The sequence below is a fragment of the Lynx rufus genome, unplaced genomic scaffold (assembly GCF_022079265.1).
Source record: "Lynx rufus isolate CCGP_SWC_20201006 ecotype Redwood Valley unplaced genomic scaffold, mLynRuf1.p SCAF_16, whole genome shotgun sequence".
NCBI classification, from domain to species: domain Eukaryota; kingdom Metazoa; phylum Chordata; class Mammalia; order Carnivora; family Felidae; genus Lynx; species Lynx rufus.
Window position 1 is genome coordinate 3447713 of NW_025814830.1, and position 137244 is coordinate 3584956.

Below are 137244 nucleotides of genomic sequence, written 5' to 3' on the forward strand. Positions count from 1 at the left end.
GTGATCCAGACCCAGCCAATCGCAGCATGACATCTTCCTGTTCAGTGCGGGTGGGTGCGGGAGGAGTGAGAATCCCAGGGAAGTAAATCTGATCCCATCAGAGCTCATCCTGAGATCTTTGCTTGAGGGCTACAGAAGACAACTTGCTCTCTTTTCCCCACGGTCGTTCACAGAAAGGACAGAATCCGGGTGCTGCTAATGCCCCATTACCACAGCTTGCCTGAGGGCCCTACACAGAGGAAGCCTTCATAGACAGATTCCCTAATGACAGGCTTTGAGCACCCGGATCCAGCAGTACCTGAACTCCATAGATCTATGCCTCTGGACTTTACCATAACTTGGAACCATATTTGTCTTGCTTACACCGGCTTGAGTTTGGGAGGTATACAAGAAAGAGATATTGAAAATAAATAAATAAGATTAATACCACACAGTGTTCTGGAAGTTTCATAAACTTATTTGAGATCTGAAGCGAAGATAGGTGCATTGGCTGAAAAACGAATTCCCTAGGAGAATAATAGCCCACCCTGGTGTAGCACTTAATATGTGCCAGGCGCTGTTCTAATTCCCCTACATGTTTTAACTTGCTAATTCTTCCAACAGCCCGTGAATAGGGATTACTACCACTACCATTTTATTTTATTTTTTTAATTTTTTTAACGTTTATTTATTTTTGAGACAGAGAGAGACAGAGCATGAACGGGGGAGGGAAAAGCACTGGAAACACACACAGAGACATAAGATAAAGCAAAATGTTTCCGAAGGAGCTGGAAATTTCTTTTTAAAAAAATCATCTTTTTAAAGGAACCATTTTCGGGGCATCTGGGTGGCTCAGTGGTTGAGTGTCTGACTTCAGCTCAGGTCATGTTCTCGTGGTTTGTGAGTTCGCGCCCCATATCAGGTTCACTGCTGTTAGCACGGAGCCCACTTCGGATCCTCTGTCCCCCACGCTCTCTCTCTGCCCCTCCCCCACTTGCGCTCCCTCTCTCAAAAGTAAACGATACGTTTAAAAAAAAACCTATTTTAAAAAGCGAGGGAGAAAACGATGGTGACTTTAACATCTAATCGTGAGGCAGATTGGTTTCCGGTGAATTGTAATGCTCTTCCCATGAGCTGTGACAGTCCCGTTTCCCTGTCTCCTCAAAAGCCACGTATAACTCCAGGAGACTTCTCCACAAGTCCCTTCAGAGAACCTCCAGAGACCCTCCTGAGAATTCTAAACATTTATCCCCAAGAACATGCAAAGAACTTCCCCCAGAGATTCCCACCCCCGATAATTTCCCAAGACGCCCCACTTCGAGTGCCCCATAGTCTGTCCAGCCTCCTACTGACCGGTGACTTGGCCCAGGCTGACACACTTGTACTTCCTGCAGTCTGTCCAGAAGCCCAGGTAGCCAGTGTAAGAGCCCTGCAAGTACGCCAGACGTCCATCCACCACGCTGAGCGTCAGCAGGGTTGCGAGGATGCTGAAGACCAGACACCAGCCCCGCAGGATGAACTTGCGGTCCTCCTCCCAGGAAGGGACCGTGTCCGCTGGGAAAGAGTAGAGTTCCTCGGGTCCACATCCACCCGCACCACACTGCAGCCAGCCACAGTCACATCTCCACCTCCACCCAGACCCCAATCCCAACCTCATCCCCATCTCTGATCCCAAACGCACCCCCACTCCCATCTCTAACCCCGACGTCCAGCCCAGCCTTCGCCCACAACCCCATTCGGAGCCCAGACCTACGTGTTTTGTCTCCACCCCCATCCTCCAGTCCCCGTTCCCCAAACCCCAGCTCCATCTCTGCCCTTGACCTCAACTGCTTCTCTAGACCCCTGTCACAAATCCCCATCCGGCACACGGACAACTGCGACGTGGGTTCCACAGTGTGCTCATGAGGCCAAGACCCATGGTGCCAGCAGAGCGAAATGCCAGTGGCGTGCCCTGCGTTCACCAAGCCCCCTGTGATCCTACCAGACTTCCCAACTGGCAGGGAAATCGTGTCCCTCCCACTACTCACTTACCTCCAGCCACACGAGACTTCACAGGGTTCCTCTCACACCGCGAGCGTTCCTACCTCAGCGATTCAAGCAGTCCTGGGGCACCCTTCTCCCACCTGTGCCCAGACCGCCTTGGCCACCCTTTAGATCTCACCTCCCACGTCACTCCACCCACATCTCCCATCCTGAGCCGCCCAGCCCAGCCCAACTTCAGTTCTTGGCCAGGTCGCCCACCGAGTGCTCCCTTATCAGTGCAACACGCAAGTCTGCTTCACTGGCATCCCTTATCTCACTACTTTTTCCCTACCCATCTTACCGAACAGACCCCCTTGAAGGTAGAGAACAGATCTCTTCTTTTTTCCCACTGCACCTCCATCACCTGGCACAGAGCCTTTGCTGGTTGTTAAAGTAAAAAGGTAACAATTGAGGGGCACCCGGGTGACTCGGTTGGTTAAGCGTCCCACTCTTTTCTTTTAATTTTTTATTTGAATGTTTATTATGTTTGAAGGAGACAGAGAGACAGAGCATGAGCAGGGGAGGAGCACAAAGGGAGACACAGAATCCAAAGTGGGTTCCAGGCTCTGAGCTGTAAGCACAGAGCCCGACGCGGGGCTCAGACTCACAAAGCAGGAGATCGTGACCTGAACCGAAGTCGGACGCTTAACCGACCGAACCACCCAGGCGCCCCAAGCATCCCACTCTTGATTTCAGCTCAGGTCATGATCACTGTTCGTGGGTTCAAGCCCCGCATCAGGCTCAGCGCTGCTGGTGCGGAGCCTGCTTGGGATTCTCTCTCTCTCCCTCTCTCTCTGCCCCTCCCCCTCCTCAAAAATGAAAATAAATCAACATTTTTTAAAATGGTAACGACTGAATGCATGGGCGTATGAACTGGTAGACACATCCATGGTTATCTATGTATAGTAATTCCTTCCTGTCCTGTGGCATCTCTCAATTTGGGTTTCAGAGAAGGTTGGGTCTAGGACTCAGGCACGAGCTTTGGAGGATGGAGAAAGTGTCTTTGAGAGTCAAAATCAGTATCTGTGAAGTGCAAAAAATTCAACAGGTTTCTATTACAATGGGTTCTCGATGCTTTTACACTTTGTCTTTTTTTTTTTAATGTTTTATTTATTTTTGAAACAGAGAGAGACAGAGCATGAACGGGGGAGGGTCAGAGAGAGAGGGAGACACAGAATCTGAAACAGGCTCCAGGCTCTGAGCTGTGAGCACAGAGCCCGACGCGGGGCTCGAACCCACGGACCGTGAGATCATGACCTGAGCCGAAGTCGGATGCTTAACCGACTGAGCCACCCAGGCGCCCCTACACTTTGTCTTTATGACAATCCTGTGAATTATCATTATCTCCTTTGACAGTTGAGGGAGTTAGATGGATATTTGTGGAATTAAAGACATAAAAGTTTGCGGGTTTCCTTTTTTCTTTTTTCTTTTCTTTTCCTTTCTTTCTTTTTTATTTGTTTGCTTGTTTGTTTGTTTCTCAAAAGTCTACCACACAAGCCAAAAGAAAGGATGGAGAGAACGCAAGCCTGGATTGGAGGTCTTTGAGGTCAGAGAAGAGGTCCTTGAGGTCTCAGGAAAAGGTGAAGAAAGACAGAGACAGTGGAGAGAGATACTGAACTTGAAAAGGGAATAAAAGGAGGAAATCAATTCAGGAAAGGCCCTGGGAGTGGGGTGGGGTAGGGGCAGGTAGAAGGAGGGAATTATAAATTCAGATCTCAGGCCTTCCAGAAACTGTAAGAACTGATCTCAGAAATGCTGGTGCCCCAGTGCTGGTTCAGCCCTGCCCAACCCTGGCCCCATTCTGGCCCCTCTCTGACCCCTCTCTACCCTGATCATTCTCTCCCCCCTCCCCCACCTTTGCCCAGTCCTGACATCTCTCAGACCCAGCCATGACCTCTTCTTGACCCAATCCTGACCCTGCCCATACCTCACATGGAACCCACTCTGACCCAGCCCCAGCCCCCATGTCACTCACACAGGGTAGAGCATGAGTCCATGGCCAATGTCCCAACCGCCTGGAATCTCTCCAACTGTCATGGAACCTCCCCCCCAACCCCAGATGCAGGCCAGACTGAAGCCCTGAGGCCTGCCTGTGGACAGCAGGAGAGACCAGAGAACACAGAAGAAGGGTCAGAGAGATCCAAACCGCCAAGGGCCAAGCCTGAACCTGGGAGGGAGACCAACAGACTTCCAGGTGGCCATGGAGGTGCCTGGAAAGAGGGGCTAAAAGCAGTTGGTGACTGTTTAGTGCATCTGGGGACTGGTCTTACGCTGCATTCCCACATGTCCCAGAGGCCCCAGTCTGGACCCCAGAGCACCCAGCCAGGTTTCCTTCCAGGAGCTCCCAGTAATACTCAAAATGAGACCGAAGTCTCTCCACCAATTACTTACAGGCCCCAGGTCAGAATCCAAGACTCTCAGCCCATTATCAACAGTGGCCGGGTCAGCATCCAAGAGCCCCCGCCCATTATCCATAATCGCCGGGTCAGCATCCAAGAGCCCCCGCTCGTTATCCATAATCGCCGGACCAGCATCCAAGGGCCCCCACCCATTATCAACAGTCACTGGGTCAGCATCCAAGAACCCTTGTCCATTATCCACAATCGCCGGGTCAGCATCCAAGACCCTCCAGTAGTCCACAGTCGCTGGGCCACTATCCAAGATGCGCCACCCATTATCAACAGTTGCTGGGTCAGTACTGAGGACATGCCATCCACTGTGAGTGGTCATCGGCTCAGTATCCAAGATACACCATCAGTTACCTACAGTCACCGTTTGAAGACCCAAGATGTTCCACCAATTTTCCAAACTCGCCACTTCAGCATCCAAAACTCTCTATTACTTCCTCACGTCTCCCTGAACAATGTAGAGTCCCTTAACTACAATAGTAGTCAAGTCAGTAGCCAAGACCACCTTCCAACGAGTCAGAGTCCTTGTTTGAGTACTCAATGCCTCACATTGCCAATCCGGGCCAAAGTTGATGTCCCCCCTTCAATTACTCACAGCCCCACGGCCAGTGTCAAAAGCACTGATTCAATCATCTGGACCACCCAGGAGAGTTTCAAAGACTCTATGGACAGCTCCCTATACAACCCAAGTACTCTAGACAACAATATCCAGGGCATACGATCAAGCAGATCTGCTGAGATGGATTCTGGAGGGTGAGAGGCAGGGGTCCAGGCAGTGGGCCAGGTTCTGGGCTAGGATTCTGGGGGAGGGGCAGTAGTCAAAGGTCAGCGACCAGAAGCAAAGCCAGTCTACTGGAAACTAGAGGTTGGACCCAAGTGAGGCTGACCCTGGGTAGGGCATAACATAAAGGCTGGACCTGTAGTTCAACCTAGGAACTGAACTTGGGGGTGGCAGGGTCTGGAAGTTAGATCTGGAGGCAAGGGAGCCTAGAGGCTAAACATCTAGAGGCAGGACCTGAAGGATACAGGCCAGGGAGAATGGACGTAGAGAAGATAGTCTGAAGGCTACACTGGGTGGGTCATGGTCTGGTCTGGCAGTTGGACTGGGGTGGCTGGGCTGGGTGGCTGGACTCAGTGCTGACACTGGTGGTGGGCGATCTGCTACAGGTGTCAGAGAAGGAGTAAATGCAGCTATTCACAGCTGCCCATGGGCTGGCGGCTGCTGCATGGAGCCAAGAAGATCAGCCGTCAGGTGAGCCTGGCACTGAGCCTGGCTGGCATGGTGATCATCGGTCTCATCACCCTGGGCCAGCCCTGGATCCACTTCCAGGTTCCATTGACACCCCCTGGGGATCCTGATGGCCCCTCGACCATCCCCATCAACACCATCTTCTTTGTGCAGTGCCCTGACATCTCCTGCCTTCATGAGTACGACCAGAATGCTTGTAAGGCCTGCCCTATACTCACCCTTCCTGGGACTCATCTCTCTTCTTTGTCCCAGGGACCCTTCTCTGCCCTCTCTAGGATGGTCTTCACTGCCCAGGGTTAGTCTTCCCTTCTCTGGGATAGTTCTCACTACCCCCAGATAGTCATCCCTTCCTCCAGATGGTCCTCGTTGCCCCAGGATCATCCCCATTGCCCTATGCTCACCTTCAATTACATGATACCCATCCCCACAGTCCTCTTAACCCTAGGATCTTACACATTATCCTGAGACTTTTTCACCCCAAGGAATCTTTCCTCATCACACAGAACTGGTTCCTCAATTCCCACCCCTCTTCTCACTGCCCAAGACACTGTTCTCACTGACCCAGAGGTGTGCCCTCAATGCTAAAGGCATCTGCCTTAATATCCCTTCTCTACAGCCCAATTTCAATTTTCTTAAAATGAGAAAGAAAAATTTGCAAGGGAGAGGGTTCAGGAATACTCCCAGCCTCATGGGGGACCCTGTCCCCCATGCTCAGTCGGAGGGCCTCTTGGTGTTCTGATTTTCTTCCTTCCCCAGACTTGTTGGACTTTGCCTGGGCCTTTCTCATCCTTGCCAGCATTGCCGGCTTCTGCCTCTGCATCATGCTCATAAACATCGTCTTCTTCACCAGCTCCAACTTATCTGTGCTGGACTTCTCCAACGTCATCATCAGCATCCTGACAGGCATGGCAGAGAGATTTATCCCTCAGGAACCAAGGCGAGGAGTACCTTGCCCAGTGCCCATGATGATATCCGACCCCCTCCCCACCACATTCCAACACCATCCTCATCCTCACATACATTGCCCATCCCAGTTCTATCTCCCTCCAAATCTCTGATCAATCCCAATAAAAAATATGAACTTCCAACAACACAACCTCATCTCCAGCCCCAATACCAGCCTCCAGGTCACCTGCCACCTCTCCACATCCCCACCCCCCATTCCCATTGTATCTCTTTCCCATCTCCAAACCATCCCCACTACCATCCCCAACCCCTTTCCAAATCTCAGCACTCATTCCAAATCCAACCCAACTCTATCACCTGTGAACCTCACTTTCAAACTCAACCAAAACCCGTCCCCCACCGCACCCTCTGTCCTCACCACTCAAACTTCAACCTCTACCCAATACCCATTTCCAGTTCTGACCCAGCCCAAATCCTTTCTCCCCCCCACCCCCTGCCCCTGCCCCGGCTCTGTGATTTTGTCCAAGTTACTTAATCTTTCTGGGCCTACAGTTTTCTGTAGGGTGGGGGTGAAATTTCCTATCACGTGGAGATGTAGTGAGGATTGGATTAGAAAATGTTGGCACCTGATGGAGCTATTTAACCTTGCACAATTCCTTACCATGATAATCCTTCCACTTGACCCAAATGTCTCAAAATTGATATGCTAATTCTAACTGATTAGAATTAGTCTAGTTTTCAATTTGCATTGCCAAATCACACTTTTTAGAAAAGGAGCTGGGTTGGCACATTAATTTGGAAATGAAGGATATTACGTTCCTATCATTTGTAATGGTTGAGCACAGCTTTTAGTTTTATCAGGAAAACATTTTTGGACAATGATAGCAAAGTCAAGAGTAGGAAACATTCAACTTCCTATTTCCTTGTTTGCAAATAGTATTTATCCAATTTGTCTGGTAGCTCTTCCCAATTGTTTACATATAAGGTACAAAGGGTAGAAAACACCTCAGTTTTATGTCATCTAATATAAGACATTTTTCTACAAAAAAAAAATCTGCTCAGTCTTTTTAATTAAATGAGAAACACCTCTTATATTATTTTTCAACAACATAAAGAAAAAATGACCCAGGTCTCCACTACCTGAATTTTTTTTAGGTTGAAATATGCAGAATGAGTGGGTCCCTAGTCTACTTCTTCAGAAGCCCAAAATTAAAGACCCAATACAATAATCATCATCATCATCATCTCAATTCTTGTGGGCTCACTGTGTGCCAGGAATTGTGCCAATCTCAACAACTCCTCACGACAGCCCAAGGAGATGAGTCCTATGATTATGCCCATTTTACATATGAAGGAAGTGAGGCTCAGAGAGACGGAGTAGTTAACCCTAAGGTGGGAGGGAGAGGCAGGACAAGAGCTCTGTTCTGGTTGGCCGCAAAGCCTATGGTTTTAGACACAACCCAATGGTCCCAACGTGCTCTACCATGACATTATCAAGAGCCTGTTTTCCTGCCTGCGCACAGAGGTACAGGGAGGCAAAAGGAACTGGGAGAATATTGAGCAAGAGCCAGGCAGCCATACAACTATGGGCAGGGGTCTGCGCACACCTGATGCCCAGCTTCCTAACACCTGTACTCATGCAGGGGCCAGCATGATACTGGGCATCCTGTTCTACCTGATGCAGGCCCATGAGTACCTGCAGGAAGGCATGACCTACACTCTGGGGCTCAGCTTCTACCTGGCGTGGACCGGCATCTTTCTCTTCCTGATGAGTGGTCTGGGCTGGGCTGGGGTTGGGCTTGGGCATGGGTCTTCAGGGATATGGATAGGGACTGAGTGGGACAGAGTTTGGGATGAGGATGGGTTGTGGACAGGGCTGGACAAGCTGGGATTGAGGTGGGAGAGGAGGGTGGGGTTGGGCATAGGGCTGGATGAGGGGATGGGGTTGGGTTTGGGTTGGGAAATGGATTGGGGACAGGGTAGGGGTGTGATTGGGCTCGGGAAAAGAATCAGGATCTGGAGTAGGCTATGAATGCTGCACCTCACCGCCTCTGCTCTCTTCCTTCTTCAGGTTTCCTTTCCTATCTGAACTACATGAACTTCTGGTCCATCCTGGCGCTCCAGGCCATCTGGACTTGATGGCGCTCCAGGACACAGGAATGACCCCACCGCTGGCCTGCTCCCACAGCTCCCTGCCAAGCACTTGACAACCCTACTCTCTAGTCCCCCACCCCCACTGAGAGTCTTGCCCTTTTCGGTCCCCTCTTAATCCCCCCACTCAGATTAATAATTTAAATAATCTGTACGTTTTGCCCAGAATATTCTCTTAGCTCAGTACCTTCTAAGTGTTCTGTGGAAATGCCAACTCTCATGGGGGCCATCCCTTGGGCCCTCTGGGGTAGAGGGACAGGTGAGGGAAGCGATTCAGAGGAAAGAGACGCAAGGCACAAGGTCAACAAAGAGGCTGTGCCAATCGTTCCTGGCATACATACAAATGGTGTCAATCAATATTTGTTGAATAGCTGATTCTCTCCAAGCCCTTAGGGCTTCATCTTTTACCTCCCAGACCCCCAATAATGTGCCCCTCCTGAGGTAAATTCTCCCTGCACCCACACCTCACCTCCTGCCCTTACCAGCAGCCCCTGTCATCACTTCCTCTTTCTTCTCGCCAAACTCCTCCAACACACGGCTGTTCTTTTTAAAAATGGTCTATCTGTGTATCTGTCTATCTATGCATCCATTTTTAAGGCTGTTCCATGTAGCATATTTTTGCTATCAGAGTCATTTGTTGAACAGGGCACGGTTGAAACTCAAGTACAAATTTATCTCACTACCTGGGTCCCCCTACAGGCCCTTGACCTGGGGGGTCCCCTCTACCTCCCTTTCACACAGTGGTTAAGCTGGAAGGGTTGAGTCTAGGCTCTGCCACCTACTAGCTCCGTGACCTGTGTCCAGGCATTGACCCATCCGGGTCTCAGTTTCCTCATCTGTAAAATGGGGGTAATGATAGTACTTCAATCTAGATAGAGTTTAACATAACACCTAGTTTGTGCTCTTTAAGGGTTGCTAAAGAGCACAAAAGGCTTCTCTCCCACAAAAGGCTCTCAAATTTGTTCATCTTTAATGAAAATAAGCTGCAACTATATGCCAGAGACTGGATCCATAGCAGTGATCAAACTAGACACATATCCTTGTTTTTATGGCTTCACATTTCCGCAGGGAGGCAAAACAGATATGTTAGGGATAAGTGCCATGAGGAAAAACAAAGGAGGGGAATAGAGATGGGTCTGGGAAAGGGGCAGGGGCTCTATGTCAAGGTAATATCTGAGCAGAGACATGATTGAAGAGAGGAGAGCCATGGGGATAGGTTGGGGGAAAGGATTCCCGGCAGAGGGAACAGCAAAAGTTCTGAGGTACAAACGTCTTTGGCAGGTTCCAGGAAGATTAGGGAAGCCAATTACTAGTGCACCCTGAGCAAGGGAGAGGGAGACAGGGACAGAGGGGGAACAGGGGCTAGCTAGGTCCCTCCGGGCCTTGTGGGCCACAGTGAAGACTTTGCTTTTTACTCTGGGTGAGGCAAAAGCCAGTGAAGAAAGGTCTCCTTTTGTTAATATAAGGATATGTTCCTTTTACATCAGACTATAAGCTTCGTGGGAGGTGTCTCCTCACCGGAAGAAGACAACCCAAATGACCAGCTAAACAATCTGTGTTCCACTCACAGAAGGGAATATTTGGCCCCCGTTTAAGGAATGAGGTCACTCTGTACTGATCCGGGGGAGACTATTTAGGGGACAAACTGGAATGAAAAAAAAAAAAATCGCTACCCGTAACATGTGTGCGTATACAGCCATAAAATAAAAAGTCCACACCACACTGTTGACAGTGGCGACTCTGGTGAGTGGGTTTGAAGTAGAGGAGTTTCCTTTTTTATCTCTGAAAAGAATGTTTCCGATCAAGTCAGCTGAAAGACACTCCTTAGAGCTTGAACCCTCCCTACCAAGAACCCAAGCCCCCAGGTCTTAAACCATCTAAACTGGGGGGTGGAGGGAGCACTTCCGGCCCTCACACAGCCCAGGAGTCCTGGCCCCCATCCTCCTCCTCCCTTAGATCCAGAAGCCCAGCCTTTCGCCCGGGCGTCCAGGCACCGACCCCTCCTCTTGCTGCGCGGAACGAGCCTCTCATTCTGCGCCACGCTAGCGCTACCCCAGAACGTCCCCCGTCGATCTCCGCACTGGCCCCGCCTCCCATTCCTGCCTGCGGACTCAGTCTGGGTCGGCCCCGCCCCTTCCAGCCAAAGCTCGCGCCACTGCCGCGCTGGCAATTCCAGGGGCCTCCCTTTCTGGCTCTGTCCCGGCTCGGGGTCCTTCCCCTTTGCCGCCCGCCTTTGGTGCTGTCCTCAGAGTTGCCTGACGCTCATGAGAGGGCAACGGGCCCTGATATTCTCCTGTTTTTTTTTCTCCGCCTCTAGGGACAACACTGTATCGTCGGTTTAGGAAGATTTTTGGAGGGAACAGGCATTATTCGCTTCCCCAAGCACCAAAGCTGGATTTCCGGCCCCGGCGCGTGTGTTGGACGCCTCGGGGCGGAGCCCGGGCAGGGGCTTGTGGCGGGGCTTGCGAGCGGCGCGCACTATAAAGCGGGACGCGAGGTCGCCCGCGCACGCTTTGAAGAGAGTGAGGGTCGGGTGAGCTGTCTTTGTCTTATGGCACTTTTCGGTCTGCGCGGCCGGGCGTTGGGGTCTGGGTCGCTCCTGTCGTGAGGTGCCCGGGGCTGCGGCGGGGCGGCCACGTCGTCGCGTGGAAGGGGTCAGGCCCTTGTGAGACCCCAGCGCGCGCTCCGAGGCGAGCCTGGGGATCTTGGCGGGGTGGGCAGTGGCGTCCGAAGAGGCTGGCGGCCCTTTAGGGTCCCTCAGGGTGGGGAGGACTCCTGCCCCCGGAGCGAATGAGGGTTTTCAAGGCCAGCGCTCCTTGGCCCCGCAGCCGGGCTGCGCCATTTCTGTTTCCCACGTCGCAGAATTCCGCCATTTTGTCCGTTTTTCTTGGGGGCGGGAGGGGGGGGAGCGCGTGTGACCCTGAGTTTTTCTTGCTGAGGTTTTCCACTTCTGTGCTGGCTACATGAGCTTCCCTTAGGAAGTCGCTGTTTTTTTCCATTCCACGTGGCTGGCATTTTATGCAACCTGCAATAAAGATATGGGGGAGGTAGAGGCAGGATCTCAGGGTTTACCAAGAGGTAAGTGGGAGTGTGGAGTCTCTAGGTGAATTACGGGGTTTCTGAGAGCCACATGGGTGCGGTCTTAGGAGACAGCAAGTGGGGCCTTTAGCCTCAGGAATCATTCGGACACGGTCCCTCCAAATACCAGAGTTTTGTATTCACCCCATGCACGAGTTTCGGGAAACGTTACTTCTGAGCTAATGGGTCCTTAATTCAGGTCTTGGACATCCGTTTCCCCATCGCCGAGGAAGCCCGGCCCCGGGGCAGCTAGCTGATTTTCTATGTCCCCACCAAGACCCAGCAAAAATCCTCCCTGAGTTTCTCACTTCAGGCAGCCACCTGAAAATCTGTCGAACTTCATCCCAAGTGTTGCCCTGTCACAAGTGGAAGGATTTGTTTTTTTTCCTCCATCACTGGCGCGCCCTCTTTTCGCCATTTTCCAATGTATTCCTTTCTCATCCCCTTTTTTTTTTACTTGTTAAAATCCTCACACGTGCGGGGAAATACATATAAGTTTAACATTTTGCCATGCTTGCTTTATTTCTGCCTGGTGTTCTGAGAGCACGTTTTTAATTTCATCAGAAATAATGGGGTCTCCTGTGTGCTTTGTGTCTGTGGTTCCTGAGCCCTCTCCAAAATGTCTTCTCTGGTCTGTTCCAAAATGGTTGCAGAAAAGGGTCTCTGCTCATCGTGAGTGCTGCTTCTATGTTAGGGTTGGGGTTTTTTCCCCCTAGGAGAGCTCCCTCCTCCTGCCACCCCGGTAGGTTCTTCAGGGGATTTGCACCTTAGCAGCTTTCACTGTCAAGGGTTAGTAGCAGGTGTAGCCAGTGCCAAAAGTCTGTAAAATTAGGCAAGGGTAGGTAGACAACTGGGTTTTCTCCATGTAGGGGGTTTGACGACGGTCCCCTTGTGGACCGGTGACACTGGGGAGGTGGGGTCACCTGGGGTCTGCACAGGAAGAATTGTGGACTTTGATACCCTCCTGGTGGATTTTGTGCTTCCCAGTCTCTAAGTGCAGTTAGTTGGGCCTCTCTGTTCCTGAAAGTGAGTGGCCTTGGGGACCTGGGCTCCCGTGATGTCCGGCACTGGGCTCTGATCACCCCTGAGGATTCAGTGCGCCACAGGACCTTTGACACCTGGGGATCTGAGGAGCCCTGGTTTTGAGGTCTCTGGACCCTCCCAGACTGTTCCTCCACCCTTACCAAGTCCTTCCTGTGTTGCACATGTGTCTTCAAGCAGAGGGACCGGCCACTAACATCCCCTCTCGGTGACAACTCTTGCTTCCGCCCGCCCCCCCTCATCTAAAATAACCTTACCTTCATTTGGGATGACTTCACATCAGATAGCTCTGGGACCTAATTTATGTGCCAGCATTTGTGCTGGAGATTTACATGCAAATCCCTGTTCATTTATAGCAGCGGAAATCCAGCCAGAATTGGGCCGGGTCCAAATCCCAGCTCTGCTGTTCATGGGCTCAGAGAGCTGGTCTCCTGAGCCTCAGTTTCTATATCCGTAGAGCAGGCACAGCACAGCCAGCAGCATATGGGCCCGAATCCTCTGCACGGTTGGGGGTGGGTGGTGGTGATACTTCCTACCTAAGGGTAAGGGTTGGACAAGATGGAGAATACACGGATTGTGGCAGGAAAAACTGAACATGTATTTGGGTTTCAAGGAAACGGACCAATTAAAGCTGATTTTCGAAGTCAGCAGAAGAAAAGAAACAAGCTGTCAGCACTTCTCACTGTTCACACTGAGGGGTTTGTAGATTGAACTTGGACAGCCGGCCTTGGATGGATACACTGATACAGTTAGTAAAGTTACTCTCCACTTTACACACTAACCATTGTTTAGAGAATGTTGCACAAATGTTTCAAAGAGCCCAGTCATAAAATGGGCACGGGACCTGTTGTCTGGAAAGAAGCCAGTGTTCTCTGGTCTGGGGCGATTTGTCCCTGGTCCTTGGATGTCGGGAGTGGACAGGACGATGGCCGTGGTGCAGTAGGATGCAGGCATGTTCTCTGGGAGAGCTCAGGGGTGTCCGCTCTCGTTGGCTGGCACTTTGGGGGGAGGAGCTCCTTTCCATGATTGGGGGGGTGCTCGGTCTGAGGGCCTGTGTTCTTCGCCTGAGGCGTCCTCTGCGGAGCTCTGAATGTTTGCTGCAGCGGAGAGGGCGTTTCCGGGAAGATGGGGTAGGAAGTTGCCGTTTTTGGAGGGACGTGTGAGGGGAGAGCAGAGCTGGAGGCTCTGGGAGGCAGCTAGGGAAGACAGACCTGGGGTGCAGGCTGAGCAGGTGTGGGGGTGTCTTCAGTGGGGCACTGCTTTGAGCTGGGCGGGGTGGGGGTTGGTGGTGCCAAAGTCAGTTGTGGCGGATCGTACAAGGTGACGGCCAAGGATAAGCCACAGTGAGGCTTGGTCAAGGGGCATCAAAAGGCACGTGATCAGGGCTTCTTGGCACCCCAGTGGCCGGGTATTGTGGTCATTTGTCCTGCCTGGGTGAGCTCTCGTCTGTCCTCCCCCTTAGGACTGGAGCCAAGTGGCTCTGTGACCTGAGTGAGGAGGGCAAGGGCACCAGGGCCCCCATGATGTCCAGCACTGGGCTCTGACCTCCCTTGAGGACATGGTGCCCCCCCCCCGCGACCTTTGACACCCAGGGGGTCTGAGGGGCCCCACTCTGGGGACAGAGGGCTGGGGGCCGTGGTTGCCTGTGTCCCGCTGACCAGCTCTTCCCCTCCGGCTCCTTCCTGTCTGCAGGTGGTTCCTCCAGAGTCAAACAGCGCCGCTGTCCCTGCCCTTGGTAAGAACAGAAGAGGCTCCTTACTGGCCGTACCATAGCAATAAAATCTATCGTGAAATATGTAGATTATGGTAATAATACAAAAGCAAATGCCGAGTGGTTGCCCAGAGCTGGGCCCCGTGCTAAGCACTGGATGAAGTGTGGGGCGGTGAGGGGGAGGACACGGGAGACATTGCAGCGACCCTGTCAGCGCTCCTGAAGGGGCTGGCTTGGGACCCCCATGATGTCTAGCACTGGGCTCTGACCTCCCCTGAGGACATGGTGCCCCCCGGGACCTTTGACACCCGGGGATCTGAGGGGTCCCGGTGGGGGGGAGGTGCTGGGGGGTGTGGCTCTTTTCCCACCTGACGGCCTCTCCCCTTCCCTGAAGCTCCTGCCCAGCAGCACCCCTCCTGGCTTCCTGCTGCTCCTTGGCAGCGGACAGCCATCGTCATGGCCGAGCGAGCACTGGCCCCCACCCAGATGGGGCGGGGGGACCGTTACTACACGTACACCGAGCTCCTGGCCATCTCGCGGCGCTTCAAGCAGAACCCCAACGAGCTCATGATCACCTGGATCCTGCGAGTGTATGACCAGGGGGGCCCGGCCCTGTCCCTGAACTCTGGAGAGCTGGCGCTCCTGGGCGACCTGACCGGCGATGCCATCTTCAACTACCACTGCAAGACGCTGCGGGGTGGCTGCCAGACGCTGCTCACCTGGCTGCTGCTGGCCTGGCGCCAGCGCTGGGAGTCCTTCCTGCACTTTGAGGCCACCGAGCTCCCCTTCCGCCCCTGGACCACCATGGAGGAGGGCATCCAGCTGGTGCGCGAGCTGGGCATGCTCGACTGGATCTACCGCGAGCCGCCCTCACCCCCCGCGCCCGAGCAGGGGCCCTGGCCGGCGCCCGAGGACGTGCCCTTCACGCAGGGCCTCCAGCGGCGCCTGCTGACGGCCGCGCCCTCCGAGCTGCGGCTCTCGCTGGTCAGCCTGCTGGTCAAGGGCATGACGGTGCTGGAGGCGGTGATGGAGATCCAGACCATCGCCGACGTGGGCCTGCTGTGGCGCCAGAGCCAGCCGGGCCGCGCCAAGCTCATGTTGGGGCCCAACCCGACGCGCAAGGACCTCACGGGCTGGCTGCTGAGCCATGGCGTCCCCAAGGAGAGGGTGGACAAGCAGCCCACCAAGGTCCTCCTGGAGCTCTACATCAAGGAGGCCAAGCGCAGCCGCGGCCACCCTGCCTACGTGCTGGGGGACGAGCAGCCCCCGCCTCCCCCCTACTCAGACCAGGCCTGTGGGGAGGAGCCGCCCGCACCCGTGCGCCACGACTAGGCCCCCCCCGGGCACGGTCTCCCCGCTGCTACTCTGCGGGGTGGGGTGGTGCTGGGTTCCAGGAGAGACCGAGTCCATGCCTCCTGAGCACCCCCAGGGGGGACTGAGGGGTGGTCCGTTTGCCCTTCTCCGGACTCCCGGGCCTCTCTGAGTGCTTGAGGTGCCCTCGCCCCCCGGCACCCTATCGGTGTCACCAGCCAGAGCGGTGGAGGGAAGCGAGCCGGCCAGTAGCCCTTGGGTGCCTGTGCCCCCATCCCCAGGGGCACATCCCATTACATTTCAGTCTGTTACACTTCAGGCCCGTTGGCATGGTGGGTGGGCACCCCCACCCTGCCCCACCGGCCCCCAAAGCACTACAGGCCAAGTGGGATCTCCGCACAGCCCACGACTTGAAAGCACCTTGAAGTTTGTACCCTTTTTCTTAAGCTATTTTTAAATGCAATGTTTTTACCTAATAATTTAAGCATGTACAACACTTTGGTTTTCCGGGTGCTTCTTTCCTGCTTGGAATGATTTTCTCTTGAGTGTGTGTGCGTGTGCGCATGCAATGCCTGCCTTCTAAAGCGGACGTTTGCTGTTGGCTCACCTGGAGAGGGGGCAGTCAGTCCTCTCTGCTTTCCAGCTGGATGTGTGGCATCTGGGCCGTGTCTGTCACACCTGGGTTGAAAGCGTTGGGGCCAAGAATCACAGCTCCGTGGGGACAGACCACCCAGATGGTCAGCACTAGGCACAAGGGCGCTCATTGAACGTGCGTGTCGCTGTGTCTGGGCTGTCCTAACAGACAGGGTTTGTGGTGTGGTGCTGGTGTGAGATTGCATCCGGAACCCTCTCGGGGCAAGGGCAGGGGTCACGCAGAGGAGCCCCCATCTTTCCACAGGCCATCTCAGTATGCTGAAGGCTGGGCTCCTGTCATCCTGCTGGAGCCACTTAACAAAGAACCTGCAAGTTCTTTGAGTCAATGTAAGCAAGAAAGTGCCCTCCTCTCCAGGGATACATGAAGACCTTCTGAGGTGCCGTTATGGATGGGTCTGTTGGTGGTCTCAACATAAAGGACGGGGTTCTCCAGCTTTTCCAAGCTGTGCAGACAGGGCTGCTGACCCCAGTCCAACCCTGCCCAGCCCTTTCTGCACCCTCCGCCCAAGGTCGAGGGGCTTGCACCTTATTCCCCCTGGGGGGGGGAGGTTTGGGGTCCCGGTGGCTAGGAGTAGCTTCTTGCTATGAGCACCCGCCTCCCACCTGTAATCACCTCCTGCATCCCGGGCTCCCCATTGGTGGTGCTGGTGGGTTCACACAGACCACCTGATGTAGGCATGCTCATCAGTGTGACACGTGGGTTATGGCCTTTGAGGGGATTGGTGTCTCGGCCCAGGCCGCCCAGGGGGAGGCAGCCCCCAGATTTGGCCACCCAGTGCTTGCCACGTGGTGGAGAGAGTGACGTCTCCCCTCCGGGTCTGAGAGGTTAAGTGCAGGGGCACTGGAACGGGCCTGGAACCAGGTGCCCCCACAGGGCCTGCTGTTTTATTAGTAGGTCTGCAGGAGCATTTTTTAGTCTTCAGTGCCATCGGTGCTACATTTGCGAGGATGGAAACGGCCGTCTGCCCAGTACGGCAGCGGCAGCGGCCAGCCACGTGCGGCCAGTGCAGCTGGGACCTGAATTTTCCACTTTATTTAAATAGCCCCATGGGAGCCAGTGGGCACACAGGCAGGTCCCACCCCCTGCAAACTTGCAGTCCCCAGAATGAGAACGTCACCGGCCCCGCCCGCTCTGCTGGCCTCCAGCAGGAGTTTAATGGCAAGGGATGTGGGGTCTGAGGAGTCTCAGCTCTGCCAAAGGAGATGGGAGCACGGAGGCCAGTCACGTGCCGGGAGTCACAGAGCCTCAGGTTTGCCGGTGGCTTTGGCCCTTGCACCTCTTTGTGAGCTGTCCCTCTGCGCGCACGCTTGAACCCCCGCCCCCCCCCCCTCCCCCGGCGGCGGTGGAGAAGACTAAAGGTGACAGCCCAAAGCCAGGTTGGGTGACTGCCGGGAACCAGTTCTCAAGGGAGTGTGTGACCCACGGAGGGGCTCACTGAGCAGGCGCGGCTCTGATGCCCGCCAGGTGCGCGCATCACGTGCTGCACCTACAAATGCATGTTCCCGCAGGCACTCACCTACCGTCCGCTCCCATGCACCCGCATAAATACACCCGCACGTGCAGGCACGCCCACACGCGTACAACATGCACAAATGGAGGCTGCGCACGCACCGCACGCTCGCACAGAGGCCTGTCACACGGACACGCGCATTCTTGTGCCAACACGTGCATGCAGACACCGCACAGGCACCCAAACAAGCGCAGAAACACTCGCACAAGTGTCTGTACGCACGTGCACGCACGGGCCATACACGTGTGCGCAAGCCGCCCTTCACGCAGGCCCCCCCCCCACAGGTAACAGCACGCGCGTGCGTGCACACGCAGACCCGCCCGGGGCTCCGGGGCCCGGGAGCCCTCCCCTCGGTTCCCACGGGGCCAGGCGCACACAGTAAGTCACGGGAGCCAGAGCAGCGGGTGAGCAGACGTGTTGGGATGCAATGGCAGCGCGGGAAAGGGGGCGCCCGGTTTCCCAGCTCACACGGGGCCCCCCCAGGCCCGCAGGCAGCCGGGTCTCCAGGCCAGCAGGCCCAGCCCCATGCTGAGCCCCGCCAGCACCGCCACGGCCCCGGCCAGCAGGGGCACCACCGTGGCTGCGGGGAGAACACGGGAGTGTGAGTCGTGGGACTCGGGCCCCCCCACGCTCCCAACCCAACGCCCGTGGCCGTCACCTGCAGGGGTGGCAGGCTCGCGGGAGCCGTGGCAGGGGACCCCGTGAGCCGGAGGCCGGGCGGGGGCGGTGAGCTGGCGGAAGCGGCCTAGTGGGCAGGAGCCCGGGCACCCGGGGAGGTTGAGGGGCAGGGGCAGGCCGGAGGAGTCGTTGCGGTAGAAAAGGGAGATGGTGACGTTCCTGGAGGGAGACAGGAGGTGGTGGCACCCGAGCCCCTCCCCACCGCCCCCCTGCCACTGACTTAAATCCGGAGAAGAGCTGCCGAATGGGGAGACTGGGCTCCTGACTCCCACCTGTCAACCTCCAAGTGCCATCCGGGGCAAATACCCCTCCGGGCCCGGGCCACGCCCACTGCCCGGGACGCCACGTCTCTTCCCGCGACAGTTCTGTCCTGCCCCTTCCTGGGCGCCACCCCCTCCTTACCCAGCATCCTCGTCCGGGTCCCCGAGGTGCCTCCGGAATTCAAAGCCGAGGCAGGCGGCATATGGCGGGGTGTGACCGTCATAGAGACCCAGGGCTCCCTGGAGGGCCAGCAGAGTGCTGTCGTGCTGCGGGTGGATCCCAGGGCTGAGTCAGGGCTCCTCTCTCCACGTCTTGGCTCTCCTGAACTCTAGGCTGGTGCATCCAGCTGCCTCCCAGATGTCCCCCGGTTCCCTTTAGCGCCACCCCCCAAGTCTGCTCACCTTGGAGGCAATCCCACTAATTGCAGGTAATCATTTAATGAAGATCGGTCAAGTAGCCGCAAAAATATGATGGGGCAGTTCAGTTAAACGGCCTGTCCTTCCAGAAGGGCTAAACTCTTACAACACCATCACCTCCCTCCTTCCAGACTGTGTACCTCTAGTGAAACGGTCTGAGAGTATGGTTTGGAGATGAGCTACCCAAGGCAGCGGGCGGAGGTTCCACTGGGACCACCCCACCGGCTTTTCCTCCCCTCATCCCTGTGCCCACATGGCACTGCCCCCCTTCCCAAAGACTCACAGCTGAGTACATAACCATCTTGAGGGGCAGCCCTAGGCGCTGGACCCGAGAGAAGTTGGCAAGGATGGCATCCAGCAGGATCCCTGAGGGGGCAAGAACAGAGCGCTGGAGAAGCCCCCAGAGGAAGGCGCTTTGGCCTCCCGGCCTCCCAGCCCCATGGCCTCACCCCCTGTCAGCTGGGCCTTCTCGGCTGCCCGGGGTGGACCCACATGGGCCCCAATATCCAAAGCTGAGATCTGCGCTAGCGTCCGTAGGACATTCGGGGAGGCCCAGGATGGGAGGGGAAGACCGTGGGCTTGCTGGAGAGAGACAGGGAGAGGAGACAAAGTGACCAGGACATCCTGAGCTCTCCATGCTCCCCTCAGACCCCCCCCCCCCCGCCCGCAGCGCCTGTGCTGTCCCGTTAGCTGCAGCCCTCTCCCCCACCTCCCTCATCGGAACCCCTCGTGGGCCGGATCTGGTCAAAAAGCTATGGTGCGGCCGATAACAATCATGAATTAACAACGACCATCACCGTCCAGGAGCCCTCACGCACGGACCCAGAGGTGTCTCAAACTTCAGACGTCTGGGACTTTAGAAGGGTCCGATGGTGGCGTCACCATCTACACCAGAGCACGCCCAGTGCAACTCTCCCCACCGTGCAACTAGGATGATTTTCACGGCATGTTGGTTTCGGGCGCTTCTCCCTTGGCAAGGAAACTGACAGGAGGAATGACAAACACACAGCCTCCGGCCTCCCTGCGGGCCTCACTGTACGCCCGGCACTGTTCTAAGCACATGGCATGGATCTCGATCGTTACAGAAACCCCAGGAGGTGTTGATATGTGCGTTGCTGTCCCCACTGTGCAGATGCGCAAACTGAGGCAGTCAGGTTAGGGGACTTGCCCGAGGGAACACAGGGAGTGAGCAGCAAAGCTGGGATTTGAATCCGGGTGTCCCTGCTGCCTTGGCTGGGTGGGTGGGGCGAGGGCTCACCTGGCACATCAGCGTGTCCAGAACCTTCCACGCCCTGCGGAGCGGCTCTCCGACCAACGAGAGCCCCGTGTAGTTCTCCAGGTGAGTTAGGAAGTCCTGGGTGCACCGGGCTGGGTGAGTCTAACGGACCTCCTCACCCCTCCCTGCCCCGCCCTCCCAGCCACACCCCTCCGGGCCCCGCCCCGCCGGCCCCGCTCACTGTCCAGCCCTCCAGGGCGGTCTGGTACTCCGCTGCCTCCGTGGCCTCCCTGAGCAGCTCATGGTATCGGGGACAGCTGCGCGTGGGGAACCTCAGCAGCTGGGGGAAACTGAGGCTCAGAGAGGACAGCTTGACTGGGACCCCAGTCCCAGCAGAGGGCGCGGGGAATTGGGGCTGTGGAATTGTGTGTCTCTGGTGCAAATCTCTCTTCAAACTACGCGGTCCCTCCCAGATCTGGCCTCGCCGCATGGGGATGGCGGGTCACCTTGCCTAGACAGCTCTCCCCGGGGGAAGGGCTCACTGCCCCGAGACAGCACACGCCCCCGGGAGCTGCTCAGCTGGGCCAAACTGCCTCTCCCAGCCACTGGCTCCCTCCATCCCAGAGGATGTCTCTCTCCATCCCTCCCACGCCCCTGCACCTGCCCAGCCCCCTGACCTTGTCCTCGGTGACTGGCACTGTATGTACAGGGATGGGCCTCCAGGCAGCCTCTGGGCGCCCCGGAGCAGCCTCAGGGAACAGCCCTGCGAGGTTGGCCTGAGCGCTCTCCAACGTGCGGTCAAAGTCAGTGCTGCGAACATACACCTGGGGTGGCGGGGAGAAAACAGGCAAGGGGACCAAGGTCGGGTCACAGGTCAGCTGCAGCAGCAAACCAAAAGCTTCAGATTCGGTTCGGGGTCGAAGATTAGGGGTTGGGAGTCAAAACCCAGGGCAAATTGGAGCGTCTGGTTGTCAGTGTTGGAAGTTGGGATCAAGGGTCAGAGGTCAATGTCAGGAGCAGCCAGGTTGGAGGTCAGAGGTTGGGTGAACATGTGGGACCAGAGAGGTCAGTGGCCTCATTGAAAGAAAGGAAGATCAGAATCGCTGGTGGCTGGAAGTTGGAGTTCAAGGTTAGGAGGGGAGGTTGAAGGACATGGGACCAGAATTCAGTACATGTCTATCAGGGATCAGAGGTCAGAGGTCAGGAGGAATGCTCCTATTGGGGGGTGTCAAAAGACAGGGAGGAAATTCAGATTTGCTGAAGGGCAGAGATCAAAGATGGGAAGTTGGGAGGGCAAATTGAACCTGTAAGGGTCAAAGTCACAACCAGCAGGTTTTGGCATCAGAAACCAGAGGTCAGAAAATCTGGACGGAGTTGGTGGGAGTCAGAAGAGAGAGGTGAGGGCAGGAAAATAAGGTCAGGGTTGGGGCGCCTGGGTGGCTCATTCGGTTAAATGCCAGACTCCTGGTTTCAGCTCAGGTCATGATCTCACGGTTCATGGGTTCGAGCCCCGTGTCAGGCTCCGTGCTGATGATGCGGAGTCTGCTCGGGATTCTCTTTCTCTCCCCCTCTCTCTGCCCCTGCCGCTCCCCTGATTGCGCGCTCTCTCTCCCAAAGTAAATAAATAAACTTAAAAAAGAAAAAGTCAGGGTTGACAGAGGTCAGAGGTCAGAGGTGAAGCATATTCATGCTGAGATGGGGTCAGAGGTCAGCACGAGTAAGTCAATGGTTTGGAGGTGAGCGATCAGAACTGGGGTGCAGGTTGGGTTATGGGGGGGTCAAAGGCCAGAGGCAGAGGCCCACGGTGAGTGTTGGGGTCCGTGGAGGTCAGAGGTCAGGAGGCAGGTGAGGGTCATCGTGGGCAGTACCTCCTCCCGCCGGTACTCGGGGCTCAAAAAGGCCTCATAGCGGTTCCTCAGGAAGCGGCCCAGCTCCAGCTGCTGGCGGACCCCCTCCTGAGGACAGAGCGGGAGTCAGCAGACCCCTCCCTGCCCCGCCCCCTCCCCCCCGCCCCCCCACCCCCCCCACCCCCCCCCCTGGCACCCCGGCCTCTCACCCCAGTCAGCTGGCCCAGGCCCCTGGGCCACAGGACGGTGATCGCCTCCTTGTGCGGGTCGGTGGGATAGGAGGCCAGCGGGGCCCGGTCGCCGTGCCGGAACACCTGGGGACGGGACCAGGTCAGGGCCGGCCTGGGAGAGGCGAGGGGCCAGGCCGGGGCGGGGGACACCTCACCACAGCCACAAACACCAGGGGTCCTTCCGGCAGGGCCTGGGGCAGGAGCAGAAGCAGGATAGGTCCAGCGGGGAGGCCCCAAAACCCTGGCCCGGCCATCTCCACACAGCCCAGACGCTGAGCTCAGCCCACTGTCTGTGCCGCAGCCCCACCCACTCATTACCCCTGCCTCAGCACCCCCAGAAACGCGGGTCCCGGCATGCCTGTCCCGGGAGCCAAGGCGGGCTCCTGGGATCGACTCCCCCCCCACCGCACCCCCAAGCCTTTGGATTAGCCAGTGGATTAACCCATTTAATCTCCTCTGCGACTCTAGCAGGGGGTGATATGGTTATCACCGTCCCCGTTGTGCAGCTGGGGAAACTGAGGCATGGCAGGGTTAAATCATTTGCCTGAGCAGGGCGCCTGGGTGGCTCAGTCGGTTGAGCTTCCGGCTTCGGCTCAGGTCATGATCTCACGCTTCGTGTTCGTGAGTTCCAGCCCCACATCGGGCTCCGTGCTGACAGCTCAGAGCCTGGAGCCTGCTTCTGATTCTGTGTCTCCCTCTCTCTCTGCTCTTCCTCCACTCGTGCTCTCTCTTTCTCTCTCAAAAATAAATAAACATTTAAAAAAATAAAAAAAAAATCATTTGCCTGAGGGAACACAGGCAGTGAGTGGCAAAACTGGGATTTGAACCGGGGGCCCTTAACCTGGGTGCAGAGGAAGGCAGAGAGACCCCCACCCAGCCCCATATTCTAGACACATGCTCTGCCTTCTTCTCCCTCCCCACCACCACAAATCGGTTTTTTCCTATTCTCACCCCTTAAATGTTGGAGCGCTTTGTAGCTCTCTCGGGCTTCTTGGAGATGTCACCTTCTTCCGGTGCTGCCCACAGCTGGCCCAAGCCAGCAGGGCTCAGTGGTTGAACACCCAGACCCCGGATTTGGACAGGCTGGGTTCCAACCCTAACCTCACCCACCATTTACAAGCTGTGCAACCATCAGCACGTTACTGCGCCTCTCTGTGCCTCAGTTTCCTCATTCATAAAATGGGAACGAGTACAATCTGTACCCCCAGAGAGTTGCTTTGAGGGTTAACGAGTTCAAATATATTAGCACTTAGAACAGGGGTTTGCGGACCAACTACTAAATAGTTATTTCTTGCTGTGTGACAAATTACCTGAAAACTTAGTGACTTACGACAGTAGCCACTTATTTCTTGAAGTTTTGGTGGGTCATGAATTTGGGAGTGGCATAGCTGGGTGGTCTCGGCTTAGGGTCTTCACAAGATTGAAGTCAGGTTGTGGCTGGGGCTGCAGTCATTTGGAAACTTGAGCCACTTTTTTTTTTTTATGTTTATTTGGTTTTGAGAGAGAGAGAGAGAGAGAGAGAGCCCAGCCTATAAGCGCAGGGGCAGGGGAGGGGCCAAGAGAGGGAAACAGAGCATCCAAAGGCTGTCAGCGCAGAGCCCAATGCGGGGCTTGAACTCACGAACCTCAAGACCATGACCTGAGCCGAAGTCGGACGCTTAACTGACCGAGTCACCGGGGCGCCCCTAACTCGAGTCGCTTCTGAGCTCGCCAGGGTGGCTGCTGGCCAGAGGCCTCAACTCACCACCACATGGCCGTCGGTTCCTCCCACAGTGACTGTCCAAGAGACAGCAGTGTCTCTTGTAGCCTAACCTCAGAAGTCTCCTCCACTATTCCCACCCTATTTTGTTGTCTTCGCAGAGCAGTCCTGTCCCCGAAGGGAGGAGCCCCCATGAGTGGGATCAGTGCCCTTGTAATAAAAGACACTCCAGGAGCTCCCTTGTCCTTCCAGCACCAAAGGGCACATCCAGAAGCTGGCTGACTGTGAACCACCAAGCAGGCCCTCATTAGACACCAGATCTGTCAATGCCTGGACCTTGGCCCTCCGGCCTCCAGGAAAGTGTGAAATAAATGTGTGTTCTTGATAAGTCATCCCCTCTATGATACTCTGCTGTAGCAGAATGAATGGAATGACACCCTCTCCGTGTCAAGACCCCAACTTAAGCACCTCTGCAAAGTCACTTTAGCCACGTGAGAGAAGGTGTTCACAGGTTCTGGGGATTAAGGCATTTCAAGGCCATCATTCAGCCAACCACGCAAGTAAACATGGGGAAACACCCTGGTTCTTCACCCACTGGCAGACCCCAGCCCTTTGATCTACTTCAGGACCTTCTCTGTCCTATTCCGTGCCCTTGAGACAAGCCCCTGTCTTCAGCTTGGTCCTGGTTCCCTGTCCTCTGGATAACGATTGGCCTCAGCAGGAACTCCAAAGATGAGATGATAGATAGATAGATAGATAGATAGATAGGAAGATAGATAGATAGATAGATAGATAGATAGATAGATAGATATTGATGATAGAGATATAGATGATGATGATGATAGATAGATAGATAGATAGATAGATAGATAGATAGATATAGATGTTAGATAGATGATAGATAGATGATAGATAGATGATAGATAGATGTTGATGATAGAGATACAGATGATGATAGATAGATAGATAGATAGATAGATATAGATGTTGATAGATAGACAGATGTTGATGATAGAGATATAGATGATGATAGATACATAGATAGATAGATAGATAATGTTAGATAGATAGATAGATGATAGATGATGATAGAGATATAGATGATGATGATAGATAGATAGATAGATAGGTAGATAGATAGATATAGATGTTAGATAGATGATTGATAGATAGATAGATGATAGATAGATGTTGATGATAGAGATACAGATGATGATAGATAGATATAGATGTTAGATAGATGATAGATGTTGATGATAGAGACATAGATGATGCCAGATAGATGATAGATGTTGATGATAGAGATATAGATGATCAGAGATACATAGATAGATAGATAGATAGATAGATAGAGATGTTAGATAGATAGATAGATATTGATGATAGAGATATAGATGATGAGAGATAGATAGATATAGATATTAGATAGATATATAGATAGATGATAGATGTTGATGATAGAGATATAGATGATGATAGATACATAGATAGATATAGATGTTAGATAGATAGATAGATATAGATGATAGATGATAGATGTTGATGATAGGGATATAGATGATGACAGATAGATATAGATGTTAGATAGATGATAGATGATAGATAGATGTTGATGATAGAGATACAGATGATGATAGATAGATAGATATAGATGTTGATAGATAGATAGATGTTGATGATAGAGATATAGATGATGATAGATACATAGATAGATAGATAGATAATGTTAGATAGATAGATAGATAGATGATAGATGATGATAGAGATATAGATGATGATGATGATGATGATAGATAGATATAGATGATAGATAGATGATTGATAGATGATAGATGATGATAGAGATATAGATGATGACAGATAGATAGATAGATAGATGATAGATGTTGATGATAGAGATACAGATTATGAGAGATAAATAGATAGATAGATTAGATGTTAGATAGATGATAGATAGATGATAGATAGATGTTGATGATAGAGATACAGATGATGATAGATATAGATGTTAGATGATAGATAAATGTTGATGATAGAGATATAGATGATGAGAGATACATAGATAGATAGATAGATAGATAGATAGATATAGATGTTAGATGATAGATAGTTAGATAGATAGATAGATATTGATGATAGAGATATAGATGATGATAGATGGGTGATAAATAAATAGATAGATAAAGATGTTAGATAGATGTTAGATAGATGATAGATAGATGTTGATGATAGAGATACAGATGATAGATAGATAGATAGATAGATAGATATAGATGTTAGATAGATGATTGATAGATAGATAGATGATAGATAGATGTTGATGATAGAGATACAGATGATGATAGATATAGATGTTAGATAGATGATAGATAGATGTTGATGATAGAGACATAGATGATGACAGATAGATGATAGATGTTGATGATAGAGATATAGATGATGAGAGATACATAGATAGATAGATAGATAGAGATGTTAGATAGATAGATATTGATGATAGAGATATAGATGATGAGAGATAGATAGATATAGATATTAGATAGATATATAGATAGATGATAGATAGATGTTGATGATAGAGATATAGATGATGATAGATACATAGATAGATATAGATGATAGATAGATAGATAGATATAGATGATAGATAGATGATAGATGTTGATGATAGGGATATAGATGATGACAGATAGATAGATATAGATGTTAGATAGATGATAGATAGATGTTGATGATAGAGATATAGATGATGAGAGATACATAGATAGATAGATAGATAGATCCTGGGAGGTCCTATTTTCTTTATTTTACAAACTAGAAAATTTGTCTAAGGTCCCCCCACTCGCAAGTGCCAGAGTTGGGATTCAAACTCGTCCAGCGGGAGGTCCGTGCGCTGCACTGCCCGCGCCCGGCTCCCTCCTCTGGGCATCTCTCTGTCTGAGAGCTGAAACGGAAGGGTACAGTGTCACCTCTGCCACCTCGTCTGACCTTAGCTGGGAACACGGGCGCATCCAGCAACTGAACATGTTACCGTTCTGCGCACGTCCATGGGTGACCGCGAGAGGGCAGCGGGTCTGCGTTTGGGGGATTACAGATAACGTAGCGAGTAGGCGAATTCGCAAAGATGGAATCCGCGGGTAACGACGGGCGACTGTACTTGCCTCTTTACTCTCCCTACTTCTGGTGACCTGGGAGTGAGTTCTAAAGGCGTCACGGACGAAGGGTTAGATGTCTACGATACTAGCGGGAAGGCTGGCGGAGTAAAACTCAGGGACCGCCAGGGGGCGGTGGGAGGCGCGGGCCCGTGGCCGAGAGGTGGGCCAATTGCGGCGGCCGGCGCTCCCACCCCTAGGACTGGTGGTGACGAGGCTCTGGAATGCCCGCCCGCCGGCTGCCTCTCCCACCCTTGTGTCCGGCAGCCACTGCTGGAGGAAATTTTGTCTGGGCCGCCTCACGTCCTCTCCAGGCTCGCAGCCTCCTCCCTGCTCCAAGACACGACACTCAGAGCTGACTGGGTGCCTCCCCTGTTCACGGCCTGCCGTGGCTCCCCAGCACCCCGGGGTGGGGGGTGGGGGAACAAACTCCTCAGTGCTGGGGGTCTGGATATTCTCCAGTGTCAAGTGTCCCGACCGATCCCAAATGCAGACACTACACGTCCTTTTCTGCGTCCGAGCCCCCCACCCTCAACCATCCGCCCAATGCCCCCCCCCACCCAGAATGCCCTTCTCTCGTCACCACGGCCACCATTCTGGTCTCCCAGGCAACCCCTCTGAGGTTCTGGTGGCTGATCTGCTGCCCCTGGGTCAGAGTCCAGGAAAGGAAGAGGGAGGTCAAACAAGTGTGCAGCTCGAGGCCATGGCCATGAACTTTCAGGAAGTGAGGAGGGCGCTGGCAGGGGGTGGGGGGAGGCCTGGGGAGAGGGAAGGGAGGAGGGAGGCCCTGACTTCTGACCCCTCCCCCCCAGAACGTAACCCTGGCCATGGCCGTAATCACCATCCTTGCTTCCATCTACTTCTTCAACAAGGTGAGTGGGCGGAGGGCAGAGGCGGCCGACTGAAGCTCTGACTCTGCGGCCCCTACTTTATTGTCTTAGCCTCTCCTCCTCTCCCGTGCCTCTGTGTATCTCTGAGTCCTCCTCCCTCAGGCTCAGCGATGAGAAGACATGGGACGCCCAATCCAAGAGCATTCCACCCTGGATCATGACCCTGGCCTCTGAGACCAAATAAATGTGACTGCAGCAGCGTATCCCGTTCCGTGCTCCATTTGAGTCTCCGAGTCAGAGGGAGGAGGGGCCGAGGGTCCAGTCTCCTGGGTCTGAGGAAGGAGAGGGCTAGAGGGCTGGACTCTCCCATTTGAGGCCAGGAACCCAGAATCTGAGCCGGGTTTTGAGGGACGAGTAGGAGTCTTTCGGGGGAAAAGGAGAGAAGAGGAAGGACGTTTGAACTTTGGGTGCAAACGCACAGAGAGGAGAGAGAGCAGGGCTCATTCACCTGGCATCAGCACAGACTGGCGTACTTCAGATATACTCCTCTCTGAACCCGGGTTTTCTTCTCAATCGGACAAAGGTAAAAATCTTTGTCCAGTGGGCCCAGGCCACAGCCGGAACAGCTTGAGATCAAAGACATGAATTTGTCAGCTGCAAAAAGGCGGCAGTTATCATCTTCATTGCTGTATTGTATCAACACATCTTGCTCTTTTCTGAGAAAACTCCTATTCAACCTTCAGTACCCAATGCCAATGCCCCTTCCTATGGAAGTGTGCAGACCTCCAGGCCGAGAGTCTGTCCCCGGCTCCCTTACAACCCTCCTCCTCCCCACTCCCTGCCTCATCCCCAGTAGACGGAATGCCCTGGGTGACGCCCCAGCCTTTGATGGAGCTTCCTCCTCCTCCTCATCTGGTAAACTATTTCATTTCAACGCAACATCTGAAAAGGCAGCTTCTGAATAGGGTGGCCGAACATCCTGGGCTTCTTAGCAAAGGCCTAACAAATTTTAATTGGGAACGGATTTACAGCCTCGCTACCCTTTTGGGCTCGCCGACGGCAAACACTTTGGGCCCGTTGCAACGTTAAGTGGTAATAACGCCCTCTTCAATCCTCGGAAGCGGCCTGATAGTTTTACTTACGGGAGGCCCTGGTTGCAAAACCATGAGTGACCACACGGGGGCGGTGTTGAACCACGTTCCCAGCCAGAAGCCAGTCCGCAGGGCTCCGTGAGGGAAAACCCGAATTTTGGAGACCTTCCTCCCCCTCCCGGCCCAGGGTTTCTCTCTCCCGGGATCTTCGCCTTGCTCCCTGTCTCCCTCTTCCAGCTCTTACAGGGATCCTGCGACACCCAGAGTTGACCCTGTCGCTCCCTGTTCACAGCCTTCCCGTGTCCCCCAGGTTCCTCGAGGACAAGAGTCCCAGCCCCTCAGCCTGACATTGGAGGCTGTATTCCGACCTGACTCCTTCTACTTTTTTTTTTCTTTTCCTTTCTTTGGCTTTGCTTTGCTTTCCCTTTCTTTTCTCAATCTCACCTACCTCCTACACACCCCCGCCCCCCAGCATATCCTTAACCACATATAACTCAGAGATAGTAAAAAAAAAATGCCACTCCCCAGTGCCTTTGCACATGCTGTGCTCGCTGCCCAAATTTGCATCAGCTTCCTCTGGAAGGCTTCCTAAAACCCCACGTGATCCAAGTGAGGCTGCCTGCTCTCCCCTCCCATCCTTCCTGGCTGTGACCGGGAGCTTGAGGGTGGGGTGCACAGAATAGGATCTACCGCCTACAGGACCCCCAGCTTGGGTCCGGGCTGTTAATGCTTGGGAAACAACCAAATATAGACAAAGAAGTCGGTCTTTGCATGTGCGCCCCCCCCCCCAATCCCGGGTTTTCAACCACTTAGTGCTGGGGTTCTCAGTCCCCTGGGAGCTATTAAGCTTCCATTTCCACAACCACAGGCACTTGGGATAGATGGGGCTCAGCCCGTGGCCACGCGGGGCTCCCTGGGGAGCTTTTGAAACTCCCAGAGCCCAGCTCCACCCCGGACCACTTAAACCACAACGCCCCGGGGTTGGGGCCTGGACATCGATTGGATTTTAAAAGCTCCCCCGGAGAGTCTAATGTGCAGCCAGGGTCAGAGACATCTCTGTAATGTGTTTTCTGAAGACGTAAAAGATAGATTTCCTCACACCCGCCCCCCCCCCTGCCCCGCCTCTTGGAGCTTGGTGCATTTCTGAGGCAGCTCCCGAAAGACTCAGATCCCGGAGCAAAAATTAACCTTTAGTTTAGAAACATTTGGGAGTTTTGAAAACCAAAGAAAGCAAGCTATGTTGTTTCTGCCCGGAGCAAGGGGCACTGGAAGTGTGGCTGTGATGAGGGAGCGTGGGGGAAACCGAGGACAAAGTACAGGCTAACAGCACCCCGCCCCCAGGTCAGGTGTGTGTGATAGCCCTCGGACTCTCCTGGCTGTCCAAGGACATGCAAAGAAAGCAAGTGTCTGACTGATGGAGATCACAGTCATGCAGGACAGGCGTCTCCTTCAGCTTCCGGATGACCTAGTCACTGCAAGAAACAGTCAATCTTATCCAGACCCTAATCTCCAGAAACCTATAGACTCTGTCTCCTGGAGCCCTAATATCACGCTTATCAAGATGGAGGGGGGTTTAAGTGCTTGCCGGGGTGATGTGGGAAACAAAGACCAGTGAAAGGTTCCCTTGCCGCCTACAGCCGATTGACAAAGTCCTTGAAACAGGCAGAGTGACCTTCCTCTAGGAGCTCGGCCGCCTCAGTGATGACACTTTGCTAGGGGCAAAGGGCGATCTTGGCTTAATATTATTCTGACCACCACCCCCGCCCCCCCCCAGCCGGGATCCTGTAAGTCTCCTTAAATACATAAAGATTCCTTTGCAAACCTCCTTGATCTTTAGCCCCCAAGTATATGTTGGCAATTATACTCTAAGCATATGGTCCCTGATATACATCTGAGGGGTCTCATGGCTGAGGTTTTACTAAACAGTAATAAATGACATTTTCCTAGTAACAGCTCGCCCCTCAAGGTCCTGGAAACCCGGCTTCCAAAATTCCTTAGAGACTTACGCTGTCCCTAAGGCCCTCCCAACCTGAGGGTATATAATCGGTCACTCTCCGCAACCCCAGTGCCCCTCTTTCTGCCCACGGGTCCTGTCCCCGTGCTTTAATAAAATCACCTTTTTGCACCAACGACGTCTTCAAGAATTCTTCCTTGGCCTTCAGCTCCGAACCCCACCATCACCCCAAAATCCCATCCGCTGGGAGGCACATTTCCCAGGGCAGCAAGAGAAGAAGAACCAGCACCCAGTGAGCCAGGAAATCTGGTGGCTCAGTGCTGCCCTGCGGTGCTCCGATCCACCTAGGGGACCAAGGCGTCCTGCTTCGCGTGGGACTTCCCAGTTTTAGCCCCCAGAGCCCCATATCCCAGGAATCGCTCAGTCCCGGGATAATCGGGACGTCTGGTCACCCTCATTCCGCATTCCTACGCCATGTCCACGGTCCTGCCTTTACATGCAGCCCACGGCCCTCTCTCCATGTCTGTCCCCCTGTCTCTCTGTCTCCCCACCCTCTCCCCAGGCTGAGGCCAGTGCTATTTTCATCTTTCTCTAGAGCTCTCCGTGCTCCTGTGTCTCTCAGGGTCTCTGTCTCCACACTCCCCCTGCCACCATCTCTGTTCCTCTCCCCCCACTTCTCTCTCAGGGTCTCTGTGTCTCCGCCCTGATCTCTGTCCGCTCCCATCTCTGCCCCTCTCGCTGTGTCTCTGTCCCTCTCTCTCCACCTCTCTCTCTTTCCCTCCGCCTCCTCATTGTACTGAATCGCCACGTCTCATATTCTCCAGAGCCTGAGGAGACAGGACCCCCCCCATCCTCCACCCTCCCCCATACTGTCTCCAACCCCCAGGAATTTCCCTCCAGGTGCTCCCAGGATGGCTGGACCCCTCACCCGTGTCCTTCTCAGACTCTCCCCCTTGGCGGAACAAGAAGGCCTGGCTGGGACGCTGCCTGAAGGCCTGGTCCCCGCGCAAGGCAGAGGGTTGAGGCAGCCGCCGCCCCCCTCCCCAGGGTGAGCTCCAGCACTCTGAGCAGCACCCCACCCCCACCACGTCCAGCCTGGGCTCCCCCAGCCCCCCCAGACTCAGCAGTAGCAGCAGGTGGAAGGGGACCCAGCAGAGAAACAACGTGCCCCCCTCCGGGGACCCACAGCACCCCCAGTCTTGCCAGCTGCAGCCTGGTCCTCGTGAGACTGTGAAAGGGGCTCGGCACCCCCGGCGGCATCCCAAAGCCAAACGGAGGCTGCTTCGGTGCGGGGCTGGAGGGCGGTGGGGCCGGGCCCCAGCTGGGGTCCTGTTACAAAGGTCTGCCCGGTCCGTGGCACCCGAGGTCGCGGGGCCGTCCAGGACCAGCAGAAGGAGCCAGAACCCGCCGGCCCAGAAGACTGCCCCACCCAGGGGGGCGAGCACTGAGGGTAGCCGGGGGGGCAGCCTCGTGGGACAGCTGGCAGCCACTGGCGTAGAAAGTCAGAGAGGGGAGGCAGCCGTCAGACCGGGAGGCAGGCATCCGCCGGCCGCCTCCAGGAGGCAGGAGGTGAGGGTTGCCGGGGAGTAGAGGAGGAAGAGGGCAGCCCCAGCAGGCGCAGGGCTCCGACGGTGCCAGCCACCGACTCCCCGAGGGGTCCTCCGTGAACTGGATGGTGCTGTTGGGACCCACAAACCTCCATGTTAGCAAGTCCCATCCCTGTTCTCCCCCCCCCCCCCCCGCAGACTTCCCCACGACCTTCATCTCAGACCCCAAGAGGACTCTCTTCCCCACGCCTTCCACCCAGACCCCAAGTGGACTTGGGGCCCACCTTCCACCGAGACCCCAAGAGGACTCTCTCCCTCTCTCCCTCCCGGACTGGGGGACCGCTGCTGTGCAAACCCTATGGGGCAGCTCCTATGTTATTTTTAAGTTTATTTATTTATTTTGAGAGAGAGAGAGGAGTGCTCAAGCAATGGAGAGGCAGAGAGAGAGAGACAGAGAGAGAGATGGAGAGGATCCCAAGCGGGCTCCAAGCTGTCAGCACAGAGCCCGATGTGAGGCTCCAACTCACAAACTGTGAGATCATGACCTGGCTAACACCGAGGGTCAGACGCTTAACCGACTGAGCCCCCCAGGTGCCCCCTATGGGGAGGGGGAGCTGCTATTAACAGGTCAACCTTTCAGGTGGGGACACTGAGGCTCAGAGGGGGTGATTCCCTCGCTCGAAATCAAAGACCAAGCAGAGACCTAGTGAACTGAGGAGATCCACATTGAGGTCCTGGTCCATTCACAGGCTTGCTGACCCACTCTGTTCCTTCATCGTCCTGAGCTCACCAGCACCTCGGGGGCAGGTGTCTTTCAGGAACTCGTAGCCTGGTCTGCTCCCGAGGACTCAAAATGGGGTATGTGGGTCCTCACAAGTGGCTAGGAAAGGAAGTGGAATCCTGGGCCTGGCAGGAAATCAGAGGGGCTTCCAAGCGGCGTCTGAGTATGGGCCTCAGTTTCCCCGTCTGTGAACTGAAGGATTAGCTTGTTAGCCTGGGCACTGCCTTCTACGCACCCCCCCCCCCCAGGACAAGGTCTGAGCCCTCAGCCTAGCATTTGCATCCCTGCCTGTCGTGGCCCCTCCCACACGGCCAGCCGGGTAGCTCACCGCTTCCTTCTCCTCTGGAGTCCCTAGAACAACCTATGTGCTTTCATGCCCACATGGACACGCCCAGCCTTCGTCCTTATCTCCTCATCCTGGAGCACTTTGCTTCACCTTGTCACTTCAGCTGGCAAACTCCTACTCATCCTTCAAAACCCAAACGAGAGCCACCGTCTCCAGAAACCCTTCTCTGACTTCTGCTCACCCTGCCGGACTGGATCAGGCATCACTTTCCTTGTATGCAGGGTCTCTGAGATGGAGTTCAAGCTAAGTCAAGGGCAGGAACTAAGCATCAACGATGTACGGAGCAGTGTGCTATGCCCTTCACCTGCACCCTTTTAATTTATTCTAAGAACCCTGTGAGGACAATGCCGTTACTGTCCTCGTTTTATCCAGGGGAAAACTGAGGCATAGAGCACGGTTAAGTTACTTGGCCATCCAGTAAATAAAACACCTCAGAAAGAAGTCCAGGTTGACTGACTGACTCCAGGATCTGAAGTCTCACCCATTGGATTATCTTTTTGTTGTTGTCCGTTTTAAGTAGGCTCCAGGCCCTGCACGGAGCCCAACGTGGGGCTCGAACTCACAAACCTGAGATCCAGATCTGAGCTGAGGTCAGATGCTTAACCACCTGAGCCACCCAGGCGCCCACCTGTTGTATCTTGCCCAAATACATAATGAATGAATGAATGAATGAATGAATGTCATCTTTGAACAACCAACCCAGCGGAGAACTCGGGACATGTATGAAATGAATGTGCCAAGCCCATCTCCCCCCTGGCAAACTCCTACTCATATCTCAATTCCTAATGTGAATGCCCCCTCCTCTGGGAAGCCCTCCCTGACTTTTTCCAGAGTCCCCCTACAGCCCCTCTCCCTCCCTTGGATTCCCTTAAAACCCTCAGGCTAGAACTATCTCCAGCACCAGGCTGGAAAACCTGTCCCCCCCCTTCCCAAAGGGCTGATTCTTATCTTTGTCCCCCAAATCACCCAGTTTAGGACCAGGCCCACAGGAGGCCTCAGGACATATTCCCCCCCACCCCCCGAAGCTAATGGCCTGGAGACAAACGAGGAAGAAGGAGCTAGAAGCCAACGACAAAGACACCAACCCCTCCAGCTGGTTCTCCAGGAAAGAGGTGGCCAGGCCTGCAGGGCACGGGCAGGCTGAAAGAGCACTATACGAGGAGTCCAGAGATGACCCACCTTCTCGCCCTCACCCCGCTTCCCCTCCTTGAGTGGCGATCCCTCGCGCATCTCAGAGCCCCATTTTTCTGGCTGGAGGACGCGGTGTCCCATCAACAATTCAGTGGGGAACGATAGGGCGCACCATCAACGTGGCCATATTGGGGCCTCCTCAAGACCGTCCCCACGGTTGCTTAACCTCCCAGCTACCCCCACCTCTAGGCTGGGTCTCTACTCAGGGTCGCCTCTTCCGAGTATGAAAGAGCGATGCCCGCGTGTTGTTTTAATTTCTGATTGTTTGTCTGCCCACACCCTTCCCCTCCCCTCTGACTCACGGCAACATTAGAAACTTGCAGCAGCCATTAGAAGCTAACACACCTATTTTATAGACCGACAAATGGAGGGGCTCTGAAGGCCGCGCACTCAGTGAGTTTGCATCTGGAAGGGCAGGGGGGTAGGGAGTCGAGAGGAGTCTGGACCCAGGATGGGCAGGAGAGGCCTGCAGGGCGTGGCCAGGCTGTGGGAGACAGGGTGGGGGGGTTAGCGTTGGGGACACGCTAACGTCAGCCTGTGAGGAGGTGGGGAGAAGGAGCGGTCTTGGATGAGAGTCCACACGAGCCCTTCACTCTTGTCTTCTCCATCCGTGGCCTGGCTCCTACCAGGCTCTCTCCTCTCCCCCAGGACCCCCACCTCCAGCTTGTCCTGGCCTCTCTGCATCCCCCCCCCATGGAACCCCAGAAGGACCTCTGTACACTCAGTGTTGATTCCACAACTTCCCCTGCTCACACACCTCCCATGGCTCCCCAGTGCCCCTCAGCCTGGCCTTCCCCCCCCCACCCGCCCCCTCTGGGCCCCATCAAAGCCCTCCACCCCATCTCTACAGCCTCCCACTTACACCAGTCCCTGCTCGGTCGCTCACTGACGTGACGTAACCGCCTCGATTGCTCACTGAACTGTGTCTGTCCTGTCTCTGTGGCCAGCCTGCCACCTCTTTGAGATCAGTGTCCTGGTCTGACTCCTCTGGGGTCCCCAGAATCACCCGCCACAGGGGGAGCACGCGGGAGGCCCCCATTTTCAAAGAAGTGCATCATGAACACGGCATAAACCCTGGCCTCGGGCAGCAGGCGACCCAAGGGGCGGGGCAGCATCTCACTCATGACAGGCACCGTCTCAGGAGCCTGAGACACAAGCAAATGAAACCTACAAGGGTGGAAGGAAGACTGTCACAGGGACCCCTCTTCGTCTGATTCCACATGGACAAGAATGGGAACCAGGAGACCCGGGGCACAGACCTGGGGCACAGCTGGGCGTGTGTCTCCGGAGGGACTTGGGCTCTGGACCCTGGGCATCCTGCCCCGCACTGGGAGCCCCGGGCAAAGTGGGTCTGTACCCCAGCAGGGATGCACGAGGGCTAGGAAGCATTTGGGCACTCAGTCAACAAGAACAGAACCTACGAGGGGCGCCTGGGTGGCTCAGTCGGTGGGGGCGTCCGGCTCCGGCTCAGATCATGATCTCACGGTTTGTGAGTTCGAGCCCCACAGCGCAGCGTCTCTGCTGACAGCTCGGAGCCTGGAGTCTGCTTCGGATTCTGTGCCTCTCTCTGTCCCTCCCCCGCTCGCGCTCTGTTTCTCTCTCTCTCTCAAAAATAAATAAACTTAAAAAAAAAAAAAAAGAATAGAACCTATGACTTTGCAGCCACAGAAGGAGGGCTTCTGGCGCCGGGAAGGGAGAGGTGTCTTGTGGTGTCAGGGGGTGAGGAGTCTCATGACAGCTATTTCCCGACACTTGATGACAGTCTGTCTGTCTCCCACGGCTGAGAACATCTCAAACCAGGCCAGATTGAGGGTGCCGCCTCCCCTCTCTCCGTGCCGAGAGAAACAGAGGTAGTGATTAAGAGCGAGTAATTGCCTCCCTCCTGCCTGGGAGGTAAATATCCTTCTGCAGGATCTTTTCCTTCAGGACCGTCTTCCCCTAGGCTGCGGGCTCCGTGGGGGCAGAGGCCCTGTTCTGGTTCAGGCACAAGGATCCAGAGGGTGGCAGAGATTTGTACCGTGGGCTCAGTCAGCACTTGAAGGGACAGAGTAGGCTCTGAATATTATGGGACGTTGGCCCCTCCCCCCTGGGATGTCGGCCCCTCCCCTCTGGGATGTTAGCTCCTCCCCCTGGGATGGCAGCCCCTCCTCCTGTGGGTGTCAGCCCCTCCCCCAGAATGTCAACCCCTCCCCTGGATGTTAGCCCCTCCCTCAGCATGCCGCCCCCTCCCCCGGAAAGTCAACACCTCCCCCTAGGATGTCAGCCCCTCCCCTGGGGTGTCAGCCCCTCCCCCAGAATGGCGCCCCCTCCCCCAGAAAGTCAACCCCGCCCCCTGCGATGTCAGCCCCTCCCCTGGGGTGTCAGTTCCCCCTCCTGAGACTTCAGTTCCTGCCTTCGGAAGGTTCAGCCCTCCCTCTCAAATGTCAGCCCCTCTCCCTTGAATGTCGGTCTCTCCAAAATAGGGATCTTTGTCTCGGTCACCGCTCTATCTCCAGTGCCTAGAACGGTGCTGTTTAGCTCACAAGCATTCGATAATCACGACTGAATGGATTGGTGGGGTCAGTCTTTCCAAGTGCTGACTACCACTTACTCGCTGTGTGACCTTTGGTGACAGATTTTACCTCTCTGAACCCCCAGCTTCCTCCTCTGTGCAATGGGCATAATCTTAAAACCACCCTGGTCGGGTCGAGATGCCGATTTCTGGAGTCCACGTGTTTATAAAGCTCCGGACAGGACCTGGTGCACAGGACACGATCAAAGCCTGTGAACTGCCCTTTTGATGAATGAAGGTGTGAATCACCTTCTTGGGTTCTCATAGAAATCTTATCAAAGAGGGATTTTCAGTCCCCAACATCTGAGGCTCAGGCCACCCTCCACAACCTTCTCCTGAGAAAGTTGCCCAAGGAAATGCTGATTCCCTCCTTTGGCCTGGCCGAGAAACTGCACCCCCTCTGGGTCTCAAACCCACCTTACCAACCTTGCGGGCTTTCCCAAACCAACCAAAGACCACCATCCCCCAGGGGCCAGCCCTCAAGCGCTCTTAAAACCACAGAGACCCCTGAAAGGCTATTTAACCACATTCATTAGAAAATCAATACAAATTTAAAACTTCATTGGAATCCCACTGTTCTCCAGGAGGGGGTGCGTGGAAGGTAGTGGTTATGCTGGTGAGGCACCGTGTGGCACCCCCAGCCCTGCCAGTCCCCTAAGAGGAATAAAGACAAGGAGAAAAACCTTTCTTTCTTTTTTTCCTTTTTTTTTTTTTTAAGAAATCTCTACACCCAGTGTGTGGCTCAAACTCACAACCCTGTGATCAAGAGTTGAACGCTCTACCAACTGAGCCAGCCAGGCGTCCCTTGAAGTGCGCAAAGGATGAAAATATCAACCAAGAATCTTTCATTTTTTTTAAATGTTTTTTTTATTTTTTTTTATTTTTGAGAGAGACGAGACAGAATGCAAGTAGGTTAGGGGCAGAGAGAGGGAGACACAGAATGGAAGCAGGCTCCAGGCTCCAAGCTGTCAGCACAGAGCCGGACGCCGGGCTCGAACCCACCGACCGCGAGATCATGACCAGAGCTGAAGTCAGACGCTCAACCGACTGAGCCCCCAGGCGCCCCACCACCAAGAATCTTCTACCTAGCAAAGTAATCTTTCAAAAGTGAAGGCAGGGCCGCCTGGTGACTCAGTTGGTTGAACGTCTGACTTCAACTCAGGTCCTGCTCTCACAATTTGTGAGTTCAAGCCCTGTGTCCATCTTGATGATGTCAGCCTGGAGCCCACTTCGGATCCTCTGTTCCCCCTCTCTCTCTGCCCCTCCCCCGCTCACACTTTCTCTCTCTCAAAAATAAACATTTTGGGCCCCTGGGTGGCTCAGTCGGTTAAGCATCCGACTTCGGCTCAGGTCATAATCTCACAGTCCCTGGGTTCAAGCCCTACGTCGGGCTCTGTGCTGACAGCTCAGAGCCTGGAGCCTGCTTCGGATTCTGCGTCTCCCTCTCTCTCTACCCTTTCCCGCTTGCTCTCTGTGTCTCTGTCTCTGTCTCTGTCTCTCTCTCTCAAGAATAAATAAAAAATATTAATTAAAAAATAAAATAAACGTTTTTTAAAAAGCGAAGACAACGTAAAGACATTCCTAGATAAACAAAAACTGAGAGAATTTGTTGCCGGCAGATCTGCCTTGGAAGAAATACTAAAGGAAATTCTTTGAGCTCAAAGCAAAGTAATTGCAGATGAGAATGCAAATCCACAGGAAAAACTAGTTATGGTAATTATGTCATTTTCTTTTCTTTTATTTTCTGAGATTTTATTTTTAAGTAATCTCTACACCCAAAGTGGGCCTTGAACTCACAACCCGGAGATTGTTAGTCACACGCTCCACCAACCGAGCCAGCCAGGAGCCCCGGTAATTATGTACTTTTAATTTTTTTTTTTAATTTTTAAAATTTTTAAATGTGTATTTTTGAGAGAGAGACACACACACAGACAGACATAATGCAAGCGGGAGAGGGGCAGAGGGAGAGGGAGACACAGAATCCGAAACAGGCTCCAGGCTCTGAGCTGTCAGCACAGCGCCCCACGTGGGGCTCAAACTCACGGACCGCGAGATCATGACCTGAGCCGAAGTCGGATGCTTAACTGACTGAGCCACCAGGCTCCCCTTAGAAGACAGTATTCAGGCATCATTTTTCTCCATTATTCTCTTAACTGATTTTAAAATCGATTGTAGAAAATGGTATGTATATATTATTGGCCTATAACACATAGAGATGTAATGTATTTTTTTTTATTTTTTTTAACTTTTATTTATTTTTGAGACAGAGAGAGACAGAGCACGAACTGGGGAGGAGCAGAGAGAGAGGGAGACACAGAATCTGAAACAGGCTCCAGGCTCTGAGCCGTCAGCACAGCGCCCCACGTGGGGCTCAAACTCACGGACCGCGAGATCATGACCTGAGCGGAAGTCGGACGCCTAACCGACCGAGCCACCCAGGCGCCCCCGAGATGTAATGTATTTGTAATATACTTGTCATTAACAGCACAAAGGAGGTGGGTGGGAGGAAAGTTCTGTTGAGCGAAGGAAATGACTATGGATGGTAATGTAATAATAATTATTGTCGGGTTTGTAATATTAATATGTATGACTATAATACGACAGAAAGAGAGAAAAGGGAATAGAGCTCTAGAGGAGTAGTGATTCTCTATCTTATTGGAATTAAGTTCGTATAAATTGGAACCTGATTCTGATCAATTAAAATGTATATGGTAAGCCCCAAAGCAACAACCAAAGAAAAAATGGAATATGTAAAGAACTCTTACAACTCAATGTCAAAAACACAAAGAACCCAATTTTTGAATGGGCAAGAGATCCGAATAGACATTGCCCAAAGGAGATATACAAAAGGCCAAAAAGCACATGAAAATATTGACATCATTGGTCATCAGAGACACGCAAATCAAAATCACATCCACTAGGATGGTTAAAATTAAAAAGTCAGAGAATACCAAGTGCTGGTGAGGATGTGGAGAAATTGGAACCCTCACACACCGCTGGTGGGAGTGTGAAATGGTGCAGCCACTGTGGGAAACAGTCTGGTAGCTGCTCAGAAAGTTAGATAGACATAGGGTTGCCGTGTGATCCAGCAAATCCCCTTCCTGGGTATATATATCCAAGAGGCACGAATGTCCACAGAAAGATGTGTCAACTTATTCACGGCAGCATTATGATAAACAAAATGTGACATATCCATGTAAATGAAATGTTATTCAGCCATAGAGGGAATGAGGTGCTAATCCACGGTATGACCTCCATGAAATTTGAGAACGTCACAGTAAGTCAAAGGAGCCAGTCACAAAAGATCACACATTTACATGCTTCCATTTGTCCAACATATCCCTAACAGGAAAATCTACAAAGTCCAAAAATAGATTCTTGGTTTCTTGCTTTTTCTTTTTTTTTTTTAATTTTTTTTTCCACGTTTATTTATTTTTGGGACAGAGAGAGACAGAGCACGAACGGGGGAGGGGCAGAGAGAGAGGGAGACACAGAATCGGAAACAGGCTCCAGGCTCTGAGCCATCAGCCCAGAGCCCGACGCGGGGCTCGAACTCACGGACCGTGAGATCGTGACCTGGCTGAAGTCGGACGCTTAACCGACTGCGCCACCCAGGCGCCCCTCTTTTTTTTTTTTAATGTTTACTTATTTTTGAGAGAGAGAGAGAGCAGGGGAGGGGCAGAGAGAGAGCGAGACAGAGAATTCAAAGTGGGCTCTGTGCTGGGACACCTGGTTAGCTGAGGGGCGCCTGGGTGGCTCAGTTGGTTGGGCGTCCGGCTTCAGCTTGGGTCATGATCTCGCGGTTCCTGGGTTCAAGCCCCGTATCGGGCTCTGTGCTGACAGCTCAGAGCCTGGAGCCTGCTTCGGATTCTGTGTCTTCTTTTCTCTCTGCCCCTCTCCCTTCTGCTCACACTCTGTCTCTGTCCCTCTCACAAAAATAAATAAACATAAAAAAAAAAAAAAAAAAGAAGTGGGCTCTGTGCTGACCGCAGAGAGCCTGATGCAGGGCTCAAATTCATGAACCATGAGATCATGACCCGAGCCAAAGTCGGACCCTCAACCGACTGAGCCACCCAAGGGCCCCATAGGTTTGTGGTTTCTTTTTTTTTTTTTTTTTTAATTTTTTTTTTTTTTCAACGTTTATTTATTTTTGGGACAGAGAGAGACAGAGCATGAACGGGGGAGGGGCAGAGAGAGAGGGAGACACAGAATCGGAAACAGGCTCCAGGCTCTGAGCCATCAGCCCAGAGCCCGACGCGGGGCTCGAACTCACGGACCGCGAGATCGTGACCTGGCTGAAGTCGGACGCTTAACCGACTGCGCCACCCAGGCGCCCCAAGGTTTGTGGTTTCTTAAGGCTGGGAGTGGATGGAGAAATAGGGAGGTAATGGCTAAAATATACAGGGCTTTTTGTCTTTGTTTTGATTGTTTTTGATTGTTTTAAGATGGCCAAAATGCTTTAACATTGACCGTGGTGATGGTTGCACATGTCCGAATGTACCAAGAACCACTGAATTATACACTTAAGCTGTATGAATTGTATGGTATGTGAATCTCAATAAAACTGTTAAAATAACCCAAGTAGAAATTTGCTTACACCTGTCTTACATCCATCAATTCTTCGTGAGGCATTAACACCTGTATAATATTCAATCACTTAACCAAGAGCATAGAGTGTCTTTACTTTTATTCAGATCATCTTTTGGGTCCCTTATTAGGGACCCTTATTATTCTCCACGGAACCTCAATTTTTTTTTTTTTATTCGTTAGTTCCTAAATGATTTCTAAATAGTTTGGAGAGATGGTGAATAGTCTTTTTAATTACATTTTACATTTGTTCACTTTTGGTGTAAGGAAATGGAATTGATTTTTGTAGGCTAAACTTGGTGTGTGTGTGTGTGTGTGTGTGTGTGTGTGTGTGTGTGTGGTGTGTTTTAAGTAATTTCCCCCCCTTTGTGGGGCTCAAGCTCACAACTCTGAGGTCAGGAGTCACGTGCCCCACTGACTGAGCCAGCCAGGCGCCCTCTGTAGGTTAATCTTGTAACTCGGGACTTTGCTGATATTTCTTACTTGTTCTAATAGTTTTTTAAGTAAACCATTAATCAGGACTTATATACAGTACTATGTTAAGCAATAGCCATGATGAAGATATTCTGATGTTATTCTTGTTCTTAAAAGGAAGGCATCCAAAATTTTTATGGTGTGTGCTGGAAGCTTTATAAAGTTAAGAACATATCCTTCTCCCCACCTCCTAGTTTACTAAGTTTAATTTTTAACCCTAAATAGATGTAAACCCTTATAAAATTATTTTTCCACGTTGACTGAAGTCATTACATTTTCCTCCCTGGTCTGTTAGTGAATCACAGTGAAATGATTTTTTAATTTTTTTTTTAAGTTTATTTTTGAGAGAGAGAGAGAATCTGAAGCAGGCTCCAGGCTCTGAGCTGTCAGCGCAGAGCCCGATGCAGGGCTTGAACCCACAAACCGTGAGATCATGACCTGAGCCAAAGCCAGACACTTAACTGACTGAGCTGCCCAGGCGCCCCTGAAATAATTGTTTTCTTTTTAATTTTGAACCACCCTTGCTAGTTAATGAGACAAATCCCACCTGATCATGATGAATTATGATACAGTGTTGGATTTAGTAGACTATTAAGCGATGCGGAATTTTTGCACCCACATTCACAAGTGAAATGGACTTATAATTTTCTTTTCTTGTACAGTTTCCTTAACCGGTTTTGGAATCAGCATTGCATTAGCTTCCAAAAATGAACTAGTCAGATTCTACATGATTTCTATTTTCCAGAATAATGTGTATAGGATAAGGATTAAGCATTTCTTGAATGTTTGATATCAGCCGCCTAGAAGACCATCTGTGTCTGTGGGGATTTTTTTGAGAGAGAGAGAGAGAGAGAGAATGGAAATCTTTGACTATAAGTTCATATGTTTCATTACTTATTGGCTTACTGAGTTCTTGACATTTGGGTAACTTTTGGCACTTTACATTTTTTTTTACTAATTTAATGATTTAATCTAAGTTGTTTATTATTATTATTATTATTTAATGTTTATTTTTGAGAGAGACAGCAAGAACGTGCAAGTCGGGGAGGGGCAGAAAGAGAGGGATCTGAAGTGGCCCTGAAGTGACAGCAGGGAGCCTGATGTGGGGCTCAAACTGGCAAAGTGGGAGATCATGACTTGACCTGAAGTCAGACAATTAACTGACTGAACCTCCCAGGTGCCCCTTTATTATTATTATTTTTTTTTTTTTTGAGAGAGAGAAAGAGTCTGGAAGGGGCGGGGGAGGGGGCAAGAGAGGCAGAGAGAGAGACAGAGAGACAGAGAGACAGAGAGATAGAGAATCTTAAGCAGGCTCCACACTCAGCTCAGAGACCGATGCAGGGCTCGGTACCATGACCCTGGGATCATGACCTGAAGTGAAATCGGGAGTCAGATGCTTAACCAACTGAGCCACCCAGGCGCCCCATTTTCACTTCTTTATTTATTTATTTTATTATTATTTTTTTAAAATGTTAGCCCATAGTTAGTCATAGTACTATTAATTACTCTTTTTAAGCTTATTTATTTCTATGTAAACTCTACCCCCAGAGTGGGTTTCAAACTCATGACCCTGAGATCAAGAGTCACACACTCTTCTGACAGCCAAACAGGCACCCCTAATTACCTCTTGTATTTCAGTCCTGGATATAATTACTTGCGCTCACAATTTGTATTTTATTTGTAGCTTACGTCTTTTTTTTTTCTTTTTCAGTTTTGCCAAACGTCAATCGATCTTAGTAACTTTTTCAAAAATTAAAATAACTTCTTGTCACTCATCATCAGGGAAATACAAATCAGAACCACAATGAGATACCACCTCACACCTGTCAGAATGGCTCACGTGAACAACTCAGGCAACAAGAGATGTTGGCGAGGATGCGGAGAAAGAGGATCTCTTTGGCACTGCTGGTAAGAATGCAAGCTGGTGCAGCCACTCTGGAAAACGGTATGGTGGTTCCTCGTAAAATTAAAAATAGAACTCCCCTACGACCCAGCAATTGCACTACTAGGCATTTATCCACAGGATACAGGTGTGCCGTTTCGAAGGGACACGTGCACCCCCATGTTTATAGCAGCACTATCAACAATAGCCAAAGTATGGAAAGAGCCCCAATGTCCATCGATGGATGAATGGATAAAGAAGATGTGGTATATAAATACCATGAAATATTACTCGGCAATCAAAAAGAATGAAATCTTGCCATTTGCAACTACATGGATGGAACTGGAGAGTATTATGCTAAGCGAAATTAGTCAGAGAAAGACAACTATCCTATGACTTCACTCATAGGAGGACTTTAAGAGACAAAACAGATGAACATAAGGGAAGGAAAGCAAAAATACTATAAAAACAGGGAGGGGGACAAAACATAAAAGACTCATAAATATGAAGAACAAACAGAGGGTTACTGGAGGGGTTGTGGGAGGGGGATGGGCTAAATGGGTAAGGGGCATTAAGGAACCTACTCCCGAAATCATTGTTGTACTATATGCTAACTAACTTGGGTGTTAATTAAAAAAAATAAATTAAATTAAATAACTTCTTGTTTTGTTAGACTTTCCTCCCCCCTTTCATTCCATTGATTTCTGCCCCTCCCCCTTCAATCATTTCTTTTGCTCTCGCTTCTGTGGATTTGCTTTATGGCATATTTTCCCACAGTTTGCATTAAATTGCTTGCTCATGGTAGAAAAAATTATTTCGTGGGTCAAGTTTTTTATCAAATGCTTTTTTCTCCATCTGTAGAAATCATCACCTGGTTTGCCTCCATTAATCGGTTAATGTGGAGAATTAATAAATTTTTCTAATGCTAAGTAACCCTGCATATCTGGCATAAATACATCAAGTGTCATTGTTTTTATATATTGATTATATCCTATGGTGGTATTCTACATAGGATTTTTTGATTAATGAGAGAAATAAATGGCGATTTCCCTTCTTTATGCTCTTCTTGACTATTTTTTGTGTTCACATTCTACAGTGTTACCTCATAAAATGAGTTAGGGAGCATGACTTCTTTTTCTAATTTCTGGGTGGGTTTATACAAAATTGTAATGATCCGTTCCTTGAACTGGCATAAATGTTATACAAAGCTATGGTTACTGAGACAGGATGGTCTTTTTTTTAAGTTTATTTGTTTTTTGTTGTAATCTCTACACCTGAGATGGGCCTCGAACTCTCAACCCCAAGATCAAGAGTCCCATGCTCCTCTGAGGGAACCAATCAAGTGCCCCAAGACAGGATGAGCTTGATGCAAGCTTAAGCAAATTAATCAATGGGCAGAACAGAGAACCCCATAAAAGACCCCGAAATTCTAAAATATAATGGGGCAGGGACCACAGAGAATCGGGAAAGGGTAACTATTCAACAAATGCTGTTGAAATCGTTGGTTACCCTTAGGGGGAAACACTGAAATTGGATCTCTAGATCACACCTCACAAAACTCAACTTCAGATGAATTGGAGACTTTAATGTGGGAGAGAAAATGTTAAGAACGCAAGAGAATGTCCTTCACCTCTGGGGGCAGGGAAGGATTTCTTAAGTGACTCCCCAAAAGTACTGTATGATACTATGATGGTGAAGATATGTCCTTATACATTTGTCCAAACCCATAGAATGTACAATACCAAGAGTGAACCTTAAGGAAAACTTTGAGGGGTAATGATGTGTCAATGTAGGTTCATCAATTATAGCAAATATACTACTTAGTGGGGGTGGTGATGATGGAGGAGACTACGGTGGGGGCGGGGAGGGGCATATGGGAAATCTCTGTATACCTTCCTCTCAACTTCCTGTCAACCTAAAATTGCTCCTAGAAAAAGAAAGACTTTTTTAAAAAATGTTTATTTATTTTGAGAGAAAGAAGCATAAGTTGGGGAGGGGCAGAGAAAGACAGAGAGACAGAGACAGACAGAATCCCAAGTAGGTTCCAGGCTGTCAGGCCAGGGCTCAAGGTGGGGCTTGAGCTCAAGAGCCATGAGATTGTGACCTGAACTGAAGTCGGCCACCTAACTGACTGAGTCACCCAGGAATCCCTAATTTATTTTATTTTATTTTATTTTAGAGAGAGAGGGAGAGAAAGTGGGGGAGAGGGGCAAAGGGAGAGGGAGAGAGAGAATCCTAAGCAGGCTCCATGCTCAGCTCGGAGCCTGACTCCGGGCTCGATCCTACCAACATGAGATCATGACCGGAGCAGAAATCAAGAGTCAGATGCTCAACTGACTGAGCCATCCAGGCCACCCACCCCCCCACCCCCACCAAAAGATTTTTTTTTTAACGTTTATTTATTTTTGAGACAGAGAGAGACAGAGCATGAATGGGGGAGTGTCAGAAAGAGAGGGAGACCCAGAATCTCAAACAGGCTCCAGGCTCTGAGCAGTCAGCACAGAGCCCAACGTGGGGCTCGAACTCATGGACCGCAAGATCGTGACCTGAGCCGAAGTCGGACGCCCAACCGACTGAGCCACCCAGGCGCCCCCAAAAGATTATTTTTAAGGCAGAGCTGGTGTTCCACTTCCTGCCTCCTCTATCTTCCAAAACCACCCCAGTTAAGGCTTCCTGCCCGGAAGGCTGCCAGGAGCTATCACTGCTCAGGGTCAGACCCCCAGGTCCAGTTGTGTTTGGAATCGGTGTTAACAGACAAGGAGAAGGCAAGGTTACTTGCCTCCTGCAGGAATTTCCAAAACCCGAGCTCACACAGCCAACTGGCCTGGCTCAGACAACCCCCTATGCTTTGAAAAGAAGCACTTTGCTGCATTTTAGGAAGAGGTGGTAGCTTGGGGCTGGAAGAGAGAAGAGGTTGTTCAAAGGAATGAAAGAAGACATGGGGCTACCACAGACAAGCCTGTAGAAGCCAGGAGGCAGTCGTGTTCCAAGTGAACCACTGAGGCCAGAAACATGACTTAGAAGAAGTCATTCTAGGGCGTCTGGATGACTCAGTCCGGTAAGCATCCGAATTCAGCTCAGGTCATGATCTCACGTTTTGTGAATTCGAGCCCTGCATGGGGCTCTGTGCTGATGGCTCAGAGCCTGGAGCTTGCTTGGATTCTGTGTCTCCCTCTCTCTCTGCCCCTCCCCCGCTTGCGCTCTGTGTCTCTATCTCTCAAAAATAAATAAACATTTAAAAAATTAAAAAAAAAATCTAGGGACACCTGGTTGGTTCAGTCGGATAAGCGTCTGATTCTTGGTTTCAGCCCAGGTCATGGTCTCATGGTTTTCATGAGCTTGAGCCCTGCAATGGGCTTTCTGCTGACAGCTCAGAGCCTGGAGCATATTTTGGATTCTGGGTCTCCCTCTCTCTCTGCCCCTCCTTCTTCGAGCTCTCTCTCTCTCTGTCTCTCTCTCTCTCTCTTATTCTCTCAAAAATAAATAAACATTACATAATAATAATAATAATATAAGTTATTCTATGCTCTGCATGCTTTCTGCAATGGACCCTAAAATGGACACACCTCACCTCATATATTCTGGTGGAGAATGTATAACCTGAATATTTTTTAAGATTTTTTTCCTTTAATTTTAAGTAATCTCTACACCGAATGTGGGGCTCACACAACCCCAAGATCAAGAGTTGCACAGTCCACTGACTGAGTCAGCCAGGCAACCCAGACCTGAATCTAATCATCATAAGGGAACATCAGGCAAACTCAAGCGAGGAACTTCTGTTTAAAAAAAAAAAAAAAAAAATGGTGGGGGTTGTTTTTCCAAAATGTCAATATCATAAATATGGAAATGTTCCAGATTCAAGGATACGTGACAACAAAATGCAGTACCTGACCCCAGACTGGATCCTGAACCATAAGGGGAAAGTGCTATGAAAGTCAGCATTTGGACCAACTGATGAGATGGAAATATCACAAGGAGATTAGATTAAAAGTATTAAGTAAATGTTACATCTCTTGAGGTTGATTACTGTGGATAAGTAAGAGAGCATCACTAAGGACATACACATCAAAGTAATCAGGGGTAAAGGGCAACGATGTGCGTAACTAACACTTAAATGCTTCAGAACAAAAACTAGTGAGGACTGTAGAACTCTGTCCGCCATCTATCTGTACATACAGATAAGGCCAGCTGCAAAGTTAACAGGAAGCATTTCTCCCAGAGATAGGCTGCAGCTTTGTGAGCGACTCTGCTGTCTTACTCCCTGAGAAAGTTCTTTAAAATCATAGGCTTTTAGTAACTTTGCTGTTTGAAAGTATATCCAGAAGGACTGGGGCAACTGGGTGACTCAGTCGGTTAAGCATCTGACCTCAGGTCAGGTCATGATCTCATAGTTCGTGAGTTCGAGGCCCATGTCAGGCTTTGCTGACAGCTCAGAGCCTGGAGCCTGCTTCAGATGCTGTGTCTCCCTCTCTCTCTGCTCCTCCCCCTCCCCGCCCCCGTCTCTCAAAATTAAATAAACATTAAAAAAAATTAGAAAGTATATCCAGAAAGAGGAAACTTATCTTATTCTTCCTGGAAGATCTAAGTCACTTTGACAGAGACAAGAAGCCCCAATTTCCAGCCCTGATGTAGAGCTTTATATAGAGTTTCTGGACATAGCATGCCACGTATATAACTTTGTAGTTTCCAAGGAAACAAGATCCTTAGTCCACTTTGCAGTCCATAACTGTTGACTCATTTATACACATCCCTGCTTTGCTCTGAAGCAAACACAGTTCCACTTAAATTTCACCCGAAGTCTTCTCTTCCCCCGGATCCAATAAGTTGATCAGAGCTTCTCCTGTGGGATGTGGCCTTCCCTGCAATAGGTCAGTAAACCTGACTTTGATTTGTTCCTGGTAATTGGGTTAGGATGGGTGGGTGATGAATGCATGGATGGATACGTAGATAAATACTGATAAAGCCAAAGCAATGGAGGAAACTGTTAACAGTAGAGAAATCTGGGTAAATACTATTTGTATTTGTGCAGGTTATCTGTAAGCTAGAGAGTATTTCTTAATAAAAAGGGTGGGTTTTGGTGTTTTGTTTTGTTTTGTTTTTTCCTGTTTTTGGAGACACTAAATTAGTATGGACCAGTATTTAGCAATTTTTTTCCAGGCCAAGGAAGCATTTTTATATTGTATTTTATATTGTAATTCAGTAGTACATAGTCAAGACACTCAAATTTTGAGAACTATTTCTTACCATTTTCTATGCATTCTGATACTTTCTATGCACTTGTGTTTTAAAAAAATGCTTCTTATCAATTTCCAATTATCCGTGGAGATTCAGCAGTGTTTTTAAAAACTCTTGGACCGATCTGAGCACTGGTTACAGTCTAAGCCTCAGTGAATGTCAGACTGTGGCTTCGGGTTTTTCTTCCTTTTGATGTGGGGGACTACATTTCCCAAAACACCTTGGGGCGAGGCCCGGAGGGTGGGGAGAAGGGGGTGTCGGCTCTGATCCAAGACTGCCAAGCTCTGACCTTCTTGCGAAGGGCGTGGTCGTCCTGCTTTCTGGGAAATATAAGCGAGCCTCACGTGGGAGGAAGGGGCGGGGCTTTCGAGAGGACTGGCAGGGGGTTCCCGGTGGCTGCTGGGAAACGTGGTTCTGAGGAGAAGGTAGAGGGCCTGCCGCTCGGCCTCCTGGGATTTGTAGTCTTAGCAAACCGGTGATCGACCCGCTTCTTCTTCCACCGGTTGGGTCATCCCAGGCCGTGAGCCCTTCCTCCGCCACTTCCCCGGAATCTCTTCACGCATCGATCCCAGGCAGCTGCTGAGGCCTTCTCTGGTCCGCGGCTCTGAGCTCTCAAACCGCAGGTGCTCCGCAGAGAGCCAGGGACGGGGCACTGGCAAACGCTGGCCCCTTGGCAGGCCTGGGAGGGCTTCTCTGCAGAGGTGGGCGGGGGAGGGCAAGGTTCCCATAAACAGACCTGAGTCAGGAATCAGCCCAGAATGCAGCGTACAGGCGAGCTGATCTGGTGCTTAAACAGTCCTTGCAAAATGCCCTCCACCTTTGACCTCTGTGTGGGCGCACAAGACTACGTCCCTGGGCTTAGTACTACAGCGACGAGACAGTGGCACAGAGAGTAATGCACGGTGTGATGAGGAAAGCCCCAGACTCTGTGGGAGCCCAGGGGAGGCTCCTGACCTGGCCTGGGGAAGGCTGGGAAGAGAAGCGGAGATTGGATTCGTCTCAGGGTCCCCAACATGGCTCCACAGGGACATTGCCCTTCCTGCAAAGGGCTTCCCTGTGCCAGGGGACGCTGGGGGCACAGAGTTGGTCACACCCAGCTCTGACCAGCGAGACTCCCCGGTCTGGCTAATCAGGGCTTGGGTCAGAAGAGAACTCAGCGGTTATGGAATATCACAAGGGGCACCTAACCCTGGGGGAAGGGGGAAGCAGGTTGTTCAGGGTGATACATTAGCCAGTTCTTCAAAGAACCTGTACATATGCAAAAACAGTGTCCAGAGAGAGGATGCAGAGGTGAAGGTGAGGTTCAAATTGCCATGTGAGTCAGATCTGATGTTGCAAGGACACCTTTGTGTTCAGCACTATTTTAGGAGGTAGATATTATTACCCCCCAAGTACAGATGGGGACACCGAGGCACAGCGAGGTTGTGTCTCCCTTTAGTTGCCCGGTAGGTAAGTACCCAAATAGGGTTAGAACCTGAGATATAGGGTTCCAGAATCCAGACAGGTAACCATTGATCTGTCCCACCCACTTACTTTCCAGAATGTTATGAGGTCTGTAATAGTGGCCCCCTTCCAGGCAACAGCAGATACCCATCAATGTCTGCCTAATGTGCCCTCTGGTTGCCTAGAAGACATCCTGCCACCCCTCCCCGACCCCAGTAAACAAGTTCACCAGGGTAAGAATCCTGAGCAACGTTTTTGGTCCTCTGATGGAAGCCTTCCTGACCAGGGCCTCCTTCCCCCAAGCTTGCTACCACCCTCCATTCTGTTACTCCTACAGGGGCTGTGGGGCTGAGAAATGACCGGGGTGGCTCATTCCTCCCACTGGTGGATCCAATGGTGACATTTTAGGCTGGTGGTACCACGGCCGAAGGAGAGGGAAGGGCAGAAGGACAAACAGCGTCACAGTTCAGTTCCTGGGCTCCATGATGATGTCGGGGTCAGGACCATGTTGCCAGCGTTGGGGGAAAGACACTGGGGGGCTCCAAAACAAGGGCTCTGCCTTCAAAGAGTGCTGTCCTCAATGCCAATGCCCAAGCTGGCCCACTCCTGAGTGTTCTGACTCCGGGAACAAAGGTATGAAAAGGAGGGGGGGGGGAAGGCAAAGGGAGCACGTGACGCACATTCAACCATTTTTCAAATGCTCACTTTCCTGGGCTCACCTGAACTTCCCAAGGGCTAATACAAGGTAGAGATGATTGTACCCATGTTCAATGGGTGAGGAAACTGAGGCTCAGAGATTAGAGACTGGCTTATGGCCACATAGGCAGGGAGTAGGCAAGGAAACACTGGGAGGGAGCCTCAGTTTCCAGGCTGCATAGGTTCCTAAGTTTGCCTCTAAACACTTGCCCCTGGGGCTGGGGGAAGGGGCAGGGAGTGGGGCAGGGCCTGACAGTACAGGATGCTAAGGAACCTTCCATCTGGTGGAACAAGTTTGAGATACACTATTGAAACAAAATTAAATGGGCTCTTTCCTGCAGGACTCATCAGAACCTTTAGCTCCTTTGTATTTCCCAGCTCTCTTTGACCAAGGCCAAGGCCAAGGCCTGGACAATGATTGACAGGCCCTGTTGTCCCAAAGGCTGTGAGTGGGACCCGATGGGGGTGGAGGCATCAGCTGCGTGTGCAGGAGCGGATGATGTGCGCACATATGTACATGTGTTCTCCATCATTCTGGTTCTGGGGATCAAATAATACCTGTAAAGGCAGAACGGGACAGGCATCCAAAGGCCAGGGTCGTGCCCTGCCAAGCTTGCCCCTTGACGAGCTAAAGACCAAAAGTGCCTCCACTGCCCGCTCAAGTCAGATTCCACACGTTTTTATTGGCGCCGGACTTAGCCTGGTGCCCGCCGCTCCCCAAAAAAGACACAGGAAAGTCAGGGCTCTCGGCCCCGCGGAAGGCCCCCCGGGATCGCCCAGCCAGGGGGAACACGCTTCCATCCACGGGCAGGGAGAGAGGGAGGGAAGGGCGTTTTAGAAGGATGAACGGCCCAGCCAAAGGGCGAGTGGTGGGATGGGCCGGAGAGGCGAGGACCGGCCCCGCTAGAAGGGGTACTCGCAGACGTAGTAGAGGCGGCGTTCGCAGTCGTGGTCCCACCAGGAGCCGTCATCCGAGGCCTGCGCCACGCAGTTCTCGAGCGTGCCGCCGTTGGGCTGGTTGGGGCTGAGCGGGTGCGGCGCGGTGCTGGGCCCGGCGCCGGGCTCCGGACTGGGCGCGCGGTGCCAGGCGAAGAAGGACACGCGCTGGCCGTTCTCGAAGAGGTAGAGTCCCTCGGCGCGCCGGTCGTGCACGCCCAGCCACACCGGCCAGTTGTAGGGAGCAAGCGTCGCGCGCAAGTAGCGGGTGAGCGCTTCCATCTGCTGGCGATCTGCCGGCTGTGCCAGGCTCCCGCCCCGCGCCGCGCAGCGCGCCTGCGCCGCCGCCTGCGCCTCGAAGTCGCGCGAGAGCAGGAAGCACTTGTGGCCGAGGCGCAGCCCCTTTAGGCAGCCTGAGGGGGGAACGGGGCGGGGTCAGGGGCTCCGGAGGCGGGGAGAAGGCGGGGTTAGAGCCTCGGGGGCCGGGCCGGGAGGAGGCGGGGTCAGAACCGCGGGGAGTAAGGAGGCGGAGAGTTAGGACGGCTGGGGGTGGGGCCAGACTTTTGGAATCTGTCTGTAGGGGGCGTGGCGCGGCCCGAGACGGGTACGCTTCACCGCGCGGTAAGGAGCGTACCTCCCCCTCTGCGCGCCAGCTCTCCGCATTCGCTCTCCCCGCTGCTCCGCAGAAGCCAACAAGTGACCTCCCAGTCTCTAGGAACCCGCTCGCCCCGGATACCTTAGGTCCTCACGTCTCCTCAGACGTTTCCGGGCCCCCTCCTCCCACCAGTCCTCCACTTGACCCGCATCGTCCCACTTTCCCCGCCCCGCACGGTGCGGACTCACCCTCTAAGCGGCCATGCTCGCGCTCCGCGCGGCTCTGCGCCTCCTGCAGGGCTTGCACGGCGTCGCGGGTGTCGCCCGCCGCCTCCCGCAGCTGCCGCAGCCCCCTAGTCAACTCGACCATGCGGGTGTCCAACGCGTGCAGACGGACGTGCAGCTGGTGCAGGCCTGCGTCCAGGCCGGCCAGGCGGCCCACTGCGGACAGACAGGGCACACGCTGGACGGGGCCCGAGGGGCGGAGCTGAGGGACCAAAGGACCAGGGGGAACTAGGGCTTCAGGGGACAGAGTTGGGGTAGGGGGTACTCGGGATTCCTGGAATGTAGGGGCCGGTGGGCCTGGGCTCTTGGGAGGCAAGGCTGGACACCCGGAACTCCCAGGGACGTGGGGGGACGGGCACCGGCGGGGTGGTGGGCAATTGAAAGGTGCCGGGCCTTGAAAGGACCGTTCATTTTTGAGAAAATGACCACGGAGGCCTGGGGGCAGGATGGAGCTAATGATTACTCACGGATATACGTGACGGTGTCCTCAGGGGTGGGAGAGGGGCTAGGGCCTGTGGTGGGGTTTGTCGTTGTTTCCTCCTCCTCCTCCTCCCCCTGACCGTCCTCCTCGGTGCCCCAGGTCCCTTTGCCTTCTGGGGTTCCCTCAGGATTTTCGTCCCCCCTCCCAGCGGGCAGCCCCAGGGCCTCCTGCAAATGCTGAGGCAGGGGAGGGATGGTTAGGAGCCCAGCTCTATTCTCACTGCCCACACACTCCAGCCACCCCTTTGCAGCAGTAAGCTGGCTCTCTGCCCCCGAGTCCCTTGTCTGAACCCATCATCCCCATCCTCTGAGCCTGCCCCATCTCTCTCCCTGGCCCATTTCCCTCACCCTGGAATACACTCCCTCCCACACCCACAGTTCCCCGGCAGAGTCCTAAGCAACTCACCTTCAGCATCAGGGCCTCCCTCTCCCGCTCCTCCTCCTGGGCGCCTCCCCAGCCCCCCTCCCACTCCCTGTCGGCTCCCCGAGCCCCATGGCTGATGCCCAGGAGCTGAGGGACCACCAGGGCCCCGAGCAGCCAGGCTGCCTGCATCAGGCTGGGCTCCGCAGCACCCAAGGCCGCAAAGGGTTGTCTCTGGGGAGGGGGGGTGTCTCTTGGGACTGGAGTGTGTGCAGACCACTAGTCCCTGGTCCCTCTCCCAGCTCTTGTCTGTTCTTCTGTCCGTTGGTCTCTGCTCCTCTGTGTGTGTCTCTCCCCGCCTCTCTTGGCTCCCCCGAGGCCCTGCCTCTGTGGCCGGAAACCTCCAACGTTCCAAAGCCTGGATCCCGCCTTGGGTCTCTCCACATACCCCCCTCTTCCCACTTTCCCGAGCTCACTTCCGCCCTGCTCTTTCCTTCCACCATGGCCAAAAGCTCAGATGGCCAGAAGAGAATAGAGCCGGCTCTCCAAGGGATCCTGGGGACACAGCCTCTGCCGAGGAACCCCCTCGGGGGGTTGTTGGGGCTTGGCCCTGCTCCCCACTCCTCCCCCTGGCCACTCCTCGGGAGCAAGGAGACTGCAGGGTCTCCATAAGGTTTTTATTACTCTGTGGCCACCATTGCCCACACACTCTGCCAGAGGAGACTTTCCCACAGTTCTCGGGCTCTAGGGCGCCTCCTGCCCTCAGATCTCCCATTCTGGCCGGGCGCCCTTGCCCCAACCTGAAAATGAATGTGTGTGCCTGTCTGCGGGGACACAGGTGAAGAGCGTGCATGTATGCAGGCTGTGTATGCAACTCTAGTGGGTGGGGCTTTGGGATTCGTTTGCTGTACTTTCCTGGAAGCGTCCTGCAGGCCAGGCCCGGGGTGGGGCGATGCTGGGGACTCCAGCTGCTCCCAGACGTGCAGACCATCCCACAAGGTGGGGGGGGGGGTTGGGGCAGAAGGGAGGCGGAAGGGTGGGGGTGGGGGTGGTGAAGGAAGCTTTCTCCAGGAGGTGGAGTAGACAGACGCAGGCTGGGCGCTGGAGCTCTGAGCATTCAGCCCAGTGCCTCTTCTCCCGCCTGGACCGCTGCAGTGGCCTCCTCCTGACTCTCCACCTCCCTTCTCCCGAGCCCCTCCAATCCACGCCGCTTGCCGCAGCCAGAGCCATGCTTCCAAACCGTAAATCAGATCACGTCACTCCCCACTCCCCTGCTCCCCCAGCTTCCCATCATATGCAGGAGGGAAGCCAAACCCGGTCCTCTGCAAGAGCCTGGCCTGCCCAGCCTTGTGTGTGTGTGGGGGGGGGGGGGGTGGTGCTGGGAAGGATGGGCCCTTTACACCTCTGTAAGCTCATCACCCCACTCCCCCGGGCCCCCTAGGGGATCCAGCCACACTGGTCTCTTCCCTATCTCCTGAATGCCAAGCTCCTTCCTCCCTCAGAGCTTTTACACTGGCCTTTTCCTTCTAGACGCTCTCATGTTCTCTCCCAGCTCCTTCTCCCTGCTGAGGTCTCAGCTCGTCTGAGGCCTTCCCCGACTATCCTATCTCAAGAAGCTGCACTTCCACAAATTAACACCCCATTTTTCATCTTCTTGGTATAATCAAGACCGGCTCCTGTTGTTTGTTTTCTTGTCTGCTGCCTGTCTCCTGCCAACAAAGGCAGTGTAGGTACGTATTCGTTGCTGTATCCCTGGAGCTAGCACATAGTAGGTGCTCAATCAGTCTGCTTAGCGAGGACGGAAAAAGCCGTTCCTGGCAGGGCAGCGGGTTAGCCAGAAGACTGAAGGCTTGACCGCTGTGTTTTGGGGGCACCCCGAGTTCCCTGAGGCAGGTGCACGGGGGCACTGAGGGGTGATAGCCAGGGTGGTGATGGGGGCAGTGGGAGAGAAGCTGGAGAGGCACGGGAAACAGGAGGCCATGCCGTGCCCACTCTGTGCCAGACCTGTGAGTCATTCAGGGCTTTCCCAGCCTGGGCCTGGCTTGTTGTGCCAGCGAGAACGTGGAGCTCACCAGCCAGGGATGGCAGGGCCCGCTCGTCAAGGGAGGAAACTGAGGCTCCGAGAAGGGATGGGGCAACCTGCTGGAGGTCACCGGCATGGCAGCTGCTAGCCAAGGCTTCTGGCTCTACGCAAGGGCCGCGCATCTGCCCTCAGCTGCTGGGAGCCCCAGGAGGGGCCTGGGAAATCCAAGAAATCCAAGAAAGCAGAGGGCAGTGCGACATCGGGCAGGCTGCTCGCCACCTCAGAGCCTGGGCCTCTCGGGTGCCCATTAGGGGCCTGGGGAGCCCTCACTCGGAGCTAAAGGCCTCGAGAGATAATGCACAAGCCAGGAAAGGCTTTGTAAACCGTACAGGGGTACACAGCCTCTCTCGCTGCTGCTGCCAACGCGGGCAGCTGTTCTCTCCCTGGGCCCAGATGCTCACCACCTGGGCTGGTGGGTGTGCATCCAGAGCGGGGCCTCCTGGGGCTGGGCTGGCTCCTACCCTGGTTCCCTGGAGCCCACAGCTGGAGGTGCATCCAGAGGCTTCTTAGAACCACCCTCTGCAGGTGTCTGAGCCCCAGCTGGCAGCCCTGGCGGAGCTGGAAGAAGGGTGGGAGCCTGGGCTATGGGGACACTCTCACCCTAAGGGACCTGCCCTGTGTCTGTGGTATGTCCCAGGCACCAGAGACCTGAGCTGCAAGGAGACTCTGGGCATGTCTGTGTATAATGAAGGCGAATACACAACCGTGGCGTGCCTAGTGGTGAACAACAGTGGCATAAAGACCGAACCAGCCTACCTGTCCCTGATCCTCGCTGCCACCTCTTTGTAGCTGGGTGACCTTGGGCGCCAAGCGACTTTGCCTCTCTGTGCCCCAGTTTCCCCCTCTGAGAACGGGGATGGTCAAAGGGCATAGCCCGTAGGATTGGTGTGAGAAGTTGATGTGTAAATCCAGAGCAGAGACTGGCACACAGGAAGTGCTCGAGAAACGTCAGCAATAACCATGGAGGGGAGGCAGGGCACGGTGTTGTGCATCCAAATGGGTGTGTGCACACCTGTGTGATGAATTCGGAGGTGGGTGAGTGTGGTGGAGCCGCAGGCACACGTGGTTGTGCGTCTCCGTTTCTGGGTTTCGTGTGAGCTGGAGATCTGAGCATGCACACCTGGGTGCGTGCCCTTGTTGGGGGAGGGGTGGGTAAATGCTGTGCGGCATGTGTGCTCTGGCATGCGCGTGTGACATGTACGTGTTGTAGTGCGGTGTGTTTGTGGTGACGTGCCCACAGGGAGGTTAGGTCATGCACGCCCTGGACAGTGTGTGCATGGGTAACGTCTGCACGTGCAGGGCCAGCTAGTGACTCTATGCACCTGTGCCTTGGGGGAAGATGTTTGTGTGTGCGTGGTGTGTGTGTGTGTGTGTGTGTGTGTGTGTGTGTGTGTGTGTGTTTGGAGGGACAGGACGCGAATCTATAGCTCTCACCATCCAATCCGGAGGAGCAGAGTCTAGCAACAATTATTTATCGCGCCCTACTGTGTGTAGAGGGGGTGGGAGACGCTCTGGGAAGGGGCGGTCCTGGGGTGTGTGTGTGGAGCGAACCCTTAGGGGGGCGGGGCCGCAAGGTCCGGGTAGGGGGGCAAGCAGGGGTAGAGCCGGCTTGGGCTAGCCGGTGGCGACGGGGAGTGGTGGGGGAGGGCAGGGGGAGGGGGTGGAGCCGGCGAGGGGGGGGATGGGCGAGGTTTGGGGGCGCGGGGAGGGGCGATGTCTCCTCCACCGGCTCCGGAGGGAGGGGAGAGGGCGGAGGGAGGGGAGGGAAGGAGAGAGGGAGGGAGGGAGAGAGAGAGACAGGGTGAGGGAGAGACGGTGAGAGCGAGAGAGCGAGAAGGGAGGCAGAGGAGGCGCGGAGCGGGCGGCGGCGGCGGCGGCCTGAGGAAGAGGAGGAGGAAGAACAGGCGGAGACGCGGCGCCCGGAGCCGGCCGGACCGAGCCGGGGGCGGGCTAGCTCCGAGGGGCGCGGCGGCCGCGGCAGAAGGGGGGGCGCTCTGCGGATGGCCAGGCCCGGCCCGCGGGGGGGGTGAGGTCCTCGGCCCCCCCGCCCTCCCCCCCGGCCCCCGCCCGCCCCCTCCCCGGCCCGCTCGCCCTCCGGGGCGGTGGGGCATGGCCTGAGGGTCCCCCGTCTCCGGGGGGGTGGGGGGTGGGGGGAGGGGGGAGGGGCCGCGGGCGCCGCCGACCGGGACTCAGCAGCCCCGCCAGGCAGGTAAGGGGGTCGAGAACCCGGGGTTTTGGGGGGAGCTGCGGGGCCGGGGCCGGGGCCGCGGGAGGGGGCGGGGGCGCCCCGGACGTCCTTGGCCGGGCGCCGGGCTCCGGGCCCGGGTGTGCGGTGAGGGGTGGGGGGAAGGTGGGGAGCGTTGCCCCGGGCGACGCCAAATTGGGTTACGCCCAGGTCCCCGGTGCCCCGTCCCAGATAGCAGACTTAGGAGGATGCGCCCCCCAGCCCCCGCCAGCAGACACCCCCCCCCCCCCCGCCCCAGCCCAAACCCGCTTCCCCGCGCTCCCAGGCCAAGGGCTCGGTCGCGGTACCCACCTCCTGGCCCTGCCCGGCCACTCCCCCGCCTCGCCCACCCCGGCCTACCGGGGCCCCTAGACCCCTTCCGTAGACCCACCGCGCGAGGCCCCTCCCCCAGGTCACCCTGGTCCCCCGCCCCTCCGTCGAGGGTCTGGGCCTTGGCCTCCTCCGCCCCCTTCGACCCCCTCTAGCTCGGGCTTCACCTTCTAGGCTCCTCCGATCCCTTCCCACCCCCTTCCAAGCTCCCCCCTCATCCCCACCCGTCTCCGCTCCCTTCTCCACCGGCCGGCGCGCCCCCTCGGCTCCCGCCTCCGAGTCCCGCTCCCGGGTGCCCCCGCCCCCTCTCCCCGGCCCAGGGCTCTCCCCCACCAGTTTCTCGGCCCCAGCCCCGGCTCCTCTCCCCGCCTTTCCCCGCCTCTCTCCGCCTCCATTCATTCTCCCGGGCCCCGCTCTCGGCCACGCCAGCCGCCCCCTGTCCCCCCGCACCCTCCAGGGCACCCCCTCTCTCCCCTTCTCCACCACCCCCCCCCCCCCCGCCGATTCCTCAGCCCGTCTCAGTACCAGCTGCGTGCCAGCTATTCTTAGCCGCGGAGCGTTTGATTCATGCCGCCCCGGCGGAGTGTGCCCGCTCCCTCCCTCGGGCCTGAGGGGGAGGGGCCGGAGCCGGTCTGGGGGGTTGGGGGCAGCCGCACGGCGTGGGGGGCCGCCGGGGCCAGCTTTGCTCTCATCCCACTGGCCACCCCATTAGTGCCCGGTTGAAGCCGGGGTCAGCCAGGGTCAGCCGAGGGGGAGTGGCATTGGGCTCCAGGCCCGGAGGTGGGAGGTGGAGTCCGGCGGGTAGGAGGCCTGGCAGGGAGGGGGTGCTCCGCAAGGCCAAGGTGGGGCAGTTCCGCTGGGTACCTGGAGAGGGAGGGGGCTTCGCAGCCGGGCCACTCATGGGGGAGGGGTCGGCCGGCTGGTGGTTAGGCTGCTTGCTCACCCACAGCTCTTGGAACTGTCCTCCCCGAACACTCATTTTGTCTTCCCGCCCCCAGCCCCCCCAGCCCATCCCCACTCCCCCAAAGTCAGCAGTACCCTCCACTGCTTCCCATCTCCATGGCAACGGTGCGGGAGCTGGGCCTGGTGTGGGGGGGAGGGACCAGACCAGACATTCTGGTTTCCGGTGCTGGGGTGGGAGACACGGAGATGAGGGAGACGGACCCCATTTGGGACCCAGGCTTCTAAGGCCACCTCGGGAGAGAACAGTGGGGATCTGGAGATGACCTCCCACCCCAGTCCCCCAGACCGGCACCCCACTTCTTAGCCTCCCTCCCAGCCCCCCCACCCCCACCCCCAGTCTCCCTCAGAGTGGATCCACCTGTACCGGGCAATGTCCAGCCACCTGTCCTGTAGTGCCAATCCTCAAATGTGCCCACAGGTTATCCGCAGCCACCCTAAGCTGACCCAGGCCACCGCACTACGGTCTCCAGACAGCCCTCCCGGGCCAGTCTCCCCACCCACCCACCCCCGTCTCCTGTTGTCCCCAACAACCTGCCTAGGCCACCCCTCGTGGCTCCCTTGGGGGCACGCCACGAATGATACTCTGCCCCATGACACCCCCATCTTAGCACCCCTGCTCCCCTGGGACACCGATTCCCAGCAGTCCCCTGCACACGCTGTCAGCCACACTTCGGTGAAGTCACCGGTTCCACCCGCTGCCGGGCACCACTCCCAAGCAACACGCGGCTCCCACTTCTGTCGCCCCAGGCTCTCGGCACCTCCGTCCCCCCATTACTACATCTCAGCCTCTCCCCAGCCCCCTCCGCCAGCTGGCCAGGAGGAGGAGGAGGAGGAGGAGGACGGGAGGGCCTCGGGTGAGGGGCCAGGCTGGGGCCAGGAGGGTAGGATGCCGGTGGGTCGTCCACCTGTCTGTCCTCAGCTAATTTTAGCTGCATTTTCCGTGGCCTGCCAAAGTGGGCCAGTAGCTCCCGCGGTGATTCCGCGGTTTCTGGGACACTGCCATGCTGGGTCAGCGGCAAAGTGGGGCGCAGGAGGGGTGGGGGGCTGCGAGCAGGGCCAAGGGCAGGGAAGGAGACGCGCTGGAAGCATGGCAGCGATGGGCGTGTGTGTGAGCAGAGGCAGCTGGAGTATCTGGGGGTGTGTCCAGCCTCCTTCCTGCCGACCTGGGGCATGTGGGGCGGCTGCCCTAGACCACTTGTCCGTGAGGGTGCCTGTGGCCTCCGAGGGGTCCCGGGTCCCTCATCTGACAGCCACCCTTGGCCCCGGCAGCCGCCTGTGATGCTGCTGTCCCCTGTCGCCCCGTGGCCCCACGATGACCCACAGCCCCGCGTCAAGCGAGGACGAGGAACGCCACAGTGCCAGCGAGTGTCCCGAGGGGGGCTCAGAGTCCGACAGCTCCCCAGACGGGCCCAGCAGAGGCCCCCGGGGGACCCGGGGCCAGGGCAGCGGGGCACCTGCTAGTCTGGCCTCCACCCGAGGCCTCCAGGGCCGCTCCATGTCTGTCCCGGACGACGCCCACTTCAGCATGATGGTCTTCAGGATTGGCATCCCGGACCTGCACCAGACAGTGAGTGACTGACTGCCTGCCGGCCAGCGGGGGACAGGGCCCCAAGCCCACGCGACGAGGCTGCTGGTGCTGGGTGTCCTCCCACTTGGGCCCCGTCTCCAGGTCCCCGACATGCTTCCCCCAGCTGCCCCTCCTGTCCCCAGAATCACCCCCAGGCCCTTTCCAAGCCGCCTCAGGCTCTTCCCTGTCACCTCCTCAACCAGAAATGTCTCCGCTTCAACCCTGATGCCACCATCTGGACAGCCAAGCAACAGGTGCTCTGCGCCCTGAGCGAGAGCCTGCAGGATGTGCTCAACTACGGTCTGTTCCAGCCGGCCACCTCCGGCCGCGATGCCAACTTTCTGGAGGAGGAGCGGCTGCTTCGAGAGTACCCCCAGTCTTTTGAGAAGGGGGTGCCCTACCTGGAGGTGAGGCCCACAGCCTTCCCAGCCTGGCCGCAGGGGAGAGAAGGCACGCCCCATTTTTCTCCCAGTCAGGCCCTGGCAAGGGAAAACCCGGTGGGCTCTTCCAGATCCCTTAAGCATTAGAGTCAGAGAGGCCTGAGTTCAAATGACGATCCGTTCTGCCTCTGACCAACAGAGTGGCCTTGGGCAAGTCACTTCCCTGCCCCAGACTCCTCCTCGCCTTTCAAAGTGGGAAAGGATTCACAGTTACAGTAGGTGTTCTAGAACATTCTGTGTGGGGTCCAGACTCCCTACTCCTTCACGTTAGGGGTTGCGGTCCACATACTCCACAGCAGCCCCGCACTCCTCTGCCTGCCCAGCCAAGGCTCCAGGGCCTTTTCCACCCTGACCCTGAGCTGACCACCTCCCCCTCCATCCCCCCCTGCCCCCGGCTCAGAAGGAGCCCAGCCTCCTCCCCAGGCCCCTGATTCTGAGTCTCTGTGTCTCTCCCCCCATACACCCCTGGCCACAGTTCCGATACAAGACCCGGGTTTACAAACAGACCAACCTGGATGAGAAGCAGCTGGCCAAACTGCACACGAAGGTGAGAGAACCCTACCCCGCAGCAGCCCCCCCACAGAGACCTGAGCCTTTCCCACCGTCTCCCTCACCTCTGTCCAACGGCCCTCCAACACTCCCTGATCCCCTTCTGTTCCTCTGCCAGGGTCCCCCAGTAACTTGAGATGCTGTGTGGCGCTGGGGACGGCCCCAGATGCCAACCGTGTTCTCTCCACCCTGGGGGCTCAACTCCCCTCTCTGGCCTGCATTCCCCCGCCCAGGCCCCTGGCTCCCGCTTTCTTCATCCTTAGATGCTCCCTTCTCGTCTTGTGGGTCCCCCGTATCCACGCAGGGCACCTGCCTGCCCCCCACCCTCTGGCCTGAACTCTGACACCCAGTGTCCCTCTGCCTCCGTTGCTGTTTCATACGCAGCCCGCGGCTCCCCCAATTCCGTAGCCTAAACCTCTCCCGGATCCGGGGATGACCCCCGCCCCCAGCCACATCTGGCTATCTTGCCCTCCAGGACTCTGACCATATGTCCCCTGTGCCTCCCCCGGTCCCCTAAGAACTGGGAGGAAGCGGGGCGGGGGGAGCTGCTTTAGTCCGAGGTGAAGTGAAGGATTCTTGACGCTTGGGAAAAAAGCCTCCCTGTCCCCTCCTCCCCCCCACCCCTCCCCCACCATGCATTTGTCTCTGTCGCCCCCCCAAATATTCCATCCCTCCAGACCTGCGCCATCCACTCCCGGAGCCACCGGCCATACACGGCTCCCGAACACACGCGGTGTCGCAGGCCCAAACTGAGCCTCGCTGCGAGTGTGAAATGCACACCGGATTTCGAAGACTCAGTTCCCCCCCAAAAACGTAAAACGTCTCGTTAAAACACTGCCTATGGATTACCTGTCGATACGGTACTATTGCGGATATGTTAGGTTAAAGAGATACGTCGTCAAAACGAATTTCCGTGCGACCAATGGTGCCCCTTGCTTTTTTTTTTTTTTTTTTAAAGGTGGCTACTAGAGAGTTTTCAGTGCCACACGCGGCTCGCTGTGTATTTCCACTGGACAGCACTGCTCAAGACCCCAGCTTTTCTCCCCTTGCTCCCTGACTGGCCTGTCTTCTCTCTCTTGTCCATGGCTCAGACGGGGTTGAAGAAGTTCCTGGAATACGTGCAGCTCGGGACGTCCGACAAGGTGGCAAGGCTGCTGGACAAGGGGCTGGACCCCAATTATCACGACTCGGATTCGGGAGGTAAGGAGGAGAACCAGGGGCTTTGGAAGAGGTGGGAGCCGAGAAACGAGGCATAAGGGCTGCGCGTGACTGGCCTTTTCTGCCCCTCAGAGACCCCCCTGACGCTGGCAGCCCAGACCGAAGGCTCCGTAGAGGTGATTCGAACCCTGTGCCTGGGAGGGGCCCACATCGACTTCCGGGCCCGGGATGGCATGACCGCGCTGCACAAGGCCGCGTGTGCCCGTCACTGCCTGGCTCTCACGGTGAGGTGCCAGACCCCGGGGACCCGCCCCCAGACTCGGTGTCTCCCCCAGTACGCTGAAGCCAGTGAGCTAATTGCCCCAGACCCGCCCCCTCCTCCCCTTCATCTGCCTTGACCCCACGAAGCCACCTGACCTCCCCTTTGCTTCTCATCCCGCCTCCTGGATGTCCCCTGCCGCGTCCCCGTCCCCGTGGGGATGCCACTTCTGCTCTTTCCTCAGACTCCTCTCCCTTTTCCATTTGTTCTTTCTCGAACCTCAGGTCTTTAGGTTTGTTAAAAATAGTCTCTCTTCGTGTCTCAAATACAAAGCCCCTTTCCATAGACTGACAAACACACAGCTCCCCCCCCCACCCCCGCCCGTTGTCACTCCTCCAGTGGAACCCGAGACCCTCTGGTGACCCCCGGGGATGCCCACCCTACAGCTGATTGTCACACGGACCTTTCCCCTGGAAGGGCCCCGGTAGATCATAATACCTATACTCTCCCGACACCCAGACCTTCTTGTACCCTCTGATCCAGCTCACCACCAGCCCTGCCTCAGTCTCCCCGAAGTGTAGACCCTCCCGTGTTCCTTAAAATACAGAGTGAGCTCCAGACACAGACCCCTCAACACACACCCTGCAAACACAGCCTCTCGCCCCGTTCGGTAGCTAAAACGCACTTTCCCAGACGCACCGTATACCCGCAAGATACATACATGGAGGGGGCTTACATGGTCTTATTTTAAACTCCTCTCCCTCTCTCCTCCCCCACCCCACCGCCACCCGATGGCACGTGATTCCCTCTTCATACACAGGTCAGGATAGACCGCCCCCCGCAAAGACACATCGCTGTTGAGAAACGCCCTAACTCACAGATGCTCCAGTTTAATGGACCCTCCCTTCCCTTTTCCAGCTCTTTCTTGAAGCCCCTAAATGCGGACGCCAGCCACAAAGATCCGGCTTTATGCCCCTGGAATTGACAAACCCTCTCTATGTACCCCCAGTGCACTCCCTTCCCCCCAAGACAGCTCCTGCTCTCACCCCGCACCCCCGGCCTCCTGACCCGTGCTGTCCAACCCAGTAGCCACTAGCCACGCGGGGGCCGTTCGGATTTCAATTAACTACAATGAGCTAGGGCGAACGTGTCTGTTCCCCGGGCGCCGTAGCACGCTCGAGCGCTCGGGAGCCCACAAGGGGCCGTAGATCGCTTCCGTCACCGCAGAGGTTCTGGTGGACAGCAAGACTGTGGGCTGTCTTCACAGGGCTGCTGCCAACACCTCCCTCTAAAGATGCTCAGCTCCACCGGCCGCTGTGCCCGGAGCTGTTACTCGAGTGAGACACCCCCCCCCCCCGCCGCCGCTGCCGCCCCGGCATGGCTGGCGCGGCTCACCTTGGTCCCAGCTAACCCTTTTTCCCAGGTCTCCCTCTGCGTCCCACTCTCGGGCATCCTGATCCTAACAACACCTCCTGCTTAGCCAGGGGTCCTCCTGCGTCCAGATTCTGTTCTCTCAGGTGGCCCCCCAACCATCCGGCTGCTGTGATGCACTGAGGCACCAGACTCCTTCAGTGGCTCATCCAAAGCCAGCCTCGGCAGGGCGGGGGGGGGGAGGTTGGGCAGGACGTCAGAGTGGGAAGGTCCTCTGGAGGCATCTTCCCAGCCCCTTCATTGTTCCCTTCGTGGGAGAGGCCCTGAGAGGGGAAGGGCCAGGCTCAAGGTCAGACAAGGGCATTCACGCAGACTCCCAAACCGCCTTGGCCAGTGTGGGTCACCCGCGACTCCCTGCCCGACCGGCCCTTCGGAACGAACCAGTACTGCCAGTGTGACCGTTTTCTGTCTGGTCTCTCTCTTCAGGCACTCCTGGACCTTGGGGGCTCCCCCAACTACAAGGACCGCCGAGGCCTGACCCCTCTGTTCCATACGGCTATGGTGGGGGGTGACCCCCGCTGCTGCGAGCTGCTCCTGTACAACAGGGCCCAGCTGGGCATAGCTGATGAGAACGGCTGGCAGGAGATTCACCAGGTGCTCCAGACTCGGCCAGGAGGGGTTCGCGGTGTGTGCATGGGGGGCACCTGGGCCCTGATCGGGTCTGGTGCAAAGGGGATCTAGATGCTGGGGTCCTCATAGAGTATGGGGGTGGGAGTAGCATGGGCCCCAAAGAGAAAAAGGTGAGGGAGTCAGCACCAGGGCCCTGAGAGGGCATGGGCTCAGGATTGGACATCTCGATCTCTGGCATGGGTGGGGGGTGGTCTCTTGAGCCTCTCAAGGAGCCTATCCAGACGCCCGGGTCTTGGAATGACTCGTGAAGCTGATGGCCCGGGTCCCTGGGCGGAAACAGAGGAGGAAAGGAGAGGGGTTTCCTGGACTCAGGATCTAGACAGAGGCCATGGTTGGGAGAGTCTGATCCGGCCTCCTGGGTTTCCTGTCCTCCCCAGGCCTGCCAGCGAGGCCACTCTCAGCACCTGGAACACCTGCTCTTCTATGGGGCTGAGCCGGGAGCCCAGAATGCCTCGGGGAACACGGCCTTGCACATCTGCGCCCTCTACAATAAGGTCTGCTCTGGCAGAGCCCGCCCAGGCCCTCCTCCTGACTCTAGCCTCCCTGCCCTCTGTCCCTTCACTATTTCATTAATTCATCCATCCATCCACCCATCCATTCATCCATTCATTCACTCGTCCATTCATTCATTCGCTCAGCAGATACTTGCCGAGCACCTTCCCCCTGTCAGGCCCAGAGCGGGATGCTGAGGACCAAGCAGTGAGTGAGACAGACGTTCCTGTCACAATCCAGAGTGTTCAGAGGGAGGTCCCAGGGAATGCAGGTCCCCGGGGGAGGCCAGATCTGGGCTCGGCCTGGGGCCTGGGGTGGAGGTGGCTCTCTGGAAAATGTGCCACCTGTGCTAAGAGAAGCGGGAGTGAGCCAAGTAGGAAGGCGAGAAAGCGTATTCTCGGCGGTGGGCACAGGTGGAGAGGAGAGAGCATCAGGGGGCACCTACTGTGTGCAGCGCGTGCGGGGGCCACCGCAGGGGACAGAGGAAGGGCCAGACCACAGCTCTGAGGGGGACGAGAGCATGTTGCGGGTTGTAGCAATTCGGGGCCGGGTGGACAGTCCCCACCTCAGGAGCCACGAGTGGAGGTGAGCAGTAAAGGGCCGGGAGGGGCCTCGTGTACCTGCCCCCTTGCGGCTGTGACCCCCGCCCTCGGTGATCCTGGGTCAGCCCCCTCAGTCTTTCCACCTGTTGTAGGGGCTTCCTGCCCTCGGAGGGTTGCCTCGGGGACTTGGGAAGACGGGGCTTGGCGCACAGGTGCTGGTCTGTCAAGCCCTTCTTCCCCTCCTCCAGGAAGCCTTCCAAGACAGCGCCAGCCCCTTCTGCCGCATCAGAACTTGCAGTGCCGGGGACGTGGCAGGTAGCCACGTGCCGCCTTGTGGCAGCAAGCAGTCTGCTCTGCCGGGAGAGAACTCAGTGTTTGTCAAACCCGACCAACGCGGTGCTGTCACTGCCCCTCCCTGGTGGTTCCGTCTCTCCTGCTCCCTGACACCGGCCTTGAGCCCAGATTCCCTGACGGCACGGCTTATGTGCGTGTCCCGTGGGCAGACCGGGGTCCCCCTGACAAGCGCCGTGCCCTCTCCAAGGCTCCGTCCTCTCCCCGAAGTGGGGGTAATGGCGGCTGATTGAAGGCGATGAGACATCATGGACGTTAAGCGCTCGTCCCCAGAAGGCAACGTCATTGTCATTACCTCTCTCAGTCAGGATCCAGTCAGGAGACACAAACCGTACCATTCATTTGAACGGGGAAGATTCGGTGTAAAGAATTATAGGGCGGGAACAATTACCCTCAGGGGGTCGGATGAGCCAGTTAATTTTCCCTCCTTGAGGTTTCCCTCCCTGTGAAATGGGTCGGTAACACCTACCGTACAAAGGATCACGTGGGTGAATGTTGTGCTCGCTCTTGGCAAGATGCCTAATGAATCGGCGCTTGACCGAGTTCTTCGCCTGCTTTTCTCCCCTCGTCTTCCCTCTCAGACTTTAAGTTTCGCCAGGGCCAGAGCCGGGTCTGACAGATTTCCTCCCTCCCTCCTCCCCCGGCCTCCTGACATGCCCGTCCCCCCGTCCCCTGGTGGTGAAGGTCAGGTCCATGTTTAGGCTGGAAGCTCCTCAAGGGTGGGGGCTAAGTCTGATCAGTCACTGTGTCCCAAGGCCCCGGGACATAGTAGGGACTTTGTTGGATGAGTGAGTGAGTGAATGAATGAATTGCGAACCGGCCACCTCGAGCTGCCCCAAGACAGCACCCAGCCCCCCTCAGGATATTCAACAGGTGTTGGCTCTGAGATAGACTGAATGACTCAGTGAATGAACGAATGGCTTGAACAAAGGAATTTGGAATGACTCGGCTCCCTTCATCCTCATACGTCCCGTGCACGTCTCTTGAGTCCCTACTGTGCGTCCGGACGTGGGATGAATCAGACACGGCATGGCCCCCCGGGCCGGGGCGGATCGGGGGATTTCGCGTGTGGCAAAGAGGCAGATGTGTAAAGGAGGAAGGGCAATACTGTGAGTATTGCAGGGGACAGAGGGACTGTAAGATAAGCGCCAGGACACCAGTAAATCGAGGTCGTCGAGGAGCAGGGTGGATTGCTGGGTGGGCTGCTGGACGTGCTGTGGCCCCGTCCTAGGCAAGGGGGCAGTGGAGGCGGACAGACACGCGACAACACATGTCAGTGGCGGAAATTAACAGTCTAGTTGGGACCGGCATGTCCACACTTGGACACACACACACACACACACACACACACACACAGAAAACTACCTGAGCTAACTTTGCTGGTTGAGTTGCATCTGGGGGAGCTGGAGAGAGGAGTCGAGCTGGGGGCCAGGTTGGGTTCGGTCAGGCCGAGACAGAGGGTGAAGGACTTTAGCCATCGTTGACTGAACAGCTCCAGCGGGCCGGGCACTAATCCAGCTGGTGGGTGCCACGGACAAAATCATGCACCTATAGAACTTACCATATGGTGGGGGAGAGATGCTAAGGAGACAGGTAAAAGAGAAACGTAATTTCAAGGAGACCGTGTTAGGAAGAAAATGAGCTAATACTGGCGTATAGTGGGCATCGCATAAGTAAAAATGAATAAGTCAAAATAAAACAGGGAATGTGATCGGCAGCTATTTTTTGACGAGGGAGCCGGAGAAGCCCTCTCCGAAGAGGTGGCATTTGAGCAAAAACCTGAATGAAGCGAGAAAGTGAGCCATGTGGAAACCTAAGGGCAGAGAATGCCAAGCAGTGAGAGCGGCAGGTGCCAAGGCCCTGGGGCAGGAGCATGCCTGTCAGAGGAAGAAGGAGGCCAGTGTGACTGCAGTATAGGGAGCGAAGAAAGGTGGCAGAAGACAAAGTTGGCGAGGCTGGGGGTGCCAGGACAGGCAGATCGGGTGGAGGGGGAGCCTCGAGGCCACGGCCAGGGCACCGGGTCTGATCCGAAGCGTGACAGGGTGTGATATGGTCGCATCAGTAGGGAATCGGTCTGTATGTGGATGGCATTCCTACCCCCCACTGCCCAGCCCCGGCCCCCGTTGTCCCCTTTCTTCTGAGTCCAGCAGAGTGTGTGAGAAGAGCAGAGACTCCAGAGCCAAACCTTCGTTCAGATCCAACCACTGATGGGCAACCGCTGTGTGACCTTGCGCTGCTTTTGATGCCTTAGTTTCCTCGTCTGTAAAATGGGGAAGTGCTGAGCACCTGGCGCGCAGCACAGTAAGCCCTCCGTGAGGTTTAGACTGGTGGCTCTCAACTGGAACAGCCCGGTCCCCCAGGGGTCACTTAGCAGTGTGTGCAGCCTTCCTTGGTTTTCACAGCCGGAGAGGAGAGTGCTACTGGCATCTAGCGACAGAGCCCAGAGATGCCGCTAGACGTCCTACGATGCACAGGACAGCCGCCACTACGAAGATTCTTTTTTTGGCCCTAAATGTCAGTAGCGCCGAGGTCCAGAAACCCGGCTTTAGATTAGCGCCACCCGGGAGAAAACAACACGGGTCGTGTGTGTGTGTGTGTGTGTGTGTGATTTTAAGTATCCCAGGAGTTGTATTAAAAAAAGAAAGGAAGGCAACAGGTAACGTGGATTTTTGTAGGCTATTTTACTCGGCCCATGGTGTCCAAAATATTACCGTGTCAACTTGGAATCAATAGAAGAAGTATTAGAGACATTTGGATTTTTTTTTTCCCGTGCTATGTTCTTGCAGTGTGGGTTGTATTGTACAGACACAGCTCATCTCAGTTTGGACGGGACACATTTAAAGGGCTCTTGAGCCACCGGTAGTAAGTGACTGCTGTCCCGGGCAAGGCAGGTTTCGATCAGGCTCTTCCTGAAGTTCTTAGCACAGTGCCTGCGTCTGCTCCTGGTGACTTTAATGGTTTTCTTTCTTTTTCCCCCCCCTCCACCCCGTGCCACCGGCCGGCCGTCGCCCACAGGAGACCTGTGCTAGGATCCTCCTCTATCGAGGAGCTAACAAGGATGTGAAGAATAACAATGGACAGACCCCCTTCCAGGTCTGGAGCTGTCAGGGCTGGTGGGGGGCACAGAGGAGACAGGGGGTGAGGAAGGCAGGCAGGTAGGAGTGCTGGCTGAGAGGCTGGCGGTCTGGGAGAGGACGGAGGGCACAGTTGCGGGGGTCCAGGTTTGAGAGGGGCAGGGGCGGGGGGGCGGTGTGTGTGTGCAGCTGGCCGGGGACCTCACAGTGCTTCCCGCCCTCTGCCTGGGCCACCCCACCTCCCTCCAGGTGGCTGTGATCGCTGGGAATTTTGAACTGGGGGAGCTGATCCGAAACCATCGAGAACAGGATGTGGGTGAGCGAGAGGGAGGTGGGGCTGAGGGGAGAACCTAGCGTACTTGGGGGTGCATGGGGGGACTGGGGGGTCAGCAGACTGTGAGCGTCTGAGTAGTAGTGGGGGAGGCGATTCCAGACCTCCAGTCTTACATCTTTCTCCCTTCGTGCCTCTCCCCCATCATCCCTTGCCTGCACACCCCCTCCGCCTGCCTGTCTCCCCTGCGCCTTCTGCCCCCTGCCGCTGTGCCCTCTCAGTGCCCTTCCAGGAGTCCCCCAAGTACGCAGCCCGGCGACGGGGACCCCCAGGCGCAGGGCTGACGGTGCCCCCGGCACTGCTTCGGGCCAACAGTGATACCAGCATGGCCCTGCCTGACTGGATGGTGTTTGCCGCCCCGGGGACCTCGTCCTCTGGGGCCCCCGGCCCTACCTCAGGGCCCCAGGGCCAGTCGCAGCCCTCGGCCCCCAGCACCAAGCTCAGCAGTGGGACCCTCCGAAGTGCCAGCAGCCCCCGGGGCGCCCGGGCCCGCTCCCCATCCCGCGGGAGGCACCCTGAAGAGGCCAAGAGGCAGCCCCGTGGACGGCCCAGGTAGGGGAAGGCTCAGCCCTGGTCCCACTGACCCCAACCCAACCGGATCCCATCCTCGGAGCCACACTCCCCCCACCCAGGCTGGCCCCCCCCCCCAACCACCCAAGTCCCCGGTCCCGCCCTCAGGCCTCCAAGTCCCTCTCCGGACCCCTGAGGAAGGGAGGGGGAGGAAGCCACAATCTTGCACCTGTCCCCAGATGGAACAGTTTAGCCAAGCACCTGCTCAATGCCAGGGGCTGGGGGAAGGGAACCCAATAGAATGTTGGTTCCAGCCCCTGAAGACAGACAGACAGACAGACAGGGCAAGGTGAGAAGAAGCCACACAGGGTGGGGGTGGGCAAGGGGCTTGGGGGAAGGTGTCTGAGCTTGGAGATGGGCCAGAAGAGGGCGGGGGGGCAGAGGAGCCACTCGGGGTAGAGGGGAGGATGGCAGGGGACTTTCCGGGGTAAAGAGGCCAGGCTGGCTGGAGGAGGGTGACAAGGGGGATGTGGCCGGCCAGTGTGTCCCAAGGACACAGGAGAGCGAAAAATCATGGCGGGCTGCGCACGGCGGGCAGAGAGTTGGACCCGCACCAGGAGGAAGCTGGGAGTCGCTGAAGGCTCGTGAGCGAGCTGAGGGATGACACATTCAGAGCCCCGCTTCAGGAAGCTGAATCAGGCACGGCGTGCAGGACCGTGGGAGGGGCAGAGCCGGAAGCCAGGAGGAGGCAGAGGAGGGGCCCAGGGGGCAGCAGTGGGCAGGCAGAGGGAGCCCCCAAATGCCCTCTTCCCCCAAGGATGCCAGATCTGGGAAACCCACGCCCCCACTCTACGCTCCATCCTCCACCCCCCTGGACCCCTGTTCTCCCAGAGGCTCCCCCTCCCTCCACTCTCCCCTGCCTCTCACACCCTCTGTGTATGCAGCTCCAGCGGGACGCCCAGGGAAGGGCCGGCAGGGGGCACAGGGGGCTCAGGGGGCCCTGGGGGCTCCCTGGGCAGCCGCGGGAGGCGCAGAAAGCTCTACTCGGCGGTACCCGGACGCTCCTTCATGGCCGTGAAGTCATACCAGGCCCAAGCGGAGGGGGAGATCTCCCTGAGCAAGGGCGAGAAGATCAAAGGTAACAGGGCAGGGCCGGGCCGGGCTGGGGGGCGGGAGGGGCGGCAGGTGAGCTAACCCCTCAAGGACGGGAAGGCCGAGCACGAACAGTTCTCCAGGGCCTAGAATTTCCAACGCTCTGGAGACCTCAGAGAGCCCCTAGACACCCCTTACACTCTGGAGGAGCACGACGGGTAGCTGCGGCGATCCTGTCCCTCGGGAGGAGGTGTCGAGGCAAAAGAGAGGAAACTAGCATTTGGGGGACACTGACGCCACGCCAGGCCCTGTGGGAGTGCTCCCCTCGCAGGAGCGGCCTTTTGGAAGCGTGTCAGGAGCCCATCTTCTAGTTGAAGGGACAGAGCCTCACACAGGGGCAGCGACTTGCCCCGGGGTCTGAGCCCACGGTCTTCCCTGCCGCCCGGTGTGAAGCGTGGAGGCCAAGCCACCTTGGCCGCACCTCCTGCCCCCATCAGGTGCTCTCATCCGAGAACCAGGGTGGGACCCGCTTCAAGGGGCTCTAATGAGACAGGTGTTCGAAGCCCGGCCCGTGCGGGGGGCCGGTGCTCCCTGAGCGGCGGCTGCTGTGACTGGGGTTTGCCTCTCTTTGGTTTTCCTGTCTTCTTCTGGAAAATGGTGCCAGCAGCCCTCACATGCAGACTTCGCAGGGCTGTTGACGTGTGTTCTTGGATAGAATGAAGCTTGGAAACAGGAAGCAAGCAGACGCGGCGGTTAATGCAAGGCGGGGGAGCGATTCTTTGCCGACTCCAGGCTACAGAGGAACTGAGTAGTGTAGCGGGTGGAGGGCCAAGCTGCCTGAGTTCAAATCTTGGCTCCACCGCCACTTTCCAGCTGGGCGCCCTCAGACAAGTGCCTGCTCTGGGCCTCAGTTTCTTCATCCGTGCAAGGGGACCCTGGGGAGGATTTTAAAAAGTCAGTTCCCTTAAGGCACCCAGGACACTGATGCGCACATAGTCGGCACCAGTTGTCATTATGCTAAGTGGGTCCCCACTGCAGAAGCTTAGAGAGGAGAGAGAGAGACAGACAGACAGACAGACAGACCCCGGCTGCCCATGAAAGCTGGGGCGGGACGGGTCCTCCCATGGGAGACAGGGTTTGAGTGGGGACTCGAAAGGTGTGCAGGGATCGGAGCATCAGGTCGATTGTGTATCAGTATCTGTTTTGCAGCATCTCTTGCCTTGCCTGAAGGCAAGGTCACATGTCACTGAGCTTTGGGTTGCCAGGGCCCGGTTGGATGACCCGGCACACAGGAGGCCTCAGTGCACATGCGCTGAGTGAGTGAATGAGTGCATGAATGGATGGCCAGATGCAGGGGCTAACTGTGGGGGCAGTGCCTCCAGAAGCAGGTGCCTGGAAGTGTGTGTGTGTGTGTGTGTGTGTGTGTGTGTGCGCGCGCGCGTGCGCATGCTCATGCGCAGAGGGTCAGGTCTGTGCTCTGAGACAGAGTTTGAAAGAAGAAAGGGAAGCTAAGGTCAGAGGGGAGACACCTTCCATGCCTTCTCTGCGCTGTATCTTCCGCGTTTCTTTCTGAAATTCGAGCCCAGTACTTCTGTTTTTGTATCCTTCCACTTCCTGAAGACACTGAATTGCTTCACAGCGGCCCAAACCCACAGTGCCCCTGAGCTCCTCCACAGCCCCATGAGGTAGCAGGCTCCCTTGGCCCTCAGTGCCTTAGCCCGGCCTGCAAGCCCCTCCCCCGCCCCCATCCGGTCTCTTTCCTCCACCCACAGGGCACCAGAGACTTCATTGTTCTCTCCATTCCTCGAATGCCCAAGCCCCTGTCCGCACCAGGCTCTTTGCACACACCCGTTCCTTCTGCCGGGAAAACCTCTCCTTCCTCTCTTTGCTTCTTCTCCTCCTAGGATCCTTCCGGTCTCAGTCTGCATCTCATGTCCCCTGGGACATCATCCTGGCACCTCTTTGCCCTTTGCACCTCGACTTTATATACCCCCATGTGGCCTTTCTTCGGAAACCCTGTCCTTTTCCCCTAAAGTGCTGACCTTAATTTTCAATCACGCAGTCACTTACGGAGCTACGCCTCTAACAGCTGCCAGCAGGGAAGTTCCATGAAGGCAAGAATCACATTTGTTGTGTCCATGAGCCCTCTACCCGGCGTCTAGCCTGGGGCCTGACTCACGACCAGCACTAAATAAAATATTTGTTCAGTGACCGAACAATTGATTCCACGACCACCCAGCCGGTCACTGGAGAGCTAGCCAAGAACCCAGACCCCTCGTCACCCCACCTCCCGCTCTCTTCCATGACCTTGAGTGTCTCCTCGATTTGGTTTCCCCAGATCCCCCCCCCCCGCGAGGGTGGCAGCGTTTAAGCCGGGGGAAAGCATCAGATGGCCCCAGCCCAAATCCTAGCGTGGCTTACGCCATCTCTGGGCAGGGGGCTCTTCTGCGTTCGTGTCTGTAAAATGGGAAGTCAGTTGTTGCCTCTCCAGGTAGGTGCAAGGAGTGAGTGAGGGAAGTGTGTGAAGGGACGGAGTGGAGACAGAGCAAATGACCTGGGCCCCCCGAGCCTCAGATTCCCCATCGGTAAAATGGGGATAGTAAAAGTGTCCCTTCTTAGGGCTCTGGCCACGAGTGAGAATTCGATAACCATTGGCTGTCCCTGATGCCCAGCTTTGCATGTCAGCACCCGGCACGGCCACGCCAGACGCCGAGCAGGTAGTCAGGACACGTGTTCTATGGCTAAGAGATGAGGCCGGCAGGAAAGGGCTGTCAGGTACAGGTGGCGGAGACAAAGAGGGGATTCCGATCTCTCCTCCCTTCCGGAGCCAGGGGAAGGAAAGAGAGGCAGAGGGAAGGGTCTGGGAGCAAATGACAGAGGTTTGAGTGGCAAGGAGACTGTGGCCGGTGGCAGAGGGCACTGATAAGAAATGTCAAAGGGTTTAGGGCGTCTAGGAGGGTTTAGGAAAATTACAGAACAATCAAGCTGTCCCTGGCTACCAGGGGAGATGAGGGCTCTTTGTGAATGTGTCCATAACCCGTGAGGACCGTGTCACCAGACCCAGCCCTTTTTCCAGTGCATCCTCATGTCCCCATCGGATTCAGAAGCTAGAAAGCAGGAGCGATATGGTTTGGTTCCCCCCGCCTACTCCCTCATCCCTTCCTTGGACGTTTTCTAAGGATGCTCTCGGGCCAGGCCCTGTGCTAGGTGCCGGGCACTGTGGAAAGGCTGCGCATCGAGTACGTTGGGGGTGGGGGGCAACATGGAAACGTGGAAATGTTTCTGTGTCCCTGCTCCCCATCCAGTGCTTAGCATCGGGGAAGGAGGCTTCTGGGAAGGCCAGGTCAAAGGTCGCATTGGCTGGTTCCCCTCTGACTGCCTAGAAGAGGTGGCAAACCGCTCCCAGGAGGGAAAGCAAGGTAATGAGGACTTGCCAGTTGTCCCCAGTGCATCCTCGGGTTCTCATGTCCCTTCCTTTCCCCCTCCCGATGGGGGTGGGGCACTGGGAGGTAGATGGGACAGCTTGGGCCAGGACCCCCGGGGGTGGGCTCATGGTTTCCAGAGCGAGGGTCCAAGGTCGTCCCTTGTCCCCCTGCAGAAAGCCGCAGTGACAAGGCAAAGAGACTCTTCCGGCATTATACCGTGGGCTCCTACGACAGCTTTGATGCCCCAAGGTAAATGTCCTACACCCTCGGGTGCCCCTCACCCCAAGCTCCCTTCATATTCCACCTTTAAATATTTCCACCACCTCTAAGCCTCCTTCCTGCTCCCTCTAAAGTTTGATCCAGAGGTGGGAGAAGGCAGAGGTAGCTTCAGACCACAAGCCCAGTCCCAAACCATCCTGGGCAGCCACTGAGACTGCCCAGTTTTGGGGTAGCCTGAGACCAGTGGGGTGGACAGCTGAGGATGGGGAAGCTCGTGTGTGTGGCTGGCTGGAGGCCTTTGTCTCCTTCATGTGCCCCATCTTTATGTGCAGCACAGGTGTGTACATCCCATGCCTTGCACCGGCGTGGGGAGGGGGGCGGGCAGAGCTGGGCCAGGAGGGGTGGGGGTGGAGAGACGGGCACACTGACACCTTTCCCCTCCCTGGCTGCTGGCTGACTTGCTTCAGAAGCTTGATGGATGGGATTGGCCCAGGGAGGTGAGAGGGGAGGGGAAGGGGGGGGCACGGGGTCAGGAATGGGAAGAAAGGGGTGCCTGGGGATGTATGGACTTGTGTGTGCACGAACAGAGCTGGTTTCCCTGTGCGTGAACATCTTACACAGGCGAGCGTCCTTGTACGGATTCTCCGAGTGTGTTCTTGCCCATGTGTCTCTGTAGGTGCGCATGACACGTGTCTGTGTGCATGGGTGGCTCGAGAGGCCCCTAGACGTATAGCCCTGTGTATATACATGCCCATGACGGTGAGAGGATCTGTCCCAGTCTGTGTAGATGGGTGCTTTGTGGCTTTCATTTACGGGCACACGATTGAGGCTAATCGTGCGGCTGCCTCTGCACATCTGTGTTTCCCTGAATCTGTGTGTCTGAGAACGAGGGCAAGTGTTTCCGGGGATGTCGGTGTGTCTGCTTACCTTGTATGGACAGGTGGGTTTCTGCACACGTCTCTGTCTCCTTCTCTGCATGTCACTGTGCGTGCGTGTCAGCCCATAAAATCGTGTGCATGCATTTGCATCTGTCCGATTGATCTGGAATTGAGGACCTGGGGCATTGGGGGAGGGGAGGGCAGAAGAGGGGAGGATTCCAGGCCTTGGGCTTCCAGAAGGGCAAGACTGTGGGGGAGGGATGGTCATAATTGGGTGTCTGAAAGATGACACCCTCCCCCACCACTCCCCCCATCCAGGGAAGGGTCTCCTTGTTTGTAGCATCCTTCCATTAAATGTGTCCAAACCTATGTGTCTGTGTTCTGGCCAGTGGGGATGGGCAGGGGGGGAAGGGGGGGGACAAGATGGGGAGAGAGGGTGGGGCTGGGGTGCCACCCTGCGCCCGGAGTGTCTGAGGCGCTTGACCATTGTGTGTGTTCACCTGGCACGTCTCTGGCTCTGGGCACCGGGTGAGTATCGAGGTCCCCCCATCCCAAATCTCCCTATCAGCCTCTGCCTCCTGTCTCTGACAGTGTCTCTCTGGGTCTCTCCTTGGCCTTGGTCTGGGAGTCGCTTGCTCTACCAGCTGGATGGGGGGGGTGGCCCCTCTTACCCTCAGCTTCTTCCTTCTCCTTTCCCTAGCTCTGTCCTGTCAACTTCATTCCCTCCCCTTCTCCTCTCCTCCTTGTGCCCACCGGCATGTGCTGCTCTGTGTGGTGTGTCTGAGGCTCTTCCCCTTCGGCCTCCCCGCTGCTCTCCCTGACCCTGTCTGAGGTGGCCCTGCCTGTGTTGTGTGCCCTGCATCCCTGCTGGAACTGTAAGGTCCTGGCCTGTGCCACCCTCTCTCCTCTCCTTGGGAGTCTGCGGTCTCTCCTCTCTTGAGTGAGCTCTGGTGTGTGTATGTCCCTCTCCTGAGCTTCTTTGGGGGAGGGGTGTCTCTCACTGCTCTGGGGCCCAGTCTCAATGTTTCTAGCCTTCCCTTCCTGGCCCTTCCACACTGTGTTGGGGTGCGTTATGCGTCGGTCTGCGATGGGGGGCGGGGGGGGGCTGTGCGTCCCCTCCTGGGGCCTCTCTCACCGTGGTATCCCTGCCTGGGAAGTGGGGCTCTGTTGGCGCGTCCCCGCACGCGGTTGCGAGGCATCTTGTATGGTGTTGTGCGTCTCTCTCCGCTCTCCCTCGCTCTGCACCTGCGCGGGAGGGCCCTGGAGGGGGGAGGGGGTTAAGGGGGGGGGGCCCAGACCGGAAGTGCCTCCCCCTTCTCCTCCCCCCCCCGCGCCTCGCCCCTCCCCCTTCTCCCGCCAAGGGGGCCCCCGCGTTCCCCTCCCGGCCCCCTCCCCCCCCCTGCCCGGCCCCCTCCGCCGCCCGGCGCAGGACGCCAAGGGGTTAAAGCCTCGCGCCCGGCGCCCGCCTCCGGAGCTGTCCGCGGTGCTGAAGCCGGCGCCGTCCGCGGTCTTCGCGCTCCCGCCGCGGCCCGACCCCGCGCCCCGCGCCCCCGCGCCCCCCGGCATGTGAGCCCCCGGCCCTGCCCTCCCTCCCGCGGGAGGGTGCGCGCCCCCTCCCCCTCCCCCCTCCCGGCGCGGGTCAGCATGAGGCGGGGCCTGGGGGCCCGGACACGGGGGTTCGGCCGAGCGGGGACGGGGACGCGGCGGCGGCGGCGGCGGCGGGGGCGGCCGGCACCGGGACCGGGGCCGGGGCCGGGGCCGCGGCGGCGATGGCTTTGTCTGCGGTCGGCGGCGGCGGGGGTCTCGGGGGCGGCCCCGGTGGGGGCTCCCTGCCGCAGCCGCCCCCCGCGCTCTCCTCCAGCTGGCCGGCCCTGGGGCCCCGGCGGCGCAGCGTCTGGTACATCTACAGGTAACGGAGCGCGCCGCCCCTTTTCTCCGCGGCAGGCTGGGAGGCCCCGGCCCGGCCCGCTGTGACGACCCTCCCCCCCGCCGCTAATCCCCCAGCCTTGGGACTCCTCCCCGCCCCCCCCCAAGCTGCCCCTCTTCCAGCCCCTCTCCCCTCACCTTCTCTCAGTGATAAACCGTTTTGGACCCCTCTTCTCAATCCTTCTCCCATCCCCGTCCCTGGGCCTCTCTCCCCGAGCCCCCCCACCACACACACGCATACATTCCTCAGCCCCCTTCCAGGCCCTTCCAGGCCCCCTTGTCTCTTCCTCCACAGCCTTGCCCCCAGTCAGACCCTCCAAACGGACCCCACTCGGGGATTTCGAACCCACTACCTCTTCCTGCCCCCCTCACCGCCCCCATTCTGTGGAGTGCTCCCCCTCAGGCACCTACATTCCAGGCCCCTATTCCTCTGATCCCCATCTCCCCACACCCCTTTGCAGAGTTGGCAAGTCCCCCCATTCATACCCCTCTCTCCCATTCACAGCCATCCCCCCCATCACACACACATCCCACCCCCGGCCTCCCCTCCCCTCCCCTCCTCTTTTTCCGCTGCGTGTCACTGTGCGACTGTGCATGTGTCAGTGTGGCTGTGTCGATGTGCGTGCGTGTGTGACTGCCTGCAGCCGTGTGCGCACGCGTGTGTGTATGTGTGTGTGTGAGAGAGAAAGAGAGAGTGAGAGAGAGAGATGGAGAGATGGTGGGCTCCCAGCCCCCCACCACAGCTGTGTCCATCTGTGTGTCCCTGTTTGACGGTGTCTGTCTCTGTGTGCAATTTGGAGCGATAGAGAGGCTGTCTGGGGACTGTGTGTGTGTGTGTGTGTGTGTGTGTGTGATGGAGTGGGCCTGTCCCAGGGACTGCGGCTGTGTTTCCCAATACCTCCCCTCTCATGCCAGGCCTGTCCCCTCCCCCACAGGCCCCCCTTTTCTACACTCTCCATGTGTCTCTGTCCCCATGTGCCCCTCTCCCTGCCTCCAGGGGGTCTGTGCCTGTGTGGGGCAGGTGTGCTGAGCCCCGGCCGGGCTTCTGCACCGGGGAGCTGCATCTGCTTGTGTGTGCTACTTCTCAGCACGGGAAGGGGCTGCTTCCCCGCGCGGGGGGCCTCTGTGCAGGCCATGGAGAGACGCTTGGAGCCGGGGACATGGGGAGGGGCCCAGTACCCGAGGGGGTGCCTTGTACGGCAGCAAGCTCTGGGCTGTGGGATCCTGGGTGTGTGAGAGGCACCTCTGGGGTGGGGGTGGGGGTGGGGGGAGTGGATGCTGCTGCGGTCTCTGTGTGTGGGATCCGGAGAACAAGAGCTGGCCGCTGGGCTCCAGAGGCCACTCTGGGGTGGCCGAGGGATGGCCTGGGGGGGAGCATTGTGCGTGCTCCTGCAGGGCAGGTAGTCAGTCAGCAGTAGGAGCGCGGATGGAGCGTCGCGTGGGTAGCGAGTACTGGGGCAGGGGTGGGGGCAGGGGGTCTCCGTCGGAGGGTGGCCGAGGAGAATGGAACAGGGGAGAGTGGGGGACCCTGAAGTTGGGGGGAACAGGGGTGCTGGAGCAGAGAGGGTGCGTGGGGTGTGTGGGGAAATGGGGTGAAGAGGGAAAGGCAGGATCTGTGAGGAGGGTTTGGGGGTGGGGATCCAAGGCGGCACAGGGAGAGCACGGAGAGGATGCAGGGAATATAAATGAAATGCAGCTGCAAGTACCAGGAGGCGGAAGGGTGTGTGAGGAAGTGAGTTGAGGGTGCAGAAGTGGGAAGAGGCTTCCACGGATGAGAATGCGGGGGACTCGGGAGTATGGGAGGGACCTGGGGTGCTGTAGGGGACACGGTGGGGTTGCCTACTGAGGCGTGAGAAGACCTGGGAAGGGCGAGGCCAAGGGAGGGGGAGGGAGGTCCCGGAGGTCTGCGGAGGACCCTTTGGGGAAGGGGCTGGCGGGTGTGCAGAGGCCAAGTCGGAGGTGGAGGGGTGGCCCCGTGGCGTGTGATGAGGGCTGACAGAAGCGAGAGCTAATGGGGGGGGGGGGCTGGGACAACGTGGAGCTTTCAGATGGCGTGGAGGAGCAGGGGGCGAGGTGCAGAGGGGTGAAGGGGCACCCACAGGAGCCGAGGATGGGGGACATTGAGCTGAGGGAAACTGTCGGGGCAACAGGACAGTTGGAAGGCTGGAGGAGGACGCGGTGGCATGGGGGAAACATCACGGTGGCCGGAGACTGGGTGAGAAAGTCACGGGAGTGGGGGCAGAAAGGAGCACATACCGGATGGGGACGCTTGAGAGGGAGGGACAGAGGTGGCGTTGTGACGATCTGAGGGGGTTTGGACATCGCTGGGGTGTATGGGTTGCCTGTGAGGAATTCAGATCTTGGCTCTGACCCTTTTCCAGCTGGTGTGGTCTCGAGCATGTACTTCCCCGTGCCTCAGTTTCCTCGTTGATAAAATGGGAACAGTAACAGCCACCCCCTCCCGGGGGTGTTGTGAGGCAATGTGAATAAATAAATGTAAAATGCACCCAACGGCATCTGGCATTCAGCAATGGGTCACTGAATGTCACTCATTGCCGTGCTACTGGCATAGCCTGGGATACATTTCAGGCACTGAATGGGGGCGGGGGGTGGGGAAGCTCATGGCCAATTTGGGGCTGATGTATGTGTGTGGAGGTATTTGAGTGCAGTCGAGTGGGGGATGTTATACCTGCATTTACCCAGGTGTTTCCTTCTGTGTTTTTGAAGATTACTCACCGCGTGACCTTAGGCAAGTTACTTGACCTTTCTGTGCCGCTCTTGCCTTGCCCATAAAGTGGAAATAGCACTTATGCCTACCTCAGAGGCTGGCTGTGAGAGACACTTGAGTTATTTAGCCGTGAAGGCTTTCAGATACTGACTTGCACGTGGCCAGTGTTTCTTCCTGGGATATGATGGATATGGGAGTTTTATTGAATCACATTGGGGGCTGGGGGGTTTGAGGAAGGCTTATGTCTGGAGTGGGAGGATAACGTGGGGGTAAAAGAGGGATGCCAGGGGCCGGGGAGAGGTGTGGGAGATGTAGGGGTTGGTAGCAGGAACGGAAGGAGAAACGGCTGCCGGCGAGGGATGAAGGATGGGCACTGGTGGCTGCTGGGGACCTGGAGATCCGGAGCGGATATGGACGTAGCAAGGGCAGAAGGGCTCCGTGGAATTTGTCGGGCAGGGACGGCGGTGGGCGTCCCAGAGTGCATGGGCCGGAGCAAGGGAGCCCTGACCTCTGAACCAATTTCTGTGGGCCTTGGCCTCGACCCCTTCCTTCTGCCTCCCCTCTCTTCCCCTCTCCTCCCTCACTCCTCCGAAACCCCGTCCCTCCGCTCTTCCCACACCCCTTCCACCCTGCTACAAGGGCGACCTATCCCTGGCTTGAAGAGAAGATCAAGAAGACCTGATAGGTAGGGTGTGGCGCGTTTAATGGACCCTGGTGAACTTGGAGCGAGAGCGGTTGCTAGGCGTGTCTGCGTGTGCACACGCATGTGCAGAACGCTGTCTCTGTGGTCCAGATGTATGGATGTGACAGCGACAGTGGAGGTCGTGGGGTCATGAGAGCGCACAGGGCTGCCGGTGTGGCGGGGGATGGTGCCGAAATACAGTAGGAGCACAGTGGGTATTATTGGCGTGTGCTGGGATGTGTTCAGGGGGCGGGTTATGGGAATATACTGAGATCCAAGTGAGGGGGAGTTATTATTGGAGCATACTGGGATGTGTGGGGGTGTTACCGAAACCTACTGGAGTATTCGTGGAGGGCTGTTTTGCCGAATCCGTGAGAGTCGCTGATTAAAGTGCGCGGGGAGCACGCTTATTGCTGGAGTGTGTTAGGGCTGATGGATTTTATTGGGATATACTGAGGGGTCTGCGTCTGTGCTGGACGGGTCTCAGACGTGACCACAGGCCGCCCGGGGTGCAGCGGGGCGTGCGTTCTGGCGGACTGAGGGTGTTCCTGGGGCTGCCGAGGGGAGTGGGGCTGGGTCAGGGTGCTTGGGTATTTCCGCTGTATACTGGGGTTCCTGGAACGGAATGGATATGTCATCTTGAGGCGCGCAGTGGTGATGTCAAGGCTTTGGGGCTGTTATCTGAGCGAGCCCAGGCAGGGGTTGAGATTCGTGGAATATGTTTGGGTTTCATTGAACTCTCCTGGGTATGTGACCATTACCTAAATGTGCTGACAGGCTTTGGTGGCGGTAGGGGACTATCCGTGTATTCACGGGTCGTTTGCATTTGCATTTTACTGGAATCTATCCAGCGCGTGAAGGAGGTGCATTTGAGGTATTCCAGGGAACAGAGAAGTCACTGCTGTGCGCTAGAACTTTCTCCAGTGATAGAAATGTTCTGTATCTGCACTGTCCCGCATGGTAACCACTGGCCACATGTGGCTACTGGGCACTTTGAAACGTGGCCAGTGAGACTGAGGAACTGAATTTCCCTATTTGATCTTTATCTATTTTTAAATTTGTTTAAGTGTTTTTTTATTTATTTGGAGAGAGGGAGGGCGCGAGCGGGGGGTAGGGGCAGAGAGGGAGAGAGAATACCAGGCAGGCTCCACGGTCAGTGCAGAGCCTAACGTGGGGGCTCGATCTCACGGACCGTGAGATCGTGACCTGAGCCGAAATCAAGAGTCAGACGCTTAACCTCCTGAACCACCCAGGTCCCCTCTCAATTTAATTTTTAATGACTTTGCGTATAAATAGCCACATACGTGTAGCGGCCACCATATTGCACCATGCTGAATAAGCGATGATACAACGTGCTTGGGTACCTGGGGAGGTGTTACTGTAGGATATATATAGTCAAGGAGTTGGGAGGGGTATCATGGAAGTACACGTGTCCTCTGGACCTAGTAACTCGACCAAAGGCATTGAAAGAATCCTACCCAGCATGATTACTATGTGCCCGGCACTGTTCTTCTTAACTATTTTGGTACTGAACTCCCACAGCGGCCTCGTCTGGTAGGGCCTTTTATTGCCTCACATCGTAGACAAGGAAACTGAGGCCCAAAAGGTTAAAGTCTTGGGCTCAAGGTCACCGACAGGAAGTGGCTAGCAGGAGCTCACAGCGGGCTGTCTGGTGATCTGGTGGCTTACCTCCCTGTCCGTCACGCTGTGCGGGCACACAGTGGGCTTGGTAGCTGCTTGCTGAATGGATGGGTGGATGGAGGCATGGATGGATGAATGAGGAAAGGCTGAGTGGGAGAGCAAGCAGCCCGGGCTCTGAGGGGGAGGCCTGTCAGGGCTGCTGCAAGCAAACACTAGCGGAGTGGGTGAGGAAGATCCTCGGAGGGCGGGGGGGGTGGGGGATGAATGGTTCTGGAGCAGGGGCTCAGGTCACCGGGTTGCTGATGGAGCACAGACTCCGTGTCTCATAATCCCTTCTCCACCCCCACCCCCCCACCCCACCCCCCTTGCCAGCGATTACATCATTAAGGAGAAGACAGTCTTGCTGCAGAAGAAGGACAGTGAGGGGTTTGGGTTCGTGCTCCGGGGGGCCAAGGGTGAGTGCCGGCCGGGGAGGAGATGGGAGAAGGGCTCTCTGACCCGGGGGGATGGACAGGGGAAGGGACCCCAGCCCACCCACCACCCCACCCCAGGGTGCCGGTCCTTCAGCTACGATGAGGCCTCTGTGACTTGGGTCTGAGCCCCATCCCCTGCTCGGCCTCTCCACCCCCTCCCCTCCGACCCCGCCGGCTCCTCCCCATCTGCAGCGCAGACCCCCATCGAGGAGTTCACCCCCACCCCGGCCTTCCCGGCGCTGCAGTATCTGGAGTCCGTGGATGAGGGTGGCGTGGCATGGCGAGCTGGACTGCGGATGGGAGACTTCCTCATCGAGGTGAGTCCTGACCCCCGGCCCCAGGGGCCTTCCCGAGTGCCAGCCTCAGCACACCTTCCACAGATACTGCTTCCCCCTCCCCCCACGCCGGGAACCCTGGCGACGAATCCCCAGGCCCCTCCTGATTCACACCAGGCCTCCCAGCCCCCCAGCCCGCACCCCAGCCAGCCTCCTCTTTCTCCAGGGGTTCCTTGGAGGCCTCTCTGAAGCATCTCAAAAGAAAACAGAGCTGTCCCCCGGTGCGCGCGCGCGCGCGCACACACACACACACACACACACTGCAAGGGGGGGACAAGGAGGGAGAGAGAGGTGAATCGGGTGAGCCCAGCCCCTTAACCCTGGGGCCAGGAAAATTAGGGCCTTGTAAGGGGAAGGGGTGGGGGGGAGGGCCAAGGGGAGGGAGGAATGACCAACAGTGCTGTAAAGCGGGCAAAGGGGGACTCTGAAAGCTGAAAGCATCCCTCACCTCACCTACTCTGTGTGGTTTGGGGGCATCTGTGCCACAGGTGAACGGGCAGAATGTGGTGAAGGTCGGCCACCGGCAGGTGGTGAACATGATCCGCCAAGGGGGCAACACGCTGATGGTCAAGGTGGTGATGGTCACCAGGCACCCGGACATGGATGAGGCTGTCCATAAGAAAGGTGCTTCTCCTCCTCATTTGCGTGGCCAGAGCTGGGCACCCCACTGCCGCCAGACTAAGGTCCTCAGAAGCCCTAATGGCTTAATGGTCCCCACCACTGGCCTTCCCTTCCCCAGGGCTGCTTGTCTGTGACCCTTCCGGGGAGAAACTGACACGGGGAGGGCTCAGCATGCTGGTGGCAGCTGTCTCTGGTATCCGGGAGCACTGGTGGTGGTGGTAGGGGTCACGGGCCTTCTGTCCATGGTACTGATGCCTCGCCCCCGCCATCACCTTCCAGCACCCCAGCAGGCTAAGCGGCTCCCGCCCCCAGCCATCTCTCTTCGTTCCAAGTCCATGACCTCAGAGCTGGAGGAGATGGGTGAGCCTGTGGGGCTGCTGGGGTCCAGGCGCTGGGGAGGGAGAGGGGCAGAAGGGGGGCTGAACCAGACCTTGAGTTTGTTAGTGTTGTTAGTGACCAGGGGTCCTCGTCCTCAACCTGTCCCCCAGTCCATGGGTCAGACTCTCTGTGGCCTGCGTGTGTGTCGCTGGGAAGGGGCGTCTGAGAGTCGACTTTCCTCTGTCCTCTTATATCTGTTTCTCTGTCGAGTCTCTCTCTGGGTCTGCACGTCCCTCCCTACGGGTCCCTATTTCCTTTCTGGCTTCTCTCCACCTGCCCCACCTCACGCCCACCCCCATTCTCTATCTCTTCCTCCACCAGCTTCCCCACCCTCCCCCGACAGAAAGGAAGGCCAGCCCCTCCCCAGACAGGGCCGAGTGGACCTGGGGGGTCCCGTTTCCCCTGACAGGGGGCAGATCGGGCAGCTGACCACCCCTACCCTGAGGGAGGAGGGTGTTCCAGAGAGGGGGCCCCTCGCCTCCCCCTGAAGTCCTAACTCTTGGCTCCTCTACTGCCTCTCCCCCGGGCTAGTCTCCCCCTGGAAGAAGAAGAGTGGTGAGTGGGCACAGGACTGGCGGGGGGGCCCCCCCCCGTCCCCATCCCGCCGGCGGACTCGCCCCTCCCCGACCCGGGCCCTTCACTGCCCCACTCGCGCTTGCGCACGCCCGCTGGTCGCACCCGCTGGCCACGCCCACTGGCCGAGCCCGCTCCGCCCCGTCCCTCGGGGCGCCCCTGGACTTCATCCGCATCCTTTGCCCACAGAGTACGAGCAGCAGCCTCCGCCGGTGCCCAGCATGGAGAAAAAGCGGACCGTGTATCAGATGGCTCTCAGTAAGATGGCCCACCCCGGGCTCCCCGGGCTGCCCAGGACCCCTGACCCCACGCCCCCTGGGGTGCAGGAGCCACTCCGACCCTCTTCCCGCCTGCGCACCCTTTGGCCACCTCCGAGCTGAGCCGATCACCTCACACCCCAACCTTGCCCCAGCCGTCAAGTATGAGCTCCCACCTCTGTCCGCAGCCTCTCCCCCCCACTTCCTCTTGCCCCACCCCCACCCCTCCACCTTCCCTCCTAGGACGACTGTCCTATTTGCTGCCCTCACCTCTTCCCACCGCTGGGCCCTGCCTTCTGGGCTGGAGACTGTGTCCATGGGGATGGGTGCCCTTTTCTGGTCCACACAAAACCTTGTCTGGGCTCCCGGCAGCTCCGTCTCTGGTGGGGCCAAAGCAAGCTTCATTGCACTGCCTCTTCCGCCTCCCCTTAGACAAACTGGATGAAATTTTGGCGGCAGCTCAGCAGACCATCAGCGCAAGCGAGAGTCCTGGACCTGGTGGCCTTGCGTCGCTGGGCAAACACCGGCCCAAAGGCTTCTTTGCCACCGAGGTAAGCTGCGTGCACTGGGGGATGGGAGCGTAGTGGTGAAGAGGCTGGGGGTGCACACGCCAACCTGGCACCTCTGTCCTGCTCCTTGCAAACCCTTCCTGACCCCACTGTGTTTACCGTCGATCCAGGAGGGGCACTGCGCTTCCTGGGTCCCCTCCTTTCTCCCCATTCTGGGGGCTTCCTTTCCTCCCTGCCCATCCTCTTCCTGATTCTCCTCCTAAATCTTGCTTCCTGTTCCCTCACCCCCTGCTCCTCACGCTCTCTCCTCCATCTCTGTCCCACTTCAAGAGTCTCAGGGAAGGCAAAGCGACGTCCTGGATGGCAGTCCCTGGCAGAGGCCCAGCACACGATAATAGGTGCTCAACAAGTGGGGGTTATTCAAATATTAATTATTAGCTCTGTCTCCGCTCTGCTTTTCCCTGTGACAGAGTGTCGTGGGCGTTGATCATATTTTGGACACTACATTTCACATGGGTTATCTCATTCATTTGTAGGATCGGATATTAGCTCATTTCCAGAGGGGAAACTGAGGCTCAGAGAGGGAGGCAGTATTTCAACTGGATCCATGGCCCTGACTCTTCTGGTGGGCCTGCTGGTCCCTCAGCTGGCGGGCTTGTCATTGGGCCGGGCCCCTTCATGGGGCCACCAGCCCTGCTGGTGCCTCTTCCCACCCTCCAGACTCTCCTCCAAAGGTCACACACCACCCTTCCTCTCTCTTAGCGCTTCCTACTTTTCTGTGCTCAGGCCCTGCCCTCTGACCCTGACCTCTGAACCCCTCTTCCCATAGGCCGCACCCACCACTCGGTGGCCAACGGGCTATTTACTCTAAAACCAGATTCTTTGGCTTTTGGGGGACCACGGATCCCCCTTGGAAGGCTGGGATAGTCCTCAGAATAATGCTTATAAACATAAAATACATAAGGAAACAAAAGAAGCCAATTACACTGATACTACAGTTATCAAAATATTTTTTTAAGTTCGTTTATTTATTTTGAGAGGCGGAAGAGGGGCAGAAGGAGGGACAGAGAGAGAGGATCCCAAGCAGGCTCCGCACTGTCCGCGCAGAGCCCAACGCGGGGCTTGAACTTACGAACTGTGAGATCATGACCTGAGCCGAAACCAAGGGTTGGACGCTTAACCGACTGAGCCACCTGGGCGCCCCTCAAAATATTTTGAAAAGCAAAATTCGTGGGGCGCCTGGCTGGCTCAGTCAGTCGAGCGTGCAATTCTTGATCTCAGGGTCACGAGTTCAAGCCCCACGTTGGGCCTAGAGCTTACTTAAACACACACACACACACACACACAGTAAAAGCAAAACTTGTGATACAGTAATATTGGTGCCTTTTTGTCAACACATTAGCCACCAAGACCTCGTGATGGATCTTAACTCCTCTAACGTAAAAGTCATGAGGAGCATAAACACTATTTCAAGAAATCTGCAACCATGTGATGGGATATGGAAATATCCGTGATTTCTATTGGGGATACAGTCACGGGTCTGGCCAAGACCAGCTCCGTTTGTTGCCTCCATCCCTCCCCCGAAGGTCAGCACAGAAGTGCACAAGCAGTCAAGCCAGGCAGACCTGCCTTCCAATCCTGACCTCCTCTGACTTCCTGTGTTACTTGGACCACACTACTCCATTTCTCTGCATCTCAGTTTCCCGCTCCGTACAGTGGGGCTAAAGCCAATCTTGCGGGTCTTTCTGAGGATTGAATGAGATCAGCTCCTAGCACGGCAGGCTCTCAATAGACGCTGAGCCCTCTTAGGCCATAGAATAAACTGGAGACCCCACAACGACTTACCAGTGAGCCTTGCACGTGCCCCCCAGGGATCCTACAACGGCATCTCAGGTGCAGAGTCTCCAAAATACAGAGAGGGCGAGTCCCGTTTTCGTTTGCACAACAAACGCGTGGCGTATCCACCAAGTGCCAGCCAGCCAGCCCCTCCCCGTGTGAACCGTGGTTACGGCCAGACAAGATCCCAGCCCTCACAGAATTCACCATCTGAGCTCCAGGGACATCCCCCACATGGGCCCAGACGTGGGCCAATAAGGTGGGGAGGGGGCGGTACTGAGGGACCTGCCGATGCCAACAGTGGGGGTGCAGACCCCAGGCAGGTCCACCGCAGGTCGGTCGAGGTGCCTCTTGGGCTGTCTCCTCCTAGGGTTCTGCTGTCCATCCGTCTGTCCTCCCCTCTGTGAGGCTTTGGCTATCTCAGCTGCTCTCTCTCTCGCCTGGTCACTGACTCCAAGGGGTCATCCCACTACTGTCCCCCCTTCTGCCCGGTCTCTGTCTGGGTGCCGTTTCAGCCTTTCTCTGGACTCCGTTTTCCCCCTGATTATTGTGACCGTACCCTTTTGGTCCCATTCTCTGACTCTTTGCCTCCTGGGGCCTGCCTGGCCCTCCCCGTCTCAGGGCCTCTCAGGACCGCCTCTCTTCCTGCTTTGTTGGGGCGCTCTCTCTTGCCATCGCTGTCTCATTTCCCCTCCTGCCCTCCCCCAGCCCCCGGCTCTGAATCCCCATCTCCGTCTCTTTCTCCCCATCTGTCTGCCTTTGCCTGTCTCTGTCTCTCCGTCTGTCTCTCCCTCCGCTCTCTCCCCCGTCACCCCTTTCAGGGGCTGTCTCCCTGGCACTCGTTTCTCAGCCCATCTCCAGCCTCCAGCCTGGGCACGCACTCTGCCCTTGAGGCCCCAGACCCACCACCGGCCCACGAGGTGGCACAGGAGGAGGGCTGGACCTCTGGCGGAGCCGCTGGGGAGGAGTCTGCCCGCAGCCGGTGACGTCACGCGCACCCGGGCACTCTGATTGGCTGCCCCCGCTGCGCGGGAGGGGACGCTCCGCGTTCGTCGTTGGAGGTCAGCCTGTCCCACCTTGAGTCAGTGTGCCCCTCAGGCAGTCGGTCCAACCGCCTCCTCAGACCCTGTTATGATTTCTCCATCAGTCTGGCGTCTCCTCTGCCACGCTGACCCCTTTTGTGTCAAGCTAACCCATTATTTGATCCCTCCTCTTCCACTTAGAGGTGTCTTCGGTTCGCGTGCCAATCTGGCGCCTCTCCCTTCACTCTGCACTCTCTTCAGACAAAGGCACCCCTCCCCTGTCATTGTGAACCCCCTTTTGTCACTCCGCCCCCCACCCCTCCCGACTCCCATGCTTCCTGCCAGATGCTTCCCTCGCCTTCCTTCCCACCTCCCCGTTATCCCTGGCTCGCCCTCCCCAGCCTGGACTCTGTATTCAGTGTCCTGTCCAGAACTGCTTCTGCCCCCCGTGGTCCCTGCATCCTTTCTGACTGGGTGCTCCCCACCACCCCCCCCCCATCATTTTGCACACATTTACTGAGCACCCGGTATACCCTGGACCCACTGCTCAGCCCTGGGGATGCGGGAGTAAGAATTTACATTTGGGGACAGGGGGTGGATTTGGCAGAATTGGGGTCCGCTACGTGTAAGAGAAACCCCGGAACAGCGGGGGCTGACAAGGCAAGTCCCGTCTCTGTGATATTGACGGAGGCTGGAGTAGGGAGTCCCAGGGGCAGGCGCCATGGTCACGAAGACCCAGGATCCTTCCCACTTTCTGCTGCATCATCCTGGCTTTCTTGCCAACCATGAGGTCACCTCACGGTCCAAGATGGCTGGCGGGCTAGCTGTGGCACCAGGTGGTGGCACCAGCCTTCCAGGTGGCAGGAACAAGGAAGAACGGAAAGGCAGAAAGGCAAAAGAGGGCGCATTGTTGCTTCTGGGGTCACCTCTGAAGAGACCGCCCCAAAGAAACACGCAACACTTCCACTCGTGCATCTGTGCAGGCCTCGGTTCCATGGCCACGCTCAGCTGCAAGGGAGTCTGGGAAATATAGTCTCAATAGGTGCTAAGGGAGATTTAAAAAAATTTTTTTAATGTTTTATTTACTTTTGAGAGAGAAAGAGCGCAAGCCGGGGCGGGGGGGGGGGGCGGTCAGGCAGAGAAAGAAGGAGAGAATCTGAAGCAGGCTTCAGGCTCTGAGCTGTCAGCACAGAGCCCGACGTGGGGCTTGAACCCACGAACTGTGCCAAAGTTGGACGCTTAACTGACTGAGCCACGCAGGCGCCCCTGGGGTTTTCTTATCAAGGAAGAAGAGTAGAATGGGAATTGGGTAGGCTCCTTGCCCTGGGAGACAGACAATAAACAAAAAAGCAAATAATTATAATAACTCTACACTGGGATAAGTGGGTGCAGAGTAGTAAAAGGAATCCTCTCCAGGGAGACATCTGAAACTAATAGATCTCGTCCATTATCGCCCTTCTACAACCTGACCGACCTCTTCTCCCACCCCTCAACACCCCTGCTCACCCGGGCCATACATGTCGGCCTCCTGCCTGTTCCTTGAGCACACCACACTCACTCCTACCTCAGGACATTTGCACTTCCTGTTCCCTCTGCTTGCAATACTCTTTCCCTGGCTGTATGCATGGCTCCCTTCCTCTGGGGTTTACTCAGATTACATCTTCACAGAAAGTCCTTCCTTGACTGCAGTACTTTATCTTATTTTTTTAAGTTTATTTATTTTGAGAGAGAGAAAGAGAGAGAGAGAGGGGAAGGGGCAGAGAGAGAGGGAGAGAAAGAATCCCAAGCAGGCTCCGTGCTGTCAGCGCAGAGCCCGATGCAGGGCTTGAACCCACGAACCACGAGATCATGACCTGATCCAAAATCAAGAGTCGGATGCTTAACCGAGGCACCCCTACCCTGTTTTAAATTACAGTCCCCCTCTCCTCCATTGCACACCTCCACCTGACCCACGTTATGTTACTAATTTATTTTGCCTGCCCTCCACGAAGGCAGGGACTTTTGTCGATTTTGTGTATGGCTGCATCCACAGCGTCTAGAACAGCCCCTGGCGTGGATCAGGTGCTCAATAAATACCTCTGGAATGAATGAATGAATGAATGAAACACAGAGGTAGATAGTTTCAATCCGGAGTGGTGAGCACAGTGAGAGTGTAGCTTGGGCGCACCCTATTAAGGTCTAGAGCTTTCTGTGTTGAAGGAACTGCCCTACCTCTGTGCTGTCCCATATGGCAGCCATCAGCCATGTGTGACGATGGATCTTTTGAAATGACCAGCATGAATGGAAGAAAGGACTGTTTAATTATAAGTTATTTTAATTAATTAAAATTTACATCCAAAAGGGCGGTGGCTACTGTATTGGGCAATGTAGGTTTAGAGGAAGGGAGAGGCCAGACCAGGGTAGGGACGAGGATGACAAGTTTCCCCAAGCAGAGCAGGGGGAAAGGATGTTTCAGGCAGAGGGAACAGCATATGCGGAGGCTCTGGGGTGAGAAACAGCACAGGAAATTCCGAGGTAGGGGGGAGTACTTAGAGGAAGGGGGCTGGAGGGAGTGCGATGGGAGGTGAGGGTGGGGACTTCATCCAAAAAGGGTTTCCTTTCTCTGCACTTCTGGTCTCAAAGACAGAGAAGAGACATATGGGGTCACCCGGCGGAAGGAAGGGAGTCAGCGCTTAATGCTGGCTCATTGTCATTTAGTTACTCTTCAGGTGACACAGGCTTGTAGAACATCAGGTCCTGTTTGGGGACTGGGGACCCAAAAGTGAACAAGACCAACAAAGTTGCTACCCTAACAGGCTGTGTTGGGACTTCCACGGGTCTTTGGCATTTTGGCCTTCACGAGCTCCTCCCCCTCCAACAAAAACCCTTAAAATCTGTATTGTCTGGTTGTCTTGGTGCAAAGATGAATATTATCATCCAGGCTGAATTCTATTCATCCCCCCTCCAACCTCTGGTTTTAAAGGAAATTGAACTATTTTCCCTGAAGGTATCCTGGGCCCCGGATTCTGTACCTGTGGTGCCTTCTGGGAGCTGACATTCTAGGCAGGGAGACGGAAAGTAAGCAAGTACACAAATCCTTTCAGACGAGGATAAGCGGCAGAAGGACAACAGGACAGGGAGACGCAGTGGACGGGGACTGGGAGGGACGTTTGAGTGGAGAACGTGAAGATGGAAAGGAACGTGTGGCGATGAGGAGGAAACCGTGGCAGAGACAAAAACCCAGGACTTGCAAGGGTTCTAAAGCGGGGATGGGCTTTGGGCCATTGGAGGGGCAGGCCGGGTGGCCACGGTGGGACCGGAGTAAGGAGGCAGGAGATGCAGGTGGGGCCAGAGTGTCCTGGGTACCTGGGTCTCCCACAGTCGAAGCCTGACATAGGGATTTCTGCACCTCCAGCATCCTAAGGGGAAAACTGCGAGGGAGGGAGGGAGGCAGGATGGGCTGTGGAGGTCAGCAAACCCGGTCCCCGCTGGAGTCCCCTTCAGCCCGATTTCTACCAGAGCTTTGGAGCGTGCATGGCACGGGGAGTCAGGCCTGCCTTGGACCTCCGTGTCAGCCAGTCCTTGGCTGCAGGCCGCTCCCAGAGCTAGGGGGACGTGACTACTTGGGCTCACCAGCTTCTCTGGAGGAGGGCCATATTTCAGAGCGAGGGGCAGCAGCTGAGAGCCCAGGCAGGTGACACAGCAGCTGGGGATGGTCACGGCACCTCAGCCAGGGGGATCTGGGTGCACACCAACAGTGTGTACCACAGATGACCCTGTAGACCAGAGTGGGGGATTCCGATCCCCTCCTAACTGATGGTGGGGGGGGGGGCCGCTGCGGTAGGACTTTAAGCAGGGCAATGACATGACCTGGATTTCTTTTTGAAAGATCCCTCTGCCTCTTGCATGGAAAGCAGAACAGAAAGAGGTGATGGGGACACGGGTGGCAGCAGGATGACAAAAGACGCTACTGCGGCCCATGTAGGCAAGGAACGGTGGGGACTTGGACTTGGGGAGGGGCTGACAGCAGGAATGGAGAAAAGACCCAGACTGGTGATCTGGGTGGACTGAGAATCTGCTTTCTTTTCCTTTCTTTCTCCCCGCTGCCCAAACTCAGAAACCCTTCCCTTCGCCAGAATTCCCTTTTGCCTCCTCGATGCCTCTTACCCTTCCTGCAGAGGCTTGGAGAAGGTATGGGGGCTAGCTGTGCGGTGAAGCCGTGAGACTTCACACCCAGACTCATCCTTCTCTGTTGTCTTTCCTCCCCGACTGCGACCCCGAAGTCAAGCTTCGATCCGCACCACCGCTCCCAGCCAAGTTATGAACGTCCTTCTTACCTGCCTCCAGGACCCGGGCTTATGCTCCGGCAAAAATCTATCGGTATGTCACCCAGAAGGGGGGGGGGTATAATGGATGCCAGCGGGGGAGGGGGAGGCTGGGGAGGGTGACAGTTTACGGGAGAAATGAATGGGGCTTTGAAATGTTCTTTCCTACTTCCGTACGTGACCACGGTTCCGTTGAGTTGGGCAAAGAGCTCAGGCTTTGTTGTTTGGGCAAATCTGCGTTTGGATCCTGGCTTTTGTCCCTCCTAGCTGTGTGACCTGGGGCAGGGAGCTTCACCTCTCTGGGCCTTGGGTTCTGCCTCTAGAAAATGGGCACCTTATTGTTCCCGCCTGGATGGAGTGGGTTGAAGCCCCCACCACAGACCCTGGTGCCTTCTCATATCTGGCTTCATCCATCCATCCATCCATCCATCCATTCTACAAATATTTATTGACCCCCTACCACATGTCCTAGACTGCTGGTGATACATGGCAGTGAACAAAACAGACCAAAAGGTCCTGTCCTCGTGGAGTTTTCCTTCCAGCAGGGGAAGACAGATATTGGCTTATAAGGTTAAGAAACAAGACAATGATATAGTATGTTCACAGTGTTAAGTTCTCTGGGGGGTGTGTGTGGGGGGGGGGGAGGAACAGCAGAATAAGAGAAGTCAGGAGTTCTGGGAGGCAGGTTTGAGCCAAAGCATGGAAATGAAGGGCGCCTGGGTGGCTCGGTCGGTTGAGCATCCGACTTCGGTTCACATCATGATTTCACGGTTCGTGAGTTGGAGCCCCGCATCAGGCTCTGTGCTGACAGTGCGGAGCCTTCTTCGGATCCTCGTTCCTCCTCTCTCTGCCCCCCTCACTCTCTCCCTCTAAATTAAATAAACATTTAAAAAAATCTTTAAGACATGGAAATGAAGGGGAGAGCCACGTGGGTATAAGGCAGTAAGGCATTCCAGGTAGCGGGAACGGCCGGGACAAAGGTCCTGAGGTAGGATTGAGCCACCATTTGCTCCGATGGGGGAGACTATGGGGTCAGAAGAGATCAGGGGTACAGTCGGGGGCCTGCTAAGTCTCAGAGGCCAGCGGGACATCCGAGTAGATGTGGCATTTGGATATAGGAGCCTGGAGCTCAGGGGAGAGGACTGAGCCCCAGGACAGACACAGGCGTCTTCAGCAGAGAGGGAGTGAATGATCCGGGACGCGGCTTGAGATGACCCCAGGGGAGACAGAGTAGTCAGAGGTGAGGACACGGTCAAAGCCTGAGCCCTGGCAGTGATGAGTAGGCAAAAGTCTTTGCTCTCCCCATCCACTCTGAGGCCTTTTGCTAACTGGGTCTAAGCTTTTCTCCTCCTTCCAGCGTCCACAGTCCACCGGTGCGAGTCTTGCGTTTGTGTCCCATCATGTACCTAATCTCGACTCCCTCTAAATCCACCCAGCACTGCTTACCTCTAAGGCGGCTCTGCCTCCTAAACGTTAGCCTCCCCCTAAGCCGTTCCGCCTGTGAAATCGCAGGTTTGATGTGCTAATGGCATTTCCTTTCTGCGTCTCCATGAAAAGAAACCTACGGCGACGCGCGCGGACATGGTACCTCTCTCCCCCTCGCCTCCAGCCCCTTTTGCTCACCCCCAGCCACCCCTGGCGCTTAACGTGCCTCCGTGCGAGTTAGCAAAAGGCGCCCCCTCCTGGCACGGGGCGGAAGTTCAGCTGAATTGCGCCCCACCCCGACCCCCTCGCTCCCTCTGCCGGTTGCTGTCGTGCGATGCGCAACCTGTGTGGTCGAGCGCGCTTGTCGCACCTGGGGAAGCTCTGGACTAATCCTTGCGCGAGGGTCTCAGCGTAGGCTTGCTAAGGGTCGTCGTGTTTATCGGCATTCTTCTTCTCCTTCTTAATGGTTTCGTTAATACTGCGACTACAGTTTTAGCAGCCCTGTGACCCCCTCCCCCCACTCTCCTGGATCCCTTGTGTCTTCCCAGGGGCTGCAGAAGATGATAGACCCTACCTAGCACCCCCAGCCATGAAGTTCAGCCGCAGCCTGTCTGTGCCTGGCTCGGAGGACATCCCTCCGCCGCCCACCACGTCCCCACCGGAGCCCCCCTACAGCACACCTCCGGCCCCCTCCTCCTCGGGCCGCCTCACCCCATCCCCCAGAGGAGGGCCCTTCAACCCCAGTTCGGGTGGCCCCCTCCCCTCCTCTTCCCCTGCGTCCTTCGATGGGCCCTCCCCTCCCGACACGCGTGTAGGGGGCCGTGAGAAGAGCCTGTACCACAGCGGGCCCCTGCCCCCCGCCCACCACCACCCGCCCCACCACCACCACCATCACGCCCCGCCCCCCCAGCCTCACCACCACCACGCCCACCCCCCTCATCCCCCGGAGATGGAGACGGGCGGCTCTCCCGACGACCCCCCGCCCCGACTGGCCCTGGGGCCGCAGCCCAGCCTGCGCGGCTGGCGGGGTGGCGGGCCCGGCCCCACCCCGGGGGCCCCGTCCCCGTCGCACCACGGCGGCGGGGGCGGGGGCATCGGCTCCTCCCAGGCCCCGGCCCTGCGCTACTTCCAGCTGCCCCCCCGGGCGGCCAGCGCGGCCATGTACGTGCCAGCCCGCTCGGGCCGCGGGCGCAAGGGGCCCCTGGTCAAGCAGACCAAGGTCGAAGGCGAGCCCCAGAAGGGCGGCGGCCTCCCGCCCGCCCCCTCGCCCACGTCCCCGGCGTCCCCGCAGCCGCCGCCCGCCGCGGCCGCGCCCTCAGAGAAGAACTCCATCCCCATCCCCACCATCATCATCAAGGCTCCGTCCACCAGTAGCAGCGGCCGAAGCAGCCAGGGCAGCAGCACCGAGGCGGAGCCCCCGACCCAGCCCGAGGCCGCGGGAGGCGGCGGCGGCGGCGGCGGCGGGGGCGGGGGCGGGGGCGGCGGGGCCGGCGGGGCCGGCGGGGGCGGGGGCTCCTCGGCGCCCAGCCCCGCCCCGGCCATGTCGCCGGTGCCGCCGTCGCCCTCGCCGGTGCCCACCCCCAGCTCGCCCAGCGGCCCGGCCACCCTCGACTTCACCAGCCAGTTCGGAGCGGCCCTGGTGGGCGCGGCGCGGAGGGAAGGCGGCTGGCAGAACGAAGCCCGCCGGCGGTCCACGCTCTTCCTCTCCACCGACGCCGGGGACGAGGACGGCGGCGACGGCGGGCTGGGCCCCGGGGCGCCCCCGGGCCCCCGGCTGCGCCACTCCAAATCCATCGACGAGGGCATGTTCTCCGCCGAGCCCTACCTCCGGCTGGAGTCCGCCGGCGCGGGGAGCGGCGTCGGCTACGGGGGCTACGGGGCCGGGGGCCGAGCCTACGCGGGCAGCGGGGGCAGCAGCGCCTTCACCAGCTTCCTGCCGCCCCGACCCCTGGTCCACCCGCTGACCGGCAAGGCCCTGGACCCAGCCTCCCCGCTCGGGCTGGCCCTGGCCGCCCGAGAGCGGGCGCTGAAGGAGTCCTCGGAGGGCGGCGGGCCCCCCCAGCCCCCTCCAAGGCCCCCATCGCCCCGCTACGAGGCGCCGCCGCCCGCCCCGCACCACCACTCGCCCCACGCCCACCACGAGCCGGTGCTGCGTCTCTGGGGGGCCTCACCGCCGGACCCCGCCCGCCGGGAGCTGGGGTACCGGGCAGGGCTGGGCAGCCAGGAGAAGTCCCTTCCGGCCAGCCCTCCAGCGGCCCGACGCTCCCTGCTGCACCGCTTGCCCCCCACAGCTCCCGGGGTCGGGCCCCTCCTCCTGCAGCTGGGGCCCGAGCCCCCGGCCCCGCACCCCGGGGTGAGCAAGGCGTGGAGGTCGGGGGCCCCCGAGGAGCCGGAACGGCTGCCCCTCCACGTGCGGTTCCTCGAGAACTGCCAGCCCAGAGCCGGCGGCGCGGGCGGAAGGGGGCCCCCCTCGGAGGACGGGCCGGGGGTTCCGCCTCCCAGCCCGCGCCGGTCCGTACCGCCCTCGCCCACCTCCCCGCGGGGCGGCGAAGAGAACGGGCTCCCCCTGCTGGTCCTGCCGCCCCCCGCTCCCTCGGTGGACGTGGAAGACGGCGAATTCCTCTTTGTGGAACCGCTGCCCCCCGCCTCTGGAGTTCTCCAACAGCTTCGAGAAGCCAGAGTCGCCGCTCACACCCGGGCCTCCCCACCCGCTGCCGGACCCCCCGACCCCAACCACCCCGTTGCCCCCCGTGCCGCCGCCCGCCGTGGCCGCCGCGCCTCCCACCCTGGACTCCACGGCGTCCAGCCTGACTTCCTACGACAGCGAGGTGGCCACACTGACCCAGGGGGCCCCCGTGGCTCCCGGGGACCCCCCTCCGCCAGGCCCGCCGGCCCCGGCCGCCCCCGCTCCCCCGGCCCCACAGCCTGGCCCCGACCCGCCGCCTGGCACGGATTCTGGTATCGAGGAGGTGGACAGTCGGAGCAGCAGTGACCACCCGCTGGAGACCATCAGCAGCGCGTCCACACTGAGCAGCCTTTCTGCCGAAGGCGGTGGCAGCGCCGGAGGCGGCGGCGGCGGCGGCGGCGGCGGCGGGGCCGGTGTGGCCAGTGGGCCGGAGCTCCTGGACACGTATGTGGCCTACCTGGACGGCCAGGCCTTCGGGGGGAGTGGTGCTCCCGGGCCACCGTACCCCCCGCAGCTCATGACTCCTTCCAAGCTCCGGGGCCGGGCTCTGGGGACCAGCGGAGGCCTGCGGCCCGGCCCTAGTGGGGGACTCCGGGACCCTGTCACTCCCACCAGCCCCACTGTCTCCGTGACGGGGGCTGGAACGGATGGGCTGCTGGCCCTGAGCGGTTGCACAGGACCCTCATCGGCGGGTATGGCCGGGGGTCCGGTGGCTATAGAGCCAGAAGGCCCACCCGTGCCCTTGCCATCAGCCTCCTCTCTGCCTCGGAAGCTGCTGCCCTGGGAGGAGGGCCCGGGCCCACCGCCACCACCCCTGCCCGGGCCCTTGGCCCAGCCTCAGGCCTCAGCCTTGGCCACAGTAAAAGCCAGCATCATCAGTGAACTCAGCTCCAAGCTTCAGCAATTTGGGGGCTCCTCGGCAGCTGGTGGCGCTCTGCCCTGGGCCCGGGGAGGCAGCGGGGGAAGCGGGGACAGCCACCACGGGGGAGCCAGCTACGTCCCCGAGAGGACCTCTTCCCTGCAGCGGCAGAGGTGAGCGGGGCGGGGGGGGGGGGGCAGGGGGCGGGGGGCTGCTGGTTGGTGACGGAGGCCAGAGGGGCCCATGCTGTGGGCAGCAGGGTCTCCCTTCCCCCTAGCTGTGTCCTTTGGGGGTCCCAGGTGGCAGAGAGAACACAGAAACCAGGCTGGCTTGCCGAAGTCTGTCCCCAGAGAAGCATGCTTTCACAGATACTTTATCTCAGGAGCTTTTGTGGTCTCTTCCCATCACCGTGGCAACCCACATCCCATGAGGAAGAAAAAAAGTTACTGACAAAAGAGACCAGAGCACGACTTGCCGATGTCTCGTTTTCATGGTGGGTTGTCAGTTCTGACAGTCCCTGAAGTCTTCGAGTCCCTTGAACCCGGTGCGGCTCAAGATGAGATGCTTTTAGGGGGCAGCGTGTTTGGAGTGTGGTCCTGGAGCCGGGCTTCTTGGGCTTGGGTCTCAGCCCCCGACTCCCAACTGCGTGACCTTAGGCAAAGGCGTCCACCCCTCCGTAGAAGGGGGACGGGAGAGTACCCACCTAAAAGGGTTTTTGAGACGATTGCTTGTGGGCTGTGGTTAGAACACGAGAGGGGAGAGGGGAGAGGGGCCTCTCACCAGAGCCCAGCGAGTAAAACCGGACAACTGCGGGATCGTGCGCAAGTTTCCCAAGGCAGCTAGCTTAGCTAGGATCGCCACCGAGTTCGAGCTCGTTCGAAGTAATGCGCTCAGTTCGTCCCTGGGAGCTCCTAGTCTTGGGGAAAGTGGAGTCACATTCCTGAATCGGGCCCACGGAGGGAGTGACGAGAGGTTTCTTAATCCAACCCTTGCCCTTGTCCATCTGCAGAGCTCACTCGAACTCTGAGGGTCCGATGCCCTTTTGGCGATGGTTGAATGTGGTTTTACCAGGCCTTTGAGATCCCAGGGCAACCTGTTGATTCTTTTTAAGTATTCCGGGTAGAGGAGAGGACGCTGTATTTAGTCGACAGGTGCCTCACTGACTATCACCTGCTGTATGTGCTGGGTGCCCTTCTGGGTGACGGGGCCCCCACAGTGGACAGGACAGGTGGAGCCTGGCCCTCAGGGAGCTTGTCCCTTGCCCCCCCCCCCAGGAGGCAGGGATGGGGGATGGTTAGAGAAGGCCTCTCAAATAACCAGCTAGAAGAACAGAAACTAGAGGACGGGAGGGAGCAGATCACATGGCCACCTGGGGGGAAGTGAGCTAGGCCAGTTCAAAGGCCCTGAGGCAGGACTGTCCCCGAAGGGAGCGAAAGGGATGAGGGGAACCTTTTTCTCCCCTTGTTTCTTCTCTCTTTCATCTCCCTCTCCTCATCTCTCCCCCCCTTTCTCTGTCCCCTGTCCCCTTCCATCTCTCTCCCCTGAACGCTCACCTTCTTTTTGTTCCCCTCTCACCGTCTCCCTGTCTTCCACTCTGCTGTGACTGGCCATACCCCCAAAAGGCAGTATAGAGTAGTGGTTAAGAGCTCAGACTTCGGTGCCATATAACCGGGCTCTGCCACTTCCTGGCTGTGTGTCCTTAGGCAAGTTGCTTAACCTCTCTGTGCTGTTGATAATAATAGTAACCTGCATCAGGGTTGCCCTGGGGAATAAACTGAGATGCGATCTGTAAAGCACTTGGAACAATGCCTGGCACACGTGAGCATCAGTGAGTGGTGGCGATTATTATTATTAGCACTTAATGTCTCTTTTTCTTTCATCTCTCTTGACTGTCACCCTCTCCCTGACCTCTCGTTCTTCTCTCCCTTCACTTCTGTCCTGCCATCTGTCTTGCCCCCGTCGCCCCTTCTATCTCTTCCCATCTCTCCGCCCTGGCTCCGGTGTGTCTTCTTCTCTCCCCTGTGTCTTGACCCCTGCCTCTCTCTCACCCCGCCACTGCCCTCCAAACCCCCTGCCTCCACCCCTGCCCCCTTGTCACATTCCAGACTCTCCGAAGACTCCCAGCCCTCGCTCCTCTCCAAACCCGTCAGCAGCCTGTTTCAGAACTGGCCCAAACCACCTCTGCCGCCACTCCCCACGGGAACTGGGGTCTCCCCTTCCGCCGCTGCAGCTCCGGGGGCCACGTCACCCTCAGCCTCCTCCTCCACGTCCACCCGCCACCTCCAGGGCGTGGAGTTCGAGATGCGGCCGCCTCTGCTCCGCCGGGCCCCCAGCCCCTCACTGCTGCCCGCCTCGGAGCACAAGGTCAGCCCTGCGCCCAGGCCCTCGTCCCTGCCCATCCTGCCTTCTGGACCCTTGTACCCGGGCCTCTTTGACATCCGTGGCTCCCCAACCGGAGGGGCAGGAGGCTCCGCTGACCCTTTCGCCCCCGTCTTTGTGCCGCCACACCCCGGGATGTCCGGGGGGCTTGGTGGAGCCTTGTCAGGGGCCTCCCGCTCCCTCTCACCAACCCGCCTGCTTTCGCTGCCCCCGGACAAGCCCTTCGGCGCTAAACCTCTGGGGTTCTGGACCAAGTTCGACGTGGCTGATTGGCTCGAGTGGCTGGGCTTGGCTGAGCACCGAGCACAGTTCCTGGACCACGAGATCGATGGCTCCCATCTGCCCGCCTTGACCAAGGAGGATTACGTCGATCTGGGCGTGACCAGGGTGGGCCACCGCATGAACATCGACCGGGCTCTCAAATTTTTCCTGGAGAGGTGATGGCTGGCCTGGACGGACCAGCCCGTCCACAGAACCCTTGAGCCTACTGGCCTCTTGACCTCTGACCCCTGACCGTCATTATCTCCCCCTGGGCCAGGGACTCTGCTAGAACTGCGCCCTGCCCTGCCCTCGTCTCCCAAGGCCGGAGGTCACCGGGTGGCCAGATCCCCGGCCAGACATTTGCACCTCACAGGAGGGGGCAGCTGACACAAGACTGTGTGTGAAGCAGGGAGCAGGGGGGGGGGGTGGTGATGGAGGAAATCGCAGAGGGGGATGGAGAAGGAGGGAAGGGTCGGTTCTGGGGAGGGGGAACAGACAGAGCCATAGGGGGTCAGCCCTGAGCCTGATTGGATGGGGTTTGTCCCCGGCCGCAGGGGAAGGGGGTGCCCTCAGATTCCACCACCTGCCGCTCCTCTAACAACCCTTCCCCCCCTCTCCAGGCCCCTGGGCTCTCCCCACCCTCCCCCCTCCCCAGCACACACACACAGCAGCCCCCCACCCCGGCCTCTTGCACGCCCCTTTGCACGCCTGCTTGCCTCTCTCTTCTCCCCGGGCTACAATTTTGCACAAATTTGCCCTCTCGCTGTCTTGCACACTCCGCCTTCGCTTCCGGCTCGCGAGGCCCTCTCGGCGCTCAAACACCCGCCCCCCCTGCTTTCCCTAGCCCACATTGCATTTCTTCTCTTCTGCCACATTCCATACCTTTACTCTCTCAGACTCTTGTCCTTGGTGCCCTCCCGTGCACACCTCACTTCTGAAAATCTCTAAACCCTTGCTGCAGACACACTTGGGACACCCCTTCCCCCACCCCCTCCCACACTCTGTGCACGCATACTTATTCTCCGGAGCACACCTGCCTTTGTTCAGCTTTTGCACACTTGCTATCCCGTGCACTTTTCCTGACACGCTTCCATCCATTCTCTTTAAGCATTAGCCCCTTCTTGAACCCCCACATTTCTACTCGACCTGCCTGTCCCTGTTGCAGGGACACTCCCCTGCACCTCCCTGCCCCCCCCTTCTCACACTGTCATTTCTTGTACATCTTGTACGCCTGCCGCCCCCCCCCCCAGGAACTGCTTGTCTTTCAAATGCTCATTCCCTTCCTCTTCGCCAGCCAGCCCCCCCCCCCCGCCCCGTTCCCTTGCACCCTTCTTTTCCAGATCTCCGTCCTGCTTCATTCTCTTTTGTGCACTTTCTCCCACCCTCACTCTTGCACACAGCCTCTGGAGCGCTCTCACTGCTCTCGCGAAGCCGGGTCCTTCCTCTGACAATGTTCCTGCACGCCGTGGCTTTGCTGCACACTCATTCTCGAATGTCTGCTTGTCCTCGCCGGCTCCTGGGTGACTTTTTCCATCTTCCCGGGGGAACCCTACCACCTCTCTCCTTCTGCACACGTGTCTCCGTCCGCACACTCTGGGGCTGGGCTATCCCCGCTTTTCCGAGCATCCTTACTTCTTGTTCCTGTGGAGGAACAGCTCGTGCAGACCTTCTGACCCTGCCTATTTTCTTCCCTCTCCACACTCCTTTCTCCTTCTGGCCAGAGAAGACCCTAGGCAAGCCCCCTTGTTGCTCACTGTGGCGTCCATTCTTCCTCTTCTCCCTGCTCCAGTCTGTGACTTCTTGCACACCCTCTCTCGTCTCGCTCTTCCTAGTTCTTCCTGGACCATCTCTCCATCCATTTTGCACGAAGACCCCCCCACCCCCCGACCTTTCCTTCTCTCAGAGAAACTCCCTCTCCCTCCAGCATGGCTGTTCCTTCCTGCACGCTCCCCCACCCCCACTCCCTTTATTCCTGGGGCTTGGGAACTTTAAGCCACCCCTTCCCCTGAGAAGCCCCCTCTCCTACTGTGGGTAAAGGGGGGAGGGCATCGCCCTCAGGTCCCCTCCATGTTCAGCTGCCAAAGAAGGGAGCTCCCCCTCCTTTCCCCAAGCCCATTCCCCCTCTGCTGCCCCCTACCCCCCAGGGGGGGGCGCTCCGTCCATGGGGGGGAGGGTGCTTGCAGCCCTCTCCCCTCACCACGTCAGGGATCTGCGGGGAACCATGTGGGAGGGTCGTGGGAGGGGGGAGGGATGGCAAGGAGGGGGGCAGAGGTCGCGCTGGGCCCCTACCCGCCCCCTCCCCCTTGTCGGATGCCCCCCGTCCGCAGGGGGCCTGCGCGGCGCCCGTCTATCAAGGGCTTGTTCATTCTGGATGGGTGCCGCGGGGTTGGGGAGGGTGTAGGGGGTGGGGAGGGGGGAGGAGAGGTCGGGGTGGGGGGTGGGGAAGGGACTGGATGGGGCAGCGCGGGGTGGAGAAGATAAAGCAAAAAGAGGAACAATAATGAAAATACAAAATACAAAAAAAACACAAAAACCCTAGAACACACACACACACACACACACACACAACAACAACAAAAAAAAAAATCCAGAAAAAAAACCTGAAATAAAAGCCCGAGAATTGTCTTCCAAGGGGGGTGGGAGAAGAAAAAAGGAGGGGGGAGGATGAGGACGTCAGGTTCTCGCTGAGACAGGGATTGGCATGGGTTGAAAGCCCCCGGCGCCCACCCGGGTCTTCCCTCTCGCGAGCCTCTCAGTTCATCCCTCAAGGGATCGGGACCCAGGCGTCCGTTTGCAGGGACTGGGGGAAGATGAGGGAGGCGGGATTATATTACGGGGGTTCATCCCTACCCCCCCCACCCCCCTCCCCCGTCACCTCCCTCGCCCTGACTCCCCACCAAGATTTTGCAGAGAGAAATGGCTTTTGTACCAGGTCATTCTTTATAATTAAACTCACAGTATCCACCCCCCTCGAGCCGGCCCCGCCTCCTTCCTGGGGAGGCAACGCCCCCTACCCTCGGGGGTTCCCGGGGGGTAGCCCGAGCCAGCTGGGCGGCGTGCAAGCGCAGCCGGGGCCCGCCCCCCGAGCGTTAGACTTCCGCGGTCGGCTCCGCCCCCAGGGCCTCGAGCATGCGCCGCCGGACCAGGGAGCGGCGCAGGTGCAGGCGGTAATCGGCCAGCAGCAGCTCGTCGTGGCGCACCAGCGGGTGCTCGAGCCCGCGGAGGCGGAGGCCGCAGCGCAGCAGACGCGAGCGAGTCTGGAAGTCCGCGACCGTGATGAGCCACCTGCGAGGGGTGGGGCCATGAGGACAGGGACGGGGCGGAGACCGAAGGGAATCGCTGGTGGTCCCTGCCTGGTCCCTGTTCGTTTACCCACTCGGGCTCCTCATCCCGTCACTCTGTCCCGAAACCCCTCGGCAGCCCTGACCTCTCGCCGAGGTCCACCCGGACGTCGACCCTCGCACGGGTCGTTCTAGGTCCCGTCTTCTCTCAATCTAATTCTGTCCCCTGGTCGTCGTCTGTCGAGGCTCCCCGTCTTTTCGAACCGCCGCTCCAGGGCCCGCCCCTTTCTTTGTCCAGTCCCGCCCCCTCAGTGAGTCTCAGGCGCGTCCCCAGATTTAGGTTTCTCCCGGTGCCGCCCCCAACCCGACCCTCCAGGTCCCTTGCCCACCCGATCACTCGTGGCCCCACTCTTTCGATGTGCTCGGCCCAGGCTCCGCCCCCTCATAGCCGCCTTCCCAGGCTCCGACCCCACGCCTCGGTTTTATCCGTCCAGGTCACCACGTGGGTCCCTCGAAGTCCATTTCCTCACTCCAGATCCCACCTGCTCTCTGATCTCACCTGGCCCTGCCCCCGCCCTGCGCTCACTCTCGGCTCCGCCCCTTCCCGGTTCTCACACTCTGCCCCGTCGTCCCGCACTTTCACCACCAGCCGGACCCAAATCCGGTGCTTCCAGACTCAGTCCGGCTCTCCTTCCCTTCCGGGCCCCGAGTGGGACTCGGCGCCTTGGCTCTGGCTCCGCCCCTCCCTCCACCTCCCTAGGCCACACCCCTCACCTCCTCCAACCTGCTCCCCGCCGCCAGGCCCTTCCCGGTCGCTCCCAGCCTGGGATCCGCCACAAACTCACCTGTCCCGGCACCCCGCCGTCCCACAGATGACGTTCGTATTTTCAAAACGGATACTGGTCACGCGCCCGCTCTCCATGGCTCCGGGTAACTCGGCCTCCAGAGCCTCCAGCACCTCCAGATGGGTAAAGTCCTCCTGGGGCTGGAGGAGTCAGGAGAGAGCGCCTCAGCATGTGACACTCGTGGGCAGCAAGGTTCCGGAAGCCCCCACCTTAGACCCACCTGTAGAACCTGCCAGAATCCCCGGTGACATTTGAGGGGCAAGCTTCACACTCTATCTCGGGAGCCTATCGCCCTAGTCAGACCCGGGGGGAACAGGCATCTCTCAGGTAGAAAAGCATCAGCTGTCATTCTAGGTCTTTCTCCAAAAATATCAGTTCTCACCAGGCGGATTTGCCAGTAGTCAATGAGCAGTTGGCTTAAATAATTCGCCAATTTGGTCCGCTTTACCAGCCTACCAAAAACTTTTCCAGCAACCTGCGCGGGAGAGCAGACTTTTAGCGGCTCTTAGAGATCCCGCAAGGATTTAAGTTGTACACGTTTCCGTTTATGTTCCTATCAGCATTTTAAGGAATGTCCGGTTGCAAAAAATAATAATAATAACAATAAGGGTCATAGGGGGTTTGACTTGTCATTCAGAAACATATTGATCACTAACCACATTTTTAGCGTGAGATTACCATCCGGAAGGTGATATCCCATCGTCAGAACATAAAAAATTGCTGAGAAAATAGGGTGACATCATGACATCGGTCACCGCCAGGAAGGCAAGCTGTGCCATGTATGTGAGGAGGAGGCGGGGTCCCCTGTCCAAAGCCACAAAGAAGAGGAGGGATGGGCTCGGAATGAGCTCCTAGAACAAGGACAACAATCTCTGTGTTGGGGTAAAGTCACACAGATCACCTGAGGGAGTGCGTCTGAGACCAGTGCCTGAAACACGGGAAGCGTCCCATTAAGGTCAGCTCTTCTCAGGTAACTTTTGAGCGAGAACCTAACAGATACCTCTGCTGACCGATGGCAGCGATCGCCAAAGGATTTGTACCGGGAATGACCGGTTCACCGAATCTGCCCAAGACATGGGTTTCATCTTGAGTCTCTGCTGTATTTGCAAACTTAACAGAATTGCATAGGATCGATTAGCAGGTCACTGGCCTTCCTTTGTTTGTTTGTTTTAATTTAAATTTTTAATGTTTATTTTTGAGAGAGTGAGAGAGAGGCAGAGCGTGAGCAGGGGAGAAGCAGAGAGAGAGGGAGACAGAATCTGAACAGGCTCCAGGCTCTGAGCTGCACAGAGCCCAACGCGGGGCTTGAACTCACAAACCGTGAGATCATGACCTGAGCAGAAGTCGGACACTTAACCAACCGAGTCACCCAGGTGCCCCTAGGACACCTGCCTTTCAGTCTCAGCCCTTCTCTGCCCCTCGTTCTCCTGCTCTCTCTGCCCCTCCCAGGTCATCAAATCCCAGGTCACAAATGTGACGTCTGACCCTTTGACAAATTCATAATCAATTTTTAGCGACCTGTCCTGTGCCGAGCCCACAGCTGGCCAGCTGCAGAGCCTAGATTGAAGCCCTGCCCCCCTCATTTCTGAGCCTGTTCCCTTTCTATCGTCCCACCCAAGCTGTGCAGAGACTGGGGGTCTGGGGTCCCAGGGGCAGGGGGCCACTCACTGAGGTCTCCATGCACAGACAGAGAGGCTGGGCAGCGGGTGGTGTGGGAAACCTCCGGAGGCATGGTAGCTCTCGGTCCAGCGCCTCGTATTCTGCAATGACCTGACGCAGGTACTGCTTCCTGGGGAGAGAGCGAGCGGGCAGGGACCTCGGCGGTCAGGGAGGGGGCTGTCATCGCCCCCCAGGGGGGGGCTGAGATCAGAAGTCACGAGACCAGGGGCCACTCACGAGGATCTGACAGGCCCGCCCAGGCTCCGAGTCTGCGTCTCCTCTAGGGTCTCAATGTCCACAAGGAGGGCTCCTGGGGATGGAGACCGGGTGTCAGCCGCCCTGCGCACCCCTCAGACGTTATTCGGCTTCAGCGGGCTTCCCCGAGTGTCGTCCGTACCATTCCCGAATGGCTCTCACGCCAGTTACCGAGCTATTTATTGACTCTCAGCTCCCAACGCCCCATTGCATCCACTCCGTCCGTGACCCCCGGGCGGGGACTCTCCTAACCCCTGCTCTGCTCCGACTGCTGGGTTCCCGTTAGGCTCTGCCTGCAGGGGGCGCTAGAGAGGGGGCTGCAAGGCAGGAGGAAGACGGAGGGAGGGACTCGCCCGGTTTTGCGGCCCATGCCGCAGCACCCCCAACACCATGTGAACCGGGTGTGTGGTTTTCTCACCGTCTCAGAACCGGCCTCCTGAGGCCAACCAGACCGACAACAGCCGCCGATCGGCGCTTCTAGGCGACCCCTCCCTCGACTAACTGGTCTGCCTTGTGGCCAACCGCTAGTTGTCCCCCATAATCCGTTTTCCCCTTCCTCTGCAGTCTTCGGGTTTTCCCCGGCACACAGCCGCCCAACTAGAGACCTCAGTTCCCAGCATCCCTTGCGGCCGCGTGTGGCCATGCGAGCGAGTTCTCGCCGCCGGTGTTGGGGGAGGGAGGGGTGCAACTTTGGGCTCATGTGTTGGACTCGCTGCCCCTTCCCTCGGACGGAAGCGTGACCGTAGCGACAAGCCAGCTTCCGCGAGGCTAGAGCAACAATGCGGCGGGAACCCGGGTCCCCGCGTCATCTCATGCGGCTGGGATGTCCCAGCAAGCGGGACCGCCCGATCCCCTGTCGCGCTCTCGTCTTGACGCCATTGCGTTTGGGGGTGTCTCTCTGTTGGGGCTGCCGAACAGAGAGCAGGTCGTGACGCTGATCACGCTCCTGCAGGCCATAAACAATTTCACGGAGCACCGACGTCAGCCGAGGCCTCTCTGTGACCAGGGCAGGCCGAGATAAAAATAAGGCCACTCCGGAGCCTCGTCTCAACACGACAGAACATGAACACCGCCCGAACCACAAAATGACCAAAGAGCCTCCGCTTGGTTTAGAGCTGATGCTGCTTCGTTCCCGCCCACGGTGTTAGCGCCGTTCATTCCTCCTGCGTCACAGACTTGCCTCCGCTTCCTGCCAGCATCCCAAGCCTGCTCCCCCGAGGGCTCCCAAAGTCACCTAACCTAACAGCCCCTCCTAGGGCATTCCGTGTGTCAGGGACTCCCTCGGTACAAGCCAATAAACTCAGTGGTGTGCTGGTAAATGTTTAATTAATCTCTTTCTCGCTCTCAAATGTTTCATTAATGTCACGCTCCCTGTCTCTCTGTCTCTCTGTCTCTCTCACACACGCACAGATTGTAGCATTTGCCAGTTTTCACGCTGTCGATATACCCACCGTGACCAATTTCATGCTCCCCACGGTTTTAACAACCAGCTTGCAAACCTTAACAATCGGCTCTTGCGAGCAGGGACAGGCTGTCTCCAGCACACGCTATGTCACAGCTATGCTCCTGGCGGTCTTTGACTTTCGGGGTGTTGACATAGCTCAGCTTGTACCATCGGAAAGCCCCTTCTCTGGTCCCCATCCTCCACCTTCCCATCTGTTTGCGCAGGGCAGCTGGGACGATCTTTCCATCTCAGCGCCCCTCGCTCACAAACCAGCGGCGGCTTTCTCTCGCCTTCAGAAGAAAGTCCTCCCCGAGGCGGGGACTTGCGCCTCAGTGCGTGATCTGGGGAGCCGCACCTTGTTTGAGACACAGCGTTGTGGGGTCCACCCCAGACCTATGGGATCAGAATCTGCATTTTAGCAAGATCCCGTTTGGGAAGCGCGGGCCCTGCATGCGGTAACCCCTGTTGACTTCTCCAAGCTGTACTGGCCTCCCCTACACCCCTCCAACACCGGGATCCCTACAGATCCATCCATGGAATAACAATAATAGCTATATGTTTATAGGCCTTTTTATTTAGTTTTTTTATTTTATGTATCTATTTTGAGAGACAGAGACAGAGAGAGAGAGAGCAGGGGGAAGGGCAGAGTGAGAGAGAGGGAGAGAAAGAGAATCCCAAGCAGGCTCTGCGCTGTCAGCACAGAGCCTGATGCGGGGCTTGAACTCGTGAACCGTGAGATCATGACCGGAGCCGCAACCAAGAGTCGGGCGCCTAACCAACTGAGCCAGCCAGGCGCCCCATATATGTTTACAATCCCTTTTAAAAAGCCAAGCACTCGGGGCACCTGGCTGGCTCAGTCGGGAGAGCATGGCAATTCTTGATCTCGGGGTTTTGAGTGCAAGCCCCACATTGGGCGTAGAGCTTACTTTAAAAAAATAAAATAAAATAAAAAGCCAACCACTTTCAAAAGTGTTTTCCACTGCATCCTCACGACTACTTTCTGATGACACGGAGGCGTAGAAAGATTGCGTGACTTGCCCAAGGTCACGCAGCCGTAAGTGATAGAATCGGGATAAAAATCTAGGCGTCTGGGTCCAGACTCTGTGTTCTCAGTCTCCCCAGTCTGCTGTCTGTCCTCCATTCTCGTCTAGACAATGTGCTCTACCCTCCAAAAGGTCCCAGTCTGGTGGGGGAAGCAGTCAGTGCAACGGGCAATACGAGCTACGGTGGCGGTGTCACAAGGTGAAAGGGAAGCCCAGTCTAGGGGCAATCAGGGGAGGCTTCCCGGAGGAGGTAATGTCTACAGTAAGACCTGGGGATAAGGAGGAGCTTGCCAAATAAAGAAATGGCAGGAAAAAGATGTCTATGCAGAGGACCACCAGGGGCTAAGGTCTTTAAGCACAAGAGAATATGGCCATCCGCAGGAACTTCTCAGACTTCTCTTCAGCCCCAAGCTAAGAAGCACATATTCATTTGTAGGTTATTAATTATTTGTGAGATGGTGTATTTCATGTCCGCCCTCTTTGCATGAGAACAGGCTGGGTCATTTCATTCATTAGGCACCATAGGCAAAGCGCTTGGGACCCACGGGCTGGCTTTCTTTCTTTCTTTCTCTCTTTCATTTATTTATTTTGAGAGAGACAGAGAGTGTGAGCGGGGGAGGGGCAGAGAGCCAGAGAGAGAGAGAGAGACAGAGAGAGAGAGAGAGACAGAGAGAGACAGAGAGAGAGAGAGAGAGAGAGAGAGAACCCCAAGCAGGCTCTACGTGTCAGCACAGAGCTCTACGTGGGACTCCATCTCACAAATGATCTCATGATCTCTCATGAGATCATGACCTGAGCTGAAATCAAGAGTCAGACGCTTCACTGACTGAGCCACCCAGGCGTCCCGCCACCGGCTTTCTGTCGGCCGATGCCAACCTGATAAGTTAAAAAGGGTCACTCGTCCCAAAGTACCACCAAGAAAGCCACAAAGCTGACATGAACAAATACTGATCTACAAAACTGGCCAACTCGTCAACTCCGTTCCACTCAACTTTTCTGGAGCCAAACATAAATTATATTTGTCAGGCGGGTGCCTCAGTCCAGATTAGAGATGATGTGGGGCAGGGATCTCCAAAGGAAAAGAGGCCTTCAAAGACACTAAAAGAGACCTGAGGACAGAAACGCACTTGCTTTGCCACGAGGATGTCTGCGCACGTGGCACAGAGTAGGCTCTTGTAGCTGACGCCCGGAAAAGACGCCCACTCGGCCATTCCCATCCTTCTTCCCCCCGTTTGAGAAGTGTCCATCCCTCGTCCATGCAGCTCAGGGGAGGCTCCCCACTCTCCTTTCTCCGAAGGCATCCCATCCGGTTTGAACCAATGCCTTGCAACTCTTACCGTTTGTTGTAATCACCTGGCAAGCATTCAAAAACTATGGGTGCAAGGACCCAAGTCCTAGAGATTCTGGTTAAGTTGGATCTGAAGCGGGTTTGGGTATAGATGTTTTGGTTTTAAATCCTCCCACCTTATGTAGGGCCAGAGTTGAGGACCGCTGACTAAAATAATCATGATAATCTTTTTGCCGGGGGTTGAGACAAGAGTGAGTGGGTGACTGAGTGCTGGCCAAAAAGACGTGAGGAGGGATCATGTGGGGGCTCTTAAGACGGACAACCCTCTGCAAGTGATGCCTGGAGCTGTGGCAGCCATTTTGTGGCCATGAGGTAAGCAGGCTGGTGTGCAAGGGAGACACATCCCGGACTAAAACACAGGGAAATAAAAGCTGGGTTCTCAGTGACATCATTGAGCTGCTGACTCCACCAAACCCAAACCCCACCCCACTCCCAGGCTTCCTTTTGAGTGATGGTGGCTCTCCTGTTCTTTCTTCTACACTAAGTCCAATTTTTATTACATGCTAGCCAAATGCATCCTCAATACATATTGATTGAGTGAATGAATGAATGAATGAATGAGTGAATGACGTGTGTAGGGGGCAAGTAGGGAGCCCTGGAGCATGAGCTTGAAGTTGTCAGCTTGTGGCCCACCACCCAGGGTCTGAGGCTGAGGGGCTGGGACTCCATCCCAGAAGTGTTGGAGAAGGAAGGGGGGGGGTGTGAGCAGAGGAGGGACAGGGTCAGTGCTGGCAGTCAGATGACCCCCCAGGAGCCAAATGGGGAATGGGCTTGAGGAGAGAAACCGGAGACCGGGAGTTAGGTAGGGAAAGAGGAAGAGGACAAGACCTGAGCTGGGGCTGTGGGGATGGAAAGGCAGGGAGACGGGGCAACGGGAGCGGGCAGGAAGATGGGGCTGGGGACCAAAGGCTGTGGGCGGAAGTGGGGGGTGGGCAGTATCTGGGGTCTAGCCCACTGGCCATGTTGGCAGTGGGACCACTGAAGGTGGGCAGGACGGAGGAGGAGTGGCTTTGGGGTTAGCTGCTGAGCTCAGTGAGGGGGAAAAGGGGAGCGTGAGGGACCAGGGCAGAGCACCTAGGGAGGCCACAGCCTCAGAAGAGGTGTTAAGGCCCCAGAGGCTCATGGGAAATGTAGTTCTGGGTCCAGACCATCGGCCAGGGAACCGCAAAGGTTCATGAGACATGTGATCTAAGGGTCAAAGGGTGCCACCCAGGAATCTGGTCAACATCAGAGTCTGGGATGGCTCTCTGGTAGGCCAGTGACTCGCTTAAGGCCACACTGCAGGCCAATGTTACCACACAGTGCACGGACGAAGGAAATCCCCCCTGCCTACACACACACACACACACACACACACACACACACACACGCACTCACAAGGCTCAGTACCTGCCTCCCTGTGCATGCTGGGGTTGCCGGCGGTGGAGGAGCACAGGGTCTCCACCTGTTGCTGCATCCTGGGAAGGCGGGTGAGGCATGTCTCAGGAGGATGGGGAGAAGAACCCTGACTCGCCCACCCACTCCAGCTCCTTCTCTCCACGGCCGCCTCCTCCTCCTTCTCTCTGAAGCCCGGGGGGAAAACCACGGAAGAACTGGAAGGCTGAGACCACATAGGAATGTGGATTCCCCTAACCTCTGGGAACCCCACGAGTTCCAAATGCTGTGTGCCCCGGTTCCTTCTCTGCCACTTTCCCGTGTCTTCCTCTGTCTCTCCAGATCTCCTCGGGACTCTGCCTCTCCCCGCCTCTCTCCCTCCCCGGTCCTCTTTCTCTCCCCATGTCTCCACCACCCTCCCGCTTTTACTCTCTCCCCATCTCCTCCCCCTGATCTCTCCCCATCTCTCCTCCACTCTTTCCCTTGATTTCTCTGCCCTCTTCCCGCCCACTTCTCTCCCCCTCTCTCCCTGCATCCCCCTAGACTCCTCAGCTAGTTTCCCCACCATCTCCCCAGCCCTCCGGCCCTCTTCAGAGTCTGCCTCTCTCCAAGCCTACCTCTCTGTTTCCCTACCTCTCTCCCCACCTCTCCCCAGCCTCCTTTCTCCATCTCTCTTCTCTCATAACTGGCTCCCCTGCCCTCGGTCATCCCTTTTCTGGTCCCACTTGCCCTCCGCTCATCCCTGTCTCACGCAGGAACTGGTTAGACACAGGCCAGATTCAAACAGAAATGGGATTCTATATGGGGTGGGGGGAAAGCTGGGCAGGGGACCTGGTTGCCATGGTACCTCCAGAGGGAGGGGGAGGGGCTGGAGGTTCCATCTCCTGGCTGGGAGGGAGGAAGGAGCAGGGGGTCGTTGGGGGGGGGGGGTTGGACCTCTGGGTCTAAGGGAGGAAGGAAAGAGAGCCTGGATTCCTGGGTCCAGAGGAGAACGGTCCGGGGGGCGCCTGCACCTGAGTGCAGGAGTAAAAGGGCGGTGCCAAGCAGGTGTCCCTAAGGCAACTCTTTCTTCTCAGTCTGCAGAGGTCTCAGCAGGAACTGTGAGAGAAGAGACTGGGCTTGCTTAGTTATGCCGTCCGTCCTTCCATCTCTGTCTCTGTTACCTGTATCTCTGTTCCTCTGATCTCCACTCCCAGCTGGTCTCTGCCTTGAATGCCCATTATTCCTCCCTGATACGCATAGATTCTCTGCTTTCTAGCCTAGTGACACCTTGATTTTCTCAGCGATTTCTTCAGGGGCGAGCTTAAAGGTCAATCTAGAATGCAGAGTCAACCCCTGGACTTTTGCTGGATACAAGAGGATCTTTCTTTCTCCAGCAAGGTTGCCAGGCTGGTCAGAGTCGAGGCTGGAGCTGCCGGGGGCTATCACATCACCATACGGGGAGAGAACGTGCCTGGCGAGGAAAGCAGAAACCAAAGATGCAGACAGATTCCTGATGATGGTGATTGGGAAACCTGGATCCAGCCATGCCTGAAGCTGTCATCCACTCAATTAATTCCCTGTTATGCTGAAGTCCTTTGAGTCTCTGTCATTGCCAGTTAAAACATTCCTCGCTTAGGGGCGCCTGGGTGGCTCTGTCGGTGAAGCATTCAACTTTGGGTCAGATCATCATCTCACACTTCATGGGTTCGAGCCCCGCGTCGGGCTCTGTGCTGACAGCTCAGAGCCTGGAGCCTGCTTCAGATTCTGTGTCTCCCTCTCTCTCTTCCCCTCCCCTGCGCATGCTCTCTCTCTCTCAAAAAATGAATAAACATTTTAAAAAATTAAAAAAGAAAACAATCCTCGCTTAAAGAGACTCAGTTCCCGTTCCTCTGTGGCCTTGACTCCCTTTAGTCACCCTGATGTCTTTCTCTCCCATCAGGCGGTCTTTCTCCATTTCCGGCGGCCAGCCCCATCCCTATAGGACGGGAGACATCTTTCATTCCCATGACAACAGGCCCAAGAGCCCCCACAGCCCCTCGAGCTCTAGCTCTCCTGCCCGCGGACTCTCTCTCCTGCTTCCTCTCCTCTCCATTCCCACGGTTCTGACCCGCAGGCTTCGTCTTCTCCTGCCTGGACCCTTGCCCTCCCCCTCCTCATTCCTTCCCAAAGGGTTCCACACGGGTCTTTCTGCTCCCTGAGCTGACCTGCCCCTCCCCAGCTTGCAGCCCTCCCATGGCTCCCCAGTGCCCCCAGACAATGAACATGTGAGATCTGCACCCTCTGGTCCCACCCTCCTCTCCCACCTCACCCCTCCAAACACTCTCCAATCCTTCCCGCCTTGGTCCTGTTTTCACTCTCCACCTCCCGTGCCTTCTGCCTGGAATGCTCTTCCCCGTCACTCCAGAGCGGGGGTCTACCTACCCTGGTAGACCAGAAGCTCCTAATTTATCTCTGACTCTCCAGGGTCACCCCAGCCGGGATGCGTTGAGTGGGTAAATGAATGACTGTTCCTATTGCTGTGACCCATGCTCAGCAGTCTCAACCCCACTTGCCTGTGTGCCTTTTGGTCCTCACGAGGCAACATAGGGTGAAGAAGAGAACATGGAATGGACTCGAGTCAAACAGACCCAGCATCAAATGCTACGTCCAGACTGTGCAACCTTGGGCGAATGCCTTCCCCTCTCTGAGCCTCGTTTTAGCTGCCTCTTCTGAAGCTCTCTTTCTGCCCTCTTTGGGTGTCATTCCATGTCTGTCTCTCTGTTTCTGTCTCTCTCCCCTCGAGCATCTGGGTCTGTATGTTTCCGTCTCTCTGTGTCTCCATTTCTCTGTCTCTCTCTGTCTCTCTCTCTCCCTCTTTTGTCACTGGAACCCTGCCTCATCTCGCCCTGTGTCTGAATTTGAATTTCTACGTCGTGTGTCTCTTTCTGCGTTCATCTCTTATTCTCTGTGTCTCTGCAGCTTTCTGAATGTCTCTGTCTCCATTGCCCTATCTCTGCTTCTCTGTTATCTCTCTATCTCTCGGTCCCCTTTGTCTGTCTTAGCCGCACATGCCTCCCTCTACCACTCACCTCATCCTTTCTCGGGCTACTCCTGTCCCACTCCCTGGCCTGGCTCCCAGCCTGGGACAAAAATCCCTGAATCGGCATTTTCTTCCTATTCCAGAAATTATGTCAGTGCCGCAGTGGGGGTGGGGCCCGGCTGTAGCCCTGGTCAGAGGGTTTGCCTCCCTGCGTCCTCATCCACACAGGCCCTGGCCAGCGTGGCCAGCCTCTCCGTGTGTGTCCTCTCCGGGGTCAGCACCAGGAGAAGAGGTGAACCTTTGTGTACACACACGTGTGCGTGTCTCTGGGAACATTGGTGTGTGAATCCGTAGGGACTGATACAAATTCATCCATTGACTCATCCATCCACCCATCCATCCATCCGCTGAATCATTCATTCACCCATCCAACTATCATTTCATCCACCCACCCACATAGATGCATCCTCCAGCCCACCACTCATCCATCCGTCCGTCCGCCCGTCCGTCCGTCCATACATACATTCCTCTACTTCCTCTTGAACTTGTTCACTCCTCCATTCAAACAGTCAATATTTATTGGCTGCTCACGGTGTGTCAGACAACGTGTCAAGCAGGAGGGACGCGACAATAAACAAAAGAAAGTGCTACCCGCCCCCTAGAGCTCAGGTGTTTGGCAGTCCTCCATGAGCCAAACTCCCTCCTGCCCGGGACCCTGCATGGGACGGTCCTGCCCACTGGAGTATTTCCCCATCTCTTCCCCATCTTCACCCGGTGTATACCTACTCACCCTTCAGAGCTCAGTTCAAACGTCACTTGGTCACTTCGTCGGGGGAGCCTTCCATGACCTCCTTCTTGGACACGCATTGACTCTAATACATACAGATAGTTATCTGGTGATTACCTGTCTCCGCCACTAGACCCTGGGCCTTCCCAAGGCTGGGGGTTTTGTCTGCTTTGCTCCTAGCTGGATCCCTGGTGCCTAGAACAGGGTCTGGCACACAGCAGATGCTCAGTAAGTGTTTCACAAATGGCTGCATGGATGGGATTAAATGAACACAGAGGACTCTGTCTCCCGGTTCCCCGTCCAGCACTCTGTGCAATTCCACACTCCCAGGGGCTACAACAGGCAAGGTCCTCACACTTCCTGGATGCAAACATCGTAGTGGCGTAGTGGCAGAGGGCGAGGGTCTAGATTCAGACCCACGTGGGTTTCGAATCTCAACGCTGACACTTCCCAGCTGTGTGACCTCAGGCAGGACATTTCCCTTCTCTGAGCCTCAATTTCCTCGCTTGTCAAATGCAGTTAGAAAGAATGTAAGGGGCGCCTGGGTGGCTCAGTTGGGAGAGCATGTGACTCTTGATCTCTGCCACATGAGTAGCAAGCCCCGTGCTGGGTGTAGAGTTTACTTTAAAAAAATAAAGAGGAGCGCCTGGGTGGCTCAGTCGGGTAAGCATCCAACTTAAGCTCAGGGTCATGATCTCACGGTCCGTGAGGTCAAGCCCCGTGTCGGGCTCTGTGCTGACAGCTCGGAGCCTGGAGCCTGCCTCGGATTCTGTGTCTCCCTCTCTCTCTGCCCCTCCTCCGCTCACTCTCTGCCTCTCAAAAATAAACGTTAAAAAGGTAAAAAATGGGGCGCCTGGATGGCGCAGTCGGTTAAGCGTCCGACTTCAGCCAGGTCACGATCACGCGGTCCATGAGTTCGAGCCCCGCGTCGGGCTCTGGGCTGATGGCTCGGAGCCTGGAGCCTGTTTCCGATTCTGTGTCTCCCTCTCTCTCTGCCCCTCCCCCGTTCATGCTCTGTCTCTCTCTGTCCCAAAAATAAATAAACGTTGAAAAAAAAAAAGGTAAAAAAAAAAGTTGGGATGAGCACTGGGTGTTGTATGGAAACCAATTTGACAGTAAGTTTCATATTTACAAATAATTAATTTACAAATTAATTTACAAATTAATTTACAAATTAATTTACAAATAATTAAAAAATAAATAAATAAAACGAATAGGTAAAAAATAAAGAAATAAAAAGTATATGAGCAAATGCATATAAGTATTAATTATGACAATACTAAACAGGAACCTTTTTTTTATTTGTTTTTTTTTAATTTTTTTTAACATTTATTTATTTTTGAGACAGAGAGAGACAGAGCATGAACGGGGGAGGGGCAGAGAGAGAGGGAGACACAGAATCCGAAACAGGCTCCAGGCTCCGAGCTGTCAGCACAGAGCCCGACGCAGGGCTTGAACTCACGGACCGTGAGATCGTGACCTGAGCCGAAGTCGGACGCTTAACCGACTGAGCCACCCAGGCGCCCCCGTTTTGTTTTGTTTTGTTTTTTAGCATCTCATGTGAATTTAATTTAATCCTCAAAATAACTTAATGACGTGGAATCTGGGTTTTTAAAAAACTACCCTCGTTTACAGATGGGGAAACTGAGGCACTGAGAATATAAGCAATTCACAGGCAATATTGAGAGCAGACCTTGGATTTGAACCCTGGCCCTGCCATGTCCCAAACCACAGGCACAACCGGGACACCACAGCCGCCAGTCCATGAGTCGATGTCTCTCTGGAAACGTGTCCCAGAAGTCTGGCAAGCCCACGTGTGTAGACATCTCTGGGTGTATGCATTGCTGCACACTTCCTTCTGTGTATCTCTTCCAGAACAGGGCTGCCTGTGGACTCTGGGCAGGCCAGCTGGGTGCGAAGGTCTAGTTGTGAGTGGGCTCATGGACTGCCATGTGGGGTCTGTGTGCATACATCTGGGCATGCGCCCCCCATGCCAGCTTCCCTGGGTGCAAATGCAGGTCTATCGGGGAGAACGAAAAAGCACTGAGGATAGGATTCAAGGTGCACCCGGGAGGCACTCCTGGGGGATTCTACGGGGTGACAGTAACTGCAAACGTATACATAGGTAGCGATAGGTGGGGAGGGGGTGGGATCCAGTTAAAGGGAGGCTCTAGGGAACTTGTCTTAGAGTTGCCTTGGCAGAAGAAGAAAAATGCTTTTTAAACAAGGCTGAGCGGAATTGGAAAATCTGCCCCTCTTTTTTTTAAGTTTATTCATTTATTTTTGAACGAGAGAGAGACAGAGACAGAAACAGAGAGAGAGCTCGCAGGAGGGGCAGAGAGAGGGAGAGACAGGATCAGAAGCAGGCTCCGCCCTGTCAGCACAGCCCACAATGTGAAAGCTCGAACCACCAACTCTGAGAACAAAACCTGAGCCCAAGTCAGACGCTCAACGACTGAGCCACCCGGAAGCCCCCAAAATAATTTTTTACCCAAGAGATTATATTTCTATGAGTGTCACTGGGAGTAGGGGAGGCAGCACTAAAGGAAGCCTGTGGCTCATCCCAGCCACCCCTGCCGGCTGCTGCCTGTGACTCTGTGGCTCTGGACCTTCTCCAAGGGATTTAAACCTCTACGGACCTCAGTTTCCTCCTCTGTGAAATGGGGATAGCATAACTGCACCCACCTAACAGGGCCAGTGAAGATTAAACAAGGAAGCGCTTTCAAAGCACTCAGCTCAGTCGCAGTGGCAATTATCATCAACCGCTATTAATATGGCAGTAACAATTACTTGGTGCTTTTGAGCAAGGTTCATTAAGCACCTATTCGGTGCCAAGGCTTTATCTACGTTGCCTGGTTTTTTCAAACGTCTGGATCCCTTAGGAGACCGTTTTATTGTCTCTGTATTTTTTTGTGACGAGGAAACGACCTCAGAGAAAAGAGCGCGAGGGCACAAAGGCAGCAGCCGGCCCAGGCAGGCATCCAAACCCAGGTCCCTGCTAGGACCTCACACCGGGCTGAGATTCTCCACACCCGCTAACTCTGAGGCTCCGCCTCCCCTCCCACCGCCAGCCTCCAGAACTCCCCAGATGGGAGGACTCCAAGTCCCGGGTCCTGTGAAGGAAGGGCCAGGGGAGGAGTGGATTCCTGGATCTGAGAATGGAGGGGGGGTGGGAAGTCATTACCCTGGGTTCTGGGAGAAGTGACTGGGGTCCCAGATTTTTCCAGCTGAGAGAAGAGGGGCGGGGGGGCCTGGACCCCTAGATCCTGGGGCGCAGAGGGTCACGATCCCAGACAGCTGGATCTTCCGCTGTGTAAGAGAGCTGGGTCTCGGACGCCTCGGTCCTGGGAAACCTCCCTCCTTCCTCGCTGCGGCCGCGCGATTTCTGCTCTCAAGCCGCAGGTTCGGAGGGGAGGAAGGAGGGGGTGCAAGGGGAGGAGCCGCGGACCTGCGCCAGGGGCGGGGGGAGGAGTCGAGCGGGCACCGCGGCGGGCGCGCGGGGCTGCGGCGGCGGCGGCGGCGGCGGCGGCGGCGGCTCCGGGTGAGTCCGCTCCTCCCCCCTCCCCCCTGCCCCAGCCCCCGCCCCAGGCCGATCCTGGGGGGAGGCCCCAGCGCGTAGGGGCGGGGGTAGGTGCAGAGGCGCGCGGATCTCCTCCCCGCGAGTGCGGGTGCCGCAGCGCTTGCTGGCCGCCCCGGGGGAGGGGCACGTGGCCCTAGAAAGGGGGGTCCCGAAACACCTAGGTGTACCCCAACCTCACCCACCGATCCCCCGGAGGTGGGGATCGCTTACCCACTCCATGGCCCTTGAGGACTTAGGACTCCGCGGCCTCTCGGGGTCCAGGACATCATTCCTCCCCCCTGCAGCGCCTTGGGACCCCGGCATCTCATAACCCCCCCCCCCTCCACCTCCGAAAAAAATTCCCATCCTCTCTGCAGCCGGGAGAAGCATGAAGGACTTCAATTCCCAGCAGCCCATACAGCGCCGGGTCTGTGAAGTCTTTAGCCGCGGTAGCGCGAGGCCCGTCGGGAATTGTAGTCTCTAAGCTCAACGGGAGCTGGGGCCCCGGAGGTGGGAGGGGGTGGCTGGACCTCCCGGGGGTCGCCTGGGGTCGAGCAGCCGGTCCGAGGAGGACGAGACGTGAGGCTCGAACTGAGCTTTTTCTCCTGGCCACGGCCCCCAGATCCGGCTCCTCCTCCCACCACCTGGCGCGTGGGGACGGGTCCGCAGCCCCTTGTCCGCCCTACAACCCCCATGGGCTGCCGCCAGCCGCCGCCTCGGCTGCCACCCAGAACACGGCAGGGATAAGCGCAGGTGAGTCTGACCATGTCTGTCTCGGAGTCCTGGCCTTCTGCAACACCCCCACGACACCTGTCCATCCGTGAGCTCTGGTCTGCCCGTCCCTAATTTCCCCCTGCACTCTCCTTCCAGCCCATCTCTGATGTCTGCCTCCAAACCATGTGTGGCGAATTCCCCTTCGCCCCACATGCACCTCTTTCTCCCGGTCCCCTGTCTCGTATGCCCCCACCCCCATCCAACCTTCCTTCTGCACCCATGTCTGTCTGCCCAGCCCTCCTTTGTATCCTCGCCCATCTGTGATCTCTGGCCATCGCCTGTCAGTCTGTCCTTTATTCCTGCACCCCATCCGTTCTGCCAACCACTGTTTCTCTTCCAAAGATATTTCTGTCCTGGCGCTTCTAACTGTCCCTCTGTCCGCCCATCTCTTGCACTCCCATAAATTACACACCAGTCCATTCTTTATGGCTTGTCCATCCCAAATCGCAGTCCTTGACTTTCCCTGTGTCTGTTCATCTGTCCCTCCGTTCTGGGCCCCGGTTTGCCCTTCCCATTATCTCTGCCTCCCTTCCCCTTCTCTCTCCCTCCCTCAACTTGGTCCCTATCTCTGCATCCCGCACCTCCCATCCCACCCCAGCCACCACCGCACACCACAACCATCTCTTCTCTCTCTAACCCCGTCCCTCCCTTTCTCTCGGTCCTGTCCCCTTCTACCTGGACCTGGCCTGTTTCTCGTTCCTTGAACCCGCCGGGGCCCTGCTCATGCTGTTCCTGCTGCTGTGGATGCTTTACCCCACGCCAGCCCCACCACCCACTGCCGGTGGCCGCAGAGAGCCCCCCAGCTGCCCACTTCCTAGTCCCTTTGTGATATTTCCTCTGTTTCCTTTAGAGCACCTCTCACAGTGTGAGCACGTCTTGTTTGTTTATGTGGTGTCTGTTGACTTGCTTACTCCGTGTCTCCTCTCACTGGATTGTAACACCAGGAAGTCGGGGACTGTGTGGGGCGCGTTCTCTGCTGGCTCTGCAGCACCTGGCACAGTGCCTGGCATGTAGTTGGTGCTCAATGAATATTCGTCGAATGCATGAACGAAGAATGGCTGTCCCCTCGCCCGCCCACGCCTAAATTCTGTCCCTTTGTCTGGGCACCCCTAATCTCTGTCTCTTTATCTGTCCTTAATCTCTGCCCCTTGACTGGCCTCCCTAGTCTCTTCCTCCTTGTCCATTTGTCCCTGTTCTCCTTCCTCCCGTCCATTCACGCTGATCTGTGTCCCCTTGGTTGTCCAATCCGTTACTGTCGTCTTGCCTGCACCCCGAATTTCAGTCCTGTCTATCGGCCCCGGATTTCTTTCTCATCGTCTGTCCCTCCCCGGTCTACCTCCCCTGATCCACCTGGCCCCAATCTCTGTCCCCTCGCCTGTCCTTCCCTTTCTCTCTTTCCCTTTTTATCCTTTATCCATCCCTCTCTCAATCTCATCTCTCATCTGCACCCTCGTCCGGCCCCTTCCAAGCACAGAACCCACCGGCCGCCATGTCAGGAGACTACGAGGATGACCTCTGCCGGCGGGCACTCATCCTGGTCTCGGACCTCTGTGCGCGGGTCCGAGATGCCGACACCAGTGACAGGTGCCAGGAGTTCAACGACCTGCGAATTCGAGGCTATCCCCGGGGCCCAGATGCAGGTCAGCACCCCCAGCTGTCTCGGCCAGCCCCCTGTCTCTGCTACAGTCAATATTTTCAGAGAGTCAGAGCAGACTCGTTCAGCTTTCCGTTCTCCATGCGGCCCTGGCCAGTCCCTCTTAGGGTCTTGCCTCCATCCTGCTTGCTGCTGGTCCCCACACCTTTGATCTAAGGAGAAGGAACTAGGTGGGCCATCTGATTCCTGACCTTTTTGTGTTTGGCCCTGTGAGCCTCCTGCCCACTGCCCCCCACCCCAGCCACATACATGTCCCTTTCACATATCTGTTGTGTATCTTGCATAGTACTTAAAAGCTCAGGCTTTTGAGTCAGGCTGTCTGACTTGCCTGCATTCAAATCCCACTCCCCACCCCCCCCCGTGCCCCACCCCCGGCTACTTACTAATGGATGGCTTTAGGCAAGTAGCTCTCTTTCTGTGCCTCCGTTTCCTCCTGAAAATGGGGATAATAAAAGTGCCTACCTCATGGGGCGGCTGAGTGACTCAAGTGATGTAACACACGTGAAGTGCTTAGAACAAGCTGGGCACACAGTGGTCATGCAATAAATGCTGGGATGTACTTACTGAGCACCGACCGTGTCCCAGGCAGTACGCAAGGTCCTTTGCATTGTTCATCAAGCACCCACAACGCCCCTTTGCGGTACACAGAATCCTCATTTTCGATGGCGGAGGGGAGACTCAGAAGGGTGAAGTGACTTGCCCAAGGTCACCCAGCTAGGAAGCGGCAGGGTTCTGGACACCAGGAAATGTCATGAGTGGCCCTGAGGGACCCTGAGGAAGCATGCGTGTAGAAGTTATACCTAGAGCCACACTTGCTGAGTGCAGGGCGGAGCTCGACACCTCGCGCGCCAGATGTCCAGGGACAGTGATGAGGAATGAGGTCCAGAGAGCTGCCAGTTTGTTTTTTATTTTTATTTATTTATTTTTTCAACGTTTATTGATTTTTGGGGGGACAGAGAGAGACAGAGCATGGACGGGGGAGGGGCAGAGAGAGAGGGAGACACAGAATCGGAAACAGGCTCCAGGCTCCGAGCCATCAGCCCAGAGCCCGACGCGGGGCTCGAACTCACGGACCGCGAGATCGTGACCTGAGCCGAAGTCGGACGCTTAACCGACTGCGCCACCCAGGCGCCCCGAGAGCTGCCAGTTTGTGCTCAGAGTCTCACAGCCTGTAAGCAGAAGGGCCAGATTTGACCCCAGGAAGTCTAGTATACTGTGGCAATTTGGGGGTCCCCAAGCCCACCCTCCGTTTCTGTGATTCCCTAGAAGGACTCACAGAAATGCTGTTCTACTCCTGGGTACGCTTTATCCGGCAAAAGGATAGGGATGAAATTCTGCGAAGGGAAAGACACAGAGAGGAGGGTCCAGGAGAGACCAGGCGTGAGCTTCCAGTCTCGGTCACGTAGACGTGGCTGACCGCCCGTGTGGCTGACCTTCACCTCCGGCCCCTCTAGGGGCCGAGCTGATACGGCACGTCCTAGTCCCCCAGCGTCAGTCACGCTGCGGACCATCTGGCAGGGCCCATGGTTCCACAGGTAAACAAAAACACTTTCAGGGAGGAAGTTCAAGGACTTAGCGGTTCCTTCCCAGGAGCCGATCCAGGGCCAAACATTTCCTTGGGCAAGGTTGGTCTTTTACTGCACAGCTACATCACCTTGCCAAGCCCAAATGGCTCCCCAGACCGGGCGGACAGAAAGGAGAAATCTGTCGGAGTTTAGAGGATCGATGTTTTGACTTGGAGAGGGTCTGGGTCAGGCTGATGGTAGAGGCAAGCAGCTGTTCGTTTTTTCTCTCCTCGTCTCCACCTTGTCCTCCCAAACGGCCCCCCTTTCTCCACTCTTCCCAGGTATAGGAGGCTGGCAAGCCCTTGCTTTGGTTTTTAGCAGGTCCCCAGAACTCTAAGCAGATGTTGGTCACTTGGAAAGGAACACCCTAAGGGGCGGAGGGGAGTAGGAATTTCAGAGTTTGGCCATCGCCAGTTGTACGGCCCCCCAGGGTCACTTCCTGTCTCTCAGAGCCTCCTCGTCCTCGTCTGTAAAATGGGATCGATCGCAGTGCGGTGCGGATCCACACCACAGACTGCTGACTTAGATGCCCTGGTCAGTTCGGGACGGGAGGGCGTCCCCTCACCACCCGGCGTCCCCTGCAGGGACAGGACACAGCCAGTCCACTCAGCTGTCCTCGCTGCCAATAGCTTAGCCAATAGCTTCTCCCCACCCGCCATAATCTAGAGTCCGCACGGTGCACGAAATACCCCTGTGTTCTCCCTCGCTGAGACCCAGGAGTCAATCCCAAAACAGATTCACGTTCCCTGGAGGAGCCCTACTCCTGGCACCACTTCCTGAATGACCCAGGAACCTCTGGCTCGAGAACTAGGCTGTTCCCTGGGTTTCTCTGAAAGGCACATCAGCACACAGGAAGCATTTGCAAGGCGTTAGCCGTGGCGGCTGCTGATGCTGGGTTACACATGGCGGCAGCGGTATCACCAAACGTAACAATATTTGTCAGTCGAATGATAACCCGCGTCCCAAATACCATTTCTTGGGAAATAGCGAAGTGTGACAGCTCTGGAGCCAGGCGCTCCGGGGTCAAGGTCTGACTCCAGCGCTGACCTGTGGGGACTCTGCCCAGGAGACTTTGGGTCCGTTGACCTCAGTTTCCTTTTGTGGAAAGCAGGTGTTAATAAGGTCGCCAAGCTCCCAGGGCGCCTGTCAGGCACGAGTAAACCAATGCCAATATGGCACTTAGGTGTCTGGGACATAGTGACCATTCCGTAGACATCTCAGCGATGGGTCCCTTTTACCTCCACCGTAAGAGGCAGGACTTCCTATTTGGCAAACGGGGAACGTGGGGCTCAGAGTGCTTAAGATATGCTCCCGGGGCCACGCGGCAAACACAGATTTGAACTCTTGTCGTGGGAGGAGTCACGCCGGCTCCTCTCTCCTTGGTCATCTCCGAGCATTTGGGGGGACGTTGGGTGTGTCCTCTTCTAGAGAGGCAGCACGGGCTAGTGATTCAGAATCAGCTCCGAAGACAGACCGCGCTTTCAAATCCCAGATCTGTCCTTGACTGCTTGCGCAGCGTTATTCAAGTCGCTCCACCTCTCTGTGCCTCGGTTTCCTCATCTTTAAAACGGTTATATAGAGATACCCAGCCTGCGGGGCCGGGGAGTTGAAGTAAACGGACGTCAGGTGCCTAGGACAATGCATGGCGAATGCTAAAGGTTAGCTCTTTGGGGACAGCAGTGGGAGGATAAGCTCTGACCCCACCCTGACCCCTGACCTTTGTCCTCACTCTCTCCAGACATCTCCGTGAGCCTGCTGTCGGTCATCGTGACATTCTGTGGCATTGTCCTTCTGGGCGTCTCCCTCTTCGTGTCCTGGAAATTGTGCTGGGTGCCCTGGCGGGACAAGGGAGGCTCAGCGGTGGGCGGGGGCCCCCTGCGCAAAGACCTAGGCCCTGGGGTCGGGCTGGCAGGCCTGGTGGGCGGTGGCGGGCCCCACCTGGGGGCCGGCCTGGGTGGCCATCCTCTGCTGGGGGGTCCACACCACCACGCCCACACCGCCCACCATCCGCCCTTCGCTGAGCTGCTGGAGCCAGGCAGCCTAGGGGGCTCTGACCCCCCCGAGCCCTCGTACTTGGACATGGACTCGTATCCAGAGGCCGCGGCAGCTGCAGTGGCCGCTGGGGTCAAACCGAGCCAGACATCTCCTGAACTGCCCTCTGAGGGAGGTGCGGGCTCTGGGCTGCTCCTGCTGCCCCCCAGTGGTGGGGGCCTGCCCAGTGCCCAGTCGCATCAGCAGGTCACAAGCCTGGCACCCACCACCAGGTGAGACAGGCTACTGGGCTGGGGGTCCACTCTGAACTTCTGTTCCTCCTCTGTGTCTCTTCCCCAGATATGGTTCTTCTGAGCCCTGCAAGAGGTCCAGAGGCCTAGAGGTCCAGAGTCCTGAGTCCTGGGGCAGGAAGGGGCTGGGGGGTGTGGACTCCTGGGTCCTGGGGAGAGAAGAGGCTAGGGCCCCAGACTCCAGGGTCTGAGGGAGGAGGAGCTTAGAGACCTGGACTCTCAGATTCAGAGAGCACAGGACCGCAGAATGAAGATTAGACCCCCGAGGCCCTGAGACACAAAGCGATTCGTGTCTTTCACCCTAAGCCAGGATTGGTGGTGGGACCTGGGATCCGTCTGATTGCTATCCGTCTGAGCATGTCATTGAGCACCTAATATGAACTAGACCCGAGCTGGGTGTTGGAAAAACAAGTGAGCGTGGCAGCCAGACCCTGCCGTCATGCCACGTACGGTCCGGGGCAAGTGGGTCCCCAGAGAGGCCAGCCCAGCCCAGCCGGGCCAGTGCTGCCGGAAAGTGGCTTAGGGGGCCACTTTAGCCGTGGGAGTCCAAGGAGTCGCTGATTCGGTCTGGGAGGGGGCTGGGGCCTTCCAGAGATGGCTGAGACCTACAGAGTGAGGAAGAGTTAGCCGGGCACAGAGGTAGGGGTGTGAGCCGGGCCTTCCAGGAGGAGAGAGCGGCCAGTGCAAAGGCTAGAGAGGAAGGAGGTCACAGTGCATTGTGGGAACTGCCAGCAGTCACTATGGCCGGCCAGCACGTGTGCGAAAAGGAGGAGATGTGGCTGCGGCTGTGGGTGGGGCCAGACCACACAGGGTATTGGGGCCTCCAATGCCTGGCTGAGGGGCGGGGACGCTGTCCTGTGAGCAGGAGGGGCAGGGCCAGTTTTGGGTGTAGAAAGACCTCTCCGGGGCCACATAGGGGTGGACTAGAGGGACAGACTGGAGACCAGTAGTCCAGGCAGGAGAGGAGGAAGTTGAGCTGAGACTGTGGGCACGGGGATTAAAGGGCAAGGTCAGGGGGCAGGAGAGATGAGACTCGGGGCGGATGGCTGTGGGGTAGGAGGGGTGGGGACAGGTGCTAACAGCACCCATCCTGGCCTGGTGATTGGGTGGGTGTCAGATCAGAGGATCTAGGAAGAGGAGTGGGTGTGAGGGAGACCTTGAGCTCATCTGGATCTTGTTGAGTGTAAGGCCTCTGGGGCAGTGTCCAGGGAAACTGCCTTCAGAAGGATCGTCTTGGGCCCCAGACAGTAATGGGAGAAGGTCCCAGGACCCTGGTAATCCCAGAACCTGGCCAGGGGCCCAGGGGCTCATGGGAGATGTAGTTTGGGGTCTCTGGGGAAGCCCCGCCCCCATTACATACATGGAGACACTGAGGCTCAGAGGGTGTCGGTGACCTGCTCAAAGTCACCCCGGGAGCAAGGAGTGGCGGGGGATCTGTAGCTGGAGCCCCCACCCCCACCCCCACATCCCTTTCCAAGACTGGAGCCTCCTGCTCCCCCACCCGGGCCTGCCTCTCAGCACATCTGGGGTTGCCCGTCGCTAGGGGCCCCATCACGCGGACTTCACCCTAGGGGTGATTGTCCACGCGGGACAGGGCAGATGAGCCGGGGGGCCACGGGGACGGGGGAGTTCGGGAGAGGGGAGGGGCGGGCTTTAGGGGGTTGGGGGGAGGCGAGGATGGCTCTGGCGTCTGGCCTGCAGATCTCGGTGGAGCACGGGGACCCCGGAGGAGGAGTGGGTCTGGGAGAAGGCGCTGAGCCCAGCGGGGAAGGGCGTGCAGGGTCTGGTGGGAAGCCGAGGCCGGGAGCGGGTCACATTTAGCAGACAAAAGGCTGTTGGTGGGTGTGGAAACCTGGGACGCAGATGAGCCTGTCCAGGGAAAGCGTGTGTGTGTGTGTGTGTGTGTGTGTGTGTGTGTGTGTGTGTGAAGGGGAGAAGAGGCCCAGAGGGGCCCGAGAGGGGAGCTCTGGGCTTCCAGAATGTCCCATCGACACTAGGAACGGTGCAGAAGGGAGTTGAGAGAGACAGGCCAGGCCAGGTGGAGCGGTGGTCAGGTGGGAAATGTGATACTGGGGCTAAGGCAGGTTGGGGAGATTTGAAGAAGGTTCAGGAGGTCTGGGCTGTGTGGGGCCTCTGGAGTCCAGAGAGGTTATTCTGGGTCATGCACTTGAGGTCAGGGGGAGGCTTCTGGAAGCCGGTGCATAAGCAGATGCTAGCTGGAGCTAGTTTAGAGACCGGGATACCCCGCACCCCCCCCCCCCAACACAGGTGGAGAAACTGAGGCTCAGAGAGCGCGAGTGGCTGGCTCGAGGTCATAGTGAACCAGGGTGGGATCTGTGGCCACCCAGATGCGGTGTTGGGGGAAGAGGCAGGGAGGAGTCTCCCGGGTCTTTAGATGCTGTCAAAGATCCCCACCTTTGTCAGTGGCCCCACCTTGGTCTTCCCCACCCCCCCACAGGTACCCGGCCCTACCCCGGCCCCTCACCCAGCAGACCCTGACCCCTCAGCCGGACCCTGGCAGTGAGGAGCGGCCGCCTGCCCTACCCTTACCCTTGCCAGGCGGTGAGGAAAAAGCCAAACTCATCGGGCAGATCAAGCCCGAGCTGTACCAGGGGACTGGACCCGGTGGCCGGCGCGGTGGCGGGGCCGCGGGCTCGGGAGAGGCCGGAGGGGGGGCGCCCTGCGGCCGCATCAGTTTTGCCCTGCGGTACCTCTATGGCTCCGACCAGCTGGTGGTGCGGATCCTGCAGGCCTTGGACCTCCCGGCCAAGGACTCCAATGGCTTCTCAGACCCCTACGTCAAGATCTACCTGCTGCCGGACCGCAAGAAAAAGTTCCAGACCAAGGTCCGGAGCGAGGGTCCTGGACATCCGGGTCCCACGGAGGAGGGGGAGGGGGTCTGACTCCTGAGGCTGAGGGAAGAGGGGCTGGGGGTCTGGACTCCCGGGCCCGAGGGAGGAGGGGCTGGGGTCTGGCCTCCTGGGTCCTTGGGACGCGGCTGATGGGTGTGGTGTCCGTCTGCCCCCTCCCCCACCCCCTGCAGGTGCACAGGAAGACTCTGAACCCTGTATTCAACGAGACATTCCAGTTCTCGGTGCCCCTGGCCGAGCTGGCCCAGCGCAAACTGCACTTTAGCGTCTATGACTTCGACCGCTTCTCACGGCACGACCTGATCGGCCAAGTGGTGCTGGACAACCTCCTGGAACTGGCTGAGCAGCCCCCCGACCGCCCACTGTGGAGGGACATCGTGGAGGGCGGCTCGGTCAGTGGCCCCTGCATCCCTCTTCCTGGGGACCCAGGACCCCTCAGTTTCCGACCTCTCTGCCCTTGGACTTCATAACCCTCTAACTTCTTGACCCAGGCTTTTCTTTTGAAATTTATTTTATTGCGAAATATTGCAAGCACACAAGCAAAGTGTAGAGGTTGATATCATGGACCCCCATCCTCCCCCCCCCACCCTGTCAAATGCTGACGTCATGCCTGGACCCCAGACCTCCCAACTCCTGACTCCCCCTTTGACATCTGATGGTAACAACTGGGAAAATTGTAACAGACACCCACCAACCACCTCCTCATAACTTCATGGCGTGATCCTACGACGTTTGCCCTCTGACCCGAAATTCCTGACCTTCCACCGTCCTGACCCCGGAATTCCCAGCTTGTAGTTTTCTGACTTCCTTCACCTTCCAACCTCCTGGCTTTCCAGTTCCCAAGCTTCCTGAAACCCCAGCCCCTCTGATCTCTGAACCTTTTACGTTTCAAACCCATGACCTCCAGATCTAATCTCATCCTCTGGTCTCTGCCTGAATCCTGATAGCCTCATCCCCCCGGGCCTCAGACATACCTGGGTCCCCAGTATCCCCACACCCCCAGTTCCTCCAGCAACCAGATTGTAGGGTCCACAACGCCCAGCACCGACCCCCCGCTACTGGCCAACTTCCTCTGTCCATCCAGTCGCTCTAACATGCTCGTTGGGTGTCCTGACCCCTTCTGCACCCCCAAGCCTCAAACCCCCAATTCCTAGGCCCTCTCGGGTCTGATCTGTGCATGTCACAACGTTCCAGCTGTCTGCCGATGTGGGGCAGCTGTGTGTGCACTGGGTGTGAGCCCTGTCCTAGCTTTGTCCAGATGATGGCCACACTCGAGGTCCTGCCCTCCTCTGAGCCTCAGTTTCACCATCTGCATGATGACACAATTAAATTGGGTGCCCGCAGCTCTTCCTACAGTCCCCTTCCTCCTGCCTCCACCTTGTCTCCTTGTGTCTGTCACTTCTTCTTTCCTCCCCCCTCATTATCACCAGAGGTCTTCACTCATTTATTTGTGCCTTCATTCCTTAAACAGTTGACTTTTTTCGTTTCAGGATCAGGCCCCGGGGACCCCACACAGTCCTCGGGGGCTCCAGGTCTAGGTGGTCACAGTTAGCTGTCAAGGGCAGGGAGTGGGGGGTCCAGGGACCTGGGCTTCATCAGTGTGGTAGGGAGGCCAGGGGCCCAGATGACGCCGAAGGACAGGGCAGGGCGGGTCCTGGGCCCGGGGCCAACTCAGCCCCCGTTCCAGGTCTGTGTGGAGTGTGCGAGTCTCTGTCTCCTCTGTGGCCTCACTTAGGGCTGGTGTGTCCCCTGCCCTCCCTAAGACTGACTTCTCAGTGTCTGTCACACTGTTTGGATCTCTGTCCCTCATTCTGGGTAGGTTTCTGTCTCTCTCTGTCTCTCTCTGTCTCTCTCTCTCTCTCTGGGCCTTTGCCCTTCTCCCCACCTCATTCTGGGTCTCTTTCACTCTGTCCAGGTCTCCATACCCTCCACCAAGTCTCTATACCCATTTCTTGGGATCTCCTGCCCCTTGGGGCTCTGGCATCCCCCCCCCCCCAACCCGGACTCTGTCTCTCTCCTCTGGGTCTCTGTCTCCCTCTCCTCCCGGTCTCTGTATTCTTTTTCTGAAGTCTCGCTTATTGTCTGTCTGTATGTCTGTCTCTCTCTCTCTTTCTCTCTCTGAGTCTCTATGCCCCCTCTCTGGGTTTTCTTGCATTAGGACTCTGTGGGTCTGCCTTTCAAGCTATAGCTCTCAGTGCCTTGGTCCTTGTCACAGCCTACATTTCACTGTGCGTGCGTGCTCTGTCTCTCTCTCTCTCCCTCTCTCTCCTGCTCCCTCCCTGCACTCGTGCCTCTTCCCATCCTCCCTGCAGAACAAACCAGCTTTGCTGGTGGCAGGCAGCTGCGACCAAGGAGTTACCAGGTTTGGCAGAGTCAGACTGTGAAGTGGGTGGGCAACCTGAGTCCTGGATGTCAAGGAGGAGAGCTGGAGGTTCCAGATGGGAGAGAACGTGAGGCAGAGACAGGGGAGACTGAGGCAGGGCACGGCTGAACCCCTTTCCCCAACTGCAGGAAAAGGCAGATCTCGGGGAGCTCAACTTCTCACTCTGCTACCTCCCCACCGCCGGGCGCCTCACCGTGACCATCATCAAAGCCTCTAACCTCAAAGCGATGGACCTCACTGGCTTCTCAGGTGGGTTCGTGAGGCGCTGGGACCTAACGGGGGAGCATCTGGGGGCCCGGGCTCCTGGGTCTGAGGGAGGAGGGGCTGGGGGTGAGGCCTCCTGGGTCTGAGGGAGGAGGAGCCGGGGTTCTGGATTCCCGGGTCTGAGGGAGGAGGGGCTGGGGGCCTGGACTCCCGGGTCTGAGGGATGAAGGGCTGGGGGCCCAGACTTCTGGGTCTGAGGGAGGAGGGGTTGGGCGCAGGACTCCTGGGTCTGAGGGAGGAGGGGTCTGGGGACCCAGACTTCTGGGTCTGAGGGAGGAGGGGCTGGGGGCAGGACTCCTGGGTCTGAGGGAGGACGGGTTGGGGGCTAGGATTCCTAAGTCTGAGGGAAGAGGGGTCTGGGGGCCCAGACTTCTGGGTCTGAGGGAAGAAGGGCTGGGGGTGAGGACTCCTGGGTCTGAGGGAGGTGGGGCTGGGGGCCTAGACTTCTGTGTCTGAGGGAAGACGGCAATGGGGACCCAGACCCATGGGTTGGACTGGGGTCTGAGGGAGGAGGTCGAGTCGGTTCAGGGCTCTCCATGCCCACCCCCAGACCCCTACGTGAAGGCCTCTCTGATCAGCGAGGGGCGGCGTCTGAAGAAGCGGAAAACCTCTATCAAGAAGAACACGCTGAACCCCACGTACAACGAGGCGCTCGTGTTCGATGTGGCCCCGGAGAGCGTGGAGAGCGTGGGGCTCAGCATCGCGGTGGTAGACTATGATTGGTGAGGGTCATGGCCCGGGCCGGGGGGGGCGGGAGGCCAGGGGATGGGACCGAGCCCGCCCCCTCCCTCCCGAAGTGCTCAACGCCCCCCCCCCCCCAGCATCGGGCACAACGAGGTGATCGGTGTGTGCCGCGTGGGCCCGGACGCCGCCGACCCCCACGGCCGCGAGCACTGGGCGGAGATGCTGGCCAACCCCCGCAAGCCCGTGGAACACTGGCACCAGCTGGTGGAGGTGAGCTGGGCGGCCTCCCAGTGACACTCGGGACGCCATTCATGCACTCATCTAGTCATTCCGGCCTAGGGTGGACTCTAGACCACCTAGGTTGGAATCCCTGTTCTACCAACTTCAGCTGTGTGATTTAGGGCAAGTCACTTGACCTCTCTGTGTCTCAGGTAATTCTACTGAGAAATGGGGTTGTTGTTACTGTTTATAAAATTTTTTAAGTTTATTTATTTCTTTTTGAGAAAGAGTGAACATGAGCAGGGGAGGGGCAGAGAGAGAGAGAGAATTCCAAGCAGGCTCTGAGCTCTGAGCACAGAGCCGGATGAGGGGCTCGAACTCAACTAACCAGGAGATCATGACCTCAGCCAAAAATGAGAGTCGAATGCTTAACCGACTGAGCCCCCCAGGCACCCCTGGGGTTGTTAATAGCATCTAAAGTTAGGACAGATAGGGGGATTCAGTGAGTTAATGCAGGATTCAGTGTCTGCCTCTCCTTAAGGGCTCAGCAAATGGTCAGCTACTGTTACTATTATTTCCCATGATACTAAGTCCAAAATAAAGGGGGAAAACTGAGTGAGGGAGCTGGGTTGGGGTTTTGGGGGGTTCGGTTTTGGTTCAGTTTGTTTTAAACAGGCTGTAGTTGAAAGTCAGTGGATTGTGGTGTACTGGGTGGGGATCAACAACTTTTTCTTTCTTTTTTTTTCTTTAATTAATTTTATTTATTTTTGAGAGAGATGAGGCGGGGGAGAAAGAGAATCTTAAGCAGGCTTCATGTGCACCGTGGAGCCAGCTACAGGGCTCGATCTCAGGACCCTGAGATAGTGACCTGAGCTGAAATCGAGTCAGACTTAACCGACTGAGCTACCCAGATGCCCCCCAAATTTTTTCTTTTTTTTTTTTTTTTAATTTTTTTTTTCAACGTTTATTTATTTTTGGGACAGAGAGAGACAGAGCATGAACGGGGGAGGGGCAGAGAGAGAGGGAGACACAGAATCGGAAACAGGCTCCAGGCTCTGAGCCATCAGCCCAGAGCCCGACGCGGGGCTCGAACTCACGGATCGCGAGATCGTGACCTGGCTGAAGTCGGACGCTTAACCGACTGCGCCACCCAGGCGCCCCCCAAATTTTTTCTTAAGAAGAAAATAAAGTCTTGGGGTGCCTGGGTGGCTCAGTCAGTTAAGCGTCCGACTTCAGCTCAGGTCTTGATCTCACGGTTCATGGATTCAAGCCCTGTGCCTGGAGCCTGCTTGGGATTCTCTCTCTTTCCCTCTTTCTCTTCCCCTCCCCCACTCACGCTTTCTCTCTCTCCAAAATAAATAAACTAAAAAATAATAATAATAAAGCGATGTGCATTGCAGTATACTTCCTCTTCATTGTTTTCAACATTTTAAAAACTATCTTAACTTTCTGGGGAAAAAAATTAACCATAAAAAAGATGTAAAAAGAAGGCTGCTTATTTTTTCTTTCGTCTCAGTCTCTAATATGACACAGGACCGGCCTCTGTTTAAAATTTGATATTTTGGGGGCATCGGGGTGGCTCAGTCGGTTAAGCGTCCGACTTCGGCTCAGGTCATGATCTCACAGTTTGTGGGTTCGAGCCCTGACTGGGGCTCTGTGCTGACAGCCCAGAGCCTGGAGCCTGCTTCAGATTCTGTCTCCTTCTCTCCCTGCCTTTCCCCCGCTCACACTCTGTCTCTCTCTCTCTCACTCTCTCAAAAATAAATAAACATTAAAAAAATTTTTTTAATTTGATATTTTGCACATCGTGGATTTTTTTTTTCTTGGGTTAATCTTGATTTTTCAAAATATCGCATTGCAAGAGTAGTTCCCTTGATTGCTGAGTTTGGGCACAGCTGAAAGTTTGCACCCAGGGTGGACGGACTCCTCCTGGGCCTGACTGTAGCCTAGCTTTGGACTTTTCTTTGAGGGGTGAGGAGGGATTTTAAGCAGCAGAGCCCAGGGCTCAAGCGTGAGGTTTGAAAAGACCATGGCTCTATTTAGAGGGACAGATGGTAGCTCCTTTCTCCTTCCACCGCTCACTCTTCCCCTAGTTTACTCGCTCGTTTCACCAACTTCTCCAGAAGCTTCTGTGTGCTGTGCTCGTGCTGGGCAATGCTGGGAGCACAGAGAGGGGTGGAATCCGGGCTGAGTGAGGTCCTGACCCCCGACTTTCAGCTAGTGGCGCACCATAGTGCATGGCCCCAGAGGGTCTTTCTACCCCCCCCCCCCGCACTGACTCTGCCCCCTCTCGGCCCGCAGCCCTCCCTGGCTCCCCAGAGGCTCCAAGACAGGGTCTCAGCTTCTCTGAGGCGAGTTGAGTGGAAAGCGAGGTTCGATGTCTTATTGTGTTGCTTATTAGCGATTGTCTTGCCTCTGTCCCCCATATCTGAACCTTCTGGATTTCCTCATTTCAGGAAAAGACTTTGTCCAGCTTCACGAAAGGCAGCAAAGGATTGTCAGAGAAAGAGAACTCAGAGTGAGGGGTAAGGAACCGAGACCAGGGGAGGACGGAGGTTGGAGTCCCGGACTCCTGGGTCCGAGGGAGGAGGGGCTGGGAACCTGGAATCCTGGGCCAGATGACGGAGGGACAATGGGCCAGGATTCCTGAGTCCCTGGGAGTGTTGATGGAACTACAGCAGGTCACGGGCCTGCTCTCTGCCGTCGCTGACATCTCCTCCCTGTCCGGTCCTGCAGGTCTGGCCTAGGCCCAGGATCGGACCAGGCCCCCTCAGGACCCCATCCCTTCCTGCCCGGACTGTGAATTCATCTCCTCGAAGCCATAACGTCCGAGCTGCGTGGTGCGGGGCTGCCTGGGCCCACCCATCCTTCTACCCCGCGAGGCGCGAGGGTGGGAGGCAGGCGGGCCCAGCTCCCTGTTTCAGGGTTGGGGGGGGCATTCAGTCTCCACTGTGTCTGTCTTCCCTTCCCCAGGGGTCCTCTTCCAGGCAAGGGGCCATGCATGTCTGGGGGACCCCAGCCCCCCAAACCCTTCGTCTTTCTGTCTGTCTCTTTGCTGTTTGTCCAAGACTTGGTGTCCCGACCCTTGTTCTTGCTGTGAATGTCAACAGACCGATCCTCGGTATTCCCCCAGACACACACACACACACACCTGTGTCTACCCTTTCTGTTCAACACACCCTGCGTCTGGCCGATCCCCCCACTGCTGCTGCTACCAACACCGGAATAAACACACACCGTGGGTCTCACTCCACCTGGGGCTCCTGTCCTCTCTGGGACCGGGAAGCTGGGTTGGAACATCCTGGCTCTGGGTTCAGACCAAAGTTTTATTCACTGGCCGAGTGACCTCTGGCAACTAAATTGGTCTCTTTGGAGCCTCAGTTTGTAAATGTTACGTATGCCATGACCCTTATGATTGTAAGACACAAAATGCAACCCAAACTACCATAAGCCACAGGCAGGACTGAAAGCTCTTTGTACATGGTGAGTCTGAGCATACAGAAGGACTTCAGGCATGGTCAGATCAAGGTGTTCAAGTGACTCTGCATTGCTCCTTATGAACTCATTCTCAGGCAAGCCTTTGCAATAGTAATAAGCTTGGAGCCATTTGGAGCTCCAAGCTTATAATGCTGTATCTGTTGTGATGGCTTCAGCTGCATAAAACGGAATTCCACCAGAAAGAGCTGAAAAGATAGAGATTTCTTTTGCTCGCATAACAAACCTTTC

The 137244-nt window shown here is 56.6% G+C and overlaps 7 protein-coding genes, 1 long non-coding RNA gene and 3 other non-coding genes across 11 annotated transcripts; 8 read left to right on the forward strand and 3 right to left on the reverse strand.

Annotated features, from left to right (window-relative positions):
- The first annotated feature begins 5616 nt into the window (after positions 1–5616).
- LOC124511701 (outer dense fiber protein 4-like) lies at positions 5617–8703 on the forward strand. Its single transcript, XM_047079081.1, has 4 exons — positions 5617–5854; positions 6415–6561; positions 8208–8339; positions 8636–8703. Exons 1-4 carry the CDS (start codon positions 5617–5619, stop codon positions 8701–8703), a joined length of 585 nt encoding a protein of 194 aa, XP_046935037.1.
- Positions 8704–11213: 2510 nt separating this feature from the next.
- On the forward strand, positions 11214–16352 carry LOC124510870 (Friend virus susceptibility protein 1-like). The gene is made up of 3 exons (XM_047077551.1): positions 11214–11248; positions 14527–14569; positions 14940–16352. The coding sequence occupies exon 3, from the start codon at positions 15002–15004 to the stop codon at positions 15875–15877; it is 876 nt and encodes a 291-aa protein (XP_046933507.1). The 5' UTR covers positions 11214–11248; positions 14527–14569; positions 14940–15001; the 3' UTR covers positions 15878–16352.
- Positions 12840–12930, forward strand: LOC124511959 (small nucleolar RNA SNORD88). Its single transcript, XR_006961999.1, has one exon. It is a non-coding gene; the product is annotated as a small nucleolar RNA SNORD88 (small nucleolar RNA).
- On the forward strand, positions 14347–14442 carry LOC124511960 (small nucleolar RNA SNORD88). The gene has a single exon (XR_006962000.1). It is a non-coding gene; the product is annotated as a small nucleolar RNA SNORD88 (small nucleolar RNA).
- On the forward strand, positions 14782–14872 carry LOC124511958 (small nucleolar RNA SNORD88). Its single transcript, XR_006961998.1, has one exon. It is a non-coding gene; the product is annotated as a small nucleolar RNA SNORD88 (small nucleolar RNA).
- Positions 16353–18428: 2076 nt separating the features above from the next.
- Positions 18429–22923, reverse strand: ACP4 (acid phosphatase 4). The gene is made up of 11 exons (XM_047079322.1): positions 22825–22923; positions 22649–22753; positions 22461–22547; positions 21270–21416; positions 20834–20932; positions 20635–20730; positions 19826–19958; positions 19660–19742; positions 19102–19226; positions 18680–18858; positions 18429–18601 (listed from the first exon to the last, which is right to left on the reverse strand). Exons 1-11 carry the CDS (start codon positions 22921–22923, stop codon positions 18486–18488), a joined length of 1269 nt encoding a protein of 422 aa, XP_046935278.1. The 3' UTR covers positions 18429–18485.
- Positions 22924–47501: 24578 nt separating this feature from the next.
- On the forward strand, positions 47502–48756 carry LOC124510800 (uncharacterized). Its single transcript, XR_006961761.1, has 2 exons — positions 47502–47812; positions 48610–48756. It is a non-coding gene; the product is annotated as an uncharacterized LOC124510800 (long non-coding RNA).
- Positions 48757–52786: 4030 nt separating this feature from the next.
- Positions 52787–54976, reverse strand: CLEC11A (C-type lectin domain containing 11A). Its single transcript, XM_047079298.1, has 4 exons — positions 54830–54976; positions 54411–54600; positions 53908–54099; positions 52787–53477 (listed from the first exon to the last, which is right to left on the reverse strand). Exons 1-4 carry the CDS (start codon positions 54974–54976, stop codon positions 53032–53034), a joined length of 975 nt encoding a protein of 324 aa, XP_046935254.1. The 3' UTR covers positions 52787–53031.
- A 6720-nt stretch (positions 54977–61696) lies between these two features.
- Positions 61697–102407, forward strand: SHANK1 (SH3 and multiple ankyrin repeat domains 1). The gene is given in 24 exon segments (XM_047079221.1): positions 61697–61951; positions 62155–62358; positions 62867–62938; positions 64032–64140; positions 64231–64382; positions 66215–66382; positions 66796–66912; positions 70819–70896; positions 71127–71193; positions 71430–71760; positions 72663–72856; positions 76116–76229; positions 76409–76484; positions 76925–76951; positions 84682–84764; positions 84975–85099; positions 85606–85741; positions 86018–86098; positions 86879–86947; positions 87379–87497; positions 94576–94672; positions 96591–98680; positions 98682–99760; positions 101693–102407. Coding segments are annotated over 24 exon segments (6558 nt in total).
- A 2909-nt stretch (positions 102408–105316) lies between these two features.
- CUNH19orf81 (chromosome unknown C19orf81 homolog) lies at positions 105317–113681 on the reverse strand. Its single transcript, XM_047079020.1, has 5 exons — positions 113492–113681; positions 108250–108322; positions 108022–108142; positions 106354–106493; positions 105317–105512 (listed from the first exon to the last, which is right to left on the reverse strand). Exons 1-5 carry the CDS (start codon positions 113556–113558, stop codon positions 105317–105319), a joined length of 597 nt encoding a protein of 198 aa, XP_046934976.1. The 5' UTR covers positions 113559–113681.
- A 7644-nt stretch (positions 113682–121325) lies between these two features.
- SYT3 (synaptotagmin 3) lies at positions 121326–136743 on the forward strand. The gene is made up of 10 exons (XM_047079137.1): positions 121326–121576; positions 123072–123237; positions 126555–127080; positions 129557–129944; positions 130142–130360; positions 132480–132600; positions 133166–133337; positions 133437–133569; positions 135975–136043; positions 136255–136743. Exons 2-9 carry the CDS (start codon positions 123087–123089, stop codon positions 136038–136040), a joined length of 1776 nt encoding a protein of 591 aa, XP_046935093.1. The 5' UTR covers positions 121326–121576; positions 123072–123086; the 3' UTR covers positions 136041–136043; positions 136255–136743.
- Positions 136744–137244: the final 501 nt, after the last annotated feature.

What these genes read in the sequence shown, in the direction of transcription:
- LOC124511701 (XM_047079081.1), top strand. Translation starts at nt 5,617, where the DNA reads ATGGGCTGGCGGCTGCTGCATGGAGCCAAGAAGATCAGCCGTCAGGTG. An exon ending in CATCATCAGCATCCTGACAG is followed by an intron (nt 6,562 to 8,207) that starts GCATGGCAGAGA and finishes GTACTCATGCAG; the next exon opens with GGGCCAGCATGATACTGGGC. An exon ending in CTTTCTCTTCCTGATGAGTG is followed by an intron (nt 8,340 to 8,635) that starts GTCTGGGCTGGG and finishes TTCCTTCTTCAG; the next exon opens with GTTTCCTTTCCTATCTGAAC.
- LOC124510870 (XM_047077551.1), top strand. Translation starts at nt 15,002, where the DNA reads ATGGCCGAGCGAGCACTGGCCCCCACCCAGATGGGGCGGGGGGACCGT.
- ACP4 (XM_047079322.1), bottom strand. Translation starts at nt 22,923, where the DNA reads ATGGCCGGGCCAGGGTTTTGGGGCCTCCCCGCTGGACCTATCCTGCTT. An exon ending in CCCTGGTGTTTGTGGCTGTG is followed by an intron (nt 22,754 to 22,824) that starts GTGAGGTGTCCC and finishes TCCCGTCCCCAG; the next exon opens with GTGTTCCGGCACGGCGACCG. An exon ending in CCGCCCTGGAGGGCTGGACA is followed by an intron (nt 20,731 to 20,833) that starts GTGAGCGGGGCC and finishes CGGTGCACCCAG; the next exon opens with GACTTCCTAACTCACCTGGA.
- CLEC11A (XM_047079298.1), bottom strand. Translation starts at nt 54,976, where the DNA reads ATGCAGGCAGCCTGGCTGCTCGGGGCCCTGGTGGTCCCTCAGCTCCTG. An exon ending in GGGAGGCCCTGATGCTGAAG is followed by an intron (nt 54,601 to 54,829) that starts GTGAGTTGCTTA and finishes CCCCTGCCTCAG; the next exon opens with CATTTGCAGGAGGCCCTGGG. An exon ending in CGAGCATGGCCGCTTAGAGG is followed by an intron (nt 53,478 to 53,907) that starts GTGAGTCCGCAC and finishes TTCCCCCCTCAG; the next exon opens with GCTGCCTAAAGGGGCTGCGC.
- CUNH19orf81 (XM_047079020.1), bottom strand. Translation starts at nt 113,558, where the DNA reads ATGCAGCAACAGGTGGAGACCCTGTGCTCCTCCACCGCCGGCAACCCC. An exon ending in GTCTGTGCATGGAGACCTCA is followed by an intron (nt 106,494 to 108,021) that starts GTGAGTGGCCCC and finishes TGACTCCTCCAG; the next exon opens with CCCCAGGAGGACTTTACCCA. An exon ending in ACGGCGGGGTGCCGGGACAG is followed by an intron (nt 105,513 to 106,353) that starts GTGAGTTTGTGG and finishes CACCCCTCGCAG; the next exon opens with GTGGCTCATCACGGTCGCGG.
- SYT3 (XM_047079137.1), top strand. Translation starts at nt 123,087, where the DNA reads ATGTCAGGAGACTACGAGGATGACCTCTGCCGGCGGGCACTCATCCTG. An exon ending in TCCCCGGGGCCCAGATGCAG is followed by an intron (nt 123,238 to 126,554) that starts GTCAGCACCCCC and finishes CACTCTCTCCAG; the next exon opens with ACATCTCCGTGAGCCTGCTG. An exon ending in AGAAAAAGTTCCAGACCAAG is followed by an intron (nt 129,945 to 130,141) that starts GTCCGGAGCGAG and finishes CACCCCCTGCAG; the next exon opens with GTGCACAGGAAGACTCTGAA.